The sequence below is a fragment of the Calidris pugnax genome, unplaced genomic scaffold (genome assembly GCF_001431845.1).
Source record: "Calidris pugnax isolate Ruff unplaced genomic scaffold, ASM143184v1 scaffold14, whole genome shotgun sequence".
Lineage (NCBI taxonomy): Eukaryota > Metazoa > Chordata > Aves > Charadriiformes > Scolopacidae > Calidris > Calidris pugnax.
The window spans coordinates 12,179,906-12,323,456 of record NW_015090793.1 but is presented as its reverse complement, the minus strand read 5'-3'; the positions used below and the strand labels follow the sequence as shown (position 1 = coordinate 12,323,456).

General features: G+C 45.7%; 1 protein-coding gene across 1 annotated transcript; it reads left to right on the top strand.

The window, feature by feature from the left end:
* The first annotated feature begins 62,475 nt into the window (after positions 1 to 62,475).
* On the top strand, positions 62,476 to 115,973 carry SMOX (spermine oxidase). Its single transcript, XM_014936096.1, has 7 exons — positions 62,476 to 62,628; positions 91,675 to 91,909; positions 96,251 to 96,477; positions 104,015 to 104,188; positions 106,756 to 107,455; positions 114,090 to 114,250; positions 115,517 to 115,973. The coding sequence occupies exons 2-7, from the start codon at positions 91,702 to 91,704 to the stop codon at positions 115,652 to 115,654; spliced, it is 1,608 nt and encodes a 535-aa protein (XP_014791582.1). The 5' UTR covers positions 62,476 to 62,628; positions 91,675 to 91,701; the 3' UTR covers positions 115,655 to 115,973.
* The last annotated feature ends 27,578 nt before the right edge of the window (positions 115,974 to 143,551 follow it).

The window sequence follows — 143,551 nt, the reverse complement described above, 5'->3', positions numbered from 1 at the left end:
TGTGCCCCTCCAGCCCCTGAAAGCACCCAATGGCTGGTGCAGATGACCAATACAATGCGTCCTCCATGTGTGGGGTGTCCTTGGGTACTCGAGGATTGAGGCCAGCGTTGGGCGTCACACCGGGTAACCTTGCTCAGCACTTGGCCACAGTCCATCTTGAACTTGGGTGCTGCAGCAGAGCCACCCTCCTTGAGGGGCTCCAGTAGATGCTCTTCACCGGCTGTCCCACCAGCCCCAGGGAGAGCCAGGAGAGCTCATAGCACCCTTCCAGCCAAGGGCTTTGCTGGGGGATAGCAGGAGTTTTTAAGCTGTGCACCTCTGGGATTACTTATGATTGATGGAGAAGACTGGTCTGACGGAAGAGGCACCTGTCTCCATTCACGTAGCTGATGCCCCATTTTATGTACGGGCGAGGAGCACTTGACCTGGGCAATGCTTCATAAGCCTCTTGGCTGGATGCCTTTCTCATAAAACTGGGATGCATCACATGTCCAGCTGGCAAGCTGGTAAGGAGCTTTGACTCAGCTGGACTTGGCTCTGGGTCTGAAGCTTCAGACTGTCCCTTGTGAAAACCTACTCTTCTCATTGGAAGGAATTTGCTGGATGAACCTCAGGTCTTTCTGTATCTTTTTATGTCCCTGTTAGGGTGGAGAAAGCTGAGACACCATGTGAAAATCCCCACTGGACTGAAATGGGGTCCAGGTGCTTGGTTAGACAGTCTGTACGAGGGTGGGAGGGGACATCAAGCCGAGGTCCACCTCTGAAGGCACCACAGGGTGGGAGATCAGCAGAGCTGATCCATACTGCTTATGCTACCACCTGCCCCTTTTTTTGGAAGAGAACGATCTTTTCCCTGGTACCAGCAGATCCCTCTAACCTCCAGTGCCTGTGCCAGGCTGGAGGCCACTGGTATCATTGTGAGGAGGGAGGAGGGGAACAGGGAGCTAGGATTTGGGGGATCTATTTCCATCCCTGCCCTTGGCACAGCGTGAAGCCCTGGACATCCCCGGGTGTTATGTAACCACTTGGTATCAAAACACTGATGTCAGAGGCTTTAATTAACAGCAGGAAAGTGTTTCAGGGATGCTGGGGGCGGATGCTGTGCTGCCAGGTCCCCCTCTCCTGGGCTGGGATATGACCCGAGAAAGGCGAGGTATCATTGTGCCCCTCCAGCCCCTGAAAGCACCCAATGGCTGGTGCAGATGACCAATACAATGCGTCCTCCATGTGTGGGGTGTCCTTGGGTACTCGAGGAGCTTTATTCCTTGTTTTTATTTTTTTTTTCCCAACCTCTTGAGGTTTGTCTCAGGAACTCTCAGAGCCAATGGTGGGTCTTTGTATTTCATGGCTAACGCCATATTCAGGATGGAAGAAGGGGCCTACATCACTTGCCTGAGTTCAGCAATGTCAAATCCCACATCCTGGGACAGGCTTGATTCCTGCAGAGCAGGATCTTGGACCACCGCAAGACCACATCTGGAGACCATGTTCCGTTTGGGCTCTGCAGCCTAAGAGAGATCTTGGTCTACTGTGGCTAGCCCAGCAGATCCACCAGGCTGGCCAGGACATGCTCAGGGTAGCCAGGTCTGTCTTCTTGGTGGGAGGGAAGGGGAAACTATAGTTGTGCCCCAGCTGGGTGAAGAGGTCATCGTCACTGCTAATATTCACTTTAAGGCAGGCATGGACAAATTTTTTCTATTTGCATACTGAGATCTGATTACATATTGAGATAATTAATTCTTCCCAATGTCTTAGGAGGGCTATCCTGGTTGCTTTGCTCAAACCTGCCAGGAACTGAATATTTTCTTCTCTGCTCAGAGCAAAACACTCGCCACGCTGGACAGAATTCAGCCCCAGGGGAGAGGAGAGGTTGGTTCCCAGTGAATCGTTAGGGGTCACCTGCTCCATGGCTGTGGCAGGGTGGTGCTCACCCATGAATAAGGTGCTCACCCATGAATAAGGTGCACACAGCCTCAAGTTTGATCACACTGATAAATGTGGTCTTATTTTGAAACAGCTGATGATGTTTTATTCCTCAATGAGGCCTTGTTCAAAGGTAATATAGCTCATCTCATTCTGCAGCTCAGCTTGGTTTTTATGCTTCCTTATGAGGAGGAATATTTCCTCAAGCTGTGGCTCAGACAGGACATTTTTGGCATAGTCGGTCTTTTACTTTGGTATTTATCATTCCCAGACATTTGTTTGCCTTGAAACTCCCCTGCAAAGCTGGGGTTGAGGTGCCAGGCTGCCTCCATCTCCCTGGCTCATCAAGCTCCTTGCTTTCTACTGGAAATCACAGTCCCATGGAGAACCCAGAGGGTAGTTTCTCTGGTCAAACCATCTGATGGTGGATGCAAGAAAACTGTGTAGGTGGCAGGGACACTGACCATCCTGTGATCTCAAAAAACTGTGTGTGTGTGGGGTGTGTGTGTGGTGTGACAGTAACATCTAGAAATGCACCAGGTACCTTAGCAAAACAGCCATCCACCTGTGTCCCAAGGGGACCAAGGAGCATGTGTGGGCTGATCCCCTGTAAAATCTCAATTACCAGTCTCTGAAGGGGCTGTCTTAGCTTGGGATGTGAAGCAGAGCTGAGGGCTGGGAATTTTCAGCTTGTGACTTGGACTTGAGTCACGTGGGATAGGTGTTTCGGTGGCTGTGGTGCTGGTGGGATCCCTGTACAGCCAGGTTCCAAAGCTGGATCTCGGTGATTTCCAGTGTGTGGCTAGTGGCCTAGGACATTGCCATCCTCTAGTGGTTATATCCAGAAGCACAGCAGTGCTGGTGGAGCAGGGACGTCTCAGAACTGCAAGTGCCATGCAGGGCATGAGGGGTCTATTCTGGCTAGTTGGGAATATGGGATTGGGGGGACATCCATGGATGCTCCTCTTTCCCCTTCTGCCATCAACAGCGAAGGTCAGGGGCTGCTTTTCTTGCCTGAAAAGGGCTCTGTAGCCCTTTCTACCACTAGGCTTTGGAAAACTGTGTTTAAAATTCTGCTTTTCTGGAAATGCTTTGTTCAGGGACTGATGCTTTTCCCTGGTCCACGTCAATAGCCTAAAGGGAACTGTTGCATCGTGTGCTAAGGGTGAAGACAACAGAGCTGCCCTGATGAGTTTTTCACTATATTTACTGCACCATCATCTGCACAGTCTTTGGAGAGAGAGAGCCAAACTCAGGCTTTACTGCAGGCTGGTCCTTGTAAGGCTCCCTATGTCCAGACTGATGTCTGCAGCTGACACCAAGCTCCTCAATGGGCTACATGTCTTGGGTCTGGTTCTCCAAGGACAGGTGGATTTGGGGGCCAGTTACTAACTTTATTCATCCAGATAAATTCCTGTGGACTCTCTGGAATGAGGAGCTGTGTTAGATATGACTGTGAGATCCTTGTCTTCCGGAAAGCCAGGGTTTTATCAGGTCTCCCAGATCCATTGGAGCGCTCAGTCTTGCCCCCTTCCCATGCCTTGTGCCAGGCTGGAGACACTGCTTTGTCGTGGAGGGAACAAGCGGTGGGAAGGATCTCTGGAGGGTCGTATCTGGGGGTGAGTGGAGCCGGTGGTTGTTGGGGTTCAGTAGTTGGAGCCATGTTCTGCAGAGGAGACCAGGCAACGCAGTGCAGCGATGGGAGGGAGAGTGGTGGGAACAAGTGGACGGAAGAGAGATTTCCACAGAAGGGAGCTTTAAAGCAAATATTTTTTTTTTCTTTTTTTAAAAGGACCAAAAATGGGGCTAGGCCCTGAGCCAAATCTCATCCAACCCTGGTGGGGACGCAAACGTCACAGGGCCTGCAACGTGGCTGGCACAGGATATTTGCTTTGAATCTTGACAGCTCCATTTCCCCTGCCTTCCTTCCTCTCCCAGACGCGGTCCCTTCTCATAGCAGGATTTCCTGCGACGATGGACACAGCTGTCCCAGCTACAACAGATCTCCCCTCCGCTCGGGCACCGATGGAGAGGGATACAGGAGCCAGGGGAAGAAGGGACGGGGGATTGACCATGCTTCCCTGCATGGGCATCATCATACCCGGAGCTGTCGTTCCATCTTCTGGCTCCTTGGTGGGAGATGCATGTTGCTGGATATACTTCAGATGTGCCTTTTGAGATGCTGACCCTACTTCTCTGTCAGTTCCCGGTCCAAGAGTACAAAGGTTTGAAATCTCACCTAATTATTGAATTTTGGTGCAAAATTAAAATATAGCTTGAAAATGTAGTAGAAATCTTATCTCTTGCCACCATAAACTGTTTTTTGCTGCACTGCATCTGGCACAAAGTGATCGTGCTCTGTGAAAGGATAACTTAGAAACCAAAGCAATAAAAGCAATTATTACAAAAATTATGATTGAAATTAATTAAGAACAATACACCAGGGATACAGACGACATTGGCTGTTGACTGGGATCTGTGGTGCTGCTTCTTTGTGCTCTGACTTGTCTGAGTGTTCACAAGAATGCTGTGTGAATACATCTTCATGCAAAAAAAATGTCTTGTCCATTCAGCTGCACAGAGAAGGCTGAAAAGATAGGACCCAGTGGTTCTAAAGCAAGAAGATGGACCAAAAAAAGTCCCAATGAGATACTTTTAACAATCCAAGAATTCCTGAGTCAATGTCCCTAAGGTCTGAACGTATTGGTCTGTCCATCCTGCTGATCCCAAATGGGATATAAATATTCTTGTCCAAAGCAGATTTTCAGATTGTTCACAGCTTTTGCTGTATCTGCAGTTCTGACGTTTTGTGGTTAGGATGGAAATCTGCTACCCTCCAGCTGTCTGTCGCTGGATTACAGTCTTAAACTGCCTTTCTCACTGGAGCACCAGCTCTAGTTTGAGCAAGCCCAGCGCTCTGCAATGATGTTTCCACATGTTTCTGATGTCCGAACTGGCTGGAAAACCCAGATCAGTCTGTGCAATTTGGGGCTGCACCCTGGTGAGTCTTTTGGTGGTCTTAACACATACTGGGGGGTTGTGAGTCATAAGCCTGCTTTTCCCTGGGCAAAGAGATCTGCTTTGTGCCTTTGGAGCAAGCTACCCATGCTGAGCTAAGTGTGGTGTTGACTTAATTTGGTAGTACTGTCCCCTTGCTAGATCCCAAAGTATCCCTCTTATCTCAGGAAGAGACTTGTCTTCTGCTGAAGATGCCATCTTCCATGGTCCAAGCATGGAAAGGCTGTGTGTGATTTCCCTGTGATTCTACATGCAGCTCAGAGAAAGCATCACCTCTGGGCAGACTGGTCCTCCAGGAGCTGCTCATGGTGTGGAGAAAGCCAAGGGCTCCTGCAGATATTGGTGGAAAGCTCCGAAACAGATTAGTTTGCATCCCCACCCTTTCTCCCAGTGAGATGACAACCGATAACATCAGTACCACAGTCTGCGAGGCAACTGTGAAGGGCAGCCTGAATCGTGCTTGATGACCATGGAGAAGGGGCTGAGAGGACCTCCTCTGACCATACTTATGCTCATAGGTCTTTATCTGGAGGATGTGAATGCCATTTGTATTCAGTGAGGAATAGGCTTCTCTGCTTTTTTACCACTTTGCTCCATCCTTCCACAGCTCACTCCCTTTCAGTGCCCCAGGGCAGCTCTATTCCTGTGGCCGGTAAGGTGCTGCCTGTCTAAGGGAGAGCTGGTATCTATCATGAGCATGCTCCTTGTTTCCGATTATTGTAAAACTTTGCCTTTAGTTACTGATAACTCTGCCAGACTCTACTTTTTCTCCAGGCTGGCTGGCTGCCTCCAGGCTGAAATGTTTTTGGAAAGTTCCAGTTAAAATAGTTCAGCATTTTGCAAGAACGAGATTAGGAGTAAAAAACGTTTTGACCCTGTTGGGTGGGGAGGGAAGCTTCCAGCTGTTTTCTGCAGCTGGTTTGCTCCTCATGCATTGAAGGGGGCCCTGAAAGTTGGAGAGAGGGAAGGTCCTTGCATCCACTGTACCAGAAGTATTTCTGCAGAGGTGAACCTTGCTTTTTCTTTTAGCTGAACAGCTGTTTCTAGTGGCTTTCGTGACACATAGGAGAAGGTGTGGAGCACATTGGAACAGGCTACCCAGAGAGGTGGTAGATGTCCCATCCCTGGAAATATTTAAAGTCAGGTTGGATGGGGCTTTGAGCAACCTGATCTGGTTGAAGATGTCCGTGCTCATTGCAGAGGAGTTAGACTAGATGACCTTTAGTTGGACTAAATGTCCATTCCAACCCAAACCATGCTGTGATTCTATGATGCTATGAATTCACCACACTCTTGTCTTTGCGTGGTGCCACGAGTTGCACGGGGAAACTGGAGGACAAAGGAAAGGCTGAGATGTGCTGTGGCAATCCCTCCTACTCGTCTGTCATAGCACCTCTTGTGTGACACTTCTGTGTTGACCCTAAGTGGCTGTCCCTACGCCCTCCATCATGAGGGGCTCGTGCTCTGCTGCAGGGCATGCAGGCAGCTGTGCAAATAACAGCTTTGCCTTCGGCTTACGCTGTAAAATCAAAGGAAATTTTGGGCTGAGTCAAACAAAGTAAATAAACAGAAGAACCCCCTCCACTGAAAACAGAGACTGGAAAAGAAAAAAAAAAAAAAAGGGAAAATCTGACCCAAAACCAAAAGAGTTGTTTTGCTTTTGTTTCTAGCTTTAACTCTGTTTTGATTTAGTACTGCTGGTGTGAATAAGCTGTGGCAGATGTTGACTTTTCTGAACACCCCCCACTTCTGTGTATTTTTTTTTCTTTATTTCATCTGGCCAGAGTGATTTGCCAAATTCCTGAGCTCTTCTGGCCACTTGAATCCACAATTTTCAGTGAAATAAATAGGGTACAGAGGCTCACATAGGACACTGGTCCAGGCATAGACTCATAGTGCTATCTTAGCTCTTGTTCTCCAGGTGCTGCTCTGAAAGGGCATGCATGCCCCTTTAGTCCTCTGCCACATCAGCCAGCTCTTTCCAGATGGCGACCCGAGCTTCTCCATGGCCCAGGGGTCCCCAGTGTGCAGGCACATCTCACCCAGAGCATGCTGGAACTGCCAGGCTTTGCAACTCATGTTTGTGATTCCACCTATTTTGGTACCCCATGAGGGGACACTTATCACAGAGCCTGCGGAGTGACCTTCCCCTTGATGAGAGAGGGCTTGAGAGAAGGTTGAAATGGTGGGCTATGGTGTTTTACAATGACATTTCTGCATTGCAGGATAATAAATACACCCAGGTAGCCTTGCTAATTTATAATAAGGTCTGGAAAAAAACCATAGTAATTTCAGTTTTGCAGTTGATGTGAAGGAAGGAAGGAAGGAAGAGGATTTGGGAACAAGAGTGATCTTCTGAAGTTTTGGCCATGGCATTTGGCCTAATATTAATTAGGACCGGGTCTTCCTTTGATAAGAGGAACAAAATCTTTAGAACAGACTTGACTTGGTTCAGATTTGGCTGAGATGTGGGTCTCTATTTTTTTTTTAAATGAATGATTTCTGGGGGTCCTTCAGGTTCTCCTTGTTCTTTCCCTAACTGTCTTTTGCTGTCTCTTCTCAGAGCACCTTGTGAGAGCTGAGTCATTAAGCTTCATGATATCTAGATGCCAATGCAAAGGTGATTATTGCACCCTGGCTGCTGAAAGGCAGCCCATCTAAGAGGTGACATCTGTCCACGCAGCTGTGCTCCTCAGCACAGTGCCATATTTCAGCTGTTGCACAACCCTTGGAGACTGCAGCAGGATCTGAAGGAGGCTGGAGGTAACTGTATTTCGGAGAGGTAGTGGGGGCTCATGGTATGACATAACCCTCACCAAAAATGCTGGAGGGTCACTAATAACAAAGAGGTGACAGGACCTTGGCTTGATTTACCACAGAAGACAGGAGCTCCAGCAGTCCAGCAACTTTGTTTTGGTACTACAAGACAGTTAGGGTCCAGAGCACATCATCTGTAAGGAAAGGCATGGTCAGATGTCACCTCTTAGATGGGCTGCCTTTCAGCAGGTACCCAGCTGCCTGTCAGTCAGAAATGTAAGCTATGGGGCAAGGAGGGGATGGGAAAAAGGCACAGGTCTGTTTGATATAGCTCTGACAAAGAGGGAAACTGAGGCAAGGTGCCCCAACTTGCTGGGTGAACACTTTGCTCCTTCTGCAAAGTATTGCTTGGTCAGGGTGTTCCCAAGCAAAGCTCCCTCCCAGGCTTTGGGCTGGGGCTTGCTGCAGGGCTTAGCAGGAACCCACAGGGATTTAAATAAACCCCATGCACTCCAACAGGAGCAGGGTAAGCCATTTCCCAGCTCCGTGAGCTGTTGTCAGTGGGAACTGAACAAGGTAGATATTGCACGATTTGCTTTCCAGGATCTCTCTTTGGGCAAACCAACAAAGGTTTGGAGCAGTGGGAGCAGATAGCACTTCACCTGAAGAAGAAAATGACCCAGACACATGGCTGAAATTTTTCTTTCATGCAACTGGATCAGAGTATGCCCTCACAGCCCAAGTATATCTGGGCTCTTGTTCTACGCTGACGGGTAAACAGGATGTTGATATAATTAGCCTTCCTGTCATAAACCCTATAGTAGCTGTGCAGTGGAAAAAACCCTCTTGGCAGTGTTGGGCCATTTCGTTATGGAAAGATCCAGTGTCTGATTTCAGCCCTTTCATTCTTTCTCCTTCCAAGCTGCAGGTGGGAGGTCCCAGAGGTCTCCTGCTTCACCTCTTTAACACTTTGCCTTCCTCCCCATCTCCGTTTGAACCCATGAGGTGGGAGAAAAGACAATTAGAACTTGGCACAGGGAAAAATAGGCTTAGGATGTGATTTCTGAGAGGGTGGCTTTGGGCTGTACTAGGCTTCCTACGGAGAGCATCTCTGCTATGTGATGAACTGCCTCCAGCCTTTGCTGTTGCTGGAGAGAAGGTGGATGCTTGTGGGACACAGGAGGAGACCTACCTGTCCATTGCCAAGGATTTATATGGGGATGCAAGGTTGGTGGGAATAAGGGGCTCTGCAAATACCCCTGACCTGGGAAGGAAACGGTCTGTGTGTCCTAAAGAAAAGGCTGAGCATTGAATCCTTCTCCCAGGGAGGTAAAACACCTCAAACTGTTGGTACAAGGACTACTGCAAATGTACCAAGAATCATTAAATCTGAAATAAAACAGCAAAACTGAACCAAAAACCATCCTCCCCCTGCAATGCTGCATTTTAGGAGGATGCAAAATGGGATGTTTACAGAACATCAACCGTTCTCCAACTCTCCTGAGCTGGGAAAGGCAATGTATCCTGCCGAGATACATATCTATACATTCTGTAATTTTTCTGGGGAAGGAAGACAGGTCTGTCCAAATATTCCTGACTGGCTGGAGCCTGGAGGCAGTGGGCAGAGCCCCATGCTGGGAAGGGTTGCAGAGGCGTGGGTATGTGCACACGGTTTCCCAGTTGTGTCCTTGGCCTGTGACTAGCCTAGGGTGGGGAAGGCACAAAACTATGCAGTATGAAAGCTCCTGGGTGGGCCAAAACCTCCCTTTGGGCCCGTAAGAACTGTCCCAACCCTTGACATGAGACCGAGTGGAAGCTGGTTGGTCTTGAGCTTTACTCACACGTCAAGAACAGCATGGTGGGGAAGGGGCTGATGAGAGCCAGGATCTCACCTGGATGCGGAGCGAGGAGGCTGGGGCCTTGGGTGAGCTCTGAGGTCCCCCAGTTTCTGTACAGAGGTTGGGATTCAAAGGATTTACTGCCCTCAGACCTGCTCCTTTCATGACGTCTCCCTGTGGGAGCAGCACGTTGTTACAAGCATGATGTTGTGTCTTGCCTGGGTAGGGATGTGCTGCACTGTCATAAGCACTTTTCTACCTGAGCAGTGACATCTTCATGAGGGGAACCATAGCACCAAATTGATGCAACTCTCAGCCCACCTGCACTGGTAGAGTGTTGCTCAAGTGCATGCTCTTCTACCTTCTGCATTGCTGGCATGTAAATGTGTTTTTGGGCCAAACTTCAGCCAAGCTCTGTGTCCTCCAGACCATGGTGCATTAATGGTGTCCAAGGTCTTGCTCATCCAGGCTGTAGGGTAGAGGTTGAAGCTAGGGTGAATGACTGATGCTGACAGTACATAGGGGCTGTCCTGGCCTCAGTTCACCCACAGCACGATGGAAATAGCGTGGATTGTGCTTTCTGTCCGTGGGAGTCTGCCTCAGGCTTGCTTTTGTCTTGCAGCTTGGGCAGAGCCTTGTCTGTGGCTCAGCCCTGCCACAAGTCCTGCCCTTTCTCTAAACACGAGGAGCTGGTTGACCTTGACAACTCAGTGCTCTCTCTCTCTTTATTTTCCATGCAGAGACATCCCTCAGGGTTTTCCCAAGCTAGATCAAAACCAGAGAGCCCTTGGATTACAAAACAGAGCCACAGTCACATCTTTTTCCTATGCTATTTTCCTCTCTTACCAACTGTCCCCAGCACGGGCAGACCAGCTGGAGCCACTGGCACTAAAAAGGCATCCAGGACCCAGCAGTCACCAGCTGGCTCCCAGCCAGCCAGCCAAGAAACTTGAGCTGGGCTCAGAAGATTGGGGGTAAGAAGCAGCAGCCAAATTTTTGGAAGTTCATGCTGAGTTGATCAGGAGGTCTCTGAAGGAGGGTGAGCACAGAGGCTTTGAAACACCGTGGTGGGTGATCCAGGGGCACATAGCTATGGGAAACCTGATCTTCCAGTCCTGCATTGCCAGCAGAAGTTTGTGTCCCAGTGGGTCTTCAATCCCTCTCAGAGGTGGAAATCTCCTGGGGCACTTTCCTAGCTACAACCCCGACCTGAGCTGCTTCAGGTAAAATCTGATGTCTCACCATCATCGTGTTCTTCTGAAAACAAGAGAGTTGTTACTGGGTGCAGTGCACTTCGGGTAGTTATCTCCTGATGGCCAAATTCCTTATGTATTTGCTGGCCAAGCATCTTGCAGCATTCCCATATGCAGGTAAATTATGCTAAGGCCCACACCACCAGTGGCTGCAACTGAAGAAGTGGGTGAACCACCTCAGCTCAATATGACACCTATGAAAAAGGTGAGGGAGGTGAAAGGAAACTTGTGACAGTAACAAAGTGCAAAAGGGAAAACAACCGTATGGGAATACACCACAAATAAAGCCCTTCAAGTAGGCTCCCTGCAACTCCACTTGCCCCCTCTTCTTCAGCAGGTCCCGCATGATTCAGGGCTTACTGTTACAGCCTCCTCTGCAGAGCCTGCACTTGCCAAGGGTAACCCTGACTGATGGGGTCCTTGGTGCTGGTGTTTCTGTTTGTTTTGGCTGCTGGCAGATGTTCCACAACCCACAATGAGCCAGCTTAGCCCAGGGCTTGTAACGGTGGGCAGGGAATCTGAAAGGAGAGGGAATCCCCGTTTGGATTACTGTTAGCTACAGCCAAGGGGAAGGGGAGGTTCGTTTGTGTTGCTGCCAGTCTGATGGTGCATTCTGCAGGATGTCAGGAGATGCCTAAAGGCAGGCTCAGACGGGCTGTTTATGTCCACGGGCAGTGGGCAGTGCTCCCACCCTTCCCATGTGCTGGCAGACAAGACCTGGTGTAGCATCTCCTTCACCATCTCCAAAAAGGATCTTGTCCCTCCATCCTTCTATATTTCATTCGTTGTCTGTAGGAACCAGAGGCACCATGTGCTTCAGTGGGCTTCAGACCAGGTCTGCACATCTGGGGATGATTCTATGTGGGTCTGCAAGAATGAGGAGTAAGGTATTGCTCCATGTACCCTGCTGCTTGTGTTGTGTTGACTCTGGAATTACCTCATCTTATCAGTGAGGGGCAAGGAAGGGTGGGAGAAGTCATCCTGGCCAGAGGTGAGCTGGGACCAGAGGACATGTTGTTTTTTGCCTTGCACAGTCTTTCACTGGGATTCAAAGCCTCATGGGATCCCTAAGATATTTGTTTGCCACCTTATTGGTCAAAAGAGGGCTTGGATTATGTGATGATGAGCTGGGGCTTAGTTCTGCCCCTTCCCAGTGCTTACATTCTTTGAGTGTGAAGTCACAACTCATCTCAGTACCACGAAGATTTCTGGGACAGTTCACACTGCCACGGCATTTGCTTTGAGAATCATGAAGAGATTTTCGTTCACTGTAAGGGATTCATTGCTGTCTTGTATGACCAAGACCTTCTGAAGGACTGACCAGCTCGTTGGCGGTAATGTCACAACCCGTGAACCTTCCTGCGGACACGGATGCTTAATGTTGATGTTTGCATGAGAACTGACCTTTCCTGAAGCTGAATTTAGAATTAGTTTTTTAGTGTAAATGCATAAAAAGAAGACTGCCTTCCTTCCTTGGGTGGGACTCTTTCCCCTTCAGCTACATACCTTTGTTTACTCATGGGTATTAATGTTCAGAAGAGATAATATCCCCAAAGCCTTCGGTTGGTGTCAGAGCAGAATAGTTTCCCTGCTGGGCCACAGTAAGAGCAGGCACTTTTGAACCTAAAATAGTGGGATTTCTAAGTTCCTTAACTTCCAGTGGCATTGCCCATTTATTAGATTATTTCCATGTTTCAAGGGGTGATAGAAAGATGACACGGGTCATCTGCAGATGTCTCCTGGGCTAATGTGGCACCGCTTGCTTTAGGGTCTCAAACGCTTCACTGAGCAGACACTATGCAATCCCTGGAGTTGGAAGGTGGTGATGTTGAAGCAAACTACCCCTAAAATAAATGAGGACAGCATGAGAAATGAAGGAGGACGTTTACAATATGTGAAAACAAGATACTTGAGCATTGCTGAGGTGACATGCAGCTGCATGAATAGTTGCAATCCCCCCAAAATGAGGCTCCATTCACCTGCCCATGCACAGTGTCTTCTGCCATCAGAGACATCTGAAGGCACTAATAAGCCTTAATGGCCATGACCAGCCTCACATGGGGCCTTCATCTCCACCCATTGGCCCTGGAACTCTATTTAAGCTCAACCCAGGGCATTCACTTGCTCTTTGAGGTGTGTACTGATCTCTAGCTTGTCTACCAGTTTCTTGTTAGCTGTGTTGAGATTTGGTTTTTATGTTTCTTGAATGTGTGCAAGCCTTGACTTAAGCCAAGCATAAGAGCCTGCATCATCTCCTGGTCCTTGTTTGCCTGACATAACTAGCTCTGTGCTAGCACCTCTGAGCACATGCAGGAACCAGAAATGAAGTGTGGGATTTGGCTCATGGACTGAGATGCCTATGGGTAAATATATCTACAGGCTGGCTTGGGATGCCTCAAGGTGGGTGTGTTGCTGCTTGAGATGCCTGAGAGTATCCCTTGGGATATTCCATGGGATGCTGTCTGGGACAAAGCAGACCTCCTTTCTTGAGCAGTGGAGTGCGGTGGCAGGCCTAAAACATCTCCAAAGGGCACTAGATGTCTGAGAAACTGAATGATGTTGTTCCAGCCAGCCAAGACTGCTTCCAGCTGGAACTTCAAATTGGTGCCAGTGGGATGGGAGGGGAGTGTCCTCCAGACCAGCACATCTTCAGCATCTTTTCTCTTCCACTCTCATCTTGCAACTGCTAGCCCTCATTCTGTTGCCATTACCTTGCTCGCTGTATCTGCAGGAGTGGTGCTGCTAGCAGCCCTCTGGGGATGTGCTTGGTGGCACATTGTCCTTTCCTCCACTTCCTTACAGACCCCACTTCTGATTGCAGAAGTTTGCTGATACTGGCATGGGCTGGCTGTCTTGCAAGGTGAGGGCACAGCGGGAGAGACAGATCCATTGTGTCTTGGTGTCTCATTTCTGAGAGTCTACCAGCCTTCTGGCCTGGTCATGCTTAGATCTCGCTTCTTTTCAAGATCCCACTATGGACTTTTTTCTGCTCAAGCATCCAAAGTGGTAAAATCCAGCTGCTTGATCTATTCTATAACCACCCAACAGCTGTGTGGCCCACAGGGTCCTGAAATGGGAGAGGAGCCAAAGGAGGCTGGCCAGAAGACTGGCTCCTTGCTCTGCAAGAGTAGGATCAGAAGCACTGAGACTTGGCAGGTTGCCACCCAAAGCTGAACCAGGGCCATGCTCCTGTCACCAGCTGTTCCTGGCACAGCTTGCAAGTCCCCCTGGGGTTTCCTGGGATGATGGTTTTAGTTCAGGGTTTGTTTCAGGGTTTGTTTCAGGGCACTGTTCCTCAAGCCTCTCAGAGACATACAGACTCTGATTTCCTATTACAGGATTCAGATTCAGCCCCAGAGCTGCTTCGTCCCAGCAAGGTCTTGCAGGGACAAGCCAGTGAGCAGGCAGGGTGAGAAGAGGAAGTTCACCTAATCAAGGCATCTCCCATCACTTTAAGGTTTGACATCAGCATCTTCATTGTCTCTTAATATAGATTTTCCTGGGTGTGAATAATGTAATGAAGCTGAAACATAAGCCTGAATGAGGTACCCTAGCAGGAGAAATGTTTTGGATCATGTAAGACTGAAATTAGTTCATGAGGGAGGTATTTCACGAGGAAATCAGTTAAAATAATGTCATTTAATACCTTAAAATCTTCAGAAATGCCTTCAGCAGTGAGTTCTACAGACTAATGCCAGGTTGTAAGTAAACCTACTTTTTTCCAATTTGCAGTTTTTTTCCTATTTGCCTACCAGGAAAAATCTGGAGAGACATCTGATGTTTCCATCTTCCTCTATTTGCTGGTCTTTACTGGTCTGAAGAAGCTGGCTGCTCTCAAACCATGGGAAGTTTTTGTTTCGGAGACTCTCATTTTGCTGGGAAGGTACACAGGGAATGCTTTTAAAATATCAATTTTTAAAGTATTTTTAGATTTCTCTAAGAAATAGACAGCTAGCACTCATCAATATCTTGAATAAGAATGTCTCAATTTAATCCAGAACACTTTTTCAATTAAAAAGTGCCATAAACTGCTGTGAAACAGCAAATCTGCAGTCCTGGGGAAAGGTCATGTCTTTGCTCTTGTTTGTATTTTCCATGGATGCTTTTGCCTCAGGACAGCTTTTAATTGCCTCTTAAAAAATGTCACTGTGGTCCTTGCTGACACTTGGTTTGCAAAGTGTCACTGACACTGGGGAGCTCTGCAGGGAGGGGCAGCAGACTCCATAACACAGAGATTTGGGGAGCTGTGGGAGAAACGATGCACGAAGTGTCATCCAGGTCTCTTTGGGTGGGTTTTTTCACTGCTTACCTGAGTTTGTCCTTGCTTTTTTCTATGGATTTCATTGGGTTTGGGTGAGCATGAACACAGCATGATTAGGTGGGGAGAGCAAGCAATGCTCCCACTGCTTGGAGAATTAGACCCTTGGGATGGGGGAGAGGGAGAGGTTTGGGGGGGCGGATTGATGGGAAGAAATTAAATAATGAGCAACATCGCCAAAAATGGCCAAGGCCAGTTGAGAGGCAGAGCTGAGCTCCTTGCTCCAGAAGCTACTGGTTTTTCAGTCTTTATGGCCCCAGGTTGATAAGGAGAGACTTGGATATGGCCTTATGGGTGTGACTGTCTTTTGTCACCATGCTGAATACCATGGCCTCCACCAAGCACCTCAGCAGTATTGCTTGGGGAGGGGTAGGAACAATCCTGCCCAAACACAAGGTCATGGCCAAGCTGTGCCTGAGGTGTTGCTGGGGGAGTTGTTCACCAGGGTTGAGACAGCTCTGACCTATGCATGGCAGAGTCTGGATGGTGTGGAGGAGTGATTTGGGGCAGGATGGATGTCTACCCTGGTGCACTGTGCCAGGGAATGTCTGGGCTCTGTCTCTGTCCCATGGATTTGCAGGTAGCAGCTGTTCTGAAGGCCTCCAAAGAGGAGGACACTGGGGATGCTCCTTGCAAGTGCAGGAGGTGGCTGTGCTAAAGCATGTCAGCAAGCTGGGCACATGCAATGCTCCTGCAAAGGCTCTGTGGTTGGGAACAATGCCTCCTTGCCCCAGAGATGAGCCCTGATGGGCTGGGACTTCAGCTGTGAGGCTGGATGGGGCAGCCCTTCTGGCTCTCAGTCCTGCAGAGTGATGGAAAGCTGTGGCCATCTATCAACATCTCCTTCCTCCTCCCTTGCCAAACCTGCACCTCCCAAGATGGCTGCAAGCACTCCTCCTTGCAAGGGAAAATAAGACAGCTCCTTTCCTTGAGTGCCTGCTGGGCAGCGTCCTGCATCACCCTCAGCATCCCCCAGACAGAGCGGATGGGTTCAGCCTGAACATTTACCCTTTGGCTCTAAAACAAGGGGTCTCCTGGGGTAACGGAGATCCGTGCTGGTCTTGCAGGTTGGACCTCCAGAGGGCAAAACCCATCGCACACATGTGCAGCCTGTGGGGAGCAGGGAGAGTGCTGCAGTGAGGATTTGCAAGGTCCAGGAGCTGCAAAGGATGGGGTGCAAATTCTCCTTGCAATAGCTGCATGTGGCGTTTGCTGCAGGAGAAAATGTCTTCCTAATCGCAGCCACTGATCAGCTTTCTCTGCCCTGAAGCATGAAGTGCTGCAGCTGCCTCCAAGCTGGAATGACAACAGATGCTACTTGTGGAGACATCAAAATATTTAATCCTTTGTTGGAAATTATTATCTACGGTGTCATTGTGAAGGTGGAGATCAAAAGAGCACAGTAAATGTGTCAAAATAAAACCGGAGCTGAAGGAAAGCTGCTAGCAGAAGATAATTATCAACCAAAGCGTAGAGATCTTTTCATCTTTGGAAATTCCCTGTACTGTAAAAAGAAAGGCACCAGGTGGAAGTCAGGGGCCACCGTATTTCTCACAGGAGCTCTGCTGCCTCCAGCCTCTGCTTCCAGCAGAGCTGTGCTCATTCCCATTGGGAGAGAAACTAGCTCTTTGCTCCTGCAGACCACAAAAAGCACTGTTGCATTTTGGAATGTGACCTACAAATTCTCTTGCTGGGATTTTTACTTTAGGGCTCCTAAATGGATTTTTTTTTTTTCCTTATTGATACCCTTTTTGTGACCTTTGTATTTCCTTGCTAGGCTGGAGGAGTCTGCAGGGCTCTCCTTGCTGGTGGTGTCTTTTCCCATGGTTCCTTGATCATGTCTCATGTATTGAGTATGGAGCAAGACTGCGCTGAACGGTGCCCACACCTGCATCTGTGGCTTTAATTTGAGAACATCCTTCTGGCTTGAGCAGACACTGTAAAAAACACCTTTCTCAGGGATACAGACCTGGATTTAACTGCTGCCCTCCTGGATGGGCTCCTCAGCTGCACTAGAAGTAGGGTAGAAAGCTGGGGGATGCCACACCAGCATCTTTTCTCTTCTAACTTTATGTAACCCCTCCTTTTTTAGGTAAGTGGAGGCATTTGGAATTTTAATTTTTCTATCCTGGCTGTGGGTTTTTTCTTAGCCATGATGGGGAGGAATTATAAAATAATTATAGACCACAGTAGTTTTTGATGCTGAGTGTTGGGTCTGGATCTGCCCCTGTGTGTCCTGAGCCAAGGATCCTGGGTGCTCTTCTGTGCACCTTTCCTACCCTCTATTTTTCCTATTGAAATTATTTTTTTTGTCCCTTTTCCAAGGGATGTGGCCATTTTCTCAGGTACCCATGATGGCATTGTAGCTGGGAACTGAAATGGGCTGTTTGTGTAAGGTGCATGCGAGTTTAAAAACCATGTCATAGGATAAACAGCCCCTATCTGCCTCCACAGGTGTGTTTGGGATGGGAAGTGCTCTTTGCAGAGGAAACATGGATCATGCCATAGTAAAGACTAAAGGGAGCAGAGATGGGAATGGTTTCTGCATGGAGGTTTCTCCAGTGGTTTTCTGACCCCAGCACGATCTGAGGGATCTGCACACAGCATCTGAGATATGTCCCATACTGGGGACTCATTGCCTATCCCCACCAGTCTGCAAAACTCCCTTTTAAACTTGGAGTATTTGCTGCCTCTGCAAAGCCAACACAGGGAAGTCACCTGGATGTGATGGGAGGTGTTCCTGCACCTGGTGCAGGGACTGTTTGAGTGTTGATCTTGGATAAGTGGTTATCCAGATAGTTTGGGTAAACAGAAAATGTGGCTCATACCCAGTGCTGGCACAAGACCTGTGCTGGAGCAGCAGATGAGGCAGAGAACCCCCTGGGTGTGACTGCAGAGACTCCTCCAAAAGCTGGCACCCAGGTTTACTTCTGCAGCCTGAAAACAGGCACCTGATGGTATTTGAGACCCCTCCATTGTCTCCCGTTAATGTCCAGCAACAAGACACATGTGTTTGGGTGTCTTAATCTGCCAGCTGAATCCCATCTCTGATATGGAGATTGCAGGAAGGCAAATGCAGAGGCTGAGAGGAGAGAAAGGCTTTCCCAGCCCACATGAGGGCAGAGGAGGTCTGTGTAGGGAAGAAGGGTCCTGGATACCTTATGGGAAGCTCTGTCCTAAGGCCACAAGACACTCAATGTGTGGTGAGCTGGAGAAACGCATAAAGGTGTCACATTTTCATCTAGATTTGTGCATGTGCTGGATAAAGAGTGATGATTTTTGGGATCCTCTTTAGGGCTGGCATTCCTGGAGATGCTTGGGTGATTGTCCCAGGGCTCTGGGCAGCTAAAGGAGGACCCCACAGGATCTGGAGTGGGTCTTACAGATAGGGGAGACCTTGGTGGGTTCAGACCATTTGGGACCAACAGCAGGGAAGATGGTGGAGGTGCACCATGGGGATGTAGTTAGAGGGGACTGTTGGGGAAGGTGGTCCTGGGGGAAAAAAAGCTTAGTAGATCTGGAGGGTGCAGCAGGAAAGTAAAGGATTAGTAGGGCGGGAGCAAGGCTTTCACAGTGAGGAAGCAACATGTCTGGAAATGCTGTGTCTGGGAGGGAAGCGGGGCAGAATTTAGCTAATGTTGGTCAAAAAATCACCAGAAACTTGAGATACGTAAACTGCGTTGAGGCTGGGGATTTTGTCCCTTCAGGGTTCTGTTTTCAGTGGGTTTAGCTTTGATATTTAATCTTTTATTTTCTTTCAAACTTTGTGCCTGCGTTTGAGGTTAATTCCTTCACAACACCAGATGTCACCCCGAGCCATGTACAACACGTGCTCAGACAGGTCCCAGTGGAAGCAGTGCTCAAGAACTTGGTCAGGAGCTGAGGTTTGGGGATGAGTTGGGATGTGGAGCCAGGTGGACAGGCACCTCCTGACATGGAGATGGCACCTGGTAGTGAGGGAGCAGCTCTGGCTCCAGTGGGTGATGTGGGGGCAGATAGGGCAGATCCAGCCTTTGCCATTGGGACCTCCATGAGGTGGTCTGCAAAGGAATGTCATATCACAAAATCATAGCCATGAGAGCTCAATTTGAAGGGAGGTGCCCCCTGAGGGTTTTCCAAAGACAGCTCCTTCTGTCTCTTTCCCTTTCTTGACACTTCTACAGGTCAGAGGGGTGAGGATTCACAGGAGCCCAGCAGACACCCAAGAGATGAGCCAAGCAGGTATGCAACTACCTGGGTGCGTTCACAGCGGGTCACACCACCCTAACCCCACTGTGGGAACAGAGCACACTGCAGGAGGATGGGCTCCAGGGGCCCTTGCAGCTGCCTGCTTGTACACCTGGGTGCTTTCATCTCCCTGCTCTTCAGGGAGAGGGCTGCCAGGTGCTTTCCTGTGGAGCTGAGGCTTCGTTGCTGCCTGTCCTGATGATGAGCTCTTTGGGATGAGTTCTTCAGCAGCTCTTCTCCTGTGTGGTTTACCCCATGCTGCTGAGAATCCCCTGACATATGGCAGCGACCAACGCCTGGACCCAGGCTGTAGGTCCCGTTCAAGCAGGTTGAAGCCACCGTGTATCCAGGAGGGTCTAAGAATTAGGTTTGAAATGAGATTTTTTTTAAATGGAATTAGAAAAACAAGAAAAGCTCTTCAGAAATGCAAAGCAGCCTGCTTACACAGGAGGGATGTTCAGCAGGATGAAACCTGGGGTCATGTCCTCCTGGAAAAAGTGACAATCCTGGTGTTCAACAGGTGTTGCATTAGCATGAGAGGGAATTATGCTGGGGTCTCTGGTGATATGGCCTGAAGCTTCAGCATTTGAGGTCCCTGTGAAGGGAAACACTTTCTGTGATCAGCTGTAACACCACATGCCCTTCTGCAATATCCTCCCACACCCCTGAGAGATGGGAACCGTAATGACATGGATGAGAACTGGCTTGTCTTTGAGCTCGGTGCTGTGCCAGAACCTGAATGGGTGCTGGGAAGGGGTAGGACTGCACAGATGGGGAGAAGTAGGAAGGGAGGAATAGCTGAGGTGCTTCCCCTCTGCACCTATATTGGGTCATTTGCATGTGGGTCTTGGCCATGGAGTTTATGTTGCTCATATGATTTCTTTTATGCCACGGAAGGAGGTCTCAAGCTGCAAGCAGGTGGATTTGGTGGCCTAGGTCTCTGTTAAAGCAGGTCTTTCTTCCTAGAGTTCTTTTATGCAGTGATGTAGAGGCAGGACTGCTCATAAATGTTCTAAAAGCTATACATGGGTTAATACTCCAGGGAATGTGAGAGCTAGTTCATGGCAAGGTTCGTTTTCCAACAGCGAGTGGAAGTGACAGTGCTCAGTACAATATCATTTTCATGACAATAAAGGTCTGGCTTTGAGCAATGAAACCAAGAGCATTCATAGCTGAAGACTGTCCTTAAATTGCCTCCCGAGGGCTTCGCTAGGCGCAGGTGTCAGCGAAATACAGGATGTTTTGTGTAAGCCCAGCACACTCAGTCTCATCCCGAGGAAAGGGGCGTGCTTGGTCTGGAGCAAAGTCAAGAGCTCTTTGCCCTGTTTACCTGGGTCACCTCTTGTAGATGTGAAGGCTGAAGTGATATGCAGGGGGTGACTGTGCCTAACGCGACAAGGGAGGCAGGAAGGCAAGCTTGAACACCTTCAGTAGGTCGGGATGGGTCTGGGGGGTGTGTGTCCTTGGTCCTCACCCTTAACATGAAGGGAATCCCTGGTGAAGGAGATGCTAGAGCGACAAGAGAACAAGCAGTGGGAGGCATACAGAATGCTGCATTGCTTTTGGAGTAAATTAATGTACCCTCTGAGAGGAACCTGTCCATGATTCTGGGCATAGTTTGCACTAGAAACTGCTTTCCTCTCATCTGCTTCAGGCTGCGTGGATGAAATAGCCCTTTGCACCCTGTGCAGTCCTCTTACCCACCAAATCCTAGGTCACATGCTTAGATTCCCCACACAGGGACCATGCCCCTTTGCAACACACTGCTGTACTGCAAACACCTTTCTGGGTTGTGACATCACAAAGTTGTTACTTCAGGAACTGTGAATGGGACAGAAACAAAAGAAATGACTGTTGCCTCAGTAAAGTCATAGGAGGTGCAGAGGAGGACCAGCCCTGGGAGGCGCAGTGAGGATGTGCACAAGTGTGGTCTAACCATGAAGATGTGAGCCTCTCTGCACCACTGAGACCTGGGGTCAATTCTCACTCTCCAGCATGGTTGCCTTCAGCAAAGTAGATATGTCCAATAAGAAGGGGAAAAAACTGGAGGGGAGAAGGGTGCCAAGGAGATTAGAGGGGTTAGAGGAAAGCAGGCCACCCTTTCCTTTATCCCACATATGGGAAGACATGGGGAGAAATCACACAAGTGGAGGAAGCAGGTGATGCTAGTGGGTCACCCACCTTGGTGAGACCCATGCAAAAATATACAGGGAAGGGAAAGGGAACAGTTAAAAGAGCAAAAGTTGTGCCTTCACACTACAGGAGGGGAAGCATGAGTATTGAGCCAGATGGGGGCCAGAACACAATGTGCTTGATTTCCCATCACCTACGGTGGATGTAACGTGGCCACATTTGTTGGCACTGAGTTGAACCATCTCTGCGAGTGGTGTGAAATAGCACTTCCTTTTGTTTGCTTTAAGGCTGCTGCCAGGCTATCTCAGGACCTTCCAGTTCCTGCAGACTGGGAAGGCTGTTGGCTGTCCCCTGGCCCAATGTCATGCCATCCAGAAGCACAAAGGCTTGATCTGAGTTGGCCCCGTCTGCAGGAAGTTGTTGCATTTTGGCTGACCAAAGGCTGGTCACCCTGATGCCTCAAGCTGCTGCAGGTCTGGCTTCTCACGCCCTGGCTGTAGGTATTTGCTTTGATCTCCTGCACTGGGAAAATTTTCCTAAAGTGCTGATAAGCTGTGTTCTTGGTTTTCTCTGCAGCACCAAGAAAGTGGCAGGGATGGAGACAGTGGTGAGGCTGACCCTGTGGGAAACTCGTGCATCTGTGATCCCCGCTAGACACTAATGGAGGCTGAGTTCTGTCTATCCTGAGCCCTTCCACCAACTCTGCCCTGGCTGTCGCCTCTTCTTCTCCTGATTATGGATATTAAGAGGACAGCTTTGAGAAGCAAAGTTCCTGCTGGAAGTACAGCCTGGTGACAAAGGGGAGCCAATACAAACACCTGGCAAGCTTCCCTGGCCAAGTTTCACACCTAGAATAAATCAAAACATCTTCCTTCCTGCTCATGCAGCCCCCAAGGAGCTGCTTGCTCCTGCCACACACACTTTCTGTTCTTTCCAGGAGAAAACTTGCTTCCTCTGGAAGGTTCACACGATGAAACCTTTTATTTTAGACTAGCCCCTTTGACCATGGTTCCTGCTGAGGGCTGGGAACAGGGAATGATGGTCCGACTCCTGTACTGACTTCAGGCATGTTTAGCCCAGGAGGTCTGTGCATCTGTCGTTAATTAGGGCTCCACAGGGGGGAAAAAAAAACATGGAAAAAACAAACAGCTCAGGGTGAGGAGAAATGTCCTCCCCACCCCTCCTGGTGATGGGGTTTCTTTGGCTTTCTGCAATGTGGTGTCTGGTCATTGTCCAAACAGCTATGGAGTCAGGTGGGAGTGGCGAGGTCCTCTCAATCTGCCCTACTTCTGATATCCTATTCACAAGCTTGCTGGCTTCAGAGAGCTATGGTTGTCCTAACATTGCTTTGAAGGAATTATTATTTGCAGGAGGGAATGAGAACTATGGTGAGGAATTAATCTAGATTTTGGAAAAAATCCATAAGGAAGTAATCCGGTGCTCTGTGAAAATCACATCACTCTGTGAAGATGGCAAAGGTTTGGCAGGACTTCTGTAAGAGGGGTGGTTAGGCAGGCCAGGACTTCTCAGCTTGGGAAGGAACAGGGGAGACACAGCAGGTTCATCAAATCCAGCATGACATGGAGAGGTGGGAAGGAATGACTTGTTCATTGAGGAACAATTTCTCAGAAGAATTTCTGGCCAAAACTTACGGGGGGATTCTTAGATACCTACACCAGAGCTGTGCCCGAGCATTTTGCATTGCTGGAGAGGATTACATGTGCAGGTGCACTAGCAAAGCAATCCTCTGGTTCAGCTTTCCATCATGAAAAATGGTGATTTCCAAAGCAACCCTGAAAAACATTTCCAGGCAGTAAGCTCTTTGTCAGCCCAGTCAAGGTTCAAAGCAGGAGGAGGAAGGAGCAGCTAATTCAATGATACTTTTTTTTTTTTTTTTTTTTGTGCAAGTATGTACTTGGAAAAGAAGAATCCTATTGTATTCCTTTGGAAGAGGAGTAACTCCACACTCCTTCAGGAGAGAAGGGGCAGCGGGAAGTTTGGCATCCTGCTGCATTTACATCATTGTCACATCCTCAGGTGAAAACTGACACAAGGCCATCAAGTCATGTGGTAAAGGAGATGGACTTTTTTTTTTCCTTCTTTTACAAAGTCTCCCTCCTGAATGAGCTGGTGACATAAAATCTTAAATTTGGAATTGCCTTAAGAGATGCTTCAGTCTTCCCCCTACCTGATCAGGAGGGAACCAGTGATTTCATAACAAATTCCTTTTAGGATCGCTCTCCTGGAAACAGCAACAGCAGAAAGCAATGACAATGAATATGTTTTGTTTTTCTTGTCACTGGCAAATTTTGCTTCATTTTAGAACAATGTATGCCTTGTCTTAGCTATTAGTTCAAGTGATTAACTTATTGCCAATGATTTATGACTCCTCTTAAGCTATTGCCAGGCTTATTGGACTGACATCATCAAATTGCTCCACTTACGGGCAGGCAGAGCAGCAGATAAGCAATCCTGACTAGTTGCTACCGTTCCAGGCAGCCTTTGCTGAGATGTCAATGGTGTGAAACGCAGAGGCTGAGTTTTCTCACCCCTGCCTTCCCCTTCTTGCAGTGACAGTCCAAGCTCTGGTGTTGGAGTGTGAACTTGAGCTTCACAATCATGAAGCTCCACCAGTAGTTTCCAGTGGAAGTAAAGGTAAAGACAAGAAGCCAGTAGCTATACGCTGCCAGTAAGATTAGAAGCATCCAGCAGCTGACAGCCCTCTGGCCATGAGCGAAAAGTGGAACACCCTAAAACTGGCTCCTCCTTGCACCCCTGAAAAGGGGCCTCTGTAGTTGCTGTGCAGAGCAGATCTTGTTACCTGAGGCAGAGATGGATTCTCGTTAGCAGCTCTCAGTGTGCCCTGGGAGGGTTTATGCTACTTCAATGTCCCCTCGAACACAACTTGATGGGATGGCTGATAGGCCTGTGCTGGGTTAAATTTTTGCACAATTAATCTTAATTCACATTAGACACCACACCCCTTACAAGGAAATGCTGTGATCTGAGCATGATCCTGGCATGAATTTTCCTGGCTGCAGCTGTGGATGAATGAGGAACTGGCATTGCTTTCCAAAGCAGATACCTTTGTCAAAATAAACCTTCTGAGATAAACCTTGCTGCCATTCACCCCTGGGTCACCGCTTCAAACAGCCCGAGGTTATCAGGTCCAACCTGGCCAGGCTTGGTAGAAGAGATGAATGTGGTCACATCCGGCAGCTGTTGGGTGGTTGTGAGAGAAGCGAATTTGTGGTTCCTCCATGTGCCTGCTGGATGGACACCCTCTTGCATCTTTACCCCATTGGCAGGACTGCCAGGAGGTTGGTATCTTTGCTCTCACTGCAGAAGAATTAAGGACTGACTCAGCAGCAGCTTGCATGACACCCCTGCCTTCCCTCCAGGCTGTCTCTGCCACAGCTGGAACCTCCTGGTGTCCCTTCACTCACTTCTAAACATATATCGAACCTGGTCACCCTCCCACCCCTCTGTGGCACCTTCATCATCGTGGCAGAGCATGGAGGACACATTTCCACTGTGCCACTAACTTTCTGTGAAACCACAGGCATACTGCAGCCACTGTGTGGCTCAGTTTCCCCAGGTGTTAATTGGAGGTGGAGGCTATCTCACTTCTATGCTCTTCAGCCCAAGATGGGCTGCCTCCTGCTATGTCATGCACACTGCCAAGTGTGTTGAGGGGCTCAGGTCTCCTGGAGACAAGTGGAGACTGTCAGATTGTCATCACTATGGCAGATGGTAGCTCCTCTTGCAATAGGCATGGGTGATGTTGTTCCACAAGCCAGCAGATAATTTTTCTCACCTTTCTTCTGCCAATCCCCATCTTTGCCAGCTCAGAAAGTGTCTGGCATCTCCGCACCTCCATGGGTCAGTGATGCAAATGCCAGGCTGATAAAAGGCCTTGGTTCAAGAGAAGCCACTGAGTGGTTAGAGTAACATCTAAAGTAAATCTGGTTTATTTTAGCCAGGAAAAGCTTGCTGTGATAACCCCTCCCCAGAATTTCTGCTCATCAGATCTGGCTATGGTCCCACTGAGGGATGTGAACAGAGAAACAGCAAGGGAGCATCAGTGAGGGAGATGCCACATGATCTTCCTGCACTCACTGTGCAGTGAAGGCATTTGTTTAATTTTGATACAACCTTTGCTGTTTCTATAAAAAAAAACAACCAAAAAACAACAAACCACAAAAAAGACAAAGGGTGGAAAATAAACCAAGAACCTTGAAGTCAGGGTGAAGTCTATTCACAGGGATAGTAGGGCTCAGTCCAGTTTAGCAGCCAAAGGCTGTTGGAGGTGCCCTAGGATCTGCTGGCCTCCAGCTGAGATGGGTCTCCTACAGGACCTGGGATGTGTGCAGATGTTTAAGGTATCATAGAGCATTTTGTGTGCCACTAGGCATCTTTCAGGGTGATAGCTGACCCCTCAATATCAAAGACTGTGCTCTGCCAGCCTACTGCTGTGCTAAATTCATCAGCTGCTTCTGGTGGCTTCTCATCTCTGAAAAATGTAGTTTGGGTCATGTTGGAAGAAGCAGCAGCAGAGGGAGCTGGTTGGCCAGTGGATGGCTGAAAATTATTGTTTAAATGTGGTGTTTCATTCAGCAGCACTTCAGGGGCTGAGCAGTTGGCCTGGAAATATTGCACCCTGCTGCTGTCACTGGGCTGGATTCTGTGTGGTGACCAGGAAAATGACCTTCTGTCCTTGCACATAAATCCGGGAGGAGGCGGCGGGATTGAAGAGTCGGACTCGGGAGCTGCCTGAAGGGCAAATGGGCTGTATTCCATGAGTACAAGAAGTTGGTCAGCACAGCCTGTACTTGGTAAATAAATCCCATTCTGCTTCAGTCCCACTGAAGGGCAACCTTGGGGCAGCCCAATGCTACCAGCATTAGGGCCAAATCTCACTGGGGCCCGTTAGAGGGACAGGAACGTCAGACATGGGAGGTGATTTTATTTCTGCCTGATTTAGCTTTGCAGGTCTGTGTGAAATAACATTTTGGATCCCCCTGGGAGGGGGGCGATCCTGCAGCAAGGGCATCTTCTGGGAACACAGGTCCAAATTTGCTGAGTTTCCCAGAAAGTGGCATTTTGTCTCTGCTGAAGGAGAGCGTTGCCTAAGCTCCTCTAGACTGGCTTTCCCCCCCCAGCTTTTTTGAAAAAGCTTTCAAGCTAAAGATGACTCTCTCCTTTGTAAGCAAAAACTTTTTGAGATTATCTCTCTCTTTTTCAGAAAGCAGGTGTTTGCAGTAATCTTAATTTCACATCATTGAAATTTGCTTTGATTTTATTTTTATTCTGGTTTTATGATCACTTATAAACCACAGAGTGGAAGGATTGTTCCACAATTTAGGAAGATGCTTGTGGCTCAGGAAAAAAACAAAAAATTCAGTCCCCTGATTCTGCTGTAAATCTTTAATCAGTAAATGTTTAATACATCAACCATTGATAGTCTATTAATGTTGTGTCCTTCGAATGAATAGCCATTCGGTCAAAGGACTTTAGATACTTTAGGATTTGGGTCTAAATCTGTCCTTGCCTTTGCTTGTAATAATTCCCTGTTGCTGTGAAAGGAGGATAATTACTAATCTCCCAGGGCACTCTTGGAGGATTTGTCCATGTCCATGGAGATGCTCATGGGTCGCTGGAGGTCCCACTTGAGCCCCAGCCGCCCTGTCTCCCAAGAGAGGAGACGTGTGGTTCGGCAAAGAGGTTCCCAGGATGGATTTTGTTTTGCTGTGAAGGCTTCTGGAAATCTCTGGCCAGCTCCTGCCCTTGCTATGTTTCCTGCACATCTTCCTTCACAATTCCTGCACTTTCAGAGAGGGCTTTTCATTTACTTAAACCTGATTCCCTTTTGGGGCTTTAAACAGTGAAAACTGATCGATATCTCATGCACCTCCTCCGTAAAGATGGGTGTGATTTGCTGCTATGCTGCAGCTTTCTGTGCTGGAAGCTTTATCAGCCCCTTCCCCCTCTCTTCTCCTTATTCCTACCACGAGCACATTAAGTCATGCCACAGGCAGAGATCCATCAAATGTTATAACTGCTGTGGATGTTTCCTTAAGTGTCTTATTCAGAAGATGATGAAGCTTGAGTGCTTCTCCTAATGCAGTCACAATTCAAAGTTACTGGTGTGCTCTTAACTAATAAACTTGCAATTGCAGACCAGAATAGAAAGTGCTGTGATCATGTAAAATTGCTTTCTGATGGGTGAAAATGCATGAGCCTGGGGTTGAGATTTGCTTCCCTTCCCCCTTCTCCTTGTTTCTTAAGGCAGCAAGTAGGAAGCCAGAGATTTTGCCAGATGGGGGGGCTTCATGGAGGAAAGAGGGAGGCAGAAGCATCCTCCCTGTGTTGTAGCGATTGATCTTTTGGAAGCACTCAGCATTCAAAGGCAATATCATGGCAAATTGTGGTTACAGGGCAGATGGGAAAGGGCCCTCTCCAAAGCACTGGGAAAGCTTCCCCACTCTGGGCTTCATCCATCAGGTTGCTAAGCCTTCCCTGATGGTGCCATGTTCCCACTTCCCTGGAAAGAACCATGCTCAGCATCCCAAGGAGAGGTGCACTGCACTGTGAGGGGAGGAGTGGGCTGGGAGACAGGGCTCCTCACAATGAGTCTGGTGGCTCCCATCCTTTCATCCGTTTGTCTGAAGCGTCTATGCTTCACTGGGGGGTATGTGAGCTCCAGAGAGAGCTCAGAGAGCCTAAGCCCAGTCAGAGACATCCCTTTGGGCAAGGTCAGACCTTGGCTTCAGAGAGGGTAAAGAGCTCTCTTGATGAGTGGGAAATATTCCAGTGCCTCCAGCTGGAGAAATCCTGAGTGGTCTGAAAGAGACAGCGAGGGAAGGGGCTTTTTATGCTGCAGAGAAATGACTTGGTGGGACATCTGGGCTTAAAGGTGTGGGCTGAAGTGCTGTGTTGAATGGGGCTTGGCAGGGGATGAAATGCAAAGTGTTAACTGGTCTACGTGCAGAAAAGGCCACCTCTTGCTGCCAAGGCAGGAACATCTCCTGTCACGTCTTTCTGGGGGGTGCACGGCTCAGTAAGACAAGCCGACGTGAGGCATTGCAGGGAGCACATCGTCAGCGCGGTGCTGCGAGACACCGGGCCCTCTCTGAGGGGACTTCCAGGGCCAGGAGCATGGTGGGGTCATCTCCCTCCCGGTTACACACGTGCAGAGCGGGAGGCACTCCCCGACCACTAATGGGGTTATCCTGATGTCAACCCGGGTGACCGCGGACTGAGGGCCAGGACAGGAAGAATAATGTCCCCAGAGACATATGATGCACTGTGTGTACTGTGACGGCGGCCAACGGATGGATGGCCTCACTCTGACACGGCGGAATCAACACTTCTCTGTCTATAAAGCACAGCCCTTAGATGCAGCACATGCAATATAGGCACAAGGCAGGGAGGGAGGATGCCCAGCAGCTATAATTCACACGGCTGCAACTCCAAAGTTGAACTTAAACTCCAAATTAAAAAAAAAAAAATAATCTTACATTTCCTTCTGTGAGGTTTGGCTTTAATTGGGACTTCTGTGTTTGTTCTGAATTATTCATAAATAATTTTTTTTTTTCATACTGACTGGTTTTGGTTATCCTGCTTCATCTCAAGTGTCTTGCATGTCAGGCTGGCTCATCTAATTAATTGACACCTATGAGAATATGAGGCACAAAAATCCCTCCAGGCCCTTCCAGGAGCTTCATATCTAAGTTCACAGACTAACCCAGTACAGGTTCTGGCTATTAAATATTAATACTCATTAAATAATATTTATCCTTATCCTCTTCCATTCCACTCTCTTTCTTCCTTTATGCTGCTCCTCCTTCAGTAACTTGAGACAAGTTCTGAGGCTACGAAGTTTCATCAGCATCACCCAAAACCTTCCTGGAGCTCCATGCTTTGCAGCTTACCTGGTGTAAGTCGATACCTATATTTCAAAGCACCTGATACTTTAATAGCAGAAATTAAGGTGCTCTCCCAGTTGGTTTTAGGCTGGGGAAGGAACTAATTATCTGGAGCGTGTGTACCAAGAATGGGCGCAAAATCACATGCTCTCCATGGGGGCCATGATTACTGCAGTCTCCAAGCCAGGATTCAGCAGGTTCAGCTTGTGGCTGGTACGTTAAGACTGTTGAAGACCCTACATTGCTGAGGGTAATCCCTCTGTCATGTGTGCTTCATGCCATTGAGTGGTGGCCGTAGAGGTATTGACCTGCACTGAGAAGGCACCAGGGGAGGTCTGACAGAGCCAGCACTGTAGTTGTGGTTTCCCATGGTGCTGGTCTCCTGAGGAGATGAAATTTGATGGCATGACAGTGTTTCCAGGCAATGTGTTGTGTCTTCCTTCCAAGGCAGAGTGAGTTACAACCATCAAGCCTGGAGATCTCTGATCTGTGGGAAAATGAAGCCAGGTCCAAGGATGAGATGATGAGGTGCCAGATTAAGGTCAGGGCTAGCTGGGAGGGAGCATATCTTTCCCATCATGGCTGCTGGGATGCTTGGGGGAATTGAAGAGGACACAAAAGCTGTGGGATGACATGGTGGTCTGAGGGCAGAGGTCTTGGACAAGGGGAAGATATCCAGTGGCTACAGCTCCATCACGCTCTTGTCTCTGCCCCTCTTCCTCTCCCTGTGTTTGGACTGGAAAAAATCCTTGAGTGCAAGAGGACCCTCTTAGCATCCTGCCAAATGAAGGGTCTGGGCCAGGACGAAAGCTATGTCCCAGGGCCATTCCCATAGCAATGATGTCCTGCGTGGGAAGGTGTTTGGGTCTTGGAGGGAGCTCCCTGGGTGTCTGAGCCAAATGACAGACCCCAGCCTGCCTGGCTAGGGCCAATGGGAGTCCTCTCTGCAAGAGCTCTGATCCGCTTCTGCCCTTATAGCAGTTAAAGAGTAAATAATGAAATTAAATAGGCACAAACAAGCACAGAGATCAGAATTCAAGACTCCCTGGCGCTTCTGGCCTGACAGAGAGTTGCAACAAAACCTTTTCTCAGCTGTCTCTGAAAGGGAAACCCACACAGGCTCCTTTTGCTATTCAGCCCAAACACAGGGCTGCTACTCATTCGAGCCCTCTGAATGTTTTCTTAGCTCCCGGGTTCATCGGACTCTGCCAAGAGCACAAACACTAAGGCCACTGGTTGTAGGTGGGCAGGAAACTACAGCAGCACAGCAAAGTGTTTTCCAGAGCAGGGTAATCAGGGCACGTCCCAACATCCTCATCCCTTTTTTTTTTTCTGCAGCAAATGGGGAGAAGTGGATGAGAGGACATCCTGCAGTCTGCTCAGCTTCCTCCTGTAATTTCTATTAGGGCTTTGGCTCAGTTTGCAAGTTGAAGCCAAGCTGTTCATCCTCATTCAGTTCCAGCAAGAGCAGGGCCAGCACAGAAACCTTTCATCCGAGCCATCAGACACGGGCTGGGGGCTCAGCCAAAATGGATCCAGAGCCCAACTGTTGGTTTGGAAACTACCCTACTGCTGGATGCTGCCTTCATCTGACAGGGAGCATGGCTGCTTTGGATGAAGGCATGGAACTGAGGTCCTCTCTTTGGGATGCATAGCTTAGCAGTGCCTCAGTTTCCTTTCAACCTTATTGCCACTTCACTGGGGTGCTGCATATTTCATGAATTGATGCCATGGAGGAAGTCCCAAAATTAGGTCCTTTCCCTCCCTGTGATGCAGCTGATGCTCTGATCCAAACCCTGGTCTGGAGAGGTGCTGAGTGCCAGGGAGCTCAGCACACCCAGGAGACCCTGTGCAATCAGTCCTTCCTTAAATGCATCCAGAAAACCCACCCCAGGCTCCTTATCTATGCCAGACTGCAACTAGCAGTAAAATCAGGCCAGCAAACCATTAGGACCAGGAGGTAGATATCAGCTGGTGTAGCTCGGATGCAGGGCACAGCAACCCCAAGGGGCTGGAAGGATGGCAAAGGCTCACCAGCCCTGTGCTGATGTGCTTCTAAACCACATGAGGTTTTCAGCTAACCTCCAGGCTCTGGGGAGATTGTGCTGTCTGGCTCTACCACAGGGATGAAGCCATGGGGTGATGTACCCTGGGACATCTGGGTCCACACAAGACAGATGAAAGGGATTTTAGGCATTGCCTGCATTTTCTTTTCTGCTTAGAAGGAGAAGATTTTGGGCCCTTCTACATGTTTTGTTGCCACTTTCAGGAAGTCCTGGATGGACCTCCAGAAATCTTCCCTGAATATTTTGATTTTTAGACCAAAGAACATCAGCAAGAGAAACAGCACATGCTTTTGACCAAGTCAAGGAGAAACCATCAGGTTATAATCTGTGCTTCTCCTCTCGCTTGTCTTTGAAGTCTCCATGCTTTCCTTTCTGTTACAAAATTGAGGTTATAACACTCATTTTACCTTCTTGAAAGCCTGTGATGTTCTCAGAGGTGTGTTGACATGTAGAAATGCTATCATCGAAAGCAGAGGTTCTCCCAGCACTGTGGCTTTTGCTCTGTTATCTACTACAGAGCAAGGTCCTCGTAGCCCACAGTCCTCACTTCAATATCTTCCCATCTCCACTAGCCCTGCTCATCCCAAGGAAATTCCGTAGAAAACTGCTTCTGCCCTCTGAATGCATTTTGGTTTGATCTGCTGCCTCTTTCAGGCATCACCACCTTATAGCACTGCTTATTGTAATGGCTAATTGGTGCCAGTCCTGCTTATATATGATTTTAAATCCCATTTTAGCTAGCAACACATGAATTCTAATTTCTAGCTTGTGAGCATGGATCATGCTAGGAGGGCTGGCTATGCCAGGAAATTCCTTGCATTTTCTTGGGCAATTTGTTACTCTGTGCCTCCTTGCTGGAATAGGCTCTGACACAGCTTTTGTTTGTTGCAGCTGCTGGAGAACAGAGCTATCATCGTTCCTTTCCTTCGTGGGTGAAGCTTGTTATTTTGGAAGGGAAGCTGGCATTTTCAGAAACCTGCTGAGTTGGCATCCTGGATGCCAAAGGTCTCTTGGCCCAGAGCTAGCACAGCCCAAGTTCTCCTTGTCCAGTTGTTTCTTGCTGTGGGATGAATGCACCTCAGGACTGGGAAGATACACTTGTACAATTATTTAGCTGCCTAAAGACAGGTTTCCAGTGCTGTTTTAGACACCAAGGGTCTCCTGCCTGGCATATCCCTCCTTCCATCTGCTGGTTCAGTGGCCATATTTCCATTCTTGTAGAGCCTGTGCCACATCTCCAAGAGGATGTCCCAGACACCACAGCAGGTCTCAGATAACACATCTATGTTTTGGCAACCACATCAACTGTCTTGCCACTACATGCAATACTGTCTTAACACATGGAGGTACTGTCTGTATAGGTGGACAGCTTGCTAGGGTCCCTGCATTAAATCTCTGTGAACCATAAAAAGCCCTTGGATATCTCTAGCTAAACTCAGTTGCTTCAATGTAGATAATAGAATTATAGAATGGCTTGGGTTGGAAGGGACCTTAAAGATCCTCTAGTTCCAACCCCCCTGCCATGGGCAGGGACACCTCCCACTAGACCAGGTTGCTAAAAGCCCCATCCAGCCTGGTCATGAACACTTCCAGGGATAGGGCCTCCACAACTTCTCAGTGCAACAAGTTCCAGTGTCTCATCACCCTCCCAGTAAAGAATTTCTTCCTAATATATAATCTAAATCTCCCCTCTTTCAGCTTAAAACATTTCCTCCTCAACCTATTGCTACACTCCCTCATAAAGAGTCCCTATCCAGAACTTCCTCAGATGCTTCAGACCTTTTGAAATATGCCATATCATGCCCAGGACATCTTCAAGGATAGGCAGTATGGAAGAGGATGCACAGAAGACCCATACATTTCCAGACAGGTGGGTTGGGTACCCAAGGATCTCTCCAGTGGAAATGGATACCTACATTTAGGCAGCTGGGTCCTGCTCCTAGATTCCAGGTAGACACCTAATGTAGACAACTAATGCTAGTGGGCTTTTTATCTGTGAAATGAACCCCATTCCTACTGACTCAAAAGGACGTTGACCACTCCAAGCCCTTAAAGAGAGGAAGCATTTCACAGGCATGCTGACACATCAGCAAGAAGTTCTTTCCTCCCTATCATGGTGTGGCTGACACATCCATACTGTCATTGCCTTGCAGAGGATGTTCCAGCTCATTCACAAGCTGTATCCCTTTGGTAACCTGTGTCGTGCCAGGAGATGCCAATACCTGAATGCAATTTTGGTTTTCTATGGTGCAACAATGGCAACAAAAGGTATGTCAGGTAATGTCCTCCCTACAGGATGGATTCGTGCATGATGTGTTGCTGAAATCAGTGACTGTAAACATCCCAGAGCCGTGTGTAAGATGGAAGTAGCCCAGAAGAGAGATGTTATTCTCTGGCCCAAGGCCTCTTCTCACCCACTGGGTGATCTTGGTGTTAGTTACATCTCTGTTAGTTTTGCTGAACCAGAACTGAGATCTGGGACCTGCCCTGGTAGAGTCATGCTCCCACAAAAGGGCTTTGGACAGTGACAGAGAGAAAAGACAAGCACCACTGTGTGCCCTTGTAATGTTTGCATGCAGAGAGGGTAGCAATGAAGGCAAATTTAGTTAAAAGCCCTCCATGCCAGGGATGAGGGAGGCTTGTTTCATTCTGGTTCCCTTTGGCAGCTGGAGTAAATTTGGATGTTGTCAGGGATAATAAATGTTGCTAAGCAACATGTGATCCCACATCAGCTTCATCAGCCCAGCTCTGTGGGGAGGAAAAGACAAAAGGGATCTGAGCAGGGAAGATCAGCAGAAAACACCTAGTAAGGGGATGAAGGACAGAAACATCTCTGGTCACCCTGGGGACAAGTCCATCCCCATCAAGTAAACGAGAGCAGAGCCAAGGACTGGGTGTGGTTGTGCTTGTCCCAAGTATAGCATCATGGAGAAATGCAGGACTGGCCTCCACACTGACTGAACCCAAGTGATCCTCTGTCACCTTGTCCTCCTTGCACGCTTGAGCTCTGGTGTTATCAACCTTTAATGACACCAACCTGTGTGGGCAGTCGACACGCTGGAGGGAAGGGATGCCATCCAGAGGGACCTGGATAGGCTGGAGAGGTGGGCCTGTGCAAACATCATGAAGTTCAACCACGCCAAGTGCAGGGTCCACGCCAGGGCATGGCAATCCCAGGCACAAATGCAGGTTGGGTGGAGAATGGCTGGAGAGCAGCCCCGAGGAGAAGGACTTGGGAGTGCTCATGGATGAGAAGCTCAACACTAGTTGGCAATGTGTGCTGGCAGCCCAGAAAGCCAACCGCCTTCTGGGCTGCATCAAAAGAATCGTGGCCAGGAGGTCGAGGGAGGCGATTCTACCCCTCTACTCTGCTCTCCTGAGACCCCACCTGGAGTACTGTGTCCAGCTCTGGAGTCCTCAACACCGGAGGGACATGGACTTGTTGAAACAGGTCCAGTGGAGGGCCACAAAAATGATCAGAGGGCTGGAGCACCTCTCCTATGAAGACAGGCTGAGAGAGTTGGGAGTGCTCAGCTTGGGGAAGAGAAGGCTCCAGGGAGACCCTATTAACGGTCTTCCAGTACCTGAAGAGGGCCTTCGGGAGAGATGGGGAGGGACTCTTTATGAGGAAATGTAGTGATAGGAGGAGCAGTAATGGTTTTAAATTGAAAGAGGGGAGATTTAGATTAGATACTAGAAAGAAATTATTTACTGTGAGGGTGGTGAGGCACTGGAACAGGTTGCCCAGAGAAGCTGTGGATGTCCCATCCCTGGAAGTGTTCAAAGCCAGGCTGGATGGGGCTTTGAACAACCTGTTCTAGTGGGAGGTGTCCCTGACCATGGCAGGGGGGTTGGAACTCAATGATCTTTAAGGTTCCTTCCAACTCTAAGCATTCTATGATTCTATGATCTCTGGCCCGTGAGCCACCACGAATGTGGTGCTGACTTGGGGAGAGAGACAGAGAGACAGTCTTCAAAAGCCAGAGGCACAACAATATCAGTGCAGAGCTAGCTGATGTCCAAAGGGGTTTTCTTGAGGAAGGATAACACAGGAATTAATCTCTCTTGCTTTTCTCTTCCTCTGGCATAAGTAAGCCACTTGTACCCATTGCTGTGAGCTCACGCTGGGTGCTTACCGCAGCTTGTGTGGCAGGTAGAGAACCAGCAGGTCACGCGTGTGTCCCTGAGCACCTCTGTGTGAGCCCAAGCACTTTCCTGCCATCCTCTTCCTGACTTACGTTCTTAAGCTCTTGCTTTAAGCCTGTCTCATTGCAATAGAGATGTAAACATGGTCATTAACTCCTTCCCATGCAGGATATGGGGACAGGAGGGAGGCTAGTTCAAGCCTCTCCATCCCCACCCTCCTCAGAGGTATGTTCCCTGCTGATGAGTCCCTTTCTCCATGTCTTTCCTGTTTATATAGGTTAACTCTTGAGTGAAGTTGTCTCCAGCACGGGTGAGGTGCCAAGAACTCTCATGTGAGAATTAAGAACACAGGGAAACATCACATAGCTCCACACTGCACCATGGATACGGCATCCACGGTACCAGAGGAGCTGGAACTGGGAAAGGTCCAGAGAAGGACAGTAGCGGGGCAGAGGCATGGAGCGATATTCCTACAAGGAATAGTCAGGTAGGTACTTCTCAGATTTGAAGAGATGGCTGTAGAAGGACACAAGAGCATTGGGAACTCACGAGTGGTCCAGGGAGTGTGAACAAGGACTAGCTAGTCTCTGTCTCATACAGCTCAAGAACTACGGGTCATCAGATGAAGCCGGAATGACAAATGCTTCCAATCTCAGGAAATCCCAGGGATGATTCCTTCACCTTGCTTGCTTTGTTGTGTTTCAATTACTTGTTAGCTCTTAGAGTGAGATCACAGAATCACAGAATCTCCATGGTTGGAAGGGATCTCTGAAATCGAGTCCAACCTCAAAAAAACCCCAAAAACCCCCCAAAAAACCCAACAACAAAACAAAAACAACAAAACAAAAAACACAACACCCCACCACATCACACCCACCTACAAACCAATAATCTTGGGCACTAGAGCATGCCCTGAAGAGCCATATCTACACGTTTCTTAAATGCCTCCAGGGATGGTGATTCCACCATCTCCCTGAGCAGGCTGTTCCAGTGCCTGACAACTCTCTCAGTAAAGTAATTCTTCCTAATATCTAATCTAAACCTCCCCTGCCCCAACTTCAGACCATTTTCTTTGATCCTGTCATGATTCCCTTGGGAGAAGACGCCAACACCCACCTCTCTACAACCTCCTTTCAGGTAGTTGTAGAGGGCAATGAGGTCTCCCCTCAGCCTCCTCTTCTCCAAACTGAACATGCCCAGTTCCCTCAGCCTCTCCTTGTATGACTTGTTCTCTAGATCCCTCACCAGCTTGGTGGTTCTCCTCTGGACACGCTCCAGCACTTCAAAGTCCTTCCTGTAGTGAGGGGCCCAAAACTGAACACAGTACTCAAGGTGAGGTCTCACCAGTGCCGAGTACAGAGGCACGATGACTTCCCTACTCCTGCTGGCCACACTATTCCTGATACTGGCCAGGATGCTGTTGGCCTTCTTGGCCACCTGGGCACACTGCTGGCTCATGTTAAGCCGGCTGTCCACCAACACTCCTAGGTCCTTTTCTGCTGGGCAGCTCCCCAGCCACTCTTCCCCAAGCCTGTAGTGTTACCTCGGGTTGTTGTGACCGAAATGCAGGACCCGAGATGGTTGACAGGCATCCCCTACAACATCCACTTGGCGTGGAAGTGTGCTTCCCAGTTGCAAATGTAGCTTTACTGATGCTCTCGAGGACGGCTGGAGAGGACTTGGTTGTCAGTGCGTATACTGTCAAAAATCACTCCTCCTCACTTGTGTCCCCCAGCGTGAGCTTGGAGTGGTGCTCAGTGAGTCCAGAGTCTCTTCTCACCCTCTGAAATGACTCACGACTGCTGGTAAGGGAAGGATTAAACTGGGTTTTGCAACAGGACTGGATCCTGCCTGACGCAAGAAATCTGAGTTATTGTCAGCTGTTGGGTTGCTGACTTCCTTTTCGCCTCCCAGTTTCATTCCAGTTCTCCTTTGCCTGCTTACACAGAAGCAGCATGTGTTTGTTTTTTAGCATCACCACAGGATATTTTGTTTAAAAACATTTACACTGCTTTTCCTGCTTGATTTTGTACTGCTTTAGTTTTGGTCCCAACCCACCAGTTCTCAAACTGCACCCCACTGGGCAACCTTCACAGTGTCCTGGGGAACAACATGCATCATACAGGGAAGCTTTTAAGTGGACACACCAACCATGGGTATGGTTTCATGAGCTGCTCAAGACACCCTCACAGATCCTAGGGGGAGAAATGTTGTTATCAGCAGTGTCATGTTACATCTGGTCATTTTCTGAAGGAACTGAAGGGCATGAGCTCTTGTTCTTTAGTAGCTGCATTGTGCCTTCCACCCCAGCAAACTCTCCCCTGGGTGTTCATGCCTACCTAATTTGACATACCACCATATAGAGATAGAGATAGCTTGACCTGTGTAGAGCACAGGAAAAAAATGTTGGAGGATCAGAACATTCAATTTAAAGAAATCCAAACAAATGGAAAGAAAGTGCACCCCAAAAGCCCTTGTATTTTTCTCCCCTGCTAACAGCGTTTGATTTCTACTTGGTCTCTCTTCTATGCTGGTGCTATATGGGCTGATTAGGGTAAATATTCTGTTGGACTGCAATCAGGAGGAATTGATGTGATGGTTGTGGGCACCTTAATTTCTATGTTTTCCTCTACATTTGGAATGCACAGTTGGTGAACTCTTGCCCCGTGAGCCTACGCAGTGCTGCTGCAAAGGGCTGGCAGGGGGGAGCAAGATTTTCCACAACAGTTTCTTTGTGCGCCTGAGTTAACCTCTTACCAAGGAGGAGTAAGCAATGGATGCTCATGTAGAAGATGCAGTTTCTTTGTGCGCCTGAGTTAACCTCTTACCAAGGAGGACTAAGCAATAGATGTTCACGTAGAAGATGGGAGTCCCTGTGAGCGAAGTGGTGGCCACTAGAGGGTGGCCATGTCATAGCTGGTGCTGGCCTTGGGGACAGTGCTTTCCTGGGACAGCTCTCTGCACTGGGACCCACATCAGAGTAAAAAGACTCCTGGCTTTGGGTATGTGATCTGCCCAGGTACAACAACATTTCTGATCTGAATGAGGTTTTGTACGCTCTGATGGCTGATGGACAAGCAAGTAGTTTTCACATCATGTGTCAGAGAAGGAGCAGTGATGTTTGGACATCTGTGAAGGAAGAAAAGGAAAGGCTTGAGAGTTGGGTAGTTGTCCAGGAAGGACCATGAGTAACATCATGGCTACTTGCCATGAATCTCCTGATCCTCTCAAGTTAGGGATACCATTGAAACTTTTCCATCAGCTCAGGAACGCAATGCCGATTTTCTAAGTTCCAGTTTTTATCTGCTTGCATCATTACCCGACTTCACATCCAAGCCAATGCAAACACTGCTTTCTGGGTTGTTGCTTGAAAGCCACAGTACTGTCAGAGGAAATAATGAGTCCTCCGCCCCTCACGTTATTGCAGGTACTGGTGGTAGGACTTGTACTGCTGCTTCCTGCGAGTATATTGCATAACCTAAAAGTTAGAGTTCCTTGTCTGGAAGTGGCCCTAGGCTAAGGCATGTTATGGACTATCGCTGAAAAGGGACAAAATAAACTCTCTCCTCAGTGCCTGGCTCTCTGCAGCTCATTGCAAGTCCCCTGGGCCATCCCACCAGTCCTGGCTGCCTTCCAGCATCCACTTCCCCTCCGCTGCTCTCCTGTTGTGGGATATCTTGTGATAAAGCCGATTTCCTCATTCATCCTCCCCCCTGTTTTGGCTCTGAACAGGAGCTCTCTGTTCCCTTCCAAGGAGACTTTGGCAAAAAATCACATTTCTTCCTTTTAGCAGCCTCTTTCCTGCCCCAGACCTGTCCCCACCATCCTCCTCACTCTGTCACCTGATGCTCCCTTCTGCTTTGGCTCTCTTTTTGCTTACCCTTCCACTGGCTTCTGGTTCTCCTCCTCACAGCCCAAACACTTTTTAATCTTTCCCATCTGAAACAACTCTCCCTCGACTCTGATTTCCTCTCCAGCTTGTTCTGATTGCCACTTCTGTGCACACACTATGCCAAGACTCAGCTCGTGTATTCACTAAAACCTTGGCCTGTGTCTGACAAGACCTCATGGATTTTGGGTTGTGCCCAGTATGGCTAATTCATTCCTCCTGTGGTGTCTTGGTGTCTTTTCTTGAAGCCTGAGGACACCACTGCGTCTGCTGACACAGTGAATTTGTCCCCTCTTGCTTACACACATCTTATCCCAGCTCCTGAAAATTGTGCTGTGTCAAAATCTGGCTGATGCCTCCTGTGCTGTGTCCTTCCTACCCCTCTGCAGAGCTACGGGTCTCACCCATGGCCCTTGGCGTCTGGTACCAGCATCACTGCATGGATGCCCCGTGGCTGATGACTGCCTTTCTGCACTGAATGTCTGACCCCTGCTTCTGTTCAGCCCACGGTATCTGCAGCCTTCTTGCTCTGTTTTCAGACATGTGCATCTATGCTCTCTCCTGCACTGCCCCTGCAAACACAGGTGGGTAGATTTTTTTTTTAAATATCCCTGATCTTCTTTAAGTATGTTCTTAAAACACCACTGTACTGTGATGGCTACAAAATGGGAGGTTTGGGAAGACCCAGTATTGTCTCTTTTTCTTTTTTATACTTGCTTTTGGTTATGTTGGTGTCTGCTGGTGGTCCCTAACCATATGTACTCGAATCCTGGGCTTACGGGGTTTTGAATTAATGGGAATTTGCATGGACCTGGAATTATGAAGTGTCTCTAATTTAAGCATCTCTTTTCCTGGAGTTGTGATATCAACAGAAATGAGTCTGGTTCCCTGGGGTGTCCCAGACAGTCAAAGCTGTGGGACGCTGCCTAGAAAGGACGCATAGGTGCTAGTGAGACAGACGGGTGTTTGCATGGCAGGCAGGCTGTTATTGCCAGCCAACACCAGCTGGTCTCAAACAGAATCTGCTGGTGATTTTGTAGTTCAGTTTGAGCCTCTTAAAGGCTTAGCTGTGTTCATAGGAAGAGCTGTCTGTGTTTGTAGGCCCCTGAACACGTTGCAGTCCTGTGCTCTGACCAGCTCTTTAGGTGCTCTGATAGTAACAAAGCAGCAGAGAGAGAGGTGAAAGTGTCTCACACCAGCTCTGCAAGTTTGTGATTTCTGTGATCAAGGGCAGAAGATACTTGACAAAGTCCTCTTACACTTCCCACCTTCACAGGCTGTGGATTGGGATCAACACACTCAGCAACACTTCTCAGGAGCCTCCTGCCTTGGCTGTTAGAGGTTCTTCATGTGTCAGTGTTTGTAAAATGAGCCTGTCCCTCTGGGGCTGGTTCCTATCTCTGCTGACTTTGCAAACATCAAGCAGACATGAATGTTTCCCCAGCAAAGTACATGTGGGATCTGCTGTGCCCTGCTCTGAGCTGAGAAGATGTTGCTTCCTCAGCAATGTGGGTGCTGGAGATGGTTCGCCCAGGACTTCTGCTAACACAGGCAGAAAGGGAATAGGGAGAGGTTCACGGGGGATACCACTGCACTGTCATGTCAGCCATCCTCCAGGCTTTCATTCAGGGAAGTCACCCTGGAGAAAGTCAAATCTCCTCTGTTGTTTTTCTCCCCTCCAGAATCCTTGGAGTATGATACAAAAATATCGGCATCTTTGTGCCCTTTTGAAAAATGCAGCCCTCCAAGACCATTTGCAAACACTGATTGCTGACTCCTATCTCCTCAGTGAAGCTAGAAAGAATGCTTTACTAGAGTTAGAGATGCTTTGGCCGGATGGAATTCCATGTTCACATCTTTGGCAGCCCCTTCATTTTAAGCCCATATGGGATATGTACACCCTCATGGGAAGGAGCCTCAGCTGCTCATGGTCTCTTTTAGGGAGCATCTGAAAATTGGTTCCCTGGCCACAAAAAGCAAGTGAACACAAAGTGAAGTTGGAAAAGACTCAGGACACCAAGATGCTTAAAACTCTGCGGTGGCTGCCCTGTCACTAAGTAGCTGAGGACTCATCAGGCTGGAAGGGAGACATACGAGAAAGGTTATGACAGAGGACTGTAAATCACTGAGTGGTATGGGAAGGGTGGACAGGGAGAGTATGTTCAAGAGTATGTATCTCTATCCATACAAGAATTACAGGACATCAAATGAAACCAGAAATTGCAAGTCCAAAACAAACAAGAGGAGGTGTTCTTCGCCCAGTGTATAATTAAACTGTGGAACTCCCTGCAGCAGGATGTTGTGGATGTTAAAAATCGATGGGGGTTAATAAAGCAACCAGATAAAATGATGAAAGAAAAATTCACTACAAGTAATTAATTATGAAAATACTCTCTGTGATACAGGATGCCACAAATTGTTGGAAGCTGACTGGATGTTTTGGGGAAGTATCTCAAACTATTTGCTGTATTCTGACACTCTTTTTTAGACATCCACTCTTGGCCATGGCCAAAGACAAGTCACTAGGATGAATGGACCTTGACAGCGGTTCTGATGGTCCCATATTTTTCTACCTGAATACCTGACAGTAGGTTAGGGCCCCCATTAATTTTCAAGTTTCAGGGTTTGTGAGGATGCTGCTTGAGTTTTGGTGGTGTGTTTTGGAGTTTCACCTGTCTTCTGCTGGATATGGTGCTATGATGAATTACTAGCCAAAGGCTTTGTGCAGGTAGGGGGTAAGTCATCTCCACAGAGACCATGCATTAAATGGCTTAGAAACTGTTTGTGACATCACTGTGTGCTTAATATTCCATGCTCACCATGCTCTCCAAAGTTTCTAGTACTGAGTCAAGGTCTTGTTTCTTTAACCTGCACTTGCAGATCAGCTGCGGATCCTTTACAGTGAGACACTCTGGATTCAGTGGGAACCAGCTGTTGTAGATAGGTCTAACTGCATCTATACTAGACACCTGCAACAACTCTGGTTGTGGTGGACATTTTGTTGTTTTCTTGATCCTAATCCAAAAGAGTAATCTCAGGAAGGCTTAGACCAAGCTTTATTATTTCTTCATTTTAAGTTAATACCAAGTACTTGTTTTACAGCTGAGGTACATAAGAGAAAATGCTGTTGCCTTCTTCCCTGGACTTGTGTGGATGAGAAGCATTGGGAAGACCATGCAGCACCTTTGGGGTCTGAAGGTACTCGCCTGCACTTATGTCTGCTTAGCCTGAGTGCCACAGTACTAGTAAATCATAAATAAACTAGTAAAACCCCCTTTCCGGTGCCTATCCCCAGTTGTGTCCATGCCATCTCCTCTCTCTCTGCTGACTGTAAAGTCAGGCAGAGATGCAGTTACAAGAGCTGATCTACCCGAAAAACAGGGAGACAACAACAACAGCAAGTGTGGTTGTTTCGAAAGCTGTGCTGTTTGCAATTGAGAGGACAAGGCAGTTTCAGTATGTGGTGATGGGTGGGGAAGGATGAAGCAGGCAGAAATACCTTCAGCAGGTTTTTCTGCAGCCTTGGTGCTGTGAAGCCACAAACTGAAAGCAGGTTGGCATTTGCACAATGCCATTAGCAAGCGTGCTGATTTTTAAGGGAGATTGTTGTGATCTCTGGCCTCAAATATCTTTAATAGGATTTGTGTTTTGGTCAAGAAGAACGGGGGGTTGAGGTAGGTTTTAATCTACTTGTAAAACTGGCTTCCCAGTGGGGAATACAGGCAAATCAGCAGGGATAGAAATTATCACTATAATTTAAGGACGTGACCAAAGCAAACTGGGCCATGAGCTGTGCTGTGCTCTGTCTGTGGTCCATGCTAGCCCAGTTCAACTTGGTGACCTTTAAAGGCTTAGTACGTTCCCTTCAGCTGCCAGTGGGTGACCTATTGAGGCAAAGAAAGAGGTGCCTGTGCCTAGGAAGCTTCAGGCTGTCGAGTCTCCCCATGCGGAGCTTGAATCTCCTCTCCTTTCCCACAGATCACAAGGGAAGAGGAAAGTCACGATGCCAGCAGTCACTGTTTTGATGACTACAAGTCTCTGTTTTGCTGCAGCAAATTAACACCAGCTTCCCCATCTGGCTTCCCTCCACAGGGTCAAGGAGGACATTTCATGCCAGAGGTAGCTTGGAACAAGCCGAGGTGTGCACCTGGCTGCTCCGTTACGAGCCAAAAGTGAGAGGTGACTTTGTCCAAAAGTGAGACATGTGGCTGGTTAGCTGTCCTTGTGACAGCTCTTGCAGAGTTGCAGCTGGAGGGTCTGACGTCTGGAGCTGAGGGTACAAAAGACAGGCTGAAGTTTGGAAGGGAAGAAGAATTTTTCACCGTCCTTGGTGTCCACACTCTGGGCAACATCAACCCTTTGGGGGTACTGAGTCTCTGTGCTGCCTTTGAGCATCATCAGGAAAGTCACAATTGAGCAGCGCTGAAGGTGCTGTTTCTTACTTCTAGAGGCCAATCCCAACTACTCCACTGGGGCACACCAGCTTCAGACCAGTTGAGACCTCCTGCCCCTTGGGGTGACAATGAAAAGCTTTGATTCAGTCCTTACCTTTATGTTTACCTTCTTAAGAGCTAAAAGGAAATGTTTCTACCCCAAAATCTGAGGTCTCTTCCGCTGCTCAGACCAGAAGCCCATTAGCCTTTGATGCAGGGCTAGCGTGGGAGCTGCTCACTGCAAACACGGTGTCAATTAGCCTGTTATGAGCCAAAGGACATTATTGGGATTCAGAGGCATGAAGTTCATAGGCCACATCCTGAGCCATCTAATAATGGATGGAAATTTGGAATAGCTGCAGACTGCACAAACAGTGCTGCATGTAATGGATTTTAAAGTTGAGATGTCAGGAGCCTTTGCAGGAAGAGAGCTAACCCAGTGTGCAGAGCTCTGGGTTTCAGTGTCCCTAAGTGCAATTTCACCAGGTAGCATAAAATACTCTTAGACTGGAGGTTTTTCTGCTTCATCAGGAGATGGACATCATGAATGGAGGACATGTGAGTCCAGGATCCAGCACTCTGGATCTCTGCTTCTCTTCTCTTTAGCATGTATAACCCTGTCCTGCCAAGTTGCACTAAGGAGGTATCTGAGGCTGGTTTAATGCGTTTGCTTCTAATGAGTTAAATGATCCCTTGAGTTCACTCTGGTTTTGATGTGCTGATTGGTCAATGCCCAGGCAGGACACCTTGGGCAGAAATATTACATTGTGGTAGGCACTATTTCATACTTTCATGCAAGGACCTTCCATTGTGATTAATTTCCCTTAGTTTTAGTTATACGAAAATCAGGTATTGCATCTAAATGCTGCCCAGGCTCAGAGGACGGGCTGAGTCTTTACCCCTGGGCTTAAGCCAGTGCTGGGCCACTTTACTGCTTCAGCTGTGGACTGCACAGAGAAGATCTTCCTTGCAGTGTCCAAGCCATGTGTTTCACCCGCAGCTGGCTGCTTCTTTGTTATGAATTTGTCCATAAAGAGATAGAGGAGGAGGGAAAGGGCTTTTCTCTTTCAACCCACTCACCCCTGGGATTGCTGCCTGTGCTGCTGAACCCAAACAGCAGCCAAAGGTCACAGTCTCCGTCCTCAAATGTCTCAGAAGAGGAAGTGCTGTACATGCTGAAACTGTCTCCTTGACAGAAAAGCAAGACAAACACTGCAGCTGGTGTCTAACTAGCCTGACCTTGAGTAACACGGGCTTGCCAACTTTAGGAGAAAGGTAAATGCCATGTTGGGAATAGGAAGGCAATTGCAGAAGAGGTGAGGAGCAGATGCCCAGCTGCTTAGAAGACCAGGCGTATCTCCATTCCACACGGTGACAAGACAAGTAATAGCATATAGATGCCATGTAGAGCATGTATGGGCCCCATGTGTGCATAGCATGGACTTCTGGGACATCCGGGCTGGGGGCTGATCTCCCAGCAGTAGATGTAGCTACAGAGGCTGTCCTTGGGGTACGGAACTGGTCCCTGGAGTGAGACCAGCAACGAACTGAGCATGGTGATGATTGTGAGCTGCAGTTTATAGTGGGCACTGACAGAATAACCTGATCATGGGGAAGTGCTGTCCTGGCCCATGTTTGTCAGCACTGGGTTCCTGCTGGGGCTGAGGAACCTGTGGCTGGGGGCTGCACGCAGCCTGTGAATTCATTCCATATGCCTTGTTGCCTCGTTAGGGCATCAGGGCTAAAAGCATTCAAGTTGGCTCTGGATAACCAATCGGGTGTCCTCCAGCACTATCCCAGTATGTCTTGTACCATCTGCCGCACCCATATGCCCACAGTTTTGTCCAAGGGCAATCAACACATACCCTGGACACCACTCTGGTGGGTTGTGACACAGCCCTCACAAGGCCTTTGAACTGGGAAAAAAAAAAAAAAAAGAAAGAATTAATTTTGTGCACAAAATGACCAGGGGACCCAAAGGAGACTTGCAGCACGCACAGTTCAGAGCGGACGTGGTTAGTCTATTCTAGACAAATAGTATAGCCCACAGCCCACGGCATTTAGCCTGGAGACCAGAAACTGCTTCCTGGAGAGGGTGACTTTGGCAGTGTGGGGATAGTCCAAGTTAATTAGATCAGCTGTAGCTTGTTCAAGGGGCATGAAGGCTCTATTTGACCTTTTGTAATGAAAAAGTCCACAGCTTCATTTTACAGAGTAAAATGGGTAGGTCTAAGCCCTTGAGAAAGTACTTAAGCTCAGCAAATGTGACTGGCCATATGGACAGTTGACCTGCAAAGCCTTGTTCACAAAGAGAGGTTGAAACAAGGTAATTGGCTATCCTGGCCTGGCTTTGTTTGGGGGTTTCTGTGTGTTTTCTTGCAGTGGGAGCAGTGAGAGAGGAAACAGTGGGAAGGGCATTCTCCCAGCAGAAGAATGGGAAGGGTCCCTGACTCCCTTTCTAGAGGACAACCGCAAGAATCCTTTTTTTTTGGTTTAGAGGTGGGTGTAGGCAGTATATGTGGATATAAATGCACAGCTGGCCATGAGTGTCCTGGATGAAAAACGAACAAACCCCAAACCTTGCATAAAAGGTCCTGGGACTCTTGGAGGACAGGAAATTAGACATCAGCCAACAGTGTGCTCTTGCAGTGATAAGCACAAATAACACTGTAATAGCAAGAGTGCAGGTTGAGGGAAGTGATTTTTTCCCTCTGTTCAGCACTTGTGAGGCACTTCCAGCTACTGTGTCCTACTTTGGTCTTCCTGGTAAAAGACAGACATTGATATACTGGAGTAAGCCCAGTGGAGGCTCTTGAGATGGTCAGGGGGCTAGAATACATGAGATACAAGGAGAGGCTGAGAGAGGAGGATTTATTCAGCCAGCAGAAAGGTAGGGCAAAATGGTACCTTATTGCTGTTTAGGGCTACCTAATGGGAGAGTGTAGAGAAGATAGAGAAGTCGTGGAGGTGGACAGTGGAAAGACAACATGCTGTGGGCACAAGCTGCAACATGGGAATTTCCAATCAGATATGAAGGCAGAATTATTCCTCATGAGGATGGTCAAATGCTGGACCAGGGCACCAAGAAGTGGGGGAATTTACATCCTTGGAGATATGGAAAATTCACCTGGAGAAGGTCTTGAGCAACCTGAGCTAACTAACCCTGCTTTGAGCAGGAGGTTGGACCAGACACTTCCAGAGGTACCTTCCAACCTAAAATGTTCAATGATTCTAAGACGTGAATATATGTGTCTATAGATGGTATGTGTAGATATGCACCTCAGAAGTGATTACTGTATGATCTGAGATGCCTCCTGGAGTTATCCCTAGAACCATCACTGTGCAGTGTTCCCTGGTCTGTTAGCAAATGCAGTGTATGAGGGACTGAGTAACCCACTGTAGTTACATCTTCTGGGATGGCATCCCAAAGCAAACAGCAAATTTCACTTTTTGTCCCATTGCTTCCTTAGTACTCACTTACAGATTTTCATTATTCTCTTGTTCTGACTAGCCTAAAATCCGAAATGCCGTTGTGTCCCTCCTGGGCCCCTTTAATTGGGTCACCAGCCTAGTCAAGCATGAGTTCTTATCTGGCACTGTGGCTAAGGGATTTGGAAGGGGATGACTGCCATCTCTCTTGGCAATTCTGTCCCCTCCATCAACAGCAACAGGAGGAGAAAGCCTGGCTGTCCTAAACTCATGCTCCACTCCTTTGTCTCATCTCCATCCACTTCATCTCCTCTCCTCTCCTAGGATTAAAAGAAGGAGGACCTCAGGCAGTCCAATGAGTCGTCAGTCTACCTAGGTCATTTGGTTGGATGGTTCCTTGGGCTGCATGGCTGATGGGGCAGTGAAGCTTACCGAAGAACAGTCCAACAGCCTGGAGATAATGTGAATTGGGATTGCACCTGTAACAAGCTGCCCCAGAGCCACAAACTGCCAAGCTTATCCCAGTATTTGACTAGGAGCTATCGGAGAGACTTTTGTAGAAGCCTTGAGTTTATCAAGTCCTCTGCCTGGATAACTGGGGGTCCTCGTTGCAAATCTATGAGTCTGGTTCACTGGAAGTATGGACAAGTCAATTTGTAAGGAGTTCCTCACACTATCACATGAACTAGCAGTCAAGCTCCCAACAGAAATTTGTCTTGTGCAGTGGAAACATCTCCCTGCCTGCGCTCCATCAGAGGTTCACCAAATGCAACATATTTTCTGTGAAATGTTCAGTGTTCCACAAATCTGCACGTTCTTACGGGAAAAAATGTTTGTCTGGAAAATTCCCAAGCAGCGTGACTGGGTCAGCGTGGTGTGAAGCAGGCCTGGGAATGGAGTGGTGTTGAGAAACGTGACTGCGTCATGCTGTCCATCCTGTCTCTTGGGTGTAGCCTCGTCCCAGACTTGAATAACCTGTCGCTCTTGGCTAAAGGCTCTGGCTTTCTGTCCATGCTCCCAGCTCCCCTGTCTCTACTGAGCTTGTTTCCATGGATGTCTGCCATGGTGATAGCTTTATCTTGTTCTCCTAAGAAAACATAACTTTTGTGAGCACACTTTGCATATGTATGGAAGAGATGACTAGCTTCATCTGTGTCCTTCTCTACTTCAACCTCTCTTGAAGCATTTGACCAGCTTCCACCATATTTCATGGCAGAAGAATCATAGATATGAAGCTTTTACAAGTTCGCAGTCAACTTGTACCAGAGTCTGACCACAAGGCACAAATCCATGTGGAGTCATTGGGCACTATCAGCTCTGTTGCATATTGAACTACTCGTTCTTGTTCCCTTTATCTTTCTGTCCTTGTAGGGTGGGTCTGAGGGGGCTAGGGAAGGTCAACAGTCTCTATCCATGGCTAGAAGAAGGAAGCTGCAGGGTTGACTCTCTTTTGCCTCCTTTGTGGGGTCCATAATAGCTCCGCCCAATTGTGAAACAGGCTGGGTCCCTTCTCTTTCCCCTGTGGATGTTCCTCAGAAGAGAAGAAACCTGGTGATAACTGCCCAGGAAGCTTCCTTCCAGATCCTGCATTGGCCTCCAAAACCCTCTGAGGGTGAAGCTTTACAAAAGGAGGAGATGTTAATGTTTCATGTTAATGAAGGACTCCTGGCTTAGTTAGCCAGAAGCTTATGCTGTGGAAACAATAAACATTCCTTCTTGAGAATTCATGTGCTCCTTGAGGGATTGCAGGGAGGCTCCAGGAGCACCCAGCTCACACTTTTCAAAGTCATGTCAGTCCTGTCTCCTTTTTCCCCACAAGCATGGCATTTAACTGAAGTTTGAGGCTTATCTGCTTCTTTCGATAAGGCACCAAACCGGAGGCTAGGAGAGTGAAGGGATTGTGGTGTGTATGTGCCATCATAAAACCTGGCTTTCTTCTCTAACTGAGCAACTGCAAGGCTAGGCACTAGGAGGGATGCCAAAGATCAGGACACTCCTGATGACAAAGCGTGAGCTGGCCAAGTCACTTGTCCTAGAACCATCTCAGGTGGATAAAGGGCATCAATACAGAAATTATATGTTTTCTGGCATCTGATAAAAACCTTTGAACTCTGGCATCTGGACTCTGCCCTCATTGTAAATTAGCCACGGTTACCACCAAAGGAGTCACGTGTTGTCTGCACCGGCAGGAGGTCTGGCACAAGCTCCAGGACTCACCTCCCTCAGGGATGCCAACGTCATTTGAGGATGGAGTCCGTACAGTGGCTCTGCTTCTATGCTGCTGGTGTATGTGGGCCGAATGGTGACTCTGCTCCCAGCTGCATCCCTGGGGTCCTGCAGGAAAGAAGTATTTTGTGACGGAGTAGCAAGCCCCTGTGTTGACAGCCAGGGATACTTTTGGAGAATATCCTGGTGCTGCCAAGCCAGCTCTGCACCTGCTCCTTTTTGCTGCTGGAGGCAGCAAACTCCAGCCTTATGGGACCATGGGCTTTAGTTTGCTTGTTTTTTTGGCTTTGCAGCTCCATGTTCAATGCTGTGCTAGGCAGATCATACTGCCCTCTGACCCTGCTCTTCTGGAGACACGACACATCTGCTCCTTGCACTCCTGGTTTTGAATAGGAATTCCCTCCCCAGCATCAAAATATTCAACTGCCTGACGGTGCCAAAAAGGCTTTCACAACCTCTTGCATGACAGTGGTAGATGTGGGGAAAGGTGATGATGTCAAACATGGTTGCTGCAGCAACCCAACATCAGGGTACGTGCACCCTGTCCAAGAATGCAGTTGTGGTGCAGAGACCTGACATGGAGTCAGAGATGTAATCCTTAGATGAGCTGGGTGAGATCCAGATGGTGCTGAAGCTGTTTGGAGACAGACGTGAGTGTGCCTGCCATCTGGGGTGACTTCCTCCGGTGCACTGCTGCAGACACAGAGAAAGGATTTCCAGAGAAGAGCTGAGCGTGCTGGGTAGTGACCGGATCTCTGCAATGGCCCAGCCTTGTCCTGGAGAACAAAACATGGCAATCAGCACAAACCCGACAAAGCAGGGGGAGGAGAAGTGTAGGAAGGAGCCACAAAGGAATTTGAGGGGGAAAATGGGAATCCACAAAGGACAGTATGATTACAGGCCTGATCCTGCCGATACATGCCACCCCTGGGAGTGGCCACCAACTAACCCAGGTTTCAATGGCATTTGACCATCAAGCATTCAGTTTCTTGCTGAGTTGGTTTGACCGGACAGGGAGACCCAATGGTGGAGTTAAGGCGATAGGCTGCTCATGTTCCCTGACTCATGTCTAAAGCAGAATGGACACCTCTATCTGATTAGATGAGCTTTAATTAAAAAAAAAAGTTGAAGGAGAGGCAGGGTTGCCCAGCATGGTGTCACTGAGCTGGTGAGCGGGGTTGCAGCAGCTCCCCACAGGATGGACCCTAGGCTCTGAATGGGTAAGGGATGCTGGCTTATCTCTGTCTTGGGGCTAATGGAGATGATCCCAGTAGGAAGGGCAGAGAGAGGTCATGGAGCAGTGGCAGCCAGAGCTCACAAGGACTGTTTGGCTTGGTGTTGGTTCTTCTAAGTGCTGCTAGCTGGGACTTGTGGTTGCAAGGCTCAGTTGGTCATACAGGACAAAACCCAGCTCAGTCTTGGCTCTGTGTTGGCTCAGGCTAGAGGTAAGAGGGTGATCACTGCCTTTCCTCATCAGGGCAGGAGTCTGGGGAGCCCAGGGGACAAACCTGCATGCTTCAGGACCCCACCTAACCCTCCTTTCCCCTGGGAAAAGCACCCTAGTTGAGCTCCTGCTCTCTTCCCATATGCCAGGCACAGGAGATTGCCTTGATCACAAGACTCAAAGTCGGGGGGAGGAAGTGGTGCAGTGTCCCCATTATTAGCAGGGATATTAGCTCATGAGATCCCTTCTGGGCAGCAGATCCCTTTTCTGTCACGTGGCTGGGTGTGCTTGGGTGCTCCTATATGTCCCAACATTCCCCCTTTACCCACCTCATCGTGTGACACAGTGTGTAGCTCTCAGATGCCCACACTATAAAAAATGGCCATTGTTTAGGCTGCATTGACCTTACATGGAGACCATCTCAGCCCTGTTTCTCACCTTCACCCTTACCCATAGCAATGCATGTCTGCTCCCTCCAGTGCATCAGACCCTTCTGAGAACAGATTTAACTCCTTATTCTGTCAAGGGGCAAAGAGGACACAGGGAAATAAAGAACCCTCTTCTAATGCAGGGAGCTGTTAATTCAACTCACCATATCTGTTAGACTTGGCCCTTAATCTGAAAAGGTACCAAAATGCACTCTTGCATATGAAGAAGAACCAGGCGTGCCACTTACACCCTTGCATAATTCACACACATCTCCAGGCTCCCCACTGGAGAGCAGCCCAGAGGTACTTTGTCTTGATTCAGTAATGCTCTATGATGCGTGGCATTTACTAAAAAATAAGCAAGGAGAGTATTCAGCACTTTATGGCTTCCCGAACTCGCAGGTGGATTCTGTGAAACAAGGGTATATATTGAACATGAGAGGTGTGCCAAAAGGTCGGTCAACAGACTCGTCAAGTGGTCTTGATTTCGAGTCCCCCATTCCATTAGGATCCCAGAGGAAAACCTACAAAGAAGTCCTCTGTCTTCCAGACACACAAAGGCAACAGAATAAAAGGGCTTTCTCCGAGTTCCTCCAGACCAATAACTATTAGCCAGATATTATTCTTTTTTTAATTGAAAAAACATATTATTCAGGCAATTGATCCAATGTTTCTTGGTGAGCAAGGGTAATTAGATGGTCGTAACTATATGCTGTGAAGTGCTCTTGCTACTATAAATAAAGGTCAAACGCAAGACACTTCCTGCTACTTTTGCTGACACGTGGCTGCCATTTAGTGATTCATAATCTCTACACACGGCTTGGCAAACAGAGAGGATTTTTTTTATAGGAGCTGTTTTCCACTTGTACAAGCATAACAAAGGATTTAAAGGGACCTGCTTTGATCCACCTACAGGACCAGCAAGTTTCAGCAGAAGGTAACTAAGACAAGTAGGGCTGTGGTCTGTAGGTTGAACTATGCACAGAAGGGGGCTGATCCTCCACTAGCTTTTAGGGGGTCTTCAAGCTGAAAAAAGTTTAAAGTTATGCCTATTTTTGTGTCTATATAACATTTTTCTTCTGTATATCACATTGCCTTGTGCAACTGCATAAACACTGATATGACTGAGTGGCAGAGGGGGAAAACAGACGCTGGGAGATAAGAAAACCTTACAGTGTTTGGATAGGATTGCAGTGGGGTATGGTCTTCTGGTCCACAGGCTGAGCTTTAGTTGTGACATGGACTATCATGAGATTAATTTCATTACCTGGAGAGAAATTTTAAAAAATTGTACTGAATTAAGTGTCTTTCTGTGTTCTGTGGTTGCGTAATGTCTTGGCAACAGGAATATCACAGCAGCCTTGAAGTACAGAGCAGTTCTAAAAGGTGAAAAAGACCCTTTGCATTTAGGAAGACAACTGGGCTTAATGTGCTTTTTTCAGCAAACAGTCATTCTTATTTTTGAAGACTTATATTTAAGTTGCATAAGATCACAGTTATTTTATTTGAGACAACTTTTCTCCATTTGTGTGGAAATTATTTGCAAGATTCAGACAAACCTGAAACATCTAGTTCCCTGCCCATGGCAGGGGGGTTGGAACTAGATGATCCTTGAGGTCCCTTCCAACCCTAACCATTCTATGATTCTATCAGGATTTCAAGAGCTGCTGGGTATTCAGATATTTGGCCTGAAAGCTGAAAAGAGGAATGACTTTTTTTAAACCACTCTCACTGTTTCTCAGACTGCATTAGAAATCTGCCTCATCTCCTATTTTGATTTGTTTTAATGACCTGATAAGAAGTTTCCACCTGGAGCTGGACGGGGACGTATGACCTGGGATGTGTGTCTGTGAGCAACTAATTCCATAAAGGATCATCTTTTACCTTTGATGTTTGTCCCATTTCATTTCCTTTCTGGAACCTTTTTTTGGTGTATATTCATGGAAAGTTCAGGGAAATGGCTTGAGTTCTGTCGTTTGAGTGAATTCACTGTGCACTCACTTTGGTGTTTGCGTTGTAGCCCATCTTAGTTTCCATCATGCTGGGCACCATTTAGATGGGCAGCAAGAGCCAGTGCTGAAGGAATCAGCAGAGAAAAAGCTGGCTGGGGAAGGGCAATCAGGAGCAAGCACCCAAGTGGGAGACTTGCAGTCCATGGTCCTACCGACTGAATCACGCTGCTGATGTCATTTATTAAGGCTGTTTCCTGGTGAGGAAGGGACTTGGCACCACACAGGTCACCAGCCGCTGCTGGCACACTCAGGAGTAATGAATCACCAATGTTGTTTGTTGAGCTGAGTCACTTGCATGGACAGAGACCTTTCCACAGAAAATGTTCCTCAGTGAATGAAAAAAAAAAAAAGCCACCAACTCATTAAAAAAATCCAGGTCTCTTTTTGGTATCCTTTGTCAGATGAAAGGAGCATTTTGCTCAGTTGGGTATTGCCTCCTCCTGAGGGTCTGGCCCGTGGTGGTGTCCGGGTGCAGGGTGACCTGTGGTTTCCAGCTGGCAGAACAAAGGCAGGGGATTGTGTTTGCAGGCTGTTTGTTCAGTGTCCCGGCAACAGGACATTGGGCACCTGGAAACTTGGCATCCAAAATGTGTAGTTGATTATCTTTTTTCTTTTCTCCTGAATCCTAAAACAACTGAGAAAAAAAAGAAAAGTTTAAATATTTTTTTTTCTTTTTAACAAAAAAGCAAATTGTGTGTGAGTGTGGGGAAATTGTCCGTGTGTGTGGGGAAATTGTCCCGAGGCCAAATAATCACCTGCTCACTTAAATACCAGAATCACAGAACGACAGAATTGCCTAGGTTGGAAGGGACCTTTAAGATCATCTAGTCCAACCAGTTGAATATCGACTCAGAGGAGATAAATGAAAGCAGAATGTGGCCCTAGATACTGAAGTAGCACACAAGGGAGGTCTGGAAAATCCTGTGTGAAAGGGATGGGGTCACAAGGGAACAGCTGGCCAGTATCTCAGCCAGAACAAGAACCAGGGGCCAGCAGATTAAGTTATCAGGCTACAGGCTCCAAGCAAACCAATGGAGATGGATCCTCATGCAATGGGTAGCTGAGCTGTAAACTTCTTGCTGAAGAGCATTGTGGACACAGGAAGGTTGAAGAGACGAATGGGCAAGTACATGGATGAGAAATCTGCTGGGATTTACTAAGCATACAAATCCCATCAGGTTCAGAGATTCCCTGAGCTGAATATAAAAGAGGAAGGGAGAGTTTTGGGGACAAGTATCGTATGTGTTACGTACGTGTCTGCTCATGGCCACTGTTCTGATGGTTTTTTCAGCTTGTTAACTAGAAACAGCAGGAAGCAAAATGAGCTTTGCCACCAAAGCCACCGCACCTTGCCGCGTGTGATGGGAGTTGGGAACAGCACCCTTGGTCACATGCAGCAGGATCGTGCTCTCCACCGATCTCTATGTAGGTTACCTCAGGTTTTGAAATGCCCTGAATGTTACCAGAGAGCACCTTATGAGGATGCTCAGCTGTGTCTTCTATTTTCTTTTCCAAGTCCCTTCCCACCTCTATCAGTACCAAAGCAGCTTCCCAAGTTGGATAAACCCTGGGGTAAATCTGTGTGGCTGTTCTCGTGCTCTTAATGTGTCCCAACAGCACCAGGCAGCCAGCCTAGCATTTTGACTGAGGTTTTGATGGCTTGCTATTGCCAACTCCCTTCTTTCATTTCTCTCCCAGCAACACTGGAGTAATTTTACCAGTTTCTGTTAAAATCTTATTTTGCCCTTCCTTTGGGGATTAGGACAAGGCACTTGTTTTCACAAAATGATTTGGGTGCCAGATCCTTGCTAGTGCCTGTCACCAGTTGTACTGTGCTGCTACCTTTCTCCTTCCCCACCTCAGAGCCAGGCAAACACATTCTGTCCTTTTGGGATTATATGTTAGAGATCTGAATGTCACAGCAGGCTGCACGGTGTAACACAGGAAACATTTGTGCCTGCTATTTAAGAGAAATAAGTTGCTCATGTTTCCCTGGGAACCAGCCCGTCAATCGAGCTTGCTTGTCTCCCTTGTTATTAAAATAAAATGTGAAAGATTAAATGGATATGTGGCAAGTTGTGGAAGGGTAAAATGCTATCTGGATATATTTCGTATCCAAAATATGTACCCTTATGTAAAGAAGGAGCTAAATTTTGAGTGCTTTTCAGATAATTTAGATGGATCGTTATTCTTTTGGATTACTTTTGCGAGCAGTGCTTATCTTCATGCCCAGAACTTGGAGGCTGGCTGTAAAAAAACCTTGTGGCTCAGCAGTTGTCTGTGTGCAGGTTATACATAATACTTGCTCCCTGGGCCCCTTGGCACTACTTTCCTCTACTGCTTGTGGGTGTACCGAGGCTGTGTTCTCAATTATACTTCTTAGACTATTTCTTCAGAGCTTTTCACCCCAGGAGTGCTTTTGTTTCTCATTTTGTGCAGGTTACATGAGGGCTTATCTTCAAGACCTGCGACTTTTAAAGACTGCAGGTTATCTGTGGGGCAAGCTATTTTTAGGAAACGCGGTACCAGGATGGCTCATAGCACTTGGCAGCGTACACGTGGAGAACACAAAGGCAGCCTCTGTCCCGGACGGATTGCGAACTCAGCATCGTCAGGAGCTGAGAGACAGGCAGGGACAGACAGCGGGGCACAGCGAAACACCGGGGCTGCTTGGGGCAGCAAGAAGGGCTGCAGGCTGCGAGCAGGCATCTGCGGGCACCACACCGCCCAGGGGGAAGGCACAGGAGAAGAGGCAGGGGCTGCTGAGGCCAGGGTGGAAACAGTGGTGGGGGCAGGAGGGCTCTTGGGATCATTCACCAACCTTTGCAGGTATCAGCCCTTGGCCTTTAAGGGGGAACATCCAAAAAAGTGAGATATTGCCTGGAAGAGAGATACATTGGCTGGAAGTACTCTGTCACCTGGCCAGTGCTAGAGATTGAAAATGAGACTCATAGGACTAGTTTGCCTTTTTCCACTGTTCTCACTGCAGTTGCCATCGCTTGCGCTTTCCTCTGTTACCTGCTGTGAGATAAGGCAGGAGCTGGGCTGCTGTCATCGGCAAAGCCTCCTCCCAGATTTCCACACTCACCCCTGTTCCTTTGTACCTGCCAAAGTTTCATTTCCTGGATTCTTTGTGTTCAGAACAGTTTAAGTGATTGTGGTTTCATGCAACCTATGCTGAATTGGCAACAAAGTAGAGTAAAGGTCCATAACTGCTTTCACAAGAAGGCACACTCGGTGAGCTAGGTCTTTCCTGGTATGCTTTCTTGGTACGCTAGAGGTGTACAAAATAGTGACAGACTTGTGGAGAAGTCATCTGCTCTCTGTCTCTTCCGATACAAGAACATGGGGGAGTCACATGAAGATCCCAGGCTCCAAGAAAATCAAAGGGTGTGTCTTGATACAGTTTTTTGGTGGAACTCTGTGCCATAAAGTGTTGGCATTGTCAATGTTTACACAGGGAGAGTAAGTAAGATCACAAAAACAAAATCCAAAGGAGGTTACTAAATACAGAGAAACCATGCTGATCTCACGAACTCCTGAGCAGAAAATAAGTGGGAGCTGAGAGGGGGGGTCTTGTTCTTCTACTTGTGGAGGCAGCATACTGGTCTAGATAGATCTTTGTTCTCACCCAGGACAGTTCTTCTGCTGTTCTTTGCCATCCCTGTTTTTCCGCCTCTTTATTTTTTGTCTTTTTTCAGAGACATCTGCTTTGTCATGTGGCATCCTAGTACCTTCCCATTGTCTCCTGAATGTGATATTCTCCAGGATTTTTGTGACATGTAGTAAGGTGCAAGGGAAAAGAGTGTGTAATAAAAGCATGAAATGCCAAAGCTGGGATCTGTGTGCTAACAGCCTTGCTCACCTGATGATGGTGGGGACTGAAGGCCCTGCAAGGATTTGTCTCCTGTGCACTTTCTCTCTCTATAGTATTGACAGACAATGGCCTTGGCTGTACCGACTCAGGTTGTTGTCCCCATATATCCCAGAGAGTCTTGCAGCACTTACGCAGCCAATTTAAGGCATAACAATTGTCCAAGCTCCTTCCCAAAGGAGCCAGGTGTTGTGTACAATGAGGCAGTGGGAGATACCCCGGCTGTAGGACAGCACAGCCCCTGGCCCGCGTGCAGATGAGTGCGTGTGCAGGGGGTGTGTGTGTGTGTATGAGACAGTGCCATCTTTTAACCTGCTTGCGCCCTGTATTTCCAATTTTCCTAATCCAAATGAAACCAAAGGGGCCCTTTAGCTATGAGAACTTGCAGAAATGGAAACACAAAGGATTTTTAAATTTAGCAGAGAGAAGGTTGCAGTAAGAATACATATTTGGGACTTGAAGCTTGACAGAGACAAGCTAGAAATAGCGACACATTTCAAGCATTCAGGGTGCATGCTCACTACAACAATTCATTGAGGATTGCAATGGATCTCCCCCACGTAGATCTTTTTTTAGTGTTGTTGAGATTGAATACTTTTCTCAACAGCTATGTCCTTCCAGGAATCCACGTAGCAAAGTGTTAAAGCCTGTAATACTGAGGAAGTCAGAAGAATTAATTGTTTGAGCTGTATCATTCTGGAAATCACCTTGTTAGAAGGGAATAAAGAAGAAAAAGCTTGTGAGAGGAATTTCAGGAGTTGTCCTCCTCACCTGGGCTTATTTTGTTTCTAACTGTAAAGGTGAGCTGCATGGCTGTTCTGTGTCTAGATTGTTTATCATCACAGAGAAACGTTTATGATCAATCTCCTTGTCACTTAGACAGCTTGTCAAATGATGACTGAATAGCAGACGTCATTATTACTCATTCCTATGAATTACTGCAGCTACGCTGGAATGACTGGAAGGTCACAAAGCTTTTTAGCAAAGGGCAGACTCTCTGAAGTGACTTTTGAAACTGCCTGTAGCCTGAATATAATTTCAAAGAGAGGCTGCTGGGTTTTCAGATTCCCTTTGTAGTCTTGGTAAAACCTTTTATTGACTTATTGTCAGGAGATTGTGAGGAAAAGGGGAAAAACATCCACAAAAAGCAACACCGTTTGATCTTTGCCCTTCCCTGTTGTGTTTATGATCAGTGGTCTTGCTTTAGATAAAACTTCTAGCAGGATTTTGTATTTATGTTAGAATGTTCCTCTCTCCTGCACCGGATGTGGTTTTGCTTTTTCTCCTGGGAATGTATGTTTTTGTTTGACTATTGAAGTGTTCCTCAAGTGGGTGAATGAATCATGGAAATTCCGTATTATGTACGGATGGAAAGATAATAAAGCATTATATCTGAGCCCTCATGGTAAGTTCTTTTTTTCTGCTTTGCAGGTAGAATGGATTAGTCTCTGTCAGGTAAACAAAGAGTAGAGGATGGAAAAGTCAACTGGGCTGTTTGGAGCTGTAATGCAATTATTTAGCACAGGCATTTCCAAACTTTTCTTAGCATAATGCTTGGGGGAATGCAGGCGGCTCTGCCGTTGTGCGTTACCCAGCCCAGAGCAGGAGCCAAAATCGGCACCCAGATGCCCTTATGATCATGATTCATGGTTTAAAAAATTGGAAAACCCCCATTCTAAGCTACATATTTTGTGTTTGTTTCTGAATTATATTTTAACTTGACAAAGGTCCTGTTAGATGTTGGTGTTTGAGTAGATTCCCCAAAGATGTGAGCATGTGCCAAGCTTCTGACACGCAATGAGGCCTCTTGACAGCAGACACGGTCTTACTGCCAACTCTGAATCCTGGCAAGAATGGGCAATCTGTAAAGCACAGCAAGCCCGTGGCTTGTATCAGATCACTTTGCATTGAAGGATTGCTGACTTCTAGTGGATAACGGCACTTTTACCAATATTTTGGATGAAAAATATGGTGTGAGAACAGTAAGAGGCAAAGCCTTTTTATACTGAATGTAAGGAACGCGGTGTTTTGGAGCACAGAGGGGTTCTGAATGCTGCCTGTTTTTCATCTCTACTCCTGCTCTCTTTTCCAGGCAGATGGAGATTTATTTTCCAAAAAAAGGCTTCATGCAAGGCTTGATCCTCATCTTGCCTGACAGTTCTAGGAATAGGGCATTAGGCTGGTCAATAGGAATCTGGAGGAATATTGCTTAATGGCTTTAAATCATTATTTTGCTTAGCAGAAAAAAAAAGATCGATCCATCCAATAGATCCCTTGCCAAGATTTCAAACACCCCCAAACCCAGAAGTACAGCCTAATATAGCGTCCAGGTACCCCTCCGCCCCCCTCATGGCCACGATGAGCTCTCCTGATTAGTTTGCTGAGTCCCTTCCCCATTTGAACATGTGCGTGTTGAAGGACATGAGATCTGAGCTATTTCTGTCCCTCCCTGGGAGATCTTAGTGCAGTGCAAAAAACTCAACAACACTCCCAGAAAGAGACCTTCTAGGCTGTAATACACTTTTCTTCCTTTATGCCAATTATGTCTCTGGCTTGCAGCTCTTGGCATCTTCTCAGGTGTGTTGCACAAGGAGGTCTTTCTCCCTGGCTTTTAGGTTACACTCTCTAGACTTTTATCATTCAGGTCACATTTCATTCATAAAGCTGTGGTTCATGGATTCTTCCCAGGAAAGATGCTCTATTTACCTTGAAGACCAGCTGTTCATAGACCACAAGCTAAGAAAACAAATGTCAGAGGCACAAAAAGTGCTTATTTTAGGATTTCATCAAATTTCTTTGGAACTACTGTCTGAGTATGGCACCAACATCAGCGGTACCTGTCAATTCCTCTTTCATAATGGATTGAACACTGTATTAAACATGTGCTTGCAATGCATTTTAGCTTTCTTTTCCCACAGGTAATTGCATTTCTATATACCCTCAAAATGTCTTGCAAGTGTTCCTAGGGCTTTTGAGCTGTCTAGGCTCTGTTGCCAAATTTAAACTGGAGAAAGAGGGTAGAGCCCAGGGGACCCCAGCTACTTGGAGCTTTCTAGATTTAGTTCAAATCCTTCAAATTGCAGCCAAGCAAGCTGAGAGCTAGTGCAGTCCTGGAGCGTGGTTGTTTATTTGCTATGGAGGAAATAGAAGTGCCATTCAGTAGGAATTGGCTCACCAGCTTTCCCAGCTGCTGGATGACTAGCATCTCTCATGGGTCAGCTTCTCTGTGGGAACAGGGAGCACCAGGCTGCTCCTCACCGTGGCTCCTCTTTGGCTGTGAACACATGCAGCCTCGATTAGAGGCAGCCCCGGGGGCAGGTATTGCTCTTTGAGATTCTGAGGACTACGGGCAGGAAATCCTGTCTTCCCTTCCATCTCATCCAAATTGGTAGCTCCGAGCTGGACCATCAAACTGACCCTATTTCCTCATCATTTTGGGCTCTGTCCGGTCTGGTGGGAAAGGCTGCTCTTCCCAGCCAACATAACCAAACTCGTTGCCAATTCCTCCTTCCAGATATAGCTGGGTACAACAAGGATATGGCTCATTTCCCTGAATTCCTTTAATTTGCAAAGCTCTGCTTCCACCTGTAGGCTTGGTGGAGCCCCTGAGGCTGCTGAGGCTGCGGGGCAAGTGTGTGAGAGAAGAGCTGCTGCCTCTTCTCCCTTAGTACCTGCACCATGCCCACCCTGGCCCAATGGTGCTGGCTGGCCCTTGTGGTCTGCCGGATGAGGACAGCCATCCTTATGGCTTGCAGGCTCAGAAACCATGTTTCAAACACAGTGCGTGGCCTTGAGATGCCTGTTGTCCTATACTGGTTGTCAAATACCACCATGGCTTCAGCATCTGGGTACTTTGAGGTGCTTCACAGGTATCAATTTCAGCAGTGGCAGCAGCAGTAAAGGGCAGTCAGAAGAGCACAAGGTCTGTAAGAAAATGGTCTGCAAGCACTGTATATTTAAAATGGAAAGGTTTGCAAAGTTATTATTTAATGTCTGTCTGGTTGAAGCTGAGAAACCTGAGCCCCACATTATTCCTGCTGCTTTCTCCAGATGTTCCAGCTGGCTAAGCAACCTCACCCCAGTTGTGCAGGTGCAAACCTCCGGCAGGCAGCTAAACATGTTTTATAAAACCCTAAAACGCTTGAAGGCAATTTGCAGACATGACTATTTTCATCCAAGGCGCAGTCTTTTCTCCAGGTTTTTTTTCTCCAGACATCCAAAAGCAATTTCTGGGGGCGTTTAATGGGAAGGCTGGGGGTCATCCGAATGTTTCAGCTCCACTGGTGGATCCTCATCCTGTGCCTTATGTGTTGCTTGTTCCTGGCTGCAACCTTTCTTTTTTTTTTTTTTATGGAAGAAGACTGTAATTTAATAAAATGTGCTGTTTAGAGGGCTGCTGCTTGGACACAAGACTTTCACCCTGCAGCTGGACGAAAGGCATCGCACTCAGAAGCTGGGAGCGCCCCGTCCTTTCTTGCTTCAGGGCTATGAATGCTGTCTCCTGGCTCGTTATATCACAGTGAGATTTTTTGGCTTTCCCCCATCCTTCGGGAGAGGTCCGAATGGTGGAGGCTTTATGCCCAGAGGTATTTAAGAGTCCATACCCCATGGACTCTTGGCCAGGGCCTCTGAGGGGCACCATGGGCTGACGCTGGCAGCCCCGGCGCCGTCCTCTCCCAGGCCTGTCCTGATGGAGGCGACGAGGGTTTATTAACCCCGGAGTTTTGCCGTCGGGGTGGGTTGGGTGTGAGGTTCTCCCTCTCCCTGGCAGGCTGCCCTCGGGGGTGTATTTAAGAGCCCATACCCCATGGACTCCTGGCCAGGGCCTCTGAGGGACACCACGGCCTAACGCTGGCAGCCCCGGCGCCGTTCTCTCCCAGGCCTGTCCTGATGGAGGCGACGAGGGTTTATTAACCCCGGAGTTTTGCCGTCGGGGTGGGTTGGGTGTGAGGTTCTCCCTCTCCCTGGCAGGCCGCCCTCGGGGGAAGGTGCCCAGCCTGCCCCGCAGGCCGCGCCGGGCCGGTGCTCGCCGGGGGGAAGCGGGCGGAGGCGGCGGCGGTGAAGGAGGAGGAGGAGGAGGCGGGCGGATCCTTGAGGCGGAGCCGGGGCGGTCCGAAGGGGGAGGCGGCTGGAAAACAGGCCGGCGCTGGTTCTCGGCTCGCAGTGCCAGCAGCCGCCCCCGCCGCAGCCGCGCCGGGAGCCGCCAGACGCGGGGAGGGGAGTGAGGCGCTGAGGCGAGCCGGGCGGGCGGCAAGACCCCGTCCCCTCCGGCCACCGCAGAGAGGGGTACGGGGGCGGGGGGGGGCGAGGCGAGGCGGCGGCTCCCTCCCCGCCTTGCCGGGGTGTCCGTCCCCCTCAGAGGGTACGGCGGGCGAGGGGCCCCCTCGGCTTTCCCGGCCCTCTCCTCCCCTCGGCCGGCACCTGCCGCGCCCCGGCCCGGCCCTCGGCCACCTGCGGCTGTCAGCGCCGGCCGGCGTCGAGGGGCTGGCGAGCAGGGCCAGCGCCCACCCCGGCGGTGGCCAGCCCGGCTCTCCTCCTTCTCCTACGGTGGTCACGGGGGGTTTGCAGCCCGGCGTGGGGAGAGGGTGGCCGGCGTGGGGGGGGTGGTTGCCCCGAGGGCCTGTCCCGGCACCGCACGCACCCAGCCTCACAAATCCACCCTGTAAACACTCGTGACCCTCGTTCCTCAGCCCCAAGAAGCCCCGGCCGGTGCCACACCAAGCCCCGCTGGACAGTGGGAGGCAGCCGGCGGGGGGTTTTATCCCCACCCGTGTTTTTTGGGGAGGGGTGGGTGAGTGAAAGGCCCCCTCGACTCACTGCGGGTGCCCAGGGTTTGGCCAAGGGTATGTGTGCGGGTTGCATTGGGGTTTCGGGGTGGTTTGGGTTTGTTTTTAATTTTTTCCTCCCCCTCCCCTGTGTGTTTATGTCAGCGTATCGCTTACACGCGCCGCGCGGGCGCTGCTGCTGTCTCTGCCGCGGCGTTTGGGGCGATGACATGAAGAATAAAGGTTAAGTAGGAAAGTCACCATAATCCGATGCGTGAGGCGGGGTGTAAATTACGAGCTGTGAAGACTTGCAGTTCATTTGCGTTTTTGGTGTTTCTTGTTTACACCGAGCTGTTACAATACTGGGCGCTTGGCAGTTCCTACCGATCTCATGTTTTCTGTCAAATCCATTGACTTCTGCAGAATTGCTCCGTCTCTTAAATCGCCGCGGTGGGTGAGGGATTAGTCCTGGATGTGCAGTAGTGAAATGTACAAAGCCAATTGTCAGTTACTGAAACTGACCTCAAAACAAAGCTCTTTAGCAATTTACATCCTCAGCCCCAGAAATACAGCTGCTCCACTGAATCCGTGCCCTCTAATCACCCCTAAAAATCCTTTGCGTGGTGTATAGGCACGCTGTCTCAAACCCAGTGCCGGGGCCAGCTGTAATTGCCCTGATACATTAGATGTAAACACGAGCTTTATGTAAAAGTGAAACCATATGTATCGGCTAATGCGTATCCACTTGGTGATCCCGCAGAGTCGAGTCCAGAGCTCTGTCCTTAGCTCACCCTGTTGATCCACTTTTCCCTTCGCCTGTTCCCGGAGTTACCAGACAGGTTTAGTGGGGGACGAGAAGTCAGCCCAGGAGCATTTCTGCCCATTGTGCAAGAATGCTGTATGTCTGTAGTCTTTTACAAATGTTGTTTTATTGACTTAGCGATAACATTTTGCTCTCCTAGGTCCTTTTCCCTTTCCAGATTGTTAGCCCAGCACTTACTAATCTTTTATGGCACTGCTGTGGAACAGATGTACGATGTTTTTCAGTGAGTAGCAAGGTCTGTAGTTTCAGCTGGCTTTGCCTCTAAAAAAGACAGTACACTTTTTCCTTCGTTCTCCTGTTCAGCCTGCTGTGGAGTGGGCAACTGAACTGGGAAATGGGTTCAGATGCCTACTGAGCTGGCAGAAACCTGATGGTCTCAGCTCTGACTCGGTGCCTGGATCCAAATCATCACATAGCTGCTCAAATGTTTCCTTGGGTATCTTCAGGTTTAGAGGAACAACTAGCTGGTGTTCTGGCTAAACTGTATGTAGAAACAGGTGCAGAGGTCTGGGTGTTTAAGTCCTGAAAACACCAGCTGATGTTGGGCTCCATGGTTGTTTATCCTTCTCAGCAATTTGGCTTGATGGAGAAGCTGCTCTTGAGCTGTAACATTTTGTGCCACACTTTCTTGAAATGGCAGTGTGGCTGGAACACTACAAACACCCCATGTGTGTCCTGGAAGCCCTTGTCCTCATCTCTGGTGTTGCTGAAAGCATTCCTGGATAGCCCTCTCTGGTTTTCACTTGAAGGGCTTTCTCTCTGTTGTGTCTCTCCCACCAAAATGTGCCTGAGTCCTATCACAAGTTAACTGTGGTGACTCTGAAACACAGTCTTTTCCTGGGATGGAGCAATCTCAGTTGACTTGGTTGGTATGAAGAGGTTGAGATAGAGTTTGGAAAGCTGTGTGAAATTGCTAACATTCTTCACCAACAGGAGATTTAATGGTTTATGGGGTCCCTACAGGACCTTTTAATCTAAAAGGTGTGATGGTGCTCTTTGACTGGTCTCCACCTTAGCCAAATAGTATGATTTGGGTTTTTCATAATCTTCCTTCTGCAAAAGGTAGTGGACTCCTGCCCGTCTCAGACAGTTGGAGGAATATTCCTGCATGTAGTGTATTCCTGTGCCTGCTATAGAAGGGTAGCTGCCTGTCCTCTGAACGCCAGTTATCTCACTTCATATTTTCTGTGACTATCATCCCACAGAAAAGAAATCCCTTCTAATGAAATCTAAAATTCTCAATCTAATTTCCTGCTGACCTAAATTAGAGTCTAGGGAGAATAATAATGCTGACTTCTGAAGTATGTGGATTTACTTAATTTTGTATGATTGGGTTATATCTAAAAGAAATAGAAATTATTTTCTCTGTGCCTTTGAAAAATATTAAAATACAGCCTGTTGTATTTCACAAATCTAAGTGCTGTCTCCTTTTCTCTGTAACTATAATTGACAGACCAGAAAATGGAAAAATGTAGAAATATCCTTTCCCAATGGCCACAAGCATTAGTCCTCTCCAGAAGTTAATGAAGTCAAGTCTATGGAAAGTAAACAACTGAGTTTTTTAGCTTTGATGGAGAGCTAAAACTTTGTGTCAGAGTGGTAAACAATAAATTAAAGAGGTATAAAGATCACCTCCTGGAAATGAAATGGGTGAAGAATGAATTTGAACTTGTCCTTCTCAAGAGAGTGTCTAAACTGTCTGGCTTAAGGATCTGTCCTGCTCTGCTTGGATGAAAAAAATTAAGCTGTAGCACAGCAGTAGTGCGGGAGAGTGATAGTGACCCACCATGGCTGGTGAGCAAGGTGAGCTCTCTCCTGGCTGGTGGGTGCTGGGGTTCAAATCCTCTTGCACCCCAAGGTTGCTAGCAGGTCTGTCATGAGGGGACAGAAGCATAACTGTGAAACAACAAATGCAAACGATTCCTTCTAAAAAGTGAACAGTTTAACAAATGGCATCACAGCACATTGTGGTGTTTCCAGAGCATGTTATCATCCTTGTGTTCTTGTTGAGGGAACATGAAAATTTTCAGCCAGCCTGATGATGTGTCACATTTGCATCAGCTCTAGTTGATGTGTTGGCTTTGATGTGTCCAGGTATTGCATGCTCTGCGTGGAGCATGTGTGGGTGCACAGTAATGCACAGTAATATCACTTGAGTTTGTTGTAGTCACCATGGAAATTGGTTACAAATCTTTGCTCTTTTAAAAAATCTAATGTTTCTGTGGTTTCTTTTTATTTTAAGAAAAGATTCCAGAAATACTGTGGGCGGGAATATGAACTACTTGGAAAATAAAAGTTCGTGGCTGCTCCGGTTGGCACCATGCGCAGTGGCACCTGCAGAGCATGTTGATGTGGTGCAGCTGTTTCACATGATGTGTGGCTCTGCTCTGGAGAGTGGCTGTGTAAGAACCTGAGTTTGAGGTCCTGTGCTTGTGTCTGTGATAACACAGCATGTGGGGTTTTTATAACAACCTGTTTGCAGGCTGAACCTGACAGCAGCATGACACAGACCTTTGCTTTGGGAGATGCTCTGTATATATCCGTGTATATATGGGTGACCTTTTCCTCTCGAGATCTTTAAATGCCGTAGATTTTTTAAAAAGTGGTGTTGCTTTGGTGAATTTTAATCATATCCTTGGTTTTAATTGCAATTTTGGTGTGGTGTCGGTTTTTTGTGTTTGTATTTTTATTTTTTTTTGTGGCCACTGGATTTTTTGTTTTGTGACATCTTGGGGCCAGGGACGTGAGGTTGTAAGGATGGATGCAGCAGGGAGTATTTTGGCATGGAGGAGGGCCAGGGTTGCTCTGAAAGCGGTGAGATAAGCTCATCGGTAGGAATGTAATGCAAGAGGGGTCAAAAAGCCCTTCCCTGCTGCTCACACTGGAGTTTGATCCCTGAGCTGCTTCAGGGTAGTTCTCTGCTACCAGGCCATCCTTTAAGGTTTTCTGCGAGTCTCGGTAAAACAAGCCGGCTATTGTTAGTGCTCTCAGATAACTCAAAATGATGGCGGCTGGGAACTTGCTGGGTCTGAGCGAAACAGATTTTGCAGCCCTGGAGTTGTGATTTACACAGAGCTTTGATTGTTGCATTCCTTCTTTAGAGCCCTTTTCCACATCATCCTCTGAGACCACGTTTATCTCACCTCTGAGAAAAGGAGGACGAAGGGAGAGAGCTGGAGGCCATGGAGCAGATCAGTGGCAGAATGGAGGTCACAGTAAGGGAGGCAGAGTCTCAGCTGCGGGGAGCCCAGAGAGCTGAATTGATGTAAATAAAGGCGATTTCAGCTTGTGTGGAATCTTTGGGCTTGGTTCCTTGCATTTCTTTTATCCAATAGGTCTTTAAAGGGCTGTAAAGTCTTTATAATGGCTTGAAAATGTCATTTAAATCCACGTTATTTATTATTTTTTTTTGTACCTGCCGAGTTCAAAGGCAGGAACTACATTTTAAAAATAAGAAAATATTTGTTTTCCTGGCCGACAAAGTAGAGAATTAAACGGAGGTAGATAATTTCTGAAGAATGGATAGTTATTTAGTCATTTCTTCATCGTTCATTATTCTGCATAATGTCAGGGTATTTTTTTAAGTGTGTCAGCTAGATTTAACTGAATGGCATTTAACAGCGTAGGTTGCTGGCATGTTTGGAATGATTGAAGTATTGGACAGGATATGATGATATTTGCACACTTTGAGGGGGGAAAAAAAAAAGGCAAAGCAGTTTGATTTGGATCATTTCCATTGTGAAGTACCTACTCAGGCTACCTTTTAGCTAATGTATCCAGAAAATACCTTGTGCTAAACTAAGCAGGTAGCTCTGGCCTATCCCTAAGCTGGGAATTGCATTGGAAAGGAACTATTTATTTTCCTTTCTAAACGCTCTGTTCAGTTTGCAGGGCGGGTGGGGAATAGTTTTTTCTCCTGAAAAGACTGTACAGGTGTAACATTCAAGTATGTTGACCTAATGTTTCTGCTGGACAGACAGACATTTAGCTTGAAACTGAAGTTAAAATTCTTTTGTCTGATGGGTACGCATGTTCCAGGATGTAGGTGTAACCTCCTGCTTTGATGTCCAATTTTCTTCTAACAGGATTTTCTTTTTTGGAATCGGTCACAGTTGTGATCCCAAAGGACTCTGCCAGGAAGATGTGCATCATTAGTGTGTCTGGTAATCCTTTGGTTGAACTCCTAAAAATCATAGACCCTTTTGGAAAGCCTGGGTTGCTGGAAGGAGCGTCGTTTTGCAAGACACTGGCTTCAGCAGTGAAACTGCATGAAGATACTTTCACTGTGCTGTCCTATCTCTGACCGCTTGTTTCCTCTCTTGCATAACTGTTCTCCACCCCCGTCAGGGCATAGTCTTAGGGGTGACATATGCAAATTTAAGGTGCTACTTCTAGTGAAAGGGTTGGTCCTATTCTTGCGTATGTTATGCTGTGACTGTGGGTGAGAGATCTTGATCAAGGATCCCACGCACCTGGCAGCAGATTATTACTTATTTTGATAGGGTTAGTTTTCATTTGGATCCAATCCCTGGCCCGTCCCATGACTGCTGCTGTCAGCACTACACAGACAGTCACGACTGTCCTTCTTAAGGACAGTGCAGACTTAGATCTAAGTTTCCTGGGATTGCAAAACTATGCCCTTAGATGTGCTGGGGTGTATGCACAAACACACACACACACACACAAGTGGGTATTTCTTCCTTGGACCACTCCTGTCATCTCACTCGCTGCCTGGTTCCATGACTAAGAGCTTGGAGCTGGCTTTGTGTTTAAAAGAATGAGCCAGGAGGAATTGTGGGGGCACGCAAAGAAGTAAAACCTCCTAAAATCCCCTTCACTGCTGAAGTTGATAGCTCAAGCTCTAGCCCTGAGATAAAGGTTAGCACTTTGGGGTTTGCAGTTTACACTCTGCTGCTTGGATGGTCTGATCTTGCAGAACACTATGTGCTGTTAATTAATGCTTGCAGAAGCACAGTGCTTCCAGTAATGTAGTAGACTAAATTAAATGTCCCTTTTATAGTCATGGGGAGCTCGCACCATTGCTCCAGTTATACAATAGCATCTGGTGCCTCTATTTGGACATTGAAGAGAACTTGACACAAAGGGCTGAATGCGACCACGGGCTTTAGGGTTAAGCACTGGGTCATTGCCCTTTTTGTCGCCTGATTCCTTTGGGGTGCGATCCAGGATTCTGTGGTGGGCTCCCTGTGGCACAGCAGAGCGTTAGGAGAGGGTCCAAAGTTTTGATGAGAGCGCTATGTAAAGTCAGCTTCGCTCTCAATAGCTGGCTGCCATTGGCAAGCAGGCATGAAGCACTCAAGGTTGCAGATCTCCAGGATGGCTGAAAGGTCAGTACTAACTAGGAGTTTCTGCATGAAGAATTTATGCAGGTGGGATTTCTCATGCCAATTTCCCAGCTGAGCAGAGGGACAGGCAGTGCTGGAGGGGAGATGAGAGTCTGTAATGCTAAATAGATGATCTGCAAGCTTTTTTGTTGTTAGAAGCACAGACATTTTGCTCAGGGCTTTCCCAAAACATGAAAGGGATCCAGTCTTGAAGATCTTACACATGAAAATATTCCAGCGAGGAGCAGAAGAATGGCCTAAGGAGAAGAAAAAAAAAAAAAAAGAACTCCTCTGACTGCAGGGTGAGATGTGAAGGAGGCAAAAAGGGAGGAAAAAGTGCAAATGGGCTCCTGTTAACAACTGTTCCTGTGCCGTGGGATGTGAGGAGGACTGTCTCATTGCGAAGGCTGTGCTGGAGAGCTCCTGTGCCTGTTCTGTAAGACTGACTGGTTTATGTTATCTCCATAGTGCTTCTCCAGGAACCGAGGGAGGGAGAAGTTACCATGTGGGAATGGGCAACTGCTGCCTGCAGGATCTCGCAGCGTTTCTCCAACGTATTATGGAAGTTCTTGTGCTCTGGGGCTGCTGCCGATCTGTTCTGTTGTCATATTTCTGTTATAAGCAAAGAACAGCAGGGCCGGAAGGGGCCTTAATAAGTTGTCTAATCTGACCTCCTTCATGAAGACTGGGTCAGATCTATCTAAACTTTCCCAGCAGATGTTTGTCCAACACAGTTGTTAATTCTCCAGTGATGGACTGTCCCCATCCTCCCTGGGTGATCCTTTAAAGTCTTTCATTGGTCTTACCATTACCAAAACTTTCCTAGTTTCTGACTTCGATTTTTTTTTTTTTAATTTATTTGAAAATTGCTGACCTTTTGCCCTTTTGTTACTGTACAGAGTGAGCTGTTCAGTCCTCTCTTTGCAGTAGACTTTGGGAATGTCTTGGCCATGTTTTTCTTGAACTGCAGGGCCCAAAACTTGCCTGCAGTGCTCCATCTGACATCTGCCTGTACCGAGCCAACAGACACAGCTTTATGACTCTAATATGTAGACTTTGGAGTATGATGGATGCATTTCCCTTTTTTTTTTTTTTTTTTTTTTTTTTTTTTTTTTTTTTTTCTTCCTGACACAGCATAAAATGTTTTTCATAGAAGGTTTCATTGTGGCTTTATCTCTTTACCCACTATAAAAACAGCAAACATGCTCTTGCTCAAGTGCCATCTTTTCCACGGGGATGTATAGTATGGATCTTCACTGACTGTTCCAGAATAGTGCCCCTCCGTTGTAAAGTGAAGGTCCTTGCCAGCTGCTCTCAAAAAGGCTCTCCCCATGCCAAGCTGGATTGCAACTTGGGTGCTCTCCTAATCTGACTTCCTGGCTGCAGTTCACGAGTGGCCTTCTATTCTCCCTCCCTGCGGAGGTTACACTCCCTGCATCTGATCTTGTAGGAATTGTCTCTTCCTTTCTGTGAAGGATACAGTTATTCATGTTTCCAAAGCTGATAAAATGTAGCTGTGAAGATTACTCTGAGAGGAGAGGTAGCACTCAAACATAAAACGTGAGAGAAAATGCAGCAGAGAATAACTAATGTTTCTAGTGCTTAAAGTAAACTGGGTAACCATGGCAGTCAGCATTAAAGGCTGCTTCAAGGTGTACGGATGTCCACATTACACAAAACACTGTAGTTTGCATTCACTGACTTTCTTCTACACCATAATTGTCTCTATGTTTGTCAGATTTTAGGGGCTTCACTTTACAGGATACTCAGAGGCAGTTTCATTTGACCTGTCTCTAAGCGCTTCACTTGTGGACTGTTTCACTTCATTTTTTGGAGAAAAAAAAGAAAAAAATTCTCTGTGTATATTGTCTGTGTGTAAATGTAAGCATTTTCTCTAGATCTATTAACACCTCTTACACCGTTCAGTGGGAGAGAGTAGGGAGTGTGTATCACAGGTATGTCTGCACACAGAGAGCTTTTGTCCTAAGACAAGTGGAGGAGCTCCCACCAAAATGAAGGCTGGTCTGGACAGGTCTGAAACACTTCTTGGCTTCGACTCGTGTTTATTGCAGTGGGAAGAGCAGGTAGGGAGGAGCAGTCTTGATTTTTGTTTGTTTGGACTATCAATGCGTATCTTCTTTGAATTCCTCACAGTTTTCTTGCAGAGCTTTTTGTATGATAACTTGCATAATGTGAGTCTCCAGTGAAAGCTCTAGTGTTTTCCTTCTTACTCTTTTTCTCCCTTAATTACAAGTACAGGGATCTTTAGTCATGTGGAAGGTATTTTATTGACAGCTTTTGAGTCTAAAGTACTTGTTATCACTGAACAGGTGTAGAGTGCTGTAGGCTACTGGGCAAAATCCCTTGTTCAGTGTTTCTTCATAATTATTTCTTAGAACTGAAGAGTAATTTAGGTTGTATAGGATATCTGCAGCTCTCTCGTCTGACCTCCTGCTCCAGGCAGAGCTAGAATCACAGGTAGATTTCTTGTGAACTTTTCTGATCAAGTTTCAGACTGTTTCCAGGCAAGTGTGGCAGGTTGATGCCATGCTTAGCACTCTCAGGGTGAAGGATATCTTCTTCTTGTCTGATCAGAATTTCCCTTGCTGCAAGTTATGCCTATTGTTTCTTGTCTCTTTGGTCATACTCAGTGAGAGGAGTATGGCTCCATCTTCTCCATAGGTAGCTAGAAATAGAAATTTGATGCCCCATTAACCACCTTTTCTTCAAGGTAAACAAACCCCATTCCCTTATCCTCTTCTCTTACATCATGTGTTCCAATGACCAGAGGTGCTTCACTGAACTCTTGAGTTTGTCAGTATCTTTTTCTGGGGAGTGCAGCTAAATTATGTGGTGCTCCAGATGCAGCTTCCTTGGTGCCAAAAGGAGAAGAAGAGCCATTTCCTCGAGCTTTTGCTATTGTCCTTCCCAATACAAACCAGTATGTGGCTGGCTTTTGTCACTGCAGGGGCACACTGCTGACTCCTGTTCACCTTACTGCCCACCGGGACTACCAGGTGCTTTTCTGAAAAGCTTCTCCCTTGCCAGTCCTTTCCCAGTTTGTGCTGACAATGGATATTTTTTTGTCTCAAGTGCAGGACTGCACATTTGTATTTCTCAGCTTCATGAGTTTTTCTTCAGCCTGTTCCTCCAGCTTGCTGAGTAGGACTGCCCAGCAGTGTATCGACTACTCAACCCAGCACGGTGTTGTCTCCGAACTTCCTGAGGGAGCCCTCTATCCTCTCATCAGACCATTAATTAAGATATTGAACAGTGTCAGTACTGGCTGTTTGTTGAGGAACACCATTCATAAAGGGCTGCCAGTTAAGACTTCAGTCTGTTGGATGCTACCTTTTGAGCTCAACGGTCCAACCAAATTTTAACCAACTTGTGTTCCACCCATTTGATCTGTATATCCCTGTTTGTGGAGGCAGGTTAAGTGTCTCTAGGATGATCACTCTTTAAAAGATCTGCTAATGAGGGAAAGTTGTGTTAGGACTGAGCTATGGGATAAGTGTGTTGGAAGAAGAGGGTTGTGAAGTAAATATAGACAGGATTCCAAAAAGTAGTTTCTAGTCTCTTTCTCTAGGTTGATAAGCCCACAGTCTCCTGTTCTTGCCATCCACATTAACGGCCATTAGCTTGTTATTAAACAGTGAATAAAGCCAGAGTGTTAAACTCAGAAAAGCTGAACCCTGATTTTTTTCCTGCTGGATGTAGGAAGAAGGAGGCTTCCTTCAGGCTGTGGCCTGCCTGCTTGCCTGGGCTAGTCTGTTCTTAGGAACATGTCTGGCTTAAATAGATCCAGTTTAATCTCACACCTGGTGTTTTCTTATTTTGTTTTTCTCCACATGATTCTCTCCAGTCCGCTTGTATAAAAAGCATATTAGCTGCAGAGCAGTGAGCAGCTAAGGGCAAAACTTTGCAAGTGAAGTTTTTTCCATGGATCATCACTGCAGGCTGAGGTTTGTCTTTATGAAGCCGTGGGACATTGTTGAACCTTGCAATTGTACCATAACCTTCTAAAAGGCTAGAGCCTTTTCTGGAGTCTTGCTGAATAGGAAGTTGCTCCCCATTTTTGCATTTATACCTGCGACTTCTCTTAAGTATATTCTTCTTCTTGAACAGTGTGTCAAGATCACTTAGAAATCAAAACCTGCACACCATAGGGCTTGCAAATCTTCCCAGCTGAATCATCTATTGGTTTTATGGCCATACATTCCAGTCTGTCATCCAAATTGGTAATAAAAATATTGCACAGCTCTTGTGCCTGGCTGGACCCGCTTTCCAGTGCCCTCCCAATTAGATAGCAAGCCCTTGATAATTATTCTCTGAGAACTATGTTGTCAAGCAGCCATTTTTTGGTGATTACATCTAGTTCATGTTTTCTTAGCTGGATCTTATGAGAATGTCATGTGGAATGGTGTCAGAGCTAATAAAGGTTGTGTTTCTTAATATCCTTATCACTTCTGTACAGGCATGCATTTTTTTTTCCCTGCTGATACATAGAGCTTTTATTGTTCCATAGATTTTTTGGAAGCTAGAAGGGACCTTAAAAGTGATGAGATCTGTCTTTGTCCACGGTGAAAGTTTAAATGCGCAAGTCACGCCAGATTTATCAGGACTTTTCTAACGGGACAGTTGCCATATGACAGCTCCAGGAGATCAAGAGGAAACAAATGTGGTGTGTTTATGGGTCCCAAACAAAATTAAACAATTACCTGAATCCAGTCTTCAGAGTTGCCTTTGAACGAATCCCAACCCCTGTTCTGCAAGGGAGAATGTGTCTAATCTGTACCAGGTATCAGCCAATGGTTATCTGTGCCTACGTGCTGTTACTCAGATCTCGTTAGCTATCTAATTGGATAATAGGCAGTACACTTCACAACTACATAAGTATATTAAGCTTAATCTGCTTTGGAGCAGGGAGGGGAAGATGCACTTGGTGACAAATGGAAACAAGAAGCTGCCCGGTGGAGCAGTGGTGTAAATAGGATCCTTTCTCCCCATCACTTCCAGGAATTTTCTGGGGCAGAGGCTCTGTATGTCTGTAGCCTTTACAATAATATTTGAGTCCCATAACAAAGTGGCAACACTTCCAGACTTTGCCCGTGTTAGCTGGACAGTTTCACTTTTAAAAGCACAGTTCTAGTGGTTACGTACCTTTGAGGTGTCTTTTAATAAAACATGCAGGATAACTTCATCCCTCATTTTAAATCCATGCAATATAACAGAGAGATGCAGCCTGTGTGTGTGACACAACTGGATTTTGCAGCAGGTTCCTAGTCTTGTTTCCAGCATGTGAAGAAGGTGCAGAGTGGATGGGGCCAGAAAGCTTGCATAGGGGTCGACATGACCAGTTCTTTGTATGAAAGGCAGAAGCTATTAGGTTGTGGTAATAGTCTTCCCATTTTCTTTCCTGAGAAGATGCAGTTACTTGATTTACCCATTTTAAAACTTTTGGAGTAGATTGGCTCTTTTCAATGGCTAATGAAAATAAAGTCAGGCTCTCACAGAAGATGTGTGTTTATATTTTCCCAGCAGCTGGTTTATTTATTGAAAGACACGGATGTGAGTACATTTCACTAGTTGTCACCACCTATTATATCTCAGGAGAAAGTATGTGCAGGGGATGTTTCTGGGTGCAAAAGATCCATCTGCCAAGGGGATCTCTAGCTCAAGGTGATGGGAGAGTGACTCTGTGAAACGTGTCCTGTCCAAATGTTTTGTGGATTCCTTTGGGATTGATGGAGGGCTTTGAGCTTGGCTTTTGGCCCTTTATCTTGAGTGAGGTGCCTAGGGTGTTTCATTTATAGATTGCTTACCTCATCTAAAAAGTATTTTCAGCTTGTCATGCTGTCCAGTATTTGTCTGGAGTAGGCAGAAAAGACGGTAGTAGACCTCTTAATCTTTAAGTGTCTATAGCAAATGTAAACTCTGTTTAAGTGTGTTTATCACCAAGCAGCTCATTTACCAGCTGTGCAAAGTACCTTGTGGTTCATTTATGTGGGAAGTTTGGAGGATTCTCTGATGCTTTCTGTCTTGACATCTGTGTTTTTGTGGCTTGCATGGGTTAAGAGTTAAGCACTTGTCCACGTGAGGAAACTATTCCACTGTAATGAAAGTGGTCTGTTACAGATGATCTCTCCAAAGTGTTAAATGAGGTGAAGGTTGCTTGCTTTCTGCAACAACGTACACTAACAATGTGTGCCATCTTTATCTACCATCCCGGTTTGGTGCATACTGAAGTTAACTCCCATACTCAATCCATCATCAACTTTGAGTCAGGCTAGACTTCGACCTATACTGATTAAAGGGTGAAGAATGCTCTGTCATAGGCTGTTGATAAGGGAATTCAGAAATAAAAGTGGATATTAAATTGTCAGTGGCCTTTTTTTCCTTTTTGCTTTAGCTGAAAAGAAAAAAAAAAAGAGCATAGGTTGTTTTCCTCCTCCTTCGTGGGCAATACCTAGACATGCCCAGCACTTTCGGCATTAGGTGGCCTGTCTGGCTGCTGCTTTCTGCAGATCAAACCCACACCCAGTAACTTATGAATCAAAAGCAGAACACCTGCTTGGTTGGTCATTAGTATCTTCTTTACGAAATGTTTTAAAACCAAGCCAGTCGTGCAGTGCTCCACGTTTTCAAGAATACAAGGTGCTGAGAGGTGTGATGCTGTTTAGCTCTTGGGGAGGATTCATCTTGCAGTTGTGGCTGAGCGTGGATGAGCTATCCTTGTAGAGGGATCCACAGCTATCACAGAGCGAATATGTCACTCTAGGTCTTCGTTAGGGTCTCTAAGCACTATTTTAAGTTTCCTGAGCCGAAGTCATAGAACATCTTAGTCTTGAGTCAAGGCCTTGACTGTGACAAGCAGCCCTTTGGAAAGCTGTGCAGAGATCCTCGTGTCTCTCAGAAACAGTGGCCTGTATTTCAGAAAGGGACATTGTGAGCGAGAAGAACAAGTTTCAAATCACATGTCCCCCAGCAAGTACTGTTCTTTCGATAGGAAGACTTGTTGGAGAATGTTAATTGAGTCCCTTTTTAAATGAAGGAGGCTTTGCTTCCTTCCCAAGTTTTCAAAACAAATTTTCCAAATACAGAGCCTATGTTTCATTCAAGTGTAAATCCTTTCTCTTTAACCTGGAAGTTATCCCAGAAAAAAAGCCTATCCATTCAATGCAGGACAGACCCTTGTGGTTGTGGTGGAAAAAAAGAAGTGGATCAAATTGTCCAAACAGGAAGGGAATTAAGAAAAGACTGCTCAGTGAGCGGAGCACTCAGTTAAGTTTAAATGGTTGTCCTACAAACTCCACTTTATAATCTCTGTTGCTTTTGAAGCATTGCACAATAATTGAAGTGTCTGCTAAATTTAGAAATGATAATTTTTTCTTGCCAACATGCCAGCCTATCTGTAGGCTGTACGGATTTCAGCATGTAGTTATGGGATGGATGCAAACAGTGATTTGAAATTTACTGGCTTGTTATCTCTTCTGACTTACCCACCAGGACTGAGCTATGTGGATCTGATACTTTACACTGATGCCTTTTCATGTGAGGGTATTAATTGAAATGCTTATTTGGCACAGCTAGGTGCTTATGCTGTTTTACATATGGTGAAGCTGAAGTATTGAAAGGATGAAGTGTGATGTGCTGAATAAAACGAGCTCCTATTTAAACACATTGAAATTGTGCTATATTTTTAGCACCTTATGGATAGGATTGTCATTCTTTTACCCCCAGTCACATGGGAAGGCTGTAGAATAGATAAATCACAAGTGTCCCAGTTCCTGGTTTCTGCTGTTTACCACATGACAAGTCTTCCTGCTCTGTAAAAAATATCTTAGATCTAAAATCTCTCTTTTTTTTTTTTTTTTCTCAGACTGTGCTATTTAATTTTTCTCATTCTGAGTAATGTTTTATCTTAATTCCGTGAAGCTGTTTGCGACACACTTTCCTGAAGAGGAGCATTGCAAAATAAACTTCCCTTTGTTTCAGTGAAATGTCTTGATTGTCACAGAGAAGAAATGCTTTTGAGTTCAGGTGTGTCAGGAGGAATGAAAGACACCTTGCAGAAGTGATACTCCATCATTAGCGTGCATCCCAAGGCACTCCAGGCTGCAGTTGCCTGCAGGGCACTTAGTAACCTCAAAGCACAAGAAGTTGACTGGAGGAGCTTTTCTGTTGGAATCTCCGGACAAAATTTCCTCCTTGGGCTTTGTTTTGAAGTTCAAAACAAGGTGGAAACAAAGCCGAAGGTATCACTGTTGTGTTTTCATATCTTTTTGCTCACACCCTTCTTTTCCTTGTCTTTCATGAGCTGTTTCTGCTCTGTTTTGGTGTGCCTAGCACTCCGGAGGAAAATCCCTCAGCAGGGTGAATTACTTCTCTTGCTTTACAGCAGGGATGCATTCCTGTATATGATAGTTTTTTTTAGCAGTCACCAGTTTCCTCTGGATATCTTTAAATGCCCTGGATATAGACAGTGTTTAGTTAGGAGAAGGTTTATGCTTTTTGTATTGAAACATTTCTTGTAATATTTAATACCCCATACCTTAAGCACAATGGGGAAAACACCTATTTTCAAGGGAAGCTTCTGGTGGGTGAAAATCTCAGAAAATTAGTCTACCAGCCATAACCTAGATTTCATCAAGATCTAAGGACATGATTCCCAATCTGAATTCCCCTGCCTTGGCCTATTGTCTGATACGTGAGCGTGTTTATGCAGACAGCAGGATGGACAGACCTATGTGTATTGCAGCGTGCTAAAGCCAGCCCTGGTTCTGTGCCTGCTGTCTTAGAGCTGGAGCATATGGTTTGCATTTAATGTTCCAGCAAAGCACGAGCCCAGGAGAAGTCCCCTTAATACAGCTCCACCTGAAGAGACACAGTTTTCCTGAAGTCATGACTAGTCTCTTCCAGGCTGAAGTCAATCCAGTTACTGTGGGAGTAACTCCGTGCGGTGTTGAGCTCTTCTATTTTGGTTCTCATCCCCTAGTGTTTCTGTTGCATTTAATGATTTTCCCTGTGGCTTGAATGGTAAAGATGTGGTAACTGCTCAGGGATGGCTTAAAATCAAAGATTCAGCGTGGGTGTTGCTTTCAAATAGAGAAGAAATGATGCTATTTAGAGACTTGTGCTGCTATTTCAGGGAAGTTTGTTAGGTCTGGGTTGTGAGAAGTGGTGAGAAAAAATAATTGCTTTTGGGCTAGCATGTCTCGTATGGTGTGTCCTGAAATGATCCTCATGTGCACATTGAGTTGGAACCAGTACTGAGCCTCTCTGCATGCAGATTCATTCCCTGTCTCACTCTCCTATTACACAGTATGGGAGGAGAAGAAAAGATGCCTGTTGAAACTTTGCTCTCAAGCTTGCTGCAATGAATTTAAAACCCCAAAACCACAGAGAATTCCCAAATGTATTATGGACACCAGTGTTTATTTGACTGAGACCCCATTGTGTTCTGAGTTGTGCAAACACAGGCAAGTTTCCTATTTAATTAAGGCTAGTTTTATCAATACAGTTTCCCAAACAATTGGAGAGAGAAGGAGGGTAGTGAAGATAAGATCGCATGATTATTCAGATGGAATAGGGTACAGCTCTTTTTGGCACTCGGAATACAAGTTCTGCAGGAAACTTGTTTGCAGCATTGTTCTGATCCATCACACCAGTGTTTTTAGTTTGTAACCTCTTTTTTTTTCCCCTGCAGTTTACTGTCTGTCTCTCCTTCCTTTTACAGTCCTGAAACACCAAGCTTTGATTTCATGAGAAGCTTTAACAGTGGTGGATACCTCCGAGTACTGAAAGTGATCGAGGAGCTGGAAATAAGAGGAATATGTCTACCATGGGGTCGACCAGGGCTTGGTGAGCTTGTAGAGACATGGTAAAAGGCAGGCCAGTTTGAGTCTGGTTGTTCCTTGCCCTGGTTAGCTCAGCAGCTCTGTTCCTGAGCTATTTACCTTCTGTGTTGTCTGAGGCTAACACAGCCAAACTGCGTCTTGCTTGACTGGTTTAGGTTCTGGCCAGCTCACAGTGTTGATCGGTCCCCAGTGGTCTATAATATGTGCAAACAGTGATTTCTACCGCAGATTTTAGTTGCTAGATCACTGTTTCTATCACCAGGGTTAAGACAGGAATATCCTATTCACTGCAGCAGGTTGAATTACCACTCTGGTGTCCCTATTTTCTCCTGTTGCTCCTGATGCAGTTGAAGAGTGTTGTGACAGTGTAAGCTGTTCCTGGTGACTGAGTAGATGTTGTTAGGTGTCTTCTAAGTAGGTAGGCCCTGGTACCTATCTCTGCGACCTCTCAAAATAAAGCTGATATGCCAACTGCAGCATATATTTGTTCTGTCTTTAGGGGGTTTGTTGAGCAGAGGATTTACTGGATTTGCTTCTCTGTTGTGCAAGGAACATGCTGAAGCTGTGCTTTTTGTTGCTGCTGTGAAACTCTTTTTAACTGTGTCCTGTGTAATACTGTAGCCTCTGGCACATGAACCACAGCATGAGAGTGTTCTGATCTTACTAGCTGCGTGGGCAGGAGAAGCTCCATAGCCCAGACCGCGTGGCGCAGGGAAGTCATTGTCTGAGCTGCAGACGAGCTAACCAGCTTTGTGTGCTGAGAAAAGCTGCAGTGAAAAGGGGAAGGAAGAGATTTATGCCTCCAAAACTGTCCCAAAAGCTCAGCCAGGCTGACCATACTTGACCCATTTTACCATCACAGGGTACCCTTGTTACGTGTTCCTGAAAGGCCTTTGACTTCATTCTCAGCCCATTTATCTGGGAACCACTTGGGAATGGTGACCACCTCCTTGTACTTCCACAGGAGCTTCTGACGGTGGAGGAAATAATCTAGTTCTTAGTTTTATCCCCATACTGTAAATCAAGATGCCAACCAGCTGGCCATGGTGCATTCCAGCAGACTGTCAGAGGGGGCTTTTGAAAAGTAGTTCAAGATAGCCTGCTCCCTTCCCAGCATCTCGGAGCTGGCTGAACCTGCTTTATTCTCACAGTGCCCTCCAGCCAGAGGAACATGCTTGAGAATCAGCCATAGTCCAGCCAGTTATTTTGATTTATTTTCTTTTCTTTTCCCTCAGATGAGAAGGGTTTGAAAAACACATAATGATGCATTTTATTAGTGAGTTTTAAATGGTGTGATTCATCCCCTATGTTCTTGGCATGATGTTCTTTGGTTTATTTTTTGGATATCCTTGCAGTTGTGTTAGTGCCAAGCACTGTATGGAAGTGCCCTGTGGCAGACAACCTGCTCTGCCCATATGTTAGCTTTAAAAAAACCAGCTCGTAATAGGAAGTCTTTATACTGCATGCCAAGATGCTTGGGGCTTGTTAAATATATTGTACTTGTCAACAACTACCCAATTTAAAAAATATCCTTGGTGTGAATCAGCTTTGAACAAGTTCATTTGACTCGAGGGATGTTTGCAGGCATTAAAACAAGCTGGATCACAGAGGTAAAAATGTGCAGTGTTTTTTTTGTTTGTTTGTTTTAATCTCCTCTAAACATTCAAAAGTAAGAGATTTTTCCCAGTTAGCAAGTTTTTGGTGACTTTGGAGAGTGGAAGTGCCTTACTGGGGCAAGTGTTTGTGGGAGGCACTCGGTGTGTTACTGGAACACTTGCTGCAGTCAGTGCAAACTGAACATCGGGGTGCAGGGGTGGGGGTGTAACAAGACAAAGCGTCCTGGGCACTTCTTTGCCTGAAGTCCATATTATTCAGTGGGGTTCACTGGCTGCAGCAGCGGATTCCTCACTGCTGTATAAACCGCATGTGATGTGTGTGTGCTCCTCAACAGGTTAGTTTTTAATCAGAACTGTGGCACCCGTTTATAAAGTGAGCTCTGCTCCCTGCCTGCTCCATCTTTGCTGGCTCCTTGTCTGAAGCTGTCTGCCCAGCCCGCTCCCCTGCCAGCTCTGCAAATGATCTATCAGCAGGGAGGCTAGTCCCTATCTGATGGGTATGGGAGCCGGTGGCTTGTTGCAATGCTTCCCATCCCTCCTTGTCTTGAAGACTGAATTATCACAGGTGCCGTTTGTCCACGTTTCCTGCTCTCCGCAGGCTGTTGGTCTGATCGCTTAGAGATTTGGACACTTGCTAGTTATGTCTCTTCTTGCAACGCAGCTTCAGATAAACTACTTAGAAAATCAGGTGGCAGAGGAGGTGCCCAGGGTCTTCAAGCTGGCAGGAGATCTACTTATGGAGCCTTTTCTGTCATCTTTGCTGGTTCAGAGAAAATTATAAAGTGTCAGATTTGACAGTTTATTCTCTCTGTCTCCCCCACATTTTTCCTGGATGATGGAGCTGTGGGAAGATGCAAAGGAGACAGCTCTCTTGGATCATACTTATGAAAAATATTGTTTCTCAGAACAGTGTTTTGTTGTTGTTCAAGAACTGAAACATTTCTGCTTCCTTTTCTAGGCCAGCAGTGTAGGACCACAGAGTGGTGCCATTGTTGGAGCCTGTAACCTGCATAAGGTCTGATGGTCTCAAGTCTAACATTTAGCAACTTTGGGCTGCTTCTCGTTCATAACTAGTGGAGTAGTTTTACATAGGTGGCTCTGGGTGGTCATCCTTATATGCCACAGGTGAAGGGGCTTGTCCAAGGTCCCACAGACCATCACTAGTCATGCTAGGAGTAGGAGTACATTTTTTGTTGTATGTTTATCGAAGAAGTGTGGCTTCTTCCTAGCTTGGGAAGAGGAAACAATTTAGTATGGCCCCATCTCTGTGTCTCCTGAGATGCAAGGACCTGATATTTCTGGAAGTAAGGGAGTAAATGAAGATAAGGCTTGTGGTGGTTTGTTACAAGAATAAAGGCTGAGCAGCCCAGCTAAGGTCATCTTCTCACGCTGGAGGAGACCCGAGTTTGGACAGGCAAAGGTTGTTGCTGTAAGTTGTCTCTTTTGGGATGCGTCTAGAGGAAGAAGAGCACAGAGTCAGCCTGAAGGTCTCTGCTGCCTTCAAAGAAACTGATGCTGAGGAGGTTTGGGGCGCAAGGCTACAGGTTTGGGATATGGGTAAGACGGGAAGTGTTTTGTTCATGCTGCTGTCTAAGAGTACACGTGGGGTGTTATTAATGTGTTTCCTTCCTTGATGTCTGATCCAGCTCTGCATTCACTGTGTGTCAGTCATTGGGGTGGGTCAGTAATTTGTAAATGGAGCTTGTAGATGCTAATGTAAGATCAACACTACTGACTGCAGCCTTTTCAGTGCCTCAAGCCACATATGATGGCTTGGGCTTTTACATGGGGAAATTTTAGTGAGTGGCAGCATTTGTCTTCAGTTCCAACTTGCTTGTCTCTCACAGCTACCCCTGTGAACTCCAGCAGCTCTCTGGAAATTGAACCGCTCTGTTTCAGCTTCTGCCTGTGGAGTTGTGAGGCAGGACATGAGCTGTTCATCTTCAGTAGGAGTTCTGGCTTGTTTTTCTGGAAAAGCTCACTGGCTTCCTTGTATCACTGTGGTGAGAGGCATGAGCATGGTCATCTCTTCATGACCAAGGCTGGTGGGAAAAGGTGAGGCGCACAGGATAAATGGGTGGCATTGATGGTATGGGATGCAGTAGAGAGGATGCCACAGGGTTGATGGAGATGCTTCACTCAAAACCTGCTTGGGGCAAGGAAGAATTGCTCACTCAGGTTCATGTGGTCCCATGTAGGGTCTGCAAAGCACCTGTCTCTGGTCAGGTGTGAAGTGGTGATGAGGAGCAAGGGGCTGAAGTTGCACTGGTGGGAAAAGCAGGGGATTTTGAATCTGTCTTGCTTGTTTTGAGCACTGGAAAACACTGCATTCAAGCAGACCGTGATGGTGATGGTCCTGCTTGGAGATGGAGGTTGGACTAGGGCCTTTCAGGGGCTGCTTATGACCAACACTTCCAATTTCTGTGAGCTGTCAGAACGTGTCTCCTCTGCCAAGACCTGCTGCCTGCCCATGTCTGGCAGCTGCCTGCAGCAGAGGGCAGCAGGACTGGTCAGGGGCTGAGTGACGTGTTCCAGCTGCCCACGTCCGGACAGCACACTTGTTTAGACTAAAATACCAAATTGGATAAAGCTTTGAACATGAGGATGACGATGAAACACCACTCTCCAGGTGGTTTCAGCCCAGCTAGATGTGGCTTTCCAGCATGAGCAGGCATAACACAAGTTAACCTTGATCTCACTGGTGCGTATGCTGTTGGTCACACAGGTTTATGAGCTTGGGAAGGGCCCTGGTATGTACGTAGATGGCCGAGGACCATAATTCTCCTCCTGCAGCTCTCCAGGTAGCTGAGTAAACGAGGTGTGCAATAAACCTCCTGTTGTGCTGCAGACGCAACCTCGCTGGGTTGGTGTTTGCACAACTCCCATACAAAGGCAGTTATAACAGCAGGCTTGTTTCGCTCACGTAGCTGACTGACGTGGAGTACTTAAGTTCAATTAATAGTGCTCCTGCCTTCTGTTGAAAGGGTGCCCGTACTTAACCCGTGCTGGTGTAAATGGTGATTCTGAAAAGGATTGTAAGTAAGTTTGGCGTGTAACCTGCTGGACTAAAAAGGAGGGAGGGTATGTGGAGAAGGAGAAAAGAGACATATCTTCCAGTTTGACATGTTTACTGCCTGGAGAGCTTGGAAGGAGCATCTTGAAATAACAGGCAGTAAGGATTAATGTGTTTGCTATTGAGAAGGCTGATGAAAGGGAAAAAAGGGAGAAGTTACAAAATGCTTGTTTGTTGTGCTAGGAACTGTGGAGAGCCACAGCTAACAGTGACGGGAGGCACTGGTGACAGGCGGTGCTGGGGCCAGAGCAGAGATGTCTTTTCACTTCATATTTCTGAGTAGACACAAAGCTGATCTGCTCTATTCTGACCTATGCTTAGTGGACAGCCTGAGTTTGAAGCCTGGAAAGGTGTTAAAGGAGATAAAATTGTTCTAACTAGAATAATCCTTCCAAACATTTCTCCCTCAGTTTAGGAAAAAAAAAAGGTGCATTAGAGATGATAATTGAAAATTTTGTTATTGCAGTTGCTCAGTACAAGTAGTGCTAGATTGCGTAATGAGCTAATGGCCTAAATGCTGGAGTGTCTCTATATCTGCTAAAGAAGTGGTCATTCTGTTTCTGTTGTGGAGCTTTTGCATATGGGCTCTGCTAATAGTGCTTTCAAGTAATAGAGATTATTACATCTATTGCAAAAAGGCTTTTGAGACTCTGTATCAAAAAATGTTGCTTTTTTTTTTAAATTGTTTTCTGAGATGCAGGAGATACCCTGCACTGGGTGTCCTGTGTGACTGATTGTCATTCCTTAGGGATCGCTGGAAGCCACCTGCATGCCTGCTCTGTCTCTACAACACCATGCAATGATGCACGTGGTCACAGACATACAGTTGTGCATGACAGTAGATTCCTGAGGAGCAAAGGCCAGAAAGTTTTGTCTTGAACATCTGTCCTGGCTATCTCCATCGTATAGGCAGGAGCGTTCCCAGCACCACAACCCTGTGTTCCAGTAGGACCAGAGTGTAAATGTCTATGAGAGATTAGATACTGTTTTAAAAGCTTCAAACAATATACTCTCTGTCTTTAGTGAAAAGTATTTCAACAGCTGATTAGTGTCACTGTTAAAAATAGACATCTTGTTTCTGTTCTGACTTTTTCTAGCTTCTGGGCTTGGTTACTCAATCTTGCTTTGTCTCTGCTTAGATTGAATTAATCCTTTGGTGTCAAGTATTCTCTGTTTGTAAACGCTTTCAGACTGTGATGACAGACCTGCATTATAAACAGATGTGTATGTAGTGCCCCTTCATGTGTTGATAGTATCTTGAATAGTTGCACTTAAAATAATAATAAAATAGTGTGTTTATTTCTTGTGTTTCCATTTAGTCTTTCAACTGAAACAAAGTTTTGTTTTTGTCTGAGTTCCTTTCAGACACACACAATATTGTTGTTTAGGTTTCTGATGATGCTTAATTCCCATCAGTTAAAAACCTAGACAGAATAAAGTGATTCTGGTTGGATTATGCTGGAGCTGCTTGGTCTGTGTGGTCAGCAGGGGATTTGTTTATGTTGATACTGCTTTTCTCACCTCCAGACTGGCTGTTACAGTTGTTAGTGTGAAGACTGTCAATTCAACACTCTATGGAACGATTGAAAAATTCGGGTGAATAGTTTGGTTAGGAAAGAAAATCGGTCCTTGTACAGTCTCAGAATAGCATGTGGAAGTGTCACCACTGGCTGCCTCTTCTGGAGGCAGTTGAGTTCCTCTCAACCTCATTTTACATTTCGAAAGTTATTTCTAGATCGGTAAGTGTGCCATGGTAATACGAGGTGATATGTTGAGTGAAAGAGTTAGTGCTGACGTCCCCGTGTCTGTGAGTGTGTGTTCCTGGAGGCTTCAGGTTGGACTTGCTGTGCTCTGTCCCAGTGAATGCCCCTTGGTGGTTGGGATGCATTTTGGCTGTCCTGCAGTGCACCTTCTTGTTTAGTTTCATCCACAAGGAGTGAAGCTGTTTGGCTGCTTCAATACCACGGCGCAGCATGAATGAAAGCATGGGAAGGGGAGGTGTTGAGGTCACTCCAAAGCAAACTCCTGATCCTAGCCAAACTGCTAATGTGAGAGGGCTCAGAAAGGTTGGATGACTGTTTTACACTGGTCTGTAAGCTTCCTTTCAGCCTGTCCTTCCTAAGATAGGTATGCCAAAGATCAGCAGGAGGGATTACCCTTCCATCACCTGAAAGGCTGCAGACAGCAGATGCAAGTTGGACGCCCAGATGATGAAATGGGGTGAGATGAGTCCCACCTGGGATGACCATGATTGTAGTCTATGGTATGCTGGGAGCTCACAGCTGTGGCTTCTGAGTACAAGACAACCTGCTGTGTGATATGAAGTTAAAAAGGGAGAGGAAGGACACTTTTTTTTTTTAAACTAACCAATCCTAGTGAAAAAAACAAACACAGCAAAAAAACCCCCAACCAACCAGCAGACAAGCCTTTAGGCACGCAAGCCTTGTTTTCAGTACGTTGCCTTGCCTAAGTCTTTATGTCATCACAGCTAAGACAGTGCTGCCACAGGCGTATTTGTGCAAGCTAAAAATAGCAGATTTCCTTGAGAAATGTTTTTGTTTATTTTGGTTTTGTATTTTTAAATTGTTGGAGCCTTGGTGACCTTTTTCTTAAGGGTCCTAGAAGAATAGCCTGATCAGAGAGTATTGTTGTAATAAGGAGAGCGGTTGTGAACTGCCTTAATTCTATGGCTTCTTCCCTGTGACCTACAAGGTTTCACTGGCAAAATGAGGAAAAAAAAAAAAAAATATGAAGTGGACATACCTCTGAACTTTAATGCTATTGATGCTTGATTCAAGGTAGAGAAGGCTATAGTGACATTTGTGTTCATGCTATTTCTAGGTTGCCATTGTCTGTGGGATCATTGTAACTTAAGTAAGTAGAAGGCACTCTGTGTTAAAGGGATTATGTCCAGAATATATCCCTATTAAAAGGATGAAACACGAGAATCTGTTCAGAATTATTTCTAAGTTATTGCTAGTGTAGCTCTCGTGTGAAGTCCTGCTGAAAGCTAACAAGGCTCCTCTGTGCAGATGAAAAGAATCATTTCCCTGGAAGTAGTCAGTGGGCTGGGTACGTAACTAAGATCAGCAGTGATGAAGGGATGGGGAGCTCATAGGATTGAAGGGTACAAATGCCAGGAATAGAAACCCATGATTCTGGGTTGGTAGAATGATGCCTATCGGAGAGAAAATATTTTTGTGAAGATTTGCTTGCTGGAAAACAGTAATTGAGCTCAGGATTTTTTTTTTGTGGGGTTGTTTTTAGGGATTTTTTTTTTATAAGCTGTTTTTTTCTTTTGGGTGAAGAAAATGGACAGTAATGAGAAGGGATGAATGAAAGTTGGGGCACTTAGGGAGGCAAGGTCAGAATAGCGATAGAGACTGAGCAAAGGGAGCTAGTCTGGAAGAAGTGATTAAAATACCATAAGTGAGACATTCAAAATGCAAGAGGATCAAAGTTGTATTTTTAAAAAGAGAAGGAAGATGTGTATTTGTGGGGGTTTTTTTAGCTTTATTTTATTGTGGAGTGTGCCTGTTAGCTGTCTCAGGGGAAAGCTATAAGCAAGACAAAGCAAGGGGAATTTTACTGTTAGTCAAGCTATGATTTAGTACTACCGATGCTGTTAGATGAACACAAAGTAAAATTACAGCCTCAGAGAGATTCACAGTGGAACAGCTAACACTTTTTACCCTGCGATTTAAAAAAAACAAAAACAAACCACAAAAATACAAAAAAACCCCACCCCTAACAACAACAAAAACCCCAACCCTTTTTGGCAATGAAGAAAAAGTAAAAAGCCAGACTATCTTTGTGTCCCAGGACCTAGTAATATTCTCTGGCTTAAGCCTTGGCTAGTGGCTTGGCAAGTAGGTAGAACATTGCACATAATAGACTGTGTTTTTATGTGCTTGTCTTACTTATGAGCCTGACAGAGTGTATAATTGATACTGAAATAAAGTGTAGTAAGAATTCATATATTCACGTTGTCTGTACCTTTCAGTGGAGCGTGTATCTTGGTTGGAAAGCACAAGCTCTTGCTAAATTTTAATTGACTTCCTCTGATGGATCGTACGGTAAAGGTTGTTGGCTAATTAAGGTTGGTTTCTAAATCAGGATTCTGTACACACAAAATACCCTGTTATTTTCTCATCTGTCTAGACAGGTCACCTAATCCAGTATTAAAATGCTGAAACAGGAAGGGAAAACATTTTCTTGAAGCTTTCATGTGAAGAATTCACATGAGTTTGCCGAGGCCAGGATTAGGAATGCTGTACTAAAAGAACTCAGCTAAACCAGTTCAATTTCTGTGGAATGTAGATGGCAGGAAAGATGTATGTTTACTGTAGCAATTAAGATACATGCATTGAAGTATCATCTGGAGAGTGGATGGGAAGCGGAGAGTGTTATAGAATGCCTACAGGTTGCAATAAGTCCTGAAGGCATTTCTAGTAAGAGTTATTTCAGCTGTGGATTTATAGTAGCTCACAAATGAGGAAGGACTAGCCCCAGATTGTGATTTATTTCTCCTGATGAAGAGATGAATAGAATCATATATGAAGATCTGTAGCAGCCAGGTGCATATGAACAGGGAGTGACTTTGGTGTTTCTTATAACATGGTTTTGGGGCATGTCCTCAGTTTTCATTTGGCAGTGGTTTTGAAACCACCAAAAGAACATTAATGTTTGCATAAGATTAATAGACTGTGGAGATCTTCAGCACAAAATTTTTGTGAAGGCCACAAGTGTGTAGGGATTCAAAAAGGAGTTGGCAAATGGAATGGGGAGAAGTTCCCCTTGTTGTTACGCTCAGAGGTGTGAACGTTAGCTCTGCCTTACAATGTTCTTATTGGACTCACTGCTGGAAGCTGGTTCTGCCAGAAGAGGGTCATTCCTCTTTGTACCAACCTCAGACTCTTCATTACAACTTGCTGTGGCATTTCTTATGTACCCTTTAATATCAGTACTGCTTTGCCCTTTATATCCCAGTGGTGGACTACCCTGAAGCTCTGAATACAGAGATCCCACTGTTCACGGCCCATCGTAAAAGAAACCAAAGAAATCTCATGTCGTACCTTGTCAGATTAAAAGCCAATAACTTGGCATACTTGGGAGGGGAGGTAAAGGACCAGTGACTGACAGGGCCCAAGAAATGCAGTGGCTTCACTTGACCTCAAGAGAAGATGGTGGAAAAAACATTTCTTTGTAGGAAGTCCAGCTCCTTCCTGTTGCCCTGTACTGGTAAACAGAGAAAGGCGATGCTTCCTTTTTTTTAGTTGGGTTTTAACTAGAATGTTGTCCCTCATCTCTGTTTGTGGTGTGTGTTTGTGTGAGTCTGTTGAGGAGTGGTCTCATCTTTCCTATCAGCTTCTGACTGGTGAGGATTTAGCCTTCATATCATGAAGCCGTTCCTGACTAACTTCTGAGGGAGGCCCTCCATACCTGGAGTGCCATATTCCTGCTTATCTTAAACCATTCTGAAAATCCACTTTCAGAGTGGATTAAGATAAAAAGCTAGAAGAAAACCCACTGCTCTCCCAGATGAGGAAAGTCTACAGGAGAAATGAATCGGCATCAAAGCTGGGTAGAGACAAGTCCTAAAGTGTCTACAGCTGGAAATGACCCACCTCACCAGCTAGTGTAGGGAAGGAGCTATGCATCTTCCTCTTCCCTGCCTGCTCTAGATCTTTACTGTTTCTTGTGGGACCAGGGAAGAAATCATTCACTTCTGCTTCTTCAAACTGTTGCATACTGGTTTTGAATCCAGCTTGTTCAGAAGTAACTCAGCTTATTAACAGAAGTAACAGCCTGGTTTTGGCTGCTCACAGCTTTTCCGCTTGTCAAATGGCCATGATTCGTGACTCTTTCACCATGGACTAGAAAGCATTGGATGCTTGACATGCTTGACTTCAGCCTGGAAATAACTCTCCCAACAGTGGTCTCTGGCTCTCTATGACAAATAGCTGCTAGCTGAGACCTGTTGGTCAGGAGATGAAAACAGTGATATGATGGATGTAATTGCAGGTAGAAGTTTTTGAGCCAGCTTTGACTGCAACCATGCTAATGTCCCCTGTTCTATTGTTCAGTGGCAGTTGGACCAAGCTGGATTGGCATAAGCAGAGTTTGTTGTAGGCACTCTGCTGATCTCTCTTGCAGGTATGCCCAGGTAGGGTGGATTGAGCCAAAATTGTTCTGGTTGAAACTAAACACTTTCAAAATAGTTGTCAAGAGCTTTAGCAGGACCACTCTACTCTTTTTACCGTTGCTTAAATCACTACTGACTATAGTCTGGTGTCTCCTCTGTTACAGAGAGCAGAAGATGCTTGATTAATATACATAAACGCTTTAAGAACCTGTCCAAATGAAACTGCTATTGCTTTGCCTTTCATTAGTACACATGATTGTGTACTGCATTAGTCCAGCAGCTTCTTAAGCACAAAGGTTTGATTCTTCTCCTGGTGGTGCAAGAGATATACAGGAGTCTCTGACACTGGCCAAGTGTTGGGAAAACTAGGGAAGAGCTCAGAAGGAGCATCCAGCAGCTTGGGTAACAGGCAGAGGCAGCATATGAGTTCCTTGGATTTTGCTGCATTCAATAAGCCTTGGGATGGTGGGGCTAGGAATCATGTGTGTGCTTTGTCCAGATCATTGGGCACCAGCTGACTCAAGAGCTGATGAATCCCGGGCTGAGTGTTTATCCAAAGTCAGGACTGATGTCATCTGGGCCTGGTGGAGTATGGGTCTCTGTACCCTGTTCTTCATGATCATGAAGGCAGGTACAAACCTACCCAGAACCAGATGACTAGACATTGATATTCATCTATAAAGACATCCTACATTGGTGATCACTGATTAGGACTCAACCTTAACTATGGACTCAGGCTGTGTATTTAAATAAGGTGGTGGGACCCAAGAACTAGGAGTATGCGCACTTAAAAAGATGGCTTCTAGGAGAAAAATAGGATACTGCTTGGAGAAGCAGTTGGATGCCTTGGGTAGAGGTGGAGGTAGAATTGGGCTAGTCAAGACTGGTATGGGTTTGAACCTCTTTTCATCAAAGACTGAGGCTGATCCTCATGTGGCAGGACAGTGTTGGCTCCAGGGCCTGCATCATGTGGCTGTGAATTTCTCAACTGGCCCTTGTTGGCTTTCATCAGTTGAAACATTTTTCTGTCTGTACCAGTTCTGCACTGATTGGTTTGATATCTGATCTCTGTGCTTTGAACTAAATCCTTTTTACCTAGTCCCATAGTTATATGATCTGAAGCTTATGCTTTGTGGTTGCCACAGAAGCAAAGTGAAGCTTCATCGTTGTGTTGTGGAGCTTGTTGGCACTGGGCATGTGGTTTTCTTCTTCTTTTTTCTTTTTTTTTTTTTTTTTTTTTGAATATTTAAATTACTCTTAAAATTCCTGTGAAATCTGAGGACACTAAAGATGTTGATTGTACGCGGGATGTGGTTTTTTTTTTTTTTTTTTTTTTTTTTTTTTTTTTTTTAAAAGTCTTTACCACAAAATTGCCACTTTTAGAGGTTATATAAAGATACGGGAGTTTGAAAATCCTTTGACTTCTCAGGAAATAGTCTACATGGTACAAGAGGGTGGAGATTTCTGGAGTTTCCAGTACTGGTGCTCCAGGCTAAAAAGTTGTTGCATCCCAATTTGACCTCAGTTGTCCTTCTTATGCATCCCATTTTGAACGCTGGGTCTAGTTCACCAGTTACCTTTCTTTCCTGCTGGATTTCTCTCTTTTTTTTTTTTTTTTTTTAAAATAGATTTCCTTAGGATTTTTAACTGCAGAGGATAAGTTTGAGCCGAGTTCCCTGAACACACTTGTTTGCTTTTTCCATAGGTTCCTTAGAAAGAGAGCTTGGACGGCATGCAAAGTTGTGAAATATCTGCAGACAGCACGGATGATCCTCTTAGTAGTGGCCTCCGGAGAAAGCGACAGCCTCGAATAGTAGTTATTGGTGCTGGGCTTGCAGGGCTCTCGGCGGCCAAAGCGCTCTTGGAAAGCGGTTTCACGGATGTAACTATCCTTGAGGCGACTGACCGAATCGGAGGCCGCGTGCAAAGTGTGAAACTCGGTAAGAGCAGCATTTTTGGGACTCATGCATTGGGCTTGCTTTATTCTGCTAGCCTGACTTCGTGCTGTCATTAGGTTAATTTGACCTTGTAAATCTGCTTTTTCAGTTATTGTGCACATGCAAAAGGTTATTTGAAGTGATTTTGTCAGGGAACGTAAATCCTTGGGCTCCTCTCGGGATGGGTGGGTGAATCTGAGCTATTTTGTGCATCTCTTTTGAGGGACAGCTGCTCCAAAACCACGTTTCTATAAAATAAAGACCTCGTGATTGTTTTCACTTCTACAGGGAGAACTCTGTAGCAGATCTGTGAGAAGCGATCTGTGGGTAAATAATTGTCAGGACAGTTCCCACCAAAGTTTTCAAGCTTGACTCTAGGCTAGGAGCAGTCAGTAAATCTCCTGGCTAGTGAAGGGCTGTTTCTTAGTGACTTACACGACTTGCGAAGGGGCAAGCTCCAAGCTATTCTGTTTTCACAAATAGCCCCATTCATTTCGTTATAACTAATTTACTGTGTAGGGCACTACCCTCTGTGAATCAGGCTACTGGAAAAACCTCTTCAATGTGTCCTTTCATCCTGATTTGCAGCTTTCCTACCTCTGTGGCTTCCTTTCTTGGTGTTAAAAATAAAAATAAAATAAGAAAAAAAAAGCAGCTCCTGTGTCAACTGGAAGGGCTTGTAAAATCTCTAAATACAAAACTACTGGAACAAACGTTGCCCTTTGCAGCACAGTAGTCAACAACACTTTCCCTGGAATCTAGAAGGGCATTGCCTGTCTCCTCTCTGCAGGAGATAAAAAGCTCTTCATTTTTACTGACTTGCCTTCCTGAGTTCAATTAACTTGCTGCCCTCCTTTCTTCTTATTCGTCAGGTGCTTACATCACTTACTACATTTTGCTTGATAAACTTGCCATAGTAAATAAGCAGCAGTGTCCTATGAACTTGCAGAAGGGAAATGAATGAAAAGGCAGTCGGACAAATCTAATCTCCAGGGTTTGACTAGGGCACTTTACGTTCTGCTGAGACTTGGCATAGAGGATAGAATGGGAAGTGTGTCCTTTACTCACAATACACTGTATTAAAAATATCCTGGATCATGTCTGTGAAAGGAGGGAAGTCTTAAAGACCTGAAATCTTCAGGGAGCAGTACATAATTTTGTCAGCGCACCTGGGAAATAGTTTTGTTTTACTAGTATTGAGACCAATTCTGTCACCTTTGGACACCTTCACTGGTTACTTATATCTTTGCTGGGAATCTACCTCATGTTCATTAATTCTTCTTAATTAACATGAGAGAAGAGCAGGCTTTTCAGTCCAGTGGAGATCTTGCAGTTTGTAGATGTAACTGTTATTTGCAGAGCAGAGAACTGGATTCCAAAGTCCTGATCTTTTAATACTTTTCTTAAAACTACACAATCTTTGTCTTTTATCTTCTGCAAGCTATCAGTGTTACACTGTGTGGGTATGGACTCCAGTTTTTTCCCCAAGGTGGATCCATGTTCTGGTCTCTAGTGTGCTTTGCAGATTCACATGCCCTTAGCTCCAAACAATTTTGGAGTTCTGTTGGGTGGTGAAATCTTCAGAAGTGGCACATACTCAGAATCTTCACATTCTTGGTACAAAGGCAAAAGGGTAGCATGATCCTGGGCTGTACTGCCTGAAGCAGCAAAAATGCACCTGGGGCATTCAAGACCAGCTCATTGCTCAGAACTGGCTAAAGCTTACAAAAACAAAATTGCAGAAGTGCTTCTTCTGGGTCTGTAACATATGACCACTTTGATCTGCTTCTCTAAATGTTAAATCTGCTTGTTAAATGTTAAACTTCTCTGGCTGTTTCCCTGTCTGCAGGGAATCTTTGACTAAAGATCCTGCTATGTATTTTCCTTCAGCTGCATTGAGTGTGTTGCTACTCAGTGCAAGGGAATAACTTGGATTTTTGGAGGTTTGATTCATCATCCCTAGCACAGATGAGGCAGAGAGTTTGTGTGTTTGTGGATCATAAGTGTGTTTCATTGTACATCATCTCCAACTGCAGATACAACACAACAGGATGCCCAAGAAATAGTCAGGGCTGCAAAGGGAAATGTGACAGTTCCCGTGTGTATTCAGAAGGCTTGATACACAATCTGTGCATTTCTTTGGAAAATTGCTGGTATGGTATGTTTGGACTGCTGCTTGTGTCTCAATAATTATATTCACAGAATAGGAAGCAGATTTTATTCTATTTTTCATGTATTGGACGATTCGTTCAAAGTAGAATACTACTGAAACTAAAATCTTTTAAGGTCCTGAAAGTAAATTAGCTATCTCTGTTTAAAAAAAGATGTTATTTAATTTTACACTTTAAATAATGTATGATTCTATATAACTTAACACTAGGTAACAACTGGCTTATATGCTTGGGAGTGATGACAGTGAGTTTAAGTATTATAGGCAAGAATTACTATATTTTTTTATTGTTGGCATTTGGTTATATTCCACGCAGCTACTGAAAACAGGAGAGTTCAGAACACATCCTAATTGTTACTGAGCACCAATACAGTGGGATCTACTGGCATATTTTTTTTTTATTTCAAAGATGAGGTGCCCTATAAATAAGAGCTATATACAGGAGGATTGTTAGTGCAGCAGAGAGCAAGCTCCTGACATAAAGCAGCAGGGAATATTCCTGCTGCTGATCTGGCATGTGATGACTCGCAGGAGGATTGCATTAACAAGGTGACTGCCACATGTAATATTTATGAGCTTTGTACCTTTGGCTGCCAATGTAGAGCAGTCATTTCCGCTAGGCTGGGTGCTCTGGGAGCGTGTTGCAGTTTGTGGCACCTTAAATATTCACACGTTAGTGACTTGATGCAGCACACTCTGTAGCACATGCTTTGTTTTAGGTACACGTAGAAATCTTGTGCTCTCAAGTCCTGTAATGCGTATTTTGAAGGGCAATCAACATGCTCCTTAGCGGTGAGGTGGTTGTCTGCTTGAAAAACAAGATATGTGGAGCTTGCCTTGGAGGCAAAGTCTCAGCCAGAGAGCAGCGTTTCCTGGAGCTTTCACCTGTTAAGCTTGACTGCATTATAGCATAGTGCTGCAGTGTCTTTCTGTCTGAGCATATATTTACATGTTAAACAGTATATGATGACTGGTAACTGCACAATCCTGTCTTCATCAAGCAGGATCCTATTAAACATCCCACTTAATCAGGCATTCACACACCTCTGCAGAGCGAGCTGCACAGTGTGGTGTTGGCTGGGGCGCTGGGAGAGCACAGCTTTGTCAGGCTTTAAAATGGTTAGGTTTGGACTTCTGAGAATCTGTAAAAATGTGGGTGGAGGACGTGACCCAAGCTTATTTTTAGCACCTCCTTTCAGCTGCTGAACATCTCCCTGTGGTATCGGCCCAGTTGTGGCAGCGCTGGCATAGGAGAAGGTCACAGCCCTGGTGCACACCCTGTTAGCTGTAAGGAAGGGAGAGAGTGGGGCTGACCAAACTCTTTGTGTTTAATCTGACAGTGCAACTTTTTTAAAAAAACTGATTTAAATTTTCAAAGGCCTAAATAGTAAAATATAACCCATTTACTCATTTAGGGAGTGGAAATGCATTTTTGTATTGCAGTTAATCTGAGGTACGTTTGTAAATAACATGCATTTTTAATCACGGGACAAGATAAGGTGTGCAGGCCAATGTTGCCATCCCAGAGCAATCCAAATTTTCCTGCATCTCCCTGCTGTAGATGCTTTTTTTCCTGTGTCTGGGTATCCACCCCCTCTTCTTGACTGCAATGGATATTTGAAGTCTTTAGGTACTCTATTCTTTCCCTACAACTATAATATTTATGTAAGTATCCTTATATGTCCATTTTGCAATAGTAGCTTCTTACGCTCTTTTCCACACCCCCTTCACTAGTGCACGGCTTCTGCTGCAGCATGAGCAGTACGTACTCTGCTTTCTGGTCATGTTCTGAAGTGCAGGTTTAGAGAAGATGATTTAGAAAGGCCAAGTAGCAAGGACAGAGTAACTAGCAACAACTGTGTTAAGAACTGGAAACGTGGAAGATTCTGAAATTTGCCTCAAGTATCAGAGGTGTGTCACTGTGATGTATCTTTTACGGAAACATCCCATCCTTCTAGCACTATTTAAAGCTTGTATCCTGAAGGACAGGTTTGAAGAACACCTGGCATTGCCCTTGTCTAACAGAGAAAGCTTCTTAAGTGACATTCAAACATGTGTTGTCCTTGGGCAATTGTTCTGCTTTTGCACATGTGAATTTTATTTCGGGTTGAGTAGGACAAGCTTTCAGGAGAATGGGCTTCAATAACTAGTTTGCTTGGTTTACTCTCCTGCAGGGCACGCCACCTTTGAACTGGGAGCTACGTGGATTCATGGTTCACATGGAAACCCAGTCTATCATCTAGCAGAAGACAATGGTTTACTTGAAGAGACTACTGATGGTGAGAGAAGTGTTGGACGGATCAGTCTTTACTCCAAGAATGGGGTGGCTTATCATCTTACCAACAATGGGCAAAGGATTCCGAAAGATGTGGTTGAAGAATTCAGTGATTTATACAACGAGGTTGGTATTCAGCTCCTTTGACAGGTTGTATATTTGCCTGAAACGGTGAGATCCCCTTAACAGTTACAATGTTCCGGGTACTGGACAAAGGTAGAAAACCAATAATTTCTTTGCAAAAAGTCAACACATGGTTTGCTGTCATCTGCTTAACTGTACCCCATTTGTCCCTGATGTGGGATTAACTCACTGTTATTAGTAAGAACAATCTTTCCACATTTGTCATCAATTTAATCACTTCCAGCAGCTATTGCTGGGGAGATCTAGCCATTTGCTGGAGAAAGTTGTTACTTAATTAAAAGAGTAGAGGAGGGATCAAATTACTAAACAAAGTACAATGCAAAACCTTAGCAACAACCAGCTAAATATTGTAGCCCTGTGACTTTTTATTGATGTTATAAATACCATAGTGTGCTGTGTAGTATGCCAAAGTCAGCGCAGTATCGTAGGAATTGGCAGTTTTCTTGTATCAGAAGGAAAGGAACATCTTTTCTGGTAAATTCAGACCAGTGTAAACTTCAGTTTAAGGTTATTTTAATTTCTTTTTATCAATGTTCAGTGACATCCTCCTCAGCTCAGTGTAGGTGAGGGCTTCAGTATGAGACAGAAGAGCCAAAAAGAAAAAAAAAAACCGAAACAACTACAGAAGCAGAACCTAAAAATACTAAATAGAAGCCTGCAAGATGGAAATGAAAACGCATGTTTAGTGGAAAGATTAATGTCTGCTAAAAAGCAATAAGCCATTGTTATACAAAGAGGGCCAAATTTACTTTCATGTAGCTTGGCACTGCTGCTGCTATCCTAGTGTCTTTCAGAGGGAAAATGTTGTTTTGTATTAATTTGTGTGTTGAACATATATGAAAGATTGGTATTAGTTCTATTTGCTTCCAGTGGGAAGACTTGGCCTTAGGTAGAGTGAAGGGAAAGAGGTAGGATTGTCAAAGCTAATTAGAATTATTTCCCACATTATTTTTAATGTCACTTATGAAGTGCATTTTTGGGGGTCAGGTCCTCCAGGTAATGTGATCTCTTAGTGGGTTATATAAAGTGGAGCAAAAATTTATAATTTTTACCAGGCTGTAGCCATGTAAAAACTTCATATTTTCGTCTGACAGTGAGCTTCACCAGTATTTCACGCTTGGCTAAACACACAGTAGATTCAGGTTACTCTTGCATACTTTATGTTCATGAGCATTAAGAAAGCCACCAAGAGAAAAGTTACTGTACCCTGTAAAGAATTATCAAGAATTGAATGGGGAGCGGAAATGGGGATTTTTTTAATTTTTTTTTTTATTTAAAAGACTTTTGACACCATCCTGGGGTTCTGAACTGGAATCTGTGGTGAGATGGCATAAAATCATTTCAGTTTTAGAGAGGAGTAGTAGAAATTCCAAAGAAACTTCATTAGGGAAGGAATTTAGCAACCCGTGGAAGGGAGGGAATTCTTGCACAAATGCAGGTGGAGATAATTCATCTGAACAGCTTTTTCATATTGCTTGATTGAAAATGGAACCAGAGCCAGCCAGGAAAAAAGAAAGGTGAGATCCGTGTGGAGCAAATTAACAGCAACTAAAACTAGAAAAGAGAGAGGGAGTAAGTGAAAATACTGCAGTGAGCAGCATTATTTATGTAAATGGAACACTGCCAAACTGCATGCAGTGCTCAGCAATCATCCTGTCTCAAAGATGATAGGAAAATCTCCAGCAAAGGGAGAGTGTCAGGAGCCGGCAGACTCTGAAATGAGAAGAGTATGCAAAGATGAGAGCTGCTTAGCTCTGAGATACAGCCGATAAGATAAAGGGTATAACAAGGTGCCAGTGTTTTAGAAATTATTAATTTGGTAAATCTACCCTTCCTTTTAAAGCAAGAGAGAGGGGGCAGACAGTGACATGAGAGAACAACACATTAAAAGTTAATCTTCTTTACGCAACACATAATTAGCTTATCGTTGCCACAGGATATCTTTATCGCTAGGAGACAGAAAAGGCTTTCACATTTATGGATTGTAAAAATGTCTACAGCTACTCTTTGCAATAAAAAAATATGTAAGAGACAGCTTAAGCCAAGAAGAGGACATCAGCCAACATCTTAATTGCTGTTGCTGGGGAGGTGCTTTCTCTGTCTTCCTTCAAAGTGTGCTGGAATTTTTGGGGGGGCAGCTCATGGTTTTGCTGAGCTTTTGTTCCAGCTTCTTTGGGGTGTCAGATTGGATACTCTTTAGTGATTTAAGACAGCTGACTCTTCTTCCCTGCGCTGCTGAGAAAAGGTGGGAATTAAGGTGAGCTCCACAGTCTCCTGAAAATCTCCAGTTAAAGAGTGTATGAAGTGTAAGTGCCCCGGTGCACTTGCATTCAGGAGTATGTGGCATGTGGAGCTGGGGATCTTTTCCTCTGGCATAAGGTGCAAAGAATGTTTCTGTTCACACATGCTGAGTCAGCCTGCTGCATTTCTGGTTCTTTGGGGTTTTTTTTACTATTATGTTTTATTTTTCTTTCCTCCCTTACCATAATTTTTTTTCCTCCTGGCTTGCCAATTCTCTCTTGCTTTAACTGGTGATGAAATGGGCGCTGGGGAGGAACAGTAGGAATTTGATCTTCAGTTCTGCATCTCTGTTTTTTTGTGTTTTTTTTTTTTTGAGGAGGCAGTTTTTTTGAGAGGTTTTGTTAAAACCTTTTGAAGTTGTCCAGATTAAAAAGCCATCTTACAGATCACCAGATCCTGAGATCAGGCTCTTCCCTTGCCTTGTAGAAGGTCCCAGACCCTTCTCAGAGTCTTGGGGCAGCCTGCTGTTAGCAATCCCACCATCATGTTCTCTCATCTCTCAGGCCGTATCTCCCCCTTTAGAAGAGGCTGAGGTAGCAAAGGCTGTGACACATGCTGTCCTGACTTGAAAAGGAAAAAACCCCCAAAACAACCAGCAACCACATAATGGATGCAAAGCTTAATCAGGTCGGAGCACTGGCATTAACAGTGGAAAATGTAGTCCTGAATGAACAGGGCTAAGTTTGTCACAGTGTCAACTGCCTGCCCTCCCCTGCCCAGCTGGCAGGCTTCCTGTGGGCTCACACACTGCCCTTCTCTGCTTGCAGCTGCTGCCATGTGCTTGGGCTCCAGCATACGCCTTCAGCTCTGCTTCTCCATCTGCATCTCCCCAGTCCCAGTTACCTTGTCATCTGGACACCAAATTCTAGTGAATGCAAAGTGTTGGGGGGCTATTTCACTTGGGTACATGGAGTCATTGAAGCTAGAGCCTAGCTTTCTCCTCTGTGTGCTGAATTTTCCTGGTGGGAAAGGCAAGGCACCCCAGTACCTCCAGAGCTTCGCCTCACTAGTTCATTTGGAAAGTCTTTACGCTTTTTCCAGGCATTTATCCAATCTTTTTTGGCTGGCTTCTTCTACTTCAATACAAGTTTTGCTTCTTTTTGTTTGCAGTAGCCTGAATTTTTAATAGCTGTAGGGATGCCTCACAGAAGCCTTTATTTGGTTACAAGGAAGCCAAGCAGTAAGATTGCTCAGCTCTTTGTTTCTGTAGCAGAAAGTTACGTATGAGAGACTATCCTAACTGAGAGGCTGTTTCACTGCACTGAAGTCAGTCAAGACTGATCGTGAGTTTGTGACCGAGGTGACCCGAGTCATCCTCTCTGAGAGCACTAGAAAACTGAGCAATGCTTGTGATGAAGGTCTCCAGTCCTGCAGAGCCACTACCTGGATTTCCAACCACGCATTGCCAAGTGATGCACTGTGAGAAAGGGGCATTGACCCTGCTATTGGCAGGACAGCCCTCCAGCCACTGCTGGTTTTAAGACTGTCCTTCTCCTCAGGGTCATCATCAGTCCATTTGATCAGTCCCTCAAAGGAAAGGGGCACCAGCACTAGAAGGTTCCCCAGGATGTGATGTCTGTGCCACGTATTCATCATCTTCCTGCCTTCCTCGTCACTCCTGCTAGGATAATTGAGGGAATTAGGGCTGGGGGTAATCTTCATGACCCTTTAAGAAAAGGGTCAGGAGTGTGACCTTCAAGGGTAAAGTCTGCAGCTTCAGTGTCTCTGTGTGTGTGTAACTGCTGGGAAAATGTGAATAAGGACAACCCATCTCAGAGTTGCTCTTCCATCCCTGCTAAATCCTCATTTCCCTCTACAAAAAGGTTTTAAAGCCAGCTCCCAGGTATTTGTGAAGGGAGAGAGGGAGAACATGAACTTGACAAGTTAAATGCAGGTGAAAAATCACACTGTTTTGCCTGCCCAAGAATTTCACAGTCCATCAGCCAGCCTGATTTAGAAAAAATGCCTATTTTTACTTAGGGTTTTCAGTAAGGATGTGGTCCCTAAAGACCTGCTTCACAGGAACCCTCCCTTTAACAATCAGCTAATTAATGGCCTTGTTATCTGTCAGCTTTCTCCTGTGTGCTGCACAGCTTCTGGGGGAAGGATGCAGCCAAAGAATGACAAAGTTTTCCACCCTTCTCACCCCCACCCTGTGCTGGGCTTGGTGCCATCCCCAATTAAGCTCCAGTGCCTTGCCTCGTGTTATCGTAGAAAGCAGGACCAAAGGGCCACTGAGAGTCACCGTTCCCTCCCTGCCCCTCTATTGCACTGACAGATGTCTGGCTTGGTAACAGCATGGACCTATCTCCATCGAGGTTTTTTTACTGACCGGGGATTAAGTCACTACAGTTTTTAAGCCAAGTAAGAAAAAGACAATGCTACGGATTGTCACCGGCACTGACAGGAAGGAGCATGGATTGGGATGTGCTTTCCTGACCTCCTTCTGTGCTGAGAAACTTCTTTATTTAGATTTGTTCTTCCTAAGAGACTGCCTCTTCCTGTGGTGGAGGAGCACGTATGTAGTAAACACGTGTAGGTGGAAGCCTGTAGGTAACAGAGCACATCTCTGATGGAAACCACGTTCCCTGCGGACACCCCAATTGTGAGATGCCCCAAAGCTGGTCAGAAAGAAGACACAATATGTAAGATGAGGTGAAGCCTTTTTAGAATTACGGCCATTATATTAACTTCTTTTAATTTCTGACCTTCAGATCTATTTCCCTGCAGGATTGTATCTAAACTTCTCAGAATTAGGGATGGAAATCTGCTTAGAAGGGTCACTTGAGATGTTCTGCGTCTTTTGCTTGGGCTGATGTACTTGATATATCAGGTCTGTGGTAATAGAAAAGGGAGATTAGTCTGGACTGTATATGGTGTTGCTTTCCTTGCTGATGGGCACAGTGCTTTCAGTTTGGATGCATGGATATTTTGTAGGGTTAATTTGAAAATCAGCAGGATCCTTCAGGCGGCTCTTGATGCTACATTTCACCAGGCTCTTTGAAATAAAGCCCACATGAACTCTCAGGAACCCTTCTGTCATCGCGTCATGATGAAATGGTTGAAGGCGAAAGTGTTTTTAAATCTCACAAATGCCTGTTCACAGTGACTTCAGAGGTGGTCCCAGAGGCATGGTGATGCTTTCTGTTATTATGGGGAGCTTCCCACTTAAGGAAGCAAAGCTGAATTAACTCCAACTCCAGCCACTGCAATTCTGCTCCTACTTTGTTAGAAGTGTACCTTAAACAAGACTTCTAGTGAACCTTTTCCATAGTTTCTTATACAGAATGTATTTGCTGCATGTGAACATTAAAGAATACACTTTAAGCAATGTCTTGATTCTTTTATTAAGACAATGTATCTATTAATTGGGGGACTTGCTGTTGTTTCTCCTCTTGCTTCTTTCCTACAACAGCTTTGCCTTCTGTTCTTTATCGGATAGTTCAGCACCCCCAAGAAGACAAAAGCAAGGCAATAACAGGGATTCTGAGAAAAAAAATAATGAATCCTGATGATGATGATTATACTTACCTGCTGTCTGATCGATGGGGTGACATATATAGGAAGGACTTCATGTTTGCAGCACAGAGCACTGTGCATTTCTGCTCTTTTCTCTGTTAGGCAATGGAGAATATAATGGTTAATAAAAATGTACCCATGGTTTGCTTGTCCTTTTGGCCAAATGGTAGCTGGGTTTTGACACAGCTTTACTTGTCTTGTGAATGCATTATCTGCTTATGGTGTGGAATAGGCTTACGAAAGCTGAGCTGCATTATGCTGACGCAAGGTCTATGCAGCTTGTACTTGCAGGAAGTGGTTTGGGCCTCAGAAATCAGCGGACCTGAGAACTGTGGGATGTTGCCAAAGAGCTTTTAACGTTGGGGGACAGATAAGACACTATTTGTTTTCGTTTGCTGGGAGCTTTCGTTTCATATAGGTCATCGGTCTCCACCTTTCTTCTCTGGAAATTTCCTTGGAGAGGCTGTGTCCCAATCAGTGTCTACAGTTGTCTTCTGCATTCAGCAGTTTCATTCATTTTTCTTGTGACTACTACTGTGTTTTTGTAGTTTATTTTCCCCATTTTTCATTCTTTCAGTTATTTTTTTTTCTTTAGCTTCCTCCTCATCCCTTAGTTGTCCTCATCTACTTTCCTTCCTCCATTTACTCACAGACCCGCTTTCTCTTGCTCCTATGCCTACCATGCATATTCCATCACTGCCTTCCCTTCCTCATCATCCCTCAATTTTGCCTTCTTAAATTCACTTTACTTCTAAACCCCAGGAGAAGACTAAGCTCCTAGGGATCATTGTGATGGGAAGAAACTAAAACATGATGAATTAACTGTATCAGCAGTGAATGAGAAGCTGTAGGAGCCTTTGAAGGAGTGGCTGTTACAGTTCTGCCAGCTTCCTACCAGGCATTGGAGTTGAACTCCTCAGCATGTCCAAATAATCTGTCTCCAAAGAAGGATCATAAGTTGTCATCAAACCATCTTTGACAGGAAAAACTGACCAAGCAGGGATCTTGCCTCTCTATTTGTAAGAGTCCTGGGCACCCCTGTGGTGTGATATAAATGAGAAGGTGACTCATTCTGGACAAGCAAGTCACTAATGAGATGAGTTGCACATCTAGGAGGTGTCTTTTTTAAAAGCTTTCCTGTTAAAGATTTTCTGTTAAAAGATTCCTGAGTTTTTGCATGGAAATGAAGGGCCATGATTCAACAGCAGGCTCTTTGAGCTCCCAGACAGAGCTGATTACTCCAGATAGCCACAATCAGATGGCCAAAGTGGATGGTTGTTTTCTTTTTTTAAGAATCTTGTATGGTAGAAAACTGGGGTTAAAAAAAATGTTAGGAAGATCTCCTTCAAAGAAGAATGATTTCTTAGAAGGGCTTTTTTCTTGTGGCTCCTACTCAGGCTGGCTCCTGTTGGAAAGCTACTGATGATGTCTTGTTTTTCCATGGGTCTGTACCTGTCTCCTGCTCAACAAGTAAAATGTGTGTGCATACAAAATTCCTTTGTTGCTTCCTGCCTTCTAACCAGCATAGCTGTGGGTGCAGTTTGACAGGGCTTGGAACTTGAGTGCACAATAAACTGCCAAAGTTGATCTCTAAAGTTGGCACGAGAAGGTGATCTGAACGTGCTGGACCTGGATGGAGTAAAAAGCATGGATTCTGCTGTGAATCACATTGTCCATCCTTCTGTCGTGTCTCTGGCAGGTCTATAACCTGACTCAGGAGTTCTTCCAACGAGGTAAACCAGTCAACGCTGAGAGCCAGAATAGTGTGGGCGTCTTTACACGGGACGTAGTGCGCAAACGTGTCAAGGCCGATCCGGATGACACAGAGGCCGTCAAGAGGCTGAAACTAGCCATGATCCAGCAGTACCTTAAGGTGTGTGCACACATTGTTGTTATTTTGTTTTAGCTAAAAGCAGACAAATCTTGAACCTCAAACACCTGGCTAAACCTTGCCTATCACTGGGGAGTTGCTTTCTGTGGTCCCTTGCAGCTGGGGAAGTTTGTGTTCATATTGACAACTTGTCCTCGTGAGCCATATCTGAAGACAGTGGGCTGCAAGACATAATGCCTTTACTGGTTTTTTCTGTTTTCTTCTTAGCTTATACTTCCAGCTTTCTAATTTGAAGGGGCTTTCCTAGGCCCTGTTAAATTTTCTGCTGTGATTTAATGTTTTCTTACCATCTGAAGCTGCTCTATTGTCAGGTTCTTTTAGTAAAATCTGGTCTTGTGCCTAACACCTGGGACCACATGAGCCTGCCTGAGTGTCTTTTGCCCCCTTCTGCCCCTGTCCGTATCTCAGAGACCAGAAGAAAGATAACTTTGATACTAGTAATTTGCTGAAGAAATCCCTAGAAAGCATTTTGAAGGTAAAGCAGTAAAATCAAAGGTAGGTTGTAGAAACCCATGCCCTAATCCTCTTTCCTCACGGCTTCCCTAGTTCTTTTTATCTCCTTGATGCCTTGGCCTAAATGAGATCTCTGTGGGATGAGGACTTAATGCTGCATCAAGCACTCCATAAGTAAAGTGTAACAGTCATTCCTATTTCAATTATAATGACTTAAAGGCTTATGAAATGAGGCAGGAGAGGCAAGCAGCACTCTGTGGCATGGGTAAGTGTATGGTATTCATTTTTCACAGGTGGGAAAGCTGAAACAAAGAGAAATAAAGACTTAAAGAGTCTCACAGGAGATCTGGGATAAAGCTGAGCTTTGAACCCAGCTGTCCTGAGCGCTGTTTTGATATCTCAGTGTCCTAACCCAAGAGCTTGTATCACAGGGTGTCTCCACCTGCCACATACAGACTAGTTATTTATTATGTTATCCATGTAACATCACCCGTGCAGACAATGTTAGTCATTTGATATAGCTCTGTACTTTCCTGGTGGTTACTTCTGTGGTTGCTACAGGTTGCCAGAGACTTTTCTGCATGTCTTGCGAATCCCTTCTCGTGTGTAATTACCTGACAACAACAAAGCTTCTGATACTTAAGACTATCACATCAGAGCAGTTGCTGAGAGAAAGGGGATTAACTGGTGTCTCTGGCAGAGTATAGTCTTGGTTGTTGCCTGTTTTTCTCCCTGGCATTTTTCCTTCATGGCTGAAAGAATAAAATAGCCATCACTTTTTGTCATCTTCATAATGTAGAGTGTCCTGTTGGAGCATCCAGGCAGGATGAGTGACCTGTTGTATGACCCAAGGTGCAGGATTTGTGTTGTGGGCCATCCAGAACTGACCCTGGGTGAGTCATGAAGAGTCCACTCGCTCAGCCATCAGATGGAGTGGAATCATAGCAGTCTCAGACGATAGGTCTTCCTCAAGACCCAGCTGCTGGTGACCTGGCCCAGCAGTGGTGCCTGCTCTGTCTTCATTGGGCAGTGACCAGGAAGGGGCAACTACCTGTTTGTCAGTACAGTCACAGGAGCAGCCTGTGAACTACTTAGTACTACTTCAACTTGTTTGCTTGACATCTTAGCACATCACAGAGATTCCTGCCCTGCACCAGGATGGTCCACAGGGGGAGGGTCTAGGCTTGCTAGGTTTCCATTAAAATGTGTAAAGGCCTGGAAAACTGGCCAAAGGGTGAGGCAAGGAATTGTAATGTTCCCTTTACCTAAAATGCTTAAAGAATTACAGTGTGTGAATCCTTGTGACCCCAGTTATTTGAAGATATTAAGATCCCTGTGTCCCATGCCTTGGTATTATCATTAGAAACTTATCACAAGGCAGGACGAACATCCTGCCTTTGTTCCACGGATTGTTGGAAGCTATGGCTCTGCAAACATTAACCAACAGGTCCCAAATCTCAAGCTTTAATAATCACATCAAGTGAATCAAATGCAAGTGTCTCACATCTTGGCATTTCCCTTTTCTGTCCCCTTCAGGACCCCTTCTGTGTTGGGTCCTCTCATCTCTTGCAGATTGTTAGCTTGGTGATTGCTGACTGTTTGACAGCACATTGAAAGCTGCAGGCAGCAGAAATAGCTGCCAAAAGTTTTTCATGGCTCCTCGTAGGATCATTTATTAACATTGGAAAGAGCATCTGATTTACATAGCTCCAGCTTCTGTTGTAGGAACACCAAGCAGCTAGTCCCTGGCCAGTGAAGTGGTTTTTAAATTATAGAAAGCAGTCAGAACTGTAACCCAGAGTCATGCAGAGGCAAAGACATCCTCTCTGAACTCTGGATGATGCAACTGTGGCTGATGCAACCAAAGCTGTTACAGCTTGTTACCATGACAAAATGGTTTCTCTGGTTGAAAGGAAGCCTAAGGACTGATTTATTTTTTGTCAGATCCTATGGCCAAACATTTCTTTACTAGCAAAAATAGTGTGGTTTAAGAGTGGGATTCCCACCTTGTGCAGCTCCCTGTGCCCTTGCGATGTTGTGTTGTGGCAAAATAAATTGGTCTGCAGCAACGTTGCTTTTGTGTTGCTGTTTCTTAGGTAGAGAGTTGTGAGAGCAGCTCCCACAGCATGGATGAAGTCTCACTCAGTGAATTTGGGGAGTGGACCGAAATCCCTGGGGCTCATCACATCATTCCTTGTGGTTTCATTAAAATTGTGGAGATTTTGGCTCGCTCCATTCCCGAGTCTGTCATTCAGCTCCGCAAGCCAGTCAAGTGCATCCACTGGAACCAGTCGGTCAGCAAGGAGATTGAGAGGGTGGCTGACCACAACAGTGACCTCCCTGAGGAGGACAAGGGCTCCAATGTCTTCGTAGAGTGTGAGGACTGTGAGTTCATTCCAGCTGACCATGTCATCGTGACTGTGTCCCTGGGAGTCTTGAAGAAACGCCACGAGAGCCTGTTTCATCCCCGCTTACCTGAGGAGAAGGTGATGGCCATTGAGAAACTAGGAATTAATACGACTGACAAGATTTTCCTGGAGTTCGAAGAGCCTTTCTGGAGCTCTGAATGCAACAGCATCCAGTTTGTCTGGGAAGATGAGGCGGAGAGCGAGAGCTTGACTTATCCCGAGGAGCTGTGGTACAAGAAGATCTGCAGCTTTGACGTACTCTACCCACCAGAGAGGTACGGCCATGTCCTGAGTGGCTGGATCTGTGGAGAAGAGGCTTTGATTATGGAGAAGTGCGATGATGAAACTGTGGCAGAAACCTGCACTGAAATGCTACGTAAATTTACAGGTCAGTCCTGTTTTGACTCCTTTGGTGAGTAGAGAAGAGAGGGAGAAGTGGGTCTGAGGTGTTGAATAACTCTAGGAAGGAAATGCACTAAAGTAATTTTTAGTTCTTTGGCATTTCATGTCCCTTTGAATGGGCTGTGTATGTACTTCCAGCATACCTCCTGCTTGGGTGTGCCTGAAAGCTATTTATGCACAGAGGCTAATAACCAGCTCAGGAAGTGGTGGGCAGATTGAGGATGCTACATCCTCTGCTTTATTTAATTACAAGTAACTCTTTAGCAGCTGGAGCTGTTGGACTCAGCACTCCTGAGGACTGATCTCAGCTGTGAAAAGCAGCAAAGCTCTTTTAGAGCTTTTGGAGTTGGACCTGTTTAGATCAGCTGAGATGTGGTGATTGAATCGCATCCCTGACTTCCATTCAACATGAGGCTATATGGAAATCTCATTGGCCAAAATTTCAAAGAATAATTTGGTCTTGAGAGTTCCCATTTTCTGGGTACTTCATTTAAACCTTCCTGGACGTCACAGTTTTCATGTTTAATGAGCACATGTCATGTTAAAGGCAGCAGTTGGAGCAAGACAGATCTTAGTGTATTATATTGAAAAAATCCAAGCTGAAATCACTAGAAGTGGTAGTACCTAAACATGCTGGGCCTTAGTTTGTCTGCAGTCACTTCTCTAGAGGTTGCACACCTTCCCAAGAAAAGAGCTTTTTATGTCTGCAGGTCTTTGAGATCTTCTGGTGGAAGACACTGTACATGCACAAGTGTAAGGTAGAAGCACTGAAAGAAATGCAGGTTGATTTCATTGGCAGTCTTGAAATAAGGATTTTGAACTCATACATAATTATGAGCAGCATCTTCCAAGATTAGGTGTATTTTATGCTATTCCAGAGATAGGTCCTGTGATTAATCTATTTATATCTGCCTGCTAGCTTGGGTTAGCCAAATCTCAACACCCAGTGGGATTCCAGCCTTACTGCTTGGCCATGGACCTCCAATTAACTGAAGAAATAATTTGCCCTGTGCTTGCAGACCAGTTGCTAACAACAGCATTGAGATCTAGAGAAAGAGTCCTGCAAGCTGAGGACTACCTGTGTCAGTGGCTACTGCTGAAAGAGGTTCTACTCCTCTCTTCAGAAATCGTAGGGTAGACAGTGGATTTAGAAACCCTAATGCAGAGACCAAAACTGAATCCTTGTTTCAGGTTGTTCAGCATTGCAATTATATTGGTTGATGGACCTGTGGCTCCCCTGCAGCCTGCAGAGAGGTGGGATAAATCAATGAACGCTCAACTCTGGGCAGCTTCTGCCTCCTGAGCTGTTTGTTTTCGGTGGTGTTGGGTATCCCTGCGTTATGTTGCAGGGTCAGTACACACACGCCTTCTTTCCTCCTAACCTCACGCCTTCTTTCCTCCTGACCTCAGCAGGCCAACTGCTGCTTTACGCAGGCAGAGCAGGATGCTCTTCTCTTAAGGCCAAGTTGTTCCAGTGCTGACGTTGCCCAGAGCATACAAACAACCTTGTTTTTTGCAGCTCTCCTTGCTTAAGACCTCTTTTTTTAAAAAAAAAACACAACCAACCAAACAAAAAACTCCATCTCAATTAATCAGTAGGAGTTTTGCTCTTTGGGTCTTTCTTAGTTTGGCAGGTGCTCCTTCTTGTGCTCCTTCACTGTTGTTATTATTTGCGTGTGTTGGATGTTCCTCTCTTCCTCCCAGGATGGAAATATGTTGGCACTGGGTGATGGGTATGTGCTGCAGTTGCTCTTCCAGCTGATACTGCACCTGGTCACTGTCCATCAGACTCTTCAGCAGTGTGATCTCTAGCTCAGCCTTATGCTAATCCTGGGTTATCTTACCCTGGAGAATTTCAGACAGAATTTACTGTGGCCCTTCCCCTGCAATGAACGTTTTATGCGTGAGCTGGGAGGTGGCCTCTCAGCCGCTTGAAACTGCGAGAAGAAAATCTTTTTCTGGAGCACCCAGTACACAACATGACCTGTTTCACTTTCTGCCCTAAAAAGCTTATTAGTTTTTAGAAAACCTTTTCACGGATCTTCCAGGGTGCCCTCGCTAAGGTAGCTGGGTTTGTCCTGTTACCCTTGCTCCTGTTTTCTCTAGCAGGTTCACAGAGGCAGCAATACATCAAGGCTAATCTGGGCCAGGTTCCAGGCAGGCTGAAATAACAGAAGTGTGCTCAGCTCTCCCTGCACCTACCGTCTTCTCCACTAATCTGTTTCACTGGGAGTGTGGGGGTGGGTTAGACCAGCTAGAGGGGGCTTGTGGAGGGACAAAGCAGTCTTGTGTCTGTGATCTAACTATAGTCATTTCTGAAAACGACTGGACTCCTCTGGTCCAATTAGCACCTCCTAACCCAGCTTTTAAAGTGTTTCCCACCACCCAGCTTCATGTAAGTCAGCTAACTGAGTTGGGAAAGTAGTCCTCCTAGGATCCTAAGCTCACTGGAAAGACAGCCTCTTTGATAAGACAGTTCAGATCTTTCACACTTCACTTGGTGCTCTGCAACATCTTCTGAAGAAGTTTTTCTCTAATGATTGTAGAGAAAGCCTTATATTCAGTAATGAAAGTAGGTAGTATGAGCCTTTTAATGTTCACTTTGCCTTTTGTAGCTAATCCTGGGTTATGGATTCATGTTATGGGTATGAAATCCCCCATGTTCTTATTTCCTATTCTTCTATTAAAGAATTAATGCATTGCCAGATGGGTTACCATCTTTAGCTGTGTTTTCCCGGTCTGTTGCTCATGGAGGCCTCTGCTTTGGCTTCAGAAGGTGTTGGACCGGTCCCATCTTAAATCCATTCTTTTAGACTCATGCTGAGAATTTCTCTCTGAGAGGTGACCGTAAATTTCACATGCAGGTTAGTGTTGTGGCTTATCTGGCTTTGCTGAGAAAAGCTCTGAGGATTGTTCTAACCTAAGAAGCCTTGACAATTACTGCTTTTCACAACTGGATGGCTGAAAAGCAGTGTCCTCTAAATGTGATTAAGTGAGATGCCTTTGAACAATTGGAAGTCTTGCTCTGCTTTCTTTGTTGGCTGAGCTCCGAGTGTTCAGAGCCAGAAGGCAGTAATTGCAGGCCTGTTCCCTTCTGAAGGACTCACTGATTTGTCAGGCTGTGGCTGGAGATGCCCTGAGTTGTCCTCCCTGTCCTCCAGCTATTTCTCTAAAGGAGAACAGATCTCTTTTAGGTTCTGTGACATATCTACTAGCCCCAGGTGGTGCCTGGGATACCCTAAGGTCCCTCTGGTGTCTGTACAAAAAAAATGTGTGGGTACTACCATAAATCTCTGTTGGCTTTGACGGGATCTTAGATATTCTGCTCTCAGGTAGGCAACTAAATTTGTGTCTTAATTTAGATCTGTGAGTTGATTTTATGAGAATCCTGTGTCTCATAATCAGCTCCATACCCCATAAATCTGTGTAGCCTTTCCTGCCAGTACCTGAATAAAGACAGGATTGTTTGAGGCACATGGAGTTATCTTCCATAGCTTCACTAATGGAAATCTGTAGCATAAAGATATGTTCCCTCCTATTTTAGTGAAGGCTAAGGTCCTTTTTTAGCCATTTTATCTCTCTTTGGACAATGGAAACTTAAAAGTTTCCATATCTGTGTTAATTGTTACTTTTATCTGTAGGCAAAGGCACATGTTTGCCCATCTATTTAAAAGCAGATTGAGAAAGTACAATTAAATATGTTCCTTGAATGAGTGTGGCCCTTCCAGTCTTTGTAGTTTCTGTCTTGCAAACAACAGTTCAGGATCAGAGCTTGTGTTATGTGTTACTGTCTGACCTTCAACCAAGCTCCTCCTCTCTGTGTGCAGCAGAAATGAAGGTCTCCTGATTTTTCTCTTAGAAACAGCTCCTCACATTAAAAGGTACATAAATGCAGAAGTGCAGGGGTGCAGTAGTTGCACAGTGGACACTTAGATCACGCTCACATGGTCTGATGTGCTGGAGAACCTTAAAGGAGCTCATGAGAGTTGGTACATCTGCACCACGCAGCATGGTGCTAGGGAAGGAGTTTGGCTTTGGTTCTGGGAGCTGCACAGCTGTGTTTTAATGTACCCAGGCTCCGTAGCCCTGCTCCACGCTGGCAGCTGGCTCAGGGAGCTCTGTGTGAAACTCTGCCATCTGCCTGGTGCCACGTGCTTCATGTTGCTGTGCTGCATCGCGTTTCCCGTGCGGTGGAGTTGCTATGTGAAGAATAGTTCCCTGGTGGGAAGGCTGCTGTTTACCTGCTTGTATACACAGTGCAAAGTCATCCATGGGAAACACTAGAGAGGAACAAAGCTGTTGCTTTTACCGGTCTGAACAATTGCCCTATTAAATATTGCTGGATTTATATCATTCTTGATTGAGCTGATAACTCCACAAACCCTTTCAAGAACAAATTTCACTCTTTTAGCAGATCTGTGAGCTTATCTGCAGGCTGACAAGCCCTCATCTCATTGCTTGTCACACTCTATGTTCCTAATGTTAATCATCTTTTTATCAGCATCTTGTTGACTCCTGTATTGAAAATCTTCTGCATACTTTGACAGTGGAGCAAGAGAACATGCACCAGCTACAGAAGAGGCACCACCAGCTCACTGCAGAGACTCCCTTTATTTGAAAATACATTGTGTGACTGGTTTTGTGTACTGCAATGTGATGGATGACTCTTTTGGCCCTGTTTGGTGTTGTGTTGTCTAACAGCTTTCATGGTGTGTTCTGGGCTTTCCCACAGCCTTTAAAAATAAAACGTGATAACTTATTTCCTTGACGCATCTCAGCGCTCCCTGTTCTCAGACTCCCTTGGGCTTTTCACTTCCATCCCAGGCATTCCTGCTTTGAAGATTCTTGGAGGAGAGTATTTTAGAGGCTTTGTTATCCTAAGTTGTTACTCCTGAAACAACATTCAGTTGTAGGATGTATTTTGTTTGTAGGGTATATTTATTTGCTAGTCGGTGCCATATTTTGATGTGGGGATTGGTGGTTAGAAAGTGTTCACAGTGTACTCTGGCAAGCCATTAATCTGCCTTTGCTCTGTTTCAGCCTTGTATTTCATAGCTCTGGTTGACACACAATACTCCTAAAAGTGGTAGCTGAACCAGGGAAGTAACCTCCTCCTGATTTTAAGGAATTGAAGGCATGACTAAATAATTGTTTAGTAGAACTCAATAATGTAACGCCTAAGTAGTCTTTAAAGTTGGATGTCTTCCTCTCTAAGCTGTGATGAAGAAAGTGGGGGAATTTGGATCATCTTCATAGCAGGCTAAGCATGCTGAAATGTTAGAGAGTCAGGGTCTGAAGCAGGCACAGGAACCGTGCAATGTCTCTATACTTCTTGTGCTGATAGTGTTTTAGGATTACAGAACCATAGAATCATTTAGGTTGAAAAAGACCTGTAAGATTGAGTCTAACCATAAGCATAACACTGCCAAGTTCACCACTAAACCATGTCCCAAAGTGCCACACCTGCACATCTTTTAAATACCTCCAGGGATGGAGATTCAACCACTTCCCTGGGCAGCCTCTTCCAGTGCTTGGTAAGCCTTTCAATAAAGAAGACAGACTCAACCCAAGTAGCTGAACCTTGTCTGGAGGGTGCCTCAAGGGTGGGTCTTGACTCTCCTGCAGAACGATTTTCTCTTCCTTGCAGTTCTCCATGTCCCATCTCTTCATTCCTCTCCTGCTAAGCCAGATGTGATCACAGGACCCTGACAAAATCTCAGTCAATGACACTGAAATGCTCACAAACCAGCCTAGTAAGACACTCGTCAAACTATGACCCTTCCTGTTTCACTTCTACATGAGGTTCTTGTGCCAGCAGCGGGTGGGTTTCCTTGGCTACAGTCTTGGATCCCATGTTTGGGATGCGGACAGTGGCTGATGATGGCCTTATCATTGGTGCACTCAAGTGCCCCTCACTTCTAGGTCCTACATCCTCTTAGTGGAAATCCTGCTTCCATCTAGAAATCCTACTTCCATCTAGAAATTCTACTTCCAGCCTCAAAAGCCTTCTTTCTACGCCATGTGCAGCCCACAAAATGGGCCTGCTGAATTTTAAGTTCATTTTGGGGGCAGCTGGTTAGCAGCTCAAGTGAGCAATACAGGTTTTGAGAACTTTCTGACAGGTTTTCCTCTGCCCTCACATAATAAGGATTTGCCTTCTTTCCATTCCTCTTCAGAGGCACACCTCTCTCCCAAGACTAGCTAAAAATCCAATTTAGGCTGGTCATCCAATTAAATACCTAAAATTAGGTGGGATCAAACATATGCTTGATCACCACCAGGTTCCCCATGGCAAATGAGACCGGAAGAGGTTCTGTATTTTCAACTAGACCGTGTCCAGGGTTCACTGAAGCTCCCCAGTCTTTTAGGAACTTAAATATTTTAATGCTTTTCCAAAATGGAAGACTGCAGCTAAGATTAAAAGGGATGCTATTTCTGTTAAATAGATACTTAGAACTCAGTAATAGAAAAGAGGTTTGTCTTAGGGCCTCTTCCCTGTAGCCTGCAGGAAGTATTTTCAGTAAATCAGACTGAACACATGCCACCCCACACCTTTCACAGGCATTGCCATGTTTTTTCTTGAGCACGGTCTTACTTTTTGTCTTCTGCTTTCCACCCAGGGAATCCAAACATTCCGAAACCTCGCCGGATCCTGCGGTCCTCCTGGGGCAGCAATCCCAACTTCCGTGGGTCCTACTCTTACACCCAAGTTGGGTCTAGTGGGGCTGATGTAGAGAAACTCGCTAAACCACTGCCTTATGCTGAAAGCTCCAAAACTACTGTAAGTATGGCCCAAATCAGTTCTCTGGCAATAAAACTAACATGATACTGGGTAGTGGGTTTTCTGGGAGGGAGGTTGAATGAGACAATCGTTGGTTGGGCCTCCAGTAGTTTTCTCTGGACAAATGATGTATGTAGGATTTCACCTCTCTAATCTTCGGAATACCAACATCTTAGGGATACCACATCTCTCTCTGAAATTATCAAGGGCTGCTCATGGATGTGCCTTTTTTGGAATTGTGTTCTCTGACCATTAGCCTTATTGGCCTGTTCCAAATGTCTTAGGAAAGCACGTGGTATTCTGTTTTAAAGCATAGCCTGAATATGCAGCATTAAATATGGGACGCTGCTAATGTCTAGGTCTGAATGTGTCAGAGGTGCACACTGGCAAACCTTTCTGTGTTGGCAGTATAAGTATGAGTGAGGCCCAGTCCTTGGCTGGGGGACTCACGCATTGGCAGGGGACAATGAATTTGCTCCTCAGATGCTTCCTTTGCTTTCTGAATATAGCAAGGAGAGCAAGAGCACAGATGGAGGTAGTTACCACAGCTCAGCTGATGAGCAGTAACAGATTAAACCAAACTCACCCCATCATTCAGGGTTATGTGTCCAAATCCAAAGACAATGGGTGATGAATATGCAGCCTCCAAGCAGCTGCCCAGTCCATTTCCTCCACGCAGAGCCTCACTCCACCATGTAATTTTGTTCAGCACAGAAACCTACTAAAAAAGATAGCAGGAGCTTTAGGAATCTTTCTCTGTAGCTCCCAGGGAAGAGAGGCACCTGAAATTCCTGCCTCAGAACTGAGTTGGCAGCAATTTTAGCAAGCACCTAACTATTGATGCAAGGGATAAGAGACTGTGTCTCACCCTGTGGGTTTTGAGACATGACTATTTTTCCTTCTGAAATTGCTGTCCAGAAAAAAAAAATCCTTAATGCCTAAAAGGCTAAAGTATAATTCAGGGGAGCAAAGGGAGGAGTTGGTAGAGACGTGAGGTGCTCTGTGACTCGTGCAGATTTCTTTGAGGTTATTGGAGCCAGTATCTGCCAGGCATATGGCATCGAGAACAATCTTGATGTTGGCAGATGTGTGCTGTGCCCTGTCCCAGTGGGGCATCACACTGGGATTTTGGGAACCAACGCTCTAAAAACACTGGTGTCAGCTCATGGGGACGTGTGAGGGCACAGAAGTTTTGTCTGCTTTTAGCCTCATGTCTGCTTTCCAGTATGCACTGCTGAGCTTTTCTGCTTTTCTTATCCTCTGCAGCCGATGCAGGTGATGTTTTCAGGGGAGGCCACTCACAGGAAGTATTATTCCACTACCCACGGTGCTGTGCTTTCTGGGCAGAGAGAGGCCGCTCACCTCATCGAGATGTACCAGGACCTCCTGCAGTGCCGGAGCTGAAAGGCCCCATGGCTGTGAATGCCACCAATTCCCACATCCTTGTACAGGTGTGTGGAGGGGTTCTTTTTTAATTTCAGTTCACAGTAGAACAGCCTTTATCTTTTCTATTAAAAAATAAGCCCTAACTGTTTAAAAAGTTAGTCACCAATAGCTTCATTTCTGTGTGCTGTATTGTTAACAGGGAAGGGTGCTCCTTTTGTCTGGTAAACTGTTTCTTTGTCATTTTAATTCTAACTTCACTTTTGGTGCCTATCATATTTTTTTTTCTTTCTGTATTGTAAGTGCCTTCAATACTAAAATAAATGTTGTAATAAAAAGACTGGGTGCTTTTGTATTTCCTGGATACTTCACTCAGTAACTTGCAAATCTTTTATTCAATATTATAAAAATAGAGTTTTTCTCTCTCCTACAAAATTTGGAGTAAGAAGATCTTGAGATAGATCTGGATACTCAAGGTACTGGTTGATCTTAACTGTTTATTCAAAGAATTATAACTTAGAGACACAATTGTTGTCTTGTGCAGATTAGCACAGAAATCACCTCGTGTCACTGTGTATTTAACTCTGTGTGTCACCTGTCTATCAGCTTCTGCTGGTCTTTGTGCTTCAGAAAACCTGCCAATAATTTTGTGGAGGAATTTGTCTTCCCTCTGGGTTCACTCAATGAGTCTGTGGGAGGTTATTAAAGGATTTGCAGCGCTGCAGCTTTGGAGATCGTATCCACATTTGGTCTGGAATAGTCTCTTGGTTTTTCAGAGAGTGCCCCAGTCATTCACACTTTTTAAAAATTAGTTTGGTTCACAAAATGGTTTGGAGGTGTACGAGTTAGGTTTCTCTCTAAGGAAACTAAACCAGAAGCATTTCTCCAAGACCTCCCCAGGCATGGTGCAGCCTGTAAAGAGAACATCAAAGTCTAAACCATTGCTTGTCATTAAAAAATTCTTGAACCACGTTGTGGAAGGAGTGTTCATACTGTCAGAAGGGCAAAGTAAAATCCCCAAACTACCTTGGTAATGCAGATACAGCTGGAGTGTAGTCTACGGCTGTAATTGGGGCAACTAATCCAAGTGGTAAACGCCATGCAAACGTTTGTGGAAGTGTGGGCTGAAGGAGAATGATGAGAAGCAGCGTTCTTGAACTACTACTATGACAAAACTCTGCAGTACCCAAACCAGGTGAGGTTTTCACCCCCCATCCCCAGAAAAGATGGTCTAAAAGTCTGAATGACAACACTGATGTTGAAGAGTTGTCTTAGGGAGGTCAAGGCCATTCCCACTATTAAAGATTTTCGAAGGAATGTAAAAGCTTTGCTCAGTCATACTACGTCTGGATTAAAACCACATTTTTCATGGAGACTACACGTAGTACCTGACACGGGCTTCAGTTAAAACTTCTTAAATGCAATTATCCCAGCTTTATGCTTAGTCCAAATACAAGCTGGGCAGCCCTGGCTTATCTCTGAAGAGCTGAGACTTCAGGATACAGCTTTGAAAGCTTAATTTTCCCTGTGGGATGCTGCGTCTCACACTTCATCAAGGAGGTGGCACCCGAGAGCCTCTGATATATAGTTAGTGTCCCCGTGTCCCTCTCTTTATGTTCAGGTTGGGCCCAGTTGTGTATAAGTGTGCTTGGTTTATCAACGAGATTCATTCTTATGTTAAACTATTTCTGCTATAAGGCAAAAGTCTGGGAGACACTGTTTTAGGGGACTTCCAGACCAGCCAGGGATTGAAGGCTGATTGAATATAGATGTCTTTTCTTCCTTTGCTTGCGTGGAAGCAGTTTCTCCTCCATGTTTTGGGCAGAGAGGCCAATGCTGCTGAATTATGAGACTAAGCACCAGTGCCAAGCATAGGGAATGCCTGGCAGAGTTTGTTTGTGAGCCTGCCAGCTCCTACTTGTGTGATCTGGAGAGCACAACTTCATCTGAAGAGCACCTCTGGCACTGACACCTCCTGCAATGACCGAGTAGAGCTGCTTGAAAATTCATTCAAATGTGCTTGAAAAAATGGCTACAAATGAAATTGAAGGGGAAGTTAACAAGCAAAATCTTTCAAATTTAACTTGGGATGAATGAATAAAGGTAATGCAACAAGCCTGTCCTAATGTGCATCATTTAAACCTTTAGGAAGGTATCCAGGATAAAACTTTCCTTCTGGCTGGAGACACAAACTGGTTCTCAGTGGAGCCTTAAGGTAACCATCGATAGCGGTCTGTATGGAAATAAATCTGATTACACCGTGTTAGAAATACGTCACATAAATGGCGTTTTTATGGAAGAATCTCTCAGAACTGGGGTTTTCCTACTCCCGTGATGTGATCTGGACCAAAGAGCCCGGTCAGTGCAAGGCAAACAGGGCTGTGGTGAGTGGGAAACCATCTGTGCTGTATTCAAGCTGCCCCTCAGTTTAGTGAGAGAATTCTCCGTTGATCCGAATAGGCTTCCTGAAAAGAAACTTGTTTTTATTTTAAATGGGTTCTAGTTTTAGTCACTGAAGCATATGTGTGTGTGTTTGTGTGCATGGTTTGTTTCCCCCAAAGAGTTCTCTGATTGTGTGGGCAAGTATTAGCTGGGACATATGTTTCTTGATAAACTATAAGCCCAGTGGCAGCCACCCCAACTTCCAGTGTCTCCTGAAGAGGGGTTGGGAGCAGGGTCAGGAAATGCGCTCACTTCACAGATCATCAGTGTTTGGGATCCCCTGAACTGTGTGGGCGTGGAGAGAAGGCTTTGGATACCTCTGGCTTTGAGGCTGTACCTCATCCAGCAGCGCTCGGTGCCGCTACAGCAAATGCAGGGTGAGTACCTGTGTCTTCTGCACCGTTGGGCAGGGATGTTACGAGCTGTGGTGCATCGAGGCCAACAGCTTGCTTATGGGACTGGCACTTCATGCTTTGGTGTCACCAGGGCTGGCACTTGAGTCCTCAGAGGACACTTTCTTGCTGGGAGGCTTTGTGGCATGAGGGTTTGAAGCTCAGCCTTTTGCTTTTGGAGCCTACCTTCAGGCAAATGGCTGTCCTCACTGTAGGGGTAGGTGTTCAACCCGAGTAATGTTTGGCTCTGCTCTTCCCCTGGGTTAACAGCTTCCATGAGGACTTGTATACAGTGTGTGCTCTTGTTAATTGGTCCATTTGTTGACTTATGCGTTAATTGCATGTCCTCTAGCTTAACAGGAGCTCTCTCCCCCAGTTTAAGCCCCTGGACTGTGCAGATGTGTGGCAGTAGGCACAGATGTTAGTAACTAGCAAGGTTTTGTCTTGACCTTGGGAAAGGTGCCTTCTGGAATTAGAAAAGACTTTTTTAAAAAAAAATTTATTAGATATATAATTCCTGTTCTTTTTTAAAGTCAAGAGAACAAAACGTAGACATCATCATAGTTTTAAAATGTCTAAACAGGGTTTTTCCAAAAATAAAAGAAGTTTTCAGGAGGAAGGTGGCGTGTGTTTAGCTGTTGCCTTATCTCTCTGTGTTTCGTTAACCCATCTGGCTGGCTGCTGGCCAAGGGTTCATGCAAGGAGTCAAGAATGTGTCTGTTTTGGCATCTGCTGCCCCACGCGAAGTGTGTGCACTCTCTTTGTGCTTTTCTATGAAGCATCTGGGGTGGGAGTCACATTGCTTAACTGCAGCTATCTAGAAGTGGGATGTCCAGTTGATAAATTAGTTACAGAGGATCCTAGAGACAAAAAAAAAAAGAGGGAAAGGGGCAGAGAGAGGGGAAAAAAAACCCTCTCCAGAGAGTGAGTCAGTGCACCCCAAGATAGATATCTGGAGAGGAGGCACCACCTCCGACTGACCCTCTCCAACCTCAGCTAAGTTGTGCTGATTCCCTGCTGTTGTGTGGAGGTGGGAGGCCTTCCTGGCTGCTGGAAAGAACTGCAGTACGGTGACTTTATGTTGTTTTCCTCCCATTTTATCTCGGGAAGCATCCCCCTTTGCATGGTATTTCTGAGTGGAGAGAGAGTTGTGCTGCGGGAAGAGAGAGCAGTGTGCTTGAGCTAAAGAGAACGAGAGAGAAAAGATCTGTCCAGCTTCAGTCATTTGCCTTTTGCCAGAGCTTAAACTCAAGGAGCCAGAGTTGATTTCCCAGCTGCTGGATCTATTGCAAAGCAGAAGCAGGGGAGAAAACCAAATTTTTGGGGCATATGAGGCCATGACGCAGGAAAAGCCAAAGGGTTGCTTTCTCCTATGACTTACTTATCATGGGTATCCAAGAAAAGCTGCTGTGCTGGTAATCAGGGCTTCAAAGATCCTTCTTCTGCTTTGTGCAGGCAATATGATGGTGGTGTCTGGTTTTGCTAAATATGGATCTATGTCAGCACTCAATCTATATGTCTCAAGACACATTCAGAATTGAACGTCCCAGGACCCTGGCCTTTAATAAAGGGTCTTATCTCTGTGGCTTTTTTTCTCTGTGTGCCATTTAGCCTTGGAACCTGGGGAACATCCCCACGAGCAAGGGGTGTTGTCCTGCTTTTATCACCCAGTTCCATGGACCTGCCTTTGCCTGGAGAGGTTGAGCATTTCTCAGTGAAACCCGAAGTGTTCTTCCTGCCAGCACAACATGCTGTGGTGTTGTCATCCCTTTTGCAACCCAGCACCAGCAGCTGCTGGACACAAGCATCTGGACATGCAAACAGGCAGCTCCTGACGAAGAGGAGTGTGCAGGCAGCGGTTTGGGAGCCCTCAAGGCAATGAGGAAGGCTGGTCCTGCTGCAAGTTGTGGCACGATTCTCCTCTGCGTGAGAACTGGAAACCTGTGTGTGGGCAGGTCAGTGAGGCAGGAGAGGTGAGGGACAGCACTGAAGGCTGGGCTGAAACGTCATGTCTCCTCACCTGGTGGTGGTTTTCATGCTCCCTTCTTATGGGGGCTTCAAATTAATGTCTCCCTTCCCCACCAGAACAATCTTGCGGGGCAATCCCTTCACCTCTCCATTCCTCTGCTTTTGTCACCAGCCTTTAAAACAAAGCTTATGTTTCCTCTCAGAGACACTACATTTAGCAATTGTTTACTAAGGGGCACTTAAAATTGACACCTTAAGCATGAGACAAGGAGAGGTGGCATCACCACGGGGCTCCATGACCCCCCCTCACCCTGACCTCCCTTCTCCGAAACCTGCAGCGTCCTCTCTCCCATTGCATCCACCACATGCTCATCGGTATGACGAAGGTTGGTAGAAAGCAGACATGGGTGCTGTGACAGTAAGAGACACCAAATTACCCAGAATTAGTTAGAGAGCTCCTCCTGGCCAGCTGGGTTGGGAAAACAGAGGGTGGGGAAGGCAGGGTGAGTCTCTGAAGGCCCATGGGTGGCCGCACATCTGTCCCGGGCTGCCTGTTCCCTGGCTCATCCTTGAGCTTGGTAGAAAGAAATGCTTTTAAAAGGGGTTGGCTTGAAAAGTTGAAGTGAGTGCTCAAAGCTTCTTGTGCACCAGGAGGGGGGTGGTATTATAGGCCAGGTCCTGGCTTTTGGGTTAACATCCCTCCTTGCACAAATCGCTACCGACCCTTGGTGAGCAGAGAACCCCTTTATTGTCACCATGTGGTTCAGCCTGAGTTGGTGGCACTAAGCGACCTGCAGCTGTCCATGCTGCCATGCAGAGAGGGGACTGTCGGACTGTACCAGCACTTTCGATGTCACCAGCATGACGTTTTGGCACAGTGACTGTTTGCAGTGTTTAGCCCTTTCCCCCTCGCCCTGTGGGAATGGTCCAGGACCCAGGCTGTCTCTGAACTGCACTGGTGGGCACAAGCCAGGCTGTACCAGGCTAATTATACAGTAGTGCAAAGAACAGAGTTTAGTGCCCTGGCAATTTCCCTGGTGCTGATTTATTTGTGGTAGCAAACACAGACCCAAAGCACAAAAAGTCTGTGTCCCCCTGGGAGATACCCAGGGCACGTAGCAGGAATTAGGAGACAGGACAGGAAGGAGTGGCAGCAGGTGGGATGTTCCTCTGTGTCTGACCATACCACGTCCCTGCCTTGTCTTGTCCCTATTCCTCTGATTTTGCTGCTTCCCAGAGCTCACTGCACCCTTCCTCTCCTTTTTCTCAGCCCAAACAGCCCCTCTTACAGAGGCTTTTGCCTGTGTGGAGATGCAAAGCTGGAATAACATAGGAAAAAAAAAATATCCCAGCTTTCTGCCTGGTGCCCTCAGGACTGATCTGCCCAAAGTTCATTAGTGCCTGTGCATTAATTCCCGTGGGCTGTGTTTGCCTCATCTGCAGTGACTAACCCCCCTGAGCACATCAAACCAGCTTCTCCAGCACCTTGGTGCTGTGGGATGAAGCAAAGAGGCTCTGGGTGTCCAAACCAGGCTTAGAGTCACCTCAGAGTCTTAAGGTGAGTGACTGAAAGATGGACAAACTCAGCAAACCAAAGGTGCTTGCAATGAGTGGATGCTGAAATTGCAGATGGTTAAGTGATGAAAAAAGTGGGTCCTGGCTCTGCACTTGGTGGGGTTGGATATTTCCTCCTCCTGTTGCCATCCCTGGGGTGAGACCAGAGGCAGGGAGTCCTGGGGACCTTCTGCAAATTGAGTGAAAGCCGGGAAAAGGTGATTTTATGCTGCCATCTTGTGGCGTTAAAATCTTGCCTGGAACTATTAAAAAGTATATGCCGTAAGAAATACATGCACACTTACATACTTATATGTGAGTGAAGTAAAAGAGGTGGGAGCCCAAAGGGTGAGCACAGACATGGTCCAGGGAGCAGGTCGTTTATCAGTGAGTTGTTTCCAGTCAATGGGGCTGAAGAGCTCGATAACTTGAGATGCCCTGGGGTGTCTGAGACATGGCCAGGGGGCTGGCAGGAGCTGTGGGAGGTAGGCTGTGAGCTTGTGTAGTTTGGAGAAAAGGAGGCAGAGGGGCGACCTCATGGCTCTTTACAGCTTCCTGAGGAGAGGAAGTGAACAGGGAGGTGCTAAGCTCTTCTTCATCCCCTGGTATCCTGTGAGTGTGAATTTTCTGATGTAAAAGGGGCATGAAGAGTGTTGGAATAGCTTAAAATCTATCACATTTTGAGTGAAGAGAGCTACTACAAAACATATGTTTTTCTATTTGCCTGGAATTGTTTTTGAAAACTTATGAAGTTCAATCACCTGAGGTCCCTTCCAATCTAGAAGATTCTGTGATTCTGAGAGTTTAAACTCTTTAAATTGCATCTCATTAGAAATTGTGACTACAACATTAGAAAGACGGAGGAAGCTGGGTGACCTCACATCTCTCAGAGCCTCTGTGTGTGCATACGTATGTGAGATATTGGCTGTGCTGCCGGCTCCATGGGAGCCCTACTGCCAATTACTTGGTGTCTCAGGCAGTGGCAGTCCACCTGCCCCCTGTCTGCTTGGCCCACAGGAGCTTCAAGGTCAGTATCATTGCATGACTCTAGCAGCTGGCATGTGAGCCTCCACCTTCCCCAGGGTCTTCAGGTGCCCCCTTGTAGAAATAACAGTGAATAATCAGGTCCTGCATAAGGGTCCAACAGGGGTGTCATGAATATTGAGGATTTCCACAAGTTGCAGGGAAAACTAACAGCTCAGCTCCTTCTAGATCTCTGGCCCTCCTCCCACCCTCATCACCTGTTAGACTACAAGGCAAGTTGGTCACACAAGGTCATGGGCTTTTGACCATGTGGACTGGCCTCCCTTCTCACGGGCAGGTACTGGTGGCATCTCATTAGAGGGACAGGCTACAGGGAATATGCGGCTGGCATGAAACTGGCCCAAGTGAAGGACTTGGATCCCAGCAATGCCAACTTTGTCCAATGCAAAAATATCCTTTGTGAAGGATTCCAAACTAAACCATTCTATGATTCCATTCTAAGAAGCACTGGGAGAAATTTCCTAACCCCAGTTAGCCTGGAGGCTTCACAGCAGGGTGTTTTGCTTTGGGTATCTGTAAGATAAGTGATGTGAGTGTGAAAGCAGTGATAGAACAAGCAATTATGTTCATAAGAGAAGCAACAGCGTTGGTTTTCTCACGGGCAGTGTGGTCCCGGCCAGGGTGGCTGCCAGCGGGCAATTTACAAAGCATTTGGCAAAGGAGCATTGCCTAATGGAAAGGCAATAGCACAGGCAGTGATTCAGGGGCTGGAGAGGTTGATTTATAAAGGGAGAGATTAAAAAGAAAATAAAATTACCAGAGCTAAATATGTCATGTTCGGCTGGGCAGCGGGCAAGGGCTGAGCTGGTGGGATGCCAGGAACGTAGGAGGATTTGGCAGAGGCTCAGGGAGGATTTGTGGCTGGCATGGTTGGGTGCAGGGGATGACAGCAGAGCAAGAGAGGGCATGCAACCATCCTGTGGATGGGAAGGTGGGTGTTCCAATGTCTGCAGTAGTGCTGTGCTGAAACTCACCAGCTGAGGGCCTTAAATCTCCAGAAAACTTCAGTACAGGGACATCAGTACAAAACCTCTCCTTCCCTGCCTTGGTGCTTTCTCCATACCTGGGGATGTTCAGAACATCCTGATAATACCCGGACTTGATTGTGCTTATAAATATGCCCAGAAATCATTGCTTATTAGCTGTCATGCTGCTTTTTCCCAGATGAAAGGGTTGAATTTTTACCCTCTTTTGTGATAACAAGTATTGTGCTCCTGCGTGGTAAGAGACTTAAACAAACCAGATGTGCTCCTGTTCAGTCCCACACTTCTCCCCTCTCTTATCTGCACCATACCTGCCTGCTCCTTGCTAATCTGAGTGCATATGAATGTCCAGCAGTCATGGAGTGACGTCTGCTAGCTGAGTCAGTGACCCTCTGCTACCTTGCTCATGTTTCTGGACACTACAGTGCTCAAGGGGGAATCAGCAGTTGACCCTCACAGCTGTCATGTAGAAACGTACAAGAGGTATTTTGGCCTCAGGGAAGAGACATGGCTGCACTGGGTTTTGGTTCAGCTTGCAGTCATGAAAAGGACCATGAGCAAGGACCTTGTTTTGGTCTATCCTTCTTCTTTATCACTGGTTCGCATTCAGTGGTGGTTGCGTGCCACCACTCACAGCTTATCAGGAGAATCCATCTAGTCCTGGGATCTCTGTCACTGGACCAATCTCTGCTCTCAGTGAAGTATCTGCTGAGGGACCATGGTCCGGGAGGGTGGTCCTTAGCTTGGCAGTGGATTTCTGTTGATGTGTTCCTGAGAGAGTTCAGGAACCCTTAGACTGCTCTGCAAGTAAAGCCAGAGGCTGAACCGGACTTGTTGACATAAGGGTAGACCCAGACCTCTGTTTTGAGGATGTCTATTTTGGGATGGCCACCTCAGAGGCTGATTTTATCCCTGTCAGAGCAATTACCTAGTGCACGCCTCATTCCCTGGCACTATCCCTCCTGATGTCTCTCTAACATAGAGAGGGAAGGGGTTGTAGCCTACATGAGTTGTCCTCAGGTCCTGTCTTTCAGAAACGTCCCATCGCTTGTCTGTATGTGACATGTGCTGCCATTGCCATGTGCTGGGCACATGCTGGTGCTTGTTGGCCCCTATGCATGGGGCTGGTTGAACCTCATGCTGTTCTTCCATCACACATCAGGTCTTTGTTGGACCCTGATACCTTCCTTCTTTGCCCAGGTTTAGGGACGACCTACTGGGAAGGTTCAGCTCTGTTTGGTTTTGAAAAGAAACCTACCACTGAATCCCCTTTGTCTCATTTCATCTGAAAAGCTCAACAGTTCCTCTGCTGAGGGTGTGTTTGTCCATCACCTTCATTACAGGAGTGCTCTGGCACTCATCTGTACGCAAACGGGAGCATTTGGTGCACTGTCTGCCCACTGCCCAAGCAGAGCATCCCTTTCGGATCTTAAAAATCACACCCCCCAACAAATAAACTAAAGTTTGATCCTCTAATTTCTGTTTCAATTCAATTAAAATACCCACTTAATTCCCATGTGACAGCCTTCTTATGAGACTGCTGGGAAGGGCTAGGTGATTTTCCACGGCCATTTCATGATGATGAGCCCAAGGAAAGCTTTCTGCTATGACTTTTAAATAGCAAAAAAACTTTGCCATCCCCAAAGAATAGGAATATCAAGCTGCCTGCTGACACAATCGACTCTAAATGGGCCAGGCTTTCAGCACAATCAGGATGCAGGAACGACAGCTTTTTCCTGTAATACCTTTTCAGTCAAGGATTAATTTTAGGCCGACCGTCTCTGCTGCCTGAATCACATCTGGAGACGAGGTACTTGGTGTATTGTGTGTGGCCTCTTAGCAAGGGACAGCTCCTTTAGCAAAGCCCACTTCTGTCCTGCGTCTCACAGGACCACATTTTCAGATGGAAAAGCTGTATGTGAAGTACTGCACAAAGCCCCACGTCATGAAAAGCAGTGCTAAGGTATCCCCACTTTCAGATAATCTGCACACAAATGAGAAGCAGGCGGGTAGGGAGAGAGATGGAAAAGATAACGAGAGGTCAGAGGTGGGTGGAAAGGGTAGGTTGGGATAAAATGCCCCTTAAATCGTCTGGACCTTTATGCAGTTGTCACTGCAGCTGAGTCACAGTTTTACTTGCTTGAACTAAAAAAATTCTTCGTAAACATATTTATAAATATATATTTTAAAATATATATTAATATATAATTTTTAATGTATATTTTTAGAGATATAAAATTGCAATGACCCTAATTGCCAGAGCTCTCCTAAGCAGAGGCTGCCCACGTAGCGGACTTTGAAAAGTGGTTGCGTGACCTTGACCTCATCAGAGGAGCCCTGAACTCATTGTCCAGCATTGCTCTAGCATTTTCCAAAGCTTGCTCTAGCCCTGCACTCTCCACCCTCCTTCCTATTCCCTTCAGCCTGTGCACAGTGTCATGTCCTTGCTATGCGGTAGCGTCACTGCGGCCACGCCTGTTGTCCCAGACAAATACTTCCACTGGGAAAGGCAAGAGTGGGAGAGTAGGAGCTTGGCTGAGCCAAACGAGGCTCATTGCTGCTTATCCCTCCCCTGAGGACAGATGAGGCACATTCTTCTTGACCTAAAGCGACCCACAGCAATTGATCCTGGTTTGGGGCAGGTTGCCTTTTGCTGGAGGATTTGGGTGAGGATGGATGCAGCCAATCCACGGACCATTCCTTCCTACCGGTGGGTAAGGAGAAGGAAAGAGCAAATAACAAGAAAATCTAGAAAGGGGAAAGGATGTGATTTTGGAAAAGAGATCTCCAACAGACAGGTGCTCTGAACACAGTCCCAAGCATGTTAGTTGCTGGATGTAAATAACACCAGGAATAAATGCCATTTTTCGTCACCCTGAAAGTGTTTGATATAAGGGCAGATGTTTTCTGTACTGCATTTCAGCGAGAAAGTTGCAACATCTTCCTTTGACCTGAATGTCTTGACCTGCCATGTCTTCTGAAGATTTTTCTTTTGTGGTATGTTCTTGACCCAATGCTGGATGCAGATTAGACCTTTAGCTTAAGAAGGTCAGTCTGTGGAGGCAGTTATTTATTGAAAAGTGGGATGGTGGGAAATACCCAAACTGCCTTGTGATAGTGGTAAAAAAAAATATCTGTGCTTGTCCATCTTCGTCCTGCTGCATCCCAACTAACCTTGCCAGGTACACAGCCCCCAGTCATCTGATGGGGAGCTGGATCAGGCCCTTCCTGCAAATGCTGTAGAGGGTTGCACACTGTGGGCAGGGCTGTGCAGACGGGATGCCTTCATGGCCTTCAGTTCCATGTCCCCTTTCTAACAGGGTCCTGAGAGCAGAGCTGACCTGAGGGTCAGGCAGAGCTCCTAGGAGCAGGGGACAACATGGAGTCACTGTGAATGAATACCCATGTGGGCTTTTGTCTCCTGGGCTGTGACTAAGACAGAGCCTAACTGTACTCAAGATACATAGGAATATTTGCCTGAGCAAGAAGATAACAAGCTACAAGAGCGACAGTCACAAGGAAGAGAGGGTTGCTAAATACATCGAAAAAGTGTCTAGATTCAGGGATTTTTCCTTTGGGATGAGGACCTTGTGGCACAGCAGGTAGCTGATGTGCACAACAACAGGGTGGAAAAGGCTGCTGGCCCTGCTCCCTTCGCCCCATACCACCTACCGCTGTGCTCCTGCTCCTCGATTAGATGTGGGCTGCTTTGGCCCATCTGGAGAGAGAAGAAACTCTGACCAGGGTGCAGGAGGAGACAAGAGAAAGGTAAGGACAACCGGCCAGCGGTAGGTGGAAAACCTCTGGAAGGACATCTGATGAAATTAAGTTATTTGGAGAGCAGATGGGTTTTAAGAGGTTTCCAGCAGCTCCCTCCTCTGAAGGCTGTTCTCTGCCCAGTACTGAACAGTCCCTGTGCTGGGGACACACTTACAGGGATGCATTTCTAATGTAACACAAAGTGGCTGACAATGGGTAAAGCACTCAGGCTTTGATAATTTCAAAAAAAAAAAAAAAAAAAAAAGAAAAGAAAAATTAAGCAAAAAATGTTTTTTTACAGTGGAATGCAAGTCAAAGAATCCAGGGCCGCATCCAAAGACCATTAAAACCCAGGCCTTTCCTGGGCTCCGGGTTGTCTGGGCAAGCATTTTTAAGCAATTTGAATAGGAATTGATTACCTTAATAAGGAAAAGAAACAAGGGCCAGGATATAGGGAAGGTTACATATATACTCCAAAAGCCTTAATGTGAGATTGGGAGAATTATAAATCAGCCTTTCTTACACATGTCCTGGACAAATTAGCTTGAATTTATATTTAAAAGCAGGATAATGAAGTTTCAAGGAGATAGCTCATGCCAGGAGACCCTGGACTCAGCAGCTTGTGGAGAAGAAAGGTCTCACATCGGGATTGTGACTCAATGACTGTGTCAGGAAAACAGTGTATGAAGGAGACTTGGTAGACATGGTGCATTTGGATACCCAGAAGGTCTTTAATAACAAGGTCAGACTAAAGACTCTCCTGAGGGAGCTAAGTAGTCAGAGGATGAGTGGGAAACTATTGTCAAAAGCAAAGAGGAGAATTAAATGGCCAATTATGGCAGAAGGTCACAGCTCAGTGCTTAGTCCCAGGCGTGTTGTGCTGGTTAATGTGCTGATACCTGGCTTGGAAATAGAGGTAGATGAATCCAGTGATGACACAGAACTAATTTAGGTAGTCAAAAGCAAGGAGGAACTTCACAGACACATAAAAAAAGCCAAGGGAATTATCATCACTATAGCAGAGGTGATTAAGCACTGATAAAATGCAAACTAACACAGAAGAGAGAAGAAATTAAGCAAACCCCGAGCTGGACAGGTTTCTCAAATAACCTGTGCCTGGTCAAGAGCGACACGTCTGAGTGACACCTCTGTATCAGGACAGACAGTTCAATACAAGCCTCTTTTCACTCTATAATTGCAGCCAAGAAACCAAACAAACAGCATGTATTACACATGCTGAGATGCTGACTAATACTGATAGCACCTTCATATAAAAATCAATGTGTAGTCCTCAAAAAAATTATTGGCAATATCACTTAGATGGTGGTAACTGGGATCCAGGACCTAGAGACAACTGAGTCACTGGGAGATACCAAAAAATGTTTGCATTATTTAGAGCACACAGAGCTGTTCAACAATTTGTTGTACAGACCTTACTCATCAGATAAGTTTTCTTCTGGTCATGAATTATCTATGAATCAAAGATGATTTCAAATATGCCTAACACAATGAGAACATGAAACATTTACTCTATATATCTACGTACACCCACAGGGTATTCTACATGCAGCCATGGGATCCATATTTTGCAAAGGCACATGAAATAATGCAGACTGTTTGATGTCACAGGATGCAGAAGTCCATAGGTGTACTGGGACTTGCTGCCCTGCAGGTTCAAAATGAAAAACACCTCCTGGGATTACTTTACCTGGCCAGCTCTCCTTCCAGAGCAGGCTAATGACCATGGTGATGAGTCTGCATTGCCCTCCTGCAGTACCATCAGTATAGCATCCCGCTGGGCCATGGCATGGCAGGACCTGCTCCCACTGCCAGAAAGAGGTGGGTTTTTTTTAATTGCATATCCCTTCCTTTCAATGTCTGTCATCTAAAAATGCCAGATGGACAATGATGATGGCAATCCCTCTGGGGCACCACTCTGGTACAGGCTGTTTGCTTCTGAGAGCTGCAAAGCTATAGAAGTGCTGCTGCTCTGACCAAATGCAATTTTTAGATGCTTGATCAAAAGCACTGGCTGTTTTCCAGAAAGTCAAAACCTCTGGAAGCAGCAACCATATGCAACATTTGACAGCTTCCCTGCATATTTTGAGTTATTCACGGAAAGGCAAAGATACTACAGGAGAGGTATGGACTACTATCCTCGAGTACTCCTAGACTGCATGAGCAGATTTTGGCCTCTTCAGATATCTGCTTGGTAGAGTACTGTCGGATAAAACACTGGAGCGAGAAGGGGCCCAAGAAAGCTGGTTAATATTCAAGGATCACCTCCTCCAAGCTTGGGAGTGATGCACCCTAAAAAAGAAGAAGTCAGGCAAAAAAAGGGGAAAAAAGAACGACCTGGGAACTACAGGCTGGTCAGTCTCACCTCTGCACAGGTGAGACATCAACAAAATCATGGAGCAGATCCTCCTGGAATCTCTGCTGAGGCACGTGGAAAGTAAGGAGGTGATTGGTGACAACCAACATAGCTTCACTAAAGGCAAGTCGTGCAAGGGGAATGTAAATTTTGCACAGTTTAATGAATTCCAGGTCATTAGTGTGGGTGTGGTGGAGGGATGGTGGCCTGGAGCAGACGTCCTTGCCATTGTGCAGGTGAGGGTTAAATTGCATGCAGGGGAAGGGGCCCTGGGAGTTGGGGGGAATTTCCCTATCCCTCAATGAATGAAGAGTATTCTGACCACAATCAGGATTTTTAAAGGGGGTAGAGAGAGTAGGAGAAATGCTGATGTGGTTCATAACACTCCAGGTTAAAATGAGATCTGAGCCAGCCACAACTAAGAGAGCACTAGGAGGGATCAGAGCAGGATCAGTGGACTTTAATATGGGCACGTTTACAGGCAACCCTCCCAGCAGACCAGAACAACTGTAAGATTTACATTTATTTCCTTTGGAGTTGATTTTACCACCCTAGATCAGGTTGCTTTGCAGTTAGGTGCTGCATTTGGGCCTTTAGTGAACTACAGCTATTTTAGATCAGAGCAACAGCAACGATTTTTTTCTTCTTCTTTCCTTTAGTGAACTACAGCTATTTTAGATCAGAGCAACAGCAACGATTTTCTTCTTCTTAGCCCAGAGTCATTAAGAAGGAGGATAAAGAGAAGTAGAAGGCTATGAGAAATGAAGTTTTGCACCTCAGCAATGAGAGGCAATCAGTGTCACACCAGTCGCAGGTGACCAGGGACAAAGAAGGTGGAGGTGTGGTACCCATGTGAGCTGTCCTCTGTCTTTACACAGCTGAGCAGATATGTCTGCTTGCTTTGCTTGAAAGCAATACTTTCCAAAGAGAAAAGAATAGGGAGAAGTTATGGAGAACAATAAAGGGAGAGAAAAATAAGTTTTTCTGAATAGCTCTGTATATACATAGAGAATATGAAAGTGCTTTTATCATAAACTTCAATTACAATAAATAGACCATTTTACTTATTCACTGGGGAGATCTGATGAAGATGTATTAGCATAAAAGTGACTCAGTCTCTCTATGTCTAGATGCTTCTGAATACACCCCATTTATTTTCCACTTTTAATGACAAATTTCACTTTCAGTCATCAGCAATTTTTTCTAGCTGATGATATTTACACGCCTTTTGTTTTGGAGTGAGTTAAGAGAAATCCAAGCGAGACCAGCATTTTTGGTTAAATTTCTCCACTATCTGGGCAAATGATCTTTTGTGCCCCCAGATGGTGGTGTGTCCTGGCTCCTAGACCCTGCGGAGCTCAGAAACATGGACTCTGGGAGATGTTGGCTGTCACCAGTGTGAAGTGTCCTGGGTAAACCGGTCACAACCAGCCCTTGCCACGCACCACTGACTTTTCTTCTCTCCTGGTACTCTCCTTGGTGAGATTCAAACAGTAAATACTGGGGTGTCAGGGTGGGAAGGTCTTTCCCTTGACATCACTTGACCTCGGTGCCCTTTTTGTCACTGGTCCTTCTGATGACAGGAGAGATGTAATGAAGAGATATAACCAGTCAGAACAAAGCTGGGTGATGAAAAGTTAGGTCACTAATGATTTACGAGCAACCTCGGGGTGCAGGGTGTGCCGACCTTCAGAGCACGTCTAGAAATGAAACAACAGGGACTGCGTTTTCCCCTTGATATAAGCAAATCAAAACTAGCAGGGAGGAAGAGCATTTTTATTTTTTTATTATGTTTTTAATATTCTGGACAGTGGCCAATGTTTTTCAGTGAAGTGTCTTTAAAAAATGTGCCCAGTGAACTCTGCGGCTGTTCGAAGGGTGTACGTATGGCTGCTCTGCAGCCTGATAAGAGCTGTTTCTTCTAAGGCTGTTCAGAGCCTCTAATCATGCCCTCCTGCTGCTTCTCTCCAGAACAAAATGACCGCTGTAAAGCTCTGTGCTCTGCATGTCATGGAAAAAAGGATGGCATTTCTCACTGGAGCCTCAGAGGAATGTAGCCCAACACAAATGGTAGCCTACAAAAAAAGCATCTCCTAAAGGGGATAGCTGGAAGCCTTACACATATGTAATTTATTTTCCACAGAATCATAGGCTTGAGGAATAGAAAAGATTGGAGGTCTCTATTTTAGCCCCTTGCTTCAACATTGGGCCAACCTCAAGGTCGCTCAGGGTCCTAGTCAGTCTAGTTTCAAGAATCTCCAAGTATGGAGGCTTCATAGACTTTCTGGACCCCTGGTCCAGGGCTGCACTGTACTTAGAGGAAATATTTTTTTCTTTGTATCTGATGGGAATTTTCCTTGAATGTTGAGTCCATTGCATCTGAGGAGATCCTGGCTCTGTCTGCTCTGGAACCCCATTAGAGCAATGCAACCAGATCCCCACCTGAAACTTTCTTTTCTCTAAACCCCAGTTCAGTCAGTGTCTTCTTGCATACGTGCGCCAAAACTCCTGATGACTTCCTCTGGACTCACTTGTCCAGGTCCTTTTGCATGGCAGCCCAGCCTTCCAGCAAATTGACAGCCCTCCCCAAACTGGTGGATAGCAGGGGCATTGCCTAGAGGTCTGCTGACGCGTCAGGATCAATGCCCAGATGTGTCCCCTAGGCAGAGAAGCAGAACACTTGTTTAACTTTTCATTTTTCTCCTTTATTAATTATTTATGGCCTAGGCAAATAAAAAGGTGATTTTTAATTTTTTTTTTCCTTTTTTTCCCCTTTTCTTTTCAACTGGTGATAGTATTCTGGCTGCTCTGTTTGATCTAAGACTCTCAAAGCAGGCAATTCATCCAGGTCCTCTTTCAGCCTCTCTCATAGTGAGCTGCAGGGCAGGAAGCCTTGCTCTCCTTTGTTCTGCACTCAGCCAAGAGATTCCAATTTCATTTGAAGATATTTCTAAATCCTTTTTCAGTTATTTTAGTACGTGATCCCTCCATTAGATATTACTTCTTGAAGACACCTAGGGGTTGGAATATTTTTAAGCTACTCCAGGTATTTGTAACCTGGTGCAATTATGGATTTTGTTTTTTCATATTTACCTAAATTATTAATGGGAATAAGCTAATTCATGCAAAACCTGAGTTGTATCTGTTCACTGCCCGTGACATTTTTTTCTGTGCTGCTTACAGTATTTTTAGGAATACATTGGCACAAGCACTATTTTCTTGTTTAAAATAAATACATGAGCCTTTTACTTTGCAGTTGCCTGTCACATAGACTTTTGCTATTAGGCTGTCCATTGCTCCCATGGAAAAAAGTATTTGATTTACTGAAATTGGTGTGTGACGCATTCTGTACACAATGTCCATAAGCTAATGGCCTTTGCAAATTCCTCTCCAGTGATATCATCCATTACTCTTTCTCTTCTCTTTCTCATATAGTCAATATTGCCCTCTTTTATGAAGGTTTCATACTGTTTACTGTCTTGTGTGCAATATTCAGCCTTGTGTCCTGAAACACTTCCTAACTCTCTCTAAGCTGTCATGGGATGAGGTAAAAAGTCTTCTGGTTTAATAACTGGTGGAATAAACAGAGAAGAAGCAAAAAAAAATATGATTAAACAGTCATTTCTCACAGTGCAGGAAGGCTACTAGAATTTCCTTAAGGTACTGCTGGGTCCCATAATAGTCACTGTATTCCAAAAAGATCTGGGAAAAGGTGTAAATAGCTTGGTGACAGTTTGCTGACAATCCTTCATTATTCAGGGTAGTCAAAGTTAATGCTAAATATGAATATTTGTGGAAGAGATGTCATGATATTGGATTAGCAGGTGGCAAATTTAATACTGATGAATGCAAAATAATGTAGATGAAAAATCTATGCATAGGTGGTGATGAGCTCAAAAGTAGTCATTAGCATTCAGGAAAGAGATGCTGAATCTTTGTGAATAGCTGAAATGGGAACCTCAGCTCTGTGCTCAGCGGTGGTCAAAAAGGCCAATAAAATGTTAGGAATTACTAGTAAAAGAATTGAGAATAAAGAAAAATATCATTATGCCATGTGCATGATGATGTTATGAACTTAATGACATCCCTGGTGGAACTACAACTGAAGTAGTCAGGTTAACTTTGGCCCCATATTTTCAAAAAGGATGTAATGGACCTAGAAAAGGTCAAGGGAAGGAGACCATTAAGAGGTTCGGAGAAACTTCATATTCAGATATGCTAAATAGGATAAGACTCCTTCATTTGAAAAGAGATGGTGAGGGTGGACATGATGGTCTATAAGCTGTGTATTACACTCATCTACAGAGAGCAGACAGGGATTAATTATTCATCTCATAACAGAGTATGAAATGGGGAAGCACTGGGGAGTCCATCTATGATGGACAGAAGTTATTTCCACAGGATAAATTGCACACTGAACGTAGAGGTCAGATAAAAAAGGGATTAGAAAAATTCACCGACCTGAGGCCCATTGGTGACCGATTCTTTACATGCCCTGAGTGTCAAAACTCAATTCCTTGGCTCATAGAGAGAACAGCTCGAGAGAGAGACCTCTCAGGTTGTCAGTCACTTTCCTTTCTCTGCTAATAAATCCCTCCAAAATAAATACCTAAATGAAAAGAGTAAAAAAATAACTTGTCTGCCCAATTTCCACCACCTAAAAATAGCTACAGGGGCCCATGATAGAAAAAAGCAATGCAAAGAAAATGGACTCTAAAAATAAAATAAGAAAATAACAAACTAGAGAGAGAAGGGGAGGGGAGGGGAGGGGAGGGGAGGAGACGGGAGAGGTTTCCATCCACGCTCCTTTGGGTGAGCAGCAGATGCCTCAGCACAGTGTATTTTCTCCTTTCAGTAAAACAACAGGCGCAGTCTTTGGGCAGTATTTTGAACTCAACAGGACTTGCCAAGTCAGGCAGAAAAACGTTTATTTTTAAGGCCAGACAGCATATTTTGATAATTTAGCCCAACCTCCTGTATAAGCAGACCACGAGAACAAATTTTTACATCAAGCCCATTACTTCTCTCTGAGCCAGAGCACGTGTTATAAAATAATTCTCTCTTTTCTTCTCTCCTAAGTTTTGCATTTCAAGAACCTCTCATACTTTTTGAGAAAATACGTTCCAGTTGTTACTTACTCCCCGTGATCACTTTGTTTTTAATTTTAATTTGCCTAACCTCAGGTGCCTGAGGTGGATTTACTAGAATTGATTTAATTTAAGTGTCCTGCTTACCCAGATCCCAGGAGGTCACTGCTGTAGATGTGGTCTGCAGAGAGAGGAGCTTGGCTGGAGCACATATGACTCTCAGGAATAACACTGTGTCAGAGGAAGGATGATCATTTAGAGGCTAATAGGAGAAAGTGAAAACTGGAAAGAAAAGCTAAACCATGTCTACTAGTAAATTAATCAGTGGGAGAATGTATATTCTTTTTTACAGGCAGTTTGTTTGCACTGTCATTCATACTTGCTCAGTTTTAAAAGCTGGAGGCAAGGCTATGCAATCACCAATTGGTGGCCAATGCACAAAACTTGAAAAAAATTTCTTCTGATTCCTCAGGGGTAGGGTAGGGAGGAGAACATATGGAACAGTAGAGAATATGGAATAATATGGCCCAAAGGAGCCTCAGAAGGCACAAATTGTGCCACCATCTGCATGATGGATCCGTCCTATCTAAAAGGCTACATAAGACAAATATTTGCCTTATGTAGTGCAGTGATGGAGAATCCACATCCTTTCCGGGAAACTGATTTCAGTAACAGAATATTAGAAAACTCATTATTGATCTCTGTGTCACCCACATGGTGATTCAGCAGCTGCACTCAACATGCCGATTTTTGGTTAGTAGCTTCTGGCTCAGGAGGACATCGGACACAGCCTGAGTGTGAAGTTAGTACAGACAGAAAAGTGCTTTTGCCAAGAAATCACAAAAAAGTATTTGAAGTAAAAAATCTATTCAGATTTATATGTGTATCTCTGTAGATATGAATATATACCTATATAAAATTATATTTATACACTGTCATACTCCCATACCCTAAAACTTTGAGAAGTAACATCTAAACTTGCAAGCCTAAAACATGTTAGAAATGAAAGTGCCACAGCAATCAAAGTTAAATTGGATTTGCACTGTGAATCATCTGTGGGAGACTGTAGTAATAAACATGCATAAAACAATGGCAATTTACTCACAGATTAACATTAATGTTGTCAAGGTAGCAAAGCTTTAAAATCCATAAAACTACCTTGATCTGATAAAAACAGGGTTACTCAAGGGCATACCCATTTTCCAATAATTTGTTGAGAAATTCCAACCTCTGTGGAATAACTCAATGTAGCTATAGTTTTGCCTTGCATGTTCAAAGCAGTGTATGGTGGGCTTTGGGCTCTTTGGCGTCTTTTTTTTTGTGTTCCTGACAGGTTTCTGTATTTGAAACATCTTCTGTGAAACTCTGGAAATGGAAACTCTCCATTTCACAAAGAGAAAGGCTCTTGCAATAGTATTCCTCTTCCGACTGTGCCACCTGAAGCCTTCTGTCCATAGACAGGGCTAGGCTTTGGGACCTTCTCTTCCCAAAAACACCCTCCTGCCACAGCAAAACTCAAATTTCTGATTCATGTGTTCTATCAGGCTTTATAGCTGCCATAGATCTGCTAGGAGACAGCAGTGGGGTTTGGAGAGGCAATGCTGTGTCTCTAAGCAGTGCTGCTGCTACTCAATTATGGTCAGATTTCAATGAAATTTCAGAATTAACTCTAGCCCTCAGGGAATTTTGTTTTCCAGAAGGTAGCAGCTGTGGAGGAAGGAATAGTAAAATATTCATCACGGAGCTGGATTTGGCCTTGATTTTATTTTTTTTTTTTCTGTGAGATACTCAAATGATTTCTTTAAGCTTAAGGTTTTTAGCATTGGAAATTTATCATATATATTTTTAACATTTAGCAGCTGGACCTATCTTTTTGGAGGTAAAGGAGAGAAGTGCTGAAAGCCCAGCAATTTCCAAACTGCGTGAAATATCCTGCTTGGGACTGTGTTGTGAAAATGAAATTGGAGAATTGTGCATAATAAATGGTAGATAATTTTTCCAGAAAATGCATAAAAGTTATTTTCGATGCCTACATCCTACCCTCCAAACCCCAAGACATCTATTATCCATTGAGCACTGCACACAGGAAATCTTTAAAGTTGGCTAAATTTGGTTTATTGAGCTGAACTTAACTAATTTTGCTCTAAACCCTTTTTTTTTTTGGCTTCATGAGTCTTCAAGATAGGTTACTTGTCCTTCCCAGGCAGGATTGTGTCTCCCTGGATACCGTGGGGACTGGGTGGTGTGGTCTTGCAAGTCAAGCATTCATCTGACTTTTGATGATATGTTCAACCACAGTAAATATCCTGTGTCCTCTTTCCCCTAGGGAAAACCAGGGATCAGACCTTCCCTTTCTGTCTGTTCTTTGCCCAATATTTACTTCTGTTTCCAGATCAGGTCCTTCTGCCATGTGCCGGAGTCAATTTTGCAGAACAGGTTTTCTGTCCTATTTCCTGGCCACGTGCATGTCTTGGATAGGAATGGCTCAAATGGCATGAAACATCTTTATTCAGGCAACAATTTTTTTTCTCTAAATCTCCATAATGGAGTATAAACATCTGGCTTGTACATTGGACCATTATTGGAATGGAGATGTCTTAATCTGTGAGCTGAATCCCACTGGAGGTACCTAGGAAAAGCAGACCTACTTGTCTGTGTCCTTAATGTCACTATGCACAATGTGTGTCTCCATGGAGGGACATTTAGAGGTCTGAAAGTGGAAAAGAAATTGAAACCTTTGCACAAGATGGCTAAAGCTTCTTGGGACGTCTCTGAGCAACTCCTAGCCCCAGCTACTAGCCTGTCCTCTGTGGAAAGATCTTAAGAGTCAGTCTGTTGAGGAGACGATTTTCAATATCTGAGTGGTGATCAGTAATAGAAATTTCCCTGCAGGAACTGTCACACAGTGATGGCAAAATGGTATGACCTTGTTGATTTAATGTGCATTGGAGACTAACCTTGAGCTTTCTGTATATTTTCTCATTTTAGCCTAAGGGCAGAGAAATGAATGATGTAACTGTGGCATGGATGGGCTACCTAGCGTGCAAATGAAGAGGACATACAAAGGGCCGTACCAGTTCAGAGCCTTGATCCTTCTAGGTGGGTTCCTGCTCCCTGACCATGGAAACCTTGGGAAAGATAGAGGGAACGAAAAAGCCTACAATGAAATATCCCCTGAAATATTTGCCCAGCTGACAACAATTGCTGCCTCAGGGACCTCTCAGCTCAGAGTTTGTTTCCAACAATCCTTGATGGACTTTTCTGTCATGCAGGCATCTAATTGCTGTTCTAACCCCTATAGACTTTTGGCAGATGCAATATCTTGTGGTGATGAGTTCCACCATTTAAATATGCACCACGTGAAGAATTACCTTGCTTTGTTCATTTTGATGATGGGTTTGATGTCATTTAGTTTTTGTATTATGAGAAAAACAGAGAACAATCATCCACTATTTGTCTTCTCCCTGACAGTTCTGATTTTATAGATCTCCATTGTGTTCTTCCTCAGCCACCTCTGTTTTCCAGGAAAGTGCCCTTTGATTTAATTGTTCTTTGGATGGAAACTATCCCATAACTTTGGTCATTTTTGTTAGCCTTGTCTTAACCCTTTCTAAGTCCATTCTATCCTTTTTGAGCTGGGCTGATTAGAAAATCAAACAGCAATCAAATTACAGGTACATCATAGATTTATTCAGAGGTGCAACATATTTTCAAGGTTATCCTTGATCTATTCCATTCTCCATCACCTTTTCCAAAATCCCCTAAAATGCAGTTTTTGCCTGTGACTGCTATGAAATATTGTTCCAATTTTTTCATATTATGTCGTCTTTTTGATTTTCCCTTTTGCCTTTCCTTTTCCTGTCTCAGATATTTATCATATATATATGTTTGTGTCTCATCTATACCAGCATGTGATCCTCCACAAAGCCTCAGCAGCACTTTTGTTAAACTGTGCAAGTGCTGTGCTGTTCCTGTCAGGTTTTCCGGCTGAGGTTTGCTTGTGATGTGCCAGGCTCAGCATGTGCAGAAAACACCATAAGTGGGTGTTAGGGTAGGACCACTTGGGCTTGACCAGAGGTGTGACAACCCTGGGGTGAAAGATGGGGTCAGGGGAACAGAGCTATGGGACTTAAATAGACAAAACAGCTGGGAAGGATACAGGAAAGTTTGTAGGGTGAGATGACATGTCAACTATGAGGCCATCCAGATCTGAAAAGAGCTACTGAAGAGGCAAAAGGAAGCTGGCAGCTGGAAGATGTATACAAGGGTCATGCCATGAGGAAGGGACACCAAGGGCTCAGGTGAGACAGGGGAACAAAACTCCTCCCAGGATCAAGATGCCCCAGAACTCTTGCCCTTTTGAATGGATCCACTCTGCCTGGGCAATGCCCAACCAGCTCATGGAAAGTGTGAGATGTCCTAGCATGGATTTTGGTTGGCAGGAGGAACAGATTTGGGGATGTACAGGGCAAGGGAGAGAAGGAGGCACTGGGAGTTGTGCAGGTTATATATAATCCCTTGAGGCTACATTAATAGATGCACGGTCTCTTGCGGGCTGCTCTGAGATGAGCACCAGCATGGGCTTTGACAGACACCAGGGCTGCGTAGCTGTGGCCCCTGACCCTGTCTGCGTAGCTCAGGGCACACAATGTTCTTAATGGATTAAACTTGGGACAAGGAAGGATGCCAAAAGCAACATGCCCAGCCCAGCCTTGTGGCTCCGAAGGCTCATTCAGTCCGTGTGGCCATGGCATGGGTCTTTCTTATCATATCCTTGGGGAAGTCAACAGCAAAACACTTAATGCTTTCTTCCTGGCATCTAAACAGGACAGCAGCCTGACTTGACAGTCATATATAAGGGAAAGATGTCCCTTTAAAAAGTATAAGCAGCATCAGTCAAGAGCATTCATTTCTGCAGGCTCTCCAGGGGACACACCATCCATCCTCTTCCCCAGCATCAGTCCAACTCAACCACACACAAGCATTAGCAAAATGCACGGTGAAATCATGACAATCTTCCCCTGAAGCTGTTGAGTTGCACTTGGTGGCTGCTCACTTTGCCTTTGCTGGGAGCTGCCTCTGAGGGACAGACAGCCTTGGTCTGTGCTTGGTAATGTACTTTGCAAAGAAATATTTCTGGGATACTTATTGTTGGATATTTTCAGAGCTCTGTTTCTGCCCTCACTGAATTTCAGACTCTGTTATATCATATTGCTCTAGTGTCCCAAAGGTGAGCCAGGTGTTTTGTCTTCTTTTGCCATTCTCCCCTTTGGGCTTTCCAGCTTAGAGTCCTTTCCGTGACATCCAGCTCTGGCTGCTTTTTGTGAAATGGAGTACCTGGAGTGAGACAGGAGCGTAAGAAATGCTATTTCCATTTCACTGTAGGCACTGGTTTTGTGAGTGATGCAGGAATTTTAACTTTAGGAAAAAAAAAGCAATAGTTTCCAGAGAAATCTTCAATGAGCTGAAATGTCAGTTTTCATTAAAAAACCCTACTCTTGCAGAAGTTCTTTCACTAGAGCTTTTTCCTGACCACTAACTACACAACAGCCTCCCCTCCTCCTGTCCTTCTCCACTCCTATGGATCATGGCTGCATCCAAATTCTTACTGCTCCAGGCAGTAGGAGAAGACATGGCTGGTACAACACCTTCATCTCTGCATGGCACAAAGCTGAGAGTCCTCTTCTGACTTGTTTTTATCATAAATTCTTGCATGTGGGAGCAATTATCTTTGTGAAATTACAAAAAAGTCTTTCAGAAAAAAAAAAAAGGCAGATAATTTGCAGGTTTTTCTTCCTCCCTCCCTCATCCCCTACAACCGCTGTTTTAAAAATCAGACATAGAAACAAGACACAGAGATGTTTTAGACAGGTTTGTGCATGTATTTGGTACAAACAAACAAAAATATGTGCATTTTGTTTCATAGAGCTTACATCAATCTGACAGAACTTGAGTCACAAAACAGAAATACTCTGGCTAATAAATACATCTGGGGATGAAAAATAAAAATCTATACATAAAAAATTCCAATGTCTGCTAAAGAAAATGTACACTTATATACACACTGTAAACAATAGTAATGCAACCCAACTGCAGTCCAACTCTGGCTGACAGAGGCCTTCTTTCCCTCTTATATAGGACTTGTGAGAATCTACTGACATAAAAGCTGCTGATCATCATCCTGCACTCTCAGTTCATCGAAGCAGCAAGGCCTGACCATGCCATAGTGACACAAAGCCAGAGCAATGAGGTGAGAGCTGCTGCATAACCAAGGTACGGGCGCTTTGGGAAATGGCCTGAGTGGTAAATTTGGGGAAATAGGGCCATACCCTCAGCTGGTCACACCCTTGTGGGTCCAGAGAAGTCAGCAGGATCAGACCAAATCTACCTCCTGAAGGTTTGAGCCTGTTTTTCCAAACTTGGGAGAGGTTGGAGGTTAGGTGAATTAGAGGGAAATGCACAATTTTAGATACTCAGGTCATGTTTAATTCAACATTGTCCTTCCTCCCCTGCCAGCAAAGGCAGCCCCATCTCCTCTAAATGAAGGTCTACACCAACAGCCTCAGAGTCTGGTCCTGGCATTGCTCCTTGTGATGCAAGGTGCTAAATGAAAGGGGGGCCCTGGCTTAGGTGAGAAACCAGTATTTTGCCTGAATGCAGCACAGAGAGCTCAAGACTTTCCTATAGCATCTTCTAGGGTATCCCTTGGGGACTGATCAAATGCAGTAAGTAAATGAGCCAGAGTCTGGGCATTTCTCTGTGCGTATGCATATGTGTGCTTAAACAGCCTTTGTTGTCATTTTTCTCCCCTGTAGGTCTGCAAAGAATTGGAATGGAGAGGCAGTAAACCTCCAGATTAATGTTTCTTTCCCTTCTGGATGCTTTCAAGGGGTTGGATGCTGCAAATGTAAATATTTTGAAATTGGAAAAAAAGAAAGAAATAGATTTAAAAGATCAGGTAGAAGCGTAAGCAATACTTTCACCTCATTTGTAGGAACAAACTGCTTGCCAGCAATTGCTAAAAGCCCCTGAAAAGTCTCCATTTATAGGACAATGTCTGCCATTTTGGAGATGACATTTATATGTTTAAATGTAGCAAGTTGTGTGTGTCTCTGTATGGTCATGGATGCACATGTTACCATCAGCTATGGGTATCAGGGTGTGGAGAGACACCAGAAATATCTGCTCCTGTCCATCTTGCCCCTTGACTAGACTTACACATCTGAGAATGTCTGTATCAGCTCGTCCTAAACTGTGCCCCCAAATTGCTTATATTATGCACTTGCTTGCATAATACCTGCAAAGCCATGTCAACAGGGGGAAAAAATGCAGGTCCACGTGCATTTACTCCCTCAAAGAGTGGCATGTGTGCACATGCATCCCAAGAGGTGGGTAGAAGGTGGGAGAAGTAATGCTTTCACCTCGACCTTCCAAGCACTTCTGCTCTTCAGTGACTGCCCTCTTCCTGATGTCTTTTCTGCTACGTCCCCAGTGCCAGCAGTGTGTTCTCCTGTCAGCATCCCAAAAATGCCCAGGAAACCAGTGGCAGCTGCAGTCCTTGGACTGCAAAATGACTTCCTGTGTTACCCCATCACCACTATACCATCGCACTTGCCTTGAAGGCCAAAGAAATGGGGGAAAAGGGATGCATTTCCCCACAGTGGTTCCCATGGGGTATTGGGCTGTTGCTTTGGTAGGGTTGAACCTCTCAGGCTGGCACTTTCTAGCTGATTTTGCAGACATGGGTGAACATGCAGGCAGTACCGAGTCAGGGTTCAGTGTAAGTGCAATGCTGCCCACGTGCTTTGGTGGGATTTGCTGCTAGGAGGAAAATATTTGGACAAAATATGCAGGTCTTTGTGCAGTAATTTGTTCAGTTTGCATTAAGTAAAGGGCAGAAGAGTGTTAAGAGTGTTTGTTAAGAGTGTTGGGATAGGGCCAGCTCCAAATATCGTGTCTCAGTATGCACTGTACAAAAAAGTAAAAGATAAAAGAAGTCCAAGCTTTCCTCTATTTCAATTTCCTTTAAAACAAATAAAGAGCAGAAAGAAAGATCACATTCTCTTTCCTACCCATTCTCTTTAACCTGGCATTCTCTTTAACCTTCTTTGATAGCCATCCTTAAGAGGATTAGCTAGATGTGCTGGAGGGACATTGATGAAAGGCTCCTAATGGGTTTGGGAGGCAGTGCTGACGTGAATGAGTTTCCACACAGGACATGTTCAGTGTCATATAATCATAGAATGGTTTGGGTTGGAAGGGACCTTAAAGATGATCAAGTTCTGATCCCCCTGCCATGGGCAGGGTCACCTCCC

Bases quoted from the DNA above. Each gene is read 5' to 3' on its own strand.
- SMOX (XM_014936096.1), top strand. From the start codon at position 91,702: ATGCAAAGTTGTGAAATATCTGCAGACAGCACGGATGATCCTCTTAGT. The intron at 91,910-96,250 runs GTAAGAGCAGCA...ACTCTCCTGCAG, and splicing joins CGTGCAAAGTGTGAAACTCG to GGCACGCCACCTTTGAACTG. The intron at 107,456-114,089 runs GTCAGTCCTGTT...CTTTCCACCCAG, and splicing joins AATGCTACGTAAATTTACAG to GGAATCCAAACATTCCGAAA.